This window comes from Corapipo altera, unplaced genomic scaffold, assembly GCF_003945725.1.
Source record: "Corapipo altera isolate COAL_440 unplaced genomic scaffold, ASM394572v1 65, whole genome shotgun sequence".
Classification (NCBI taxonomy): domain Eukaryota; kingdom Metazoa; phylum Chordata; class Aves; order Passeriformes; family Pipridae; genus Corapipo; species Corapipo altera.
In genome coordinates, this window is record NW_020884891.1 from 6,634,864 (window position 1) to 6,777,584 (window position 142,721).

General features: G+C 44.0%; 3 protein-coding genes, 1 long non-coding RNA gene and 1 other non-coding gene across 11 annotated transcripts; 3 read left to right on the forward strand and 2 right to left on the reverse strand.

Annotated features, from left to right (window-relative positions):
* The first annotated feature begins 44,516 nt into the window (after positions 1–44,516).
* On the forward strand, positions 44,517–95,450 carry PLS3 (plastin 3). Of its 4 annotated transcripts, none has more exons than XM_027645296.1 (17): positions 44,517–44,618; positions 51,001–51,151; positions 73,758–73,844; positions 81,221–81,384; positions 83,732–83,861; positions 84,318–84,450; positions 85,740–85,821; positions 86,498–86,663; positions 87,721–87,863; positions 89,042–89,137; positions 89,668–89,863; positions 90,514–90,592; positions 91,232–91,346; positions 91,463–91,596; positions 92,492–92,615; positions 93,190–93,314; positions 94,135–95,450. In XM_027645296.1, the coding sequence occupies exons 3-17, from the start codon at positions 73,778–73,780 to the stop codon at positions 94,265–94,267; spliced, it is 1,887 nt and encodes a 628-aa protein (XP_027501097.1). In that variant the 5' UTR covers positions 44,517–44,618; positions 51,001–51,151; positions 73,758–73,777; the 3' UTR covers positions 94,268–95,450. The 4 variants fall into 4 exon arrangements, with proteins under 4 accessions (XP_027501097.1, XP_027501099.1, XP_027501098.1 ...); XM_027645297.1 differs by having other exon boundaries at positions 44,575–44,618; positions 51,004–51,151; XM_027645298.1 differs by lacking the exon at positions 51,001–51,151 and having other exon boundaries at positions 44,521–44,618.
* Positions 63,782–63,945, reverse strand: LOC113948152. Its single transcript, XR_003528015.1, has one exon. It is a non-coding gene; the product is annotated as a U2 spliceosomal RNA (small nuclear RNA).
* A 1,589-nt stretch (positions 95,451–97,039) lies between the features above and the next one.
* AGTR2 (angiotensin II receptor type 2) lies at positions 97,040–109,997 on the forward strand. 4 transcript variants are annotated; one of them, XM_027645302.1, is made up of 3 exons: positions 97,040–97,055; positions 106,594–106,726; positions 108,396–109,997. In XM_027645302.1, the coding sequence occupies exon 3, from the start codon at positions 108,469–108,471 to the stop codon at positions 109,585–109,587; it is 1,119 nt and encodes a 372-aa protein (XP_027501103.1). In that variant the 5' UTR covers positions 97,040–97,055; positions 106,594–106,726; positions 108,396–108,468; the 3' UTR covers positions 109,588–109,997. The 4 variants fall into 4 exon arrangements, with proteins under 4 accessions (XP_027501103.1, XP_027501102.1, XP_027501105.1 ...); XM_027645301.1 differs by lacking the exon at positions 97,040–97,055 and adding an exon at positions 106,150–106,166; XM_027645304.1 differs by lacking the exons at positions 97,040–97,055; positions 106,594–106,726 and adding an exon at positions 106,805–106,949.
* LOC113947969 (nyctalopin-like) lies at positions 98,399–99,661 on the reverse strand. Its single transcript, XM_027645144.1, has one exon. It carries the CDS (start codon positions 99,659–99,661, stop codon positions 98,399–98,401), a length of 1,263 nt encoding a protein of 420 aa, XP_027500945.1.
* A 5,759-nt stretch (positions 109,998–115,756) lies between the features above and the next one.
* On the forward strand, positions 115,757–117,051 carry LOC113948040. Its single transcript, XR_003527963.1, has 3 exons — positions 115,757–116,152; positions 116,449–116,670; positions 116,872–117,051. It is a non-coding gene; the product is annotated as an uncharacterized LOC113948040 (long non-coding RNA).
* The last annotated feature ends 25,670 nt before the right edge of the window (positions 117,052–142,721 follow it).

Sequence of the window (142,721 nt, forward strand, 5' to 3'; positions counted from 1 at the left end):
GCTGTTATTACCCACTAACTGAGGTTTGTCCCCGTGTTCTATCCCCTTGGTCTATTTCTGCAAAGTGGAAGGTACTGTAGAATTATGCCTCCTAGCAACTGGTTATTACTTTCTGTTAATACCCAGCCACATTCAATGTCTGAGTCATCCCAGTCTTTATTTTCAGGAATAACCACACTCCATGCACAGGCATGCTCAGTTTAGGGCTCTCTTATTTATATCCCCAGGACACAGCCACTAAATATGCCATCACATTCACCACTTTGGTGGGTTTTTTAAAGCTTACTGAACATACATGACCTCCTAATTGAGTGGATTTTCATCAGTGTGGAAAATAAAAACCGCCTCTCACAGAGGCCCATCTACCCACAGGATTTCCACCTTCTACACCAAGCCAGTTTAATATTAGCAACACTTGGAAGAAAGAAGTAAGAATTACTTTAATGGTGAACACATATCTCCCTTTCCATCTCTTGAGTCTTAAAAATTAACTCAAAAAGTTATTTTCAAAGGAAAATATTTCAAACTTTTTTTTTTTACATGTTATTGAGCAGAGACAAGACCTAAAGATTTGAACTTGTAAAAGGGAAAGCCATGAATGAAAAAAAACTCGAGACATTTTACATTGAAGAACATGGGCAATCTGCCCCATGGCCATCACGGTACTGGGTATCAGTGTCCTTGGCATGGGGTACCCACTTCCTAGTGAAAAGTGTGTCTCTGAACCACAGCCCCCTGACAAGTCACCAACAGTCTCTCCTTTGACTTCACTGGACCTTGGAAAATGCTTGGAGTGGAGGACAAATAATGGTGAATTTTAACGTGTCTGCTCTAAATGATAACAGTAACATGAGATGACATGAAATTTGCTTTGATGGAAATAGTTTAAAACTCTTTAAGAATGCATTTTGTAAAAACTTTTTTTTTTTGTGAAACCTATAGGAACTGATTCAGTAAAATTATGCCGAGTCAGAAGCTTACAAAACCAGCCAGAAAATCACTGTTCCATATGCATGTGTGTCTGTGCTCACCTGTGCATACAAATGCTGTGCACAGGCATATAAAAGACAGTGCCTGTAAAATTTTTATGTAGATTGTTCTTTGAGGTGATCAAGGATCATAAAATTCAGCAGATTTCTACATGACATTTGGGAATTGTCCTTATTCCCCCAACTCTTGAGTGGATGGCTGGTGATTTAAAGGACTCTCTCTATCAAATGTGGCAGCTGCTTTTCTCTTGCAGCCAGGCATAGTATTCCTGAATTGTCTGCAATTTTATTTTTGTTGTCCAAACCCTCATCTAAACCAGTTTGGTCCTACAAAATTAAACTCTTATTTTAGCATCCTTCAAAACTTGATTTATGATTTCAGTGTTGCAAATGGATTACAAGGTTAACTTAATATAATATGAGTATTTCTATAAAGATTGATGCAAGAATCACATTAATTTATTCCAGAAAAGTAAAATAATTTTTCATAATATTAAATAATTTATCTTTCCAATGTCTTGCTAATATTCTTATTCTGTGTAGGACTGACAAACACATTATTTGATTTGAAATAATATTGAAGAGAAAAGCCTTCCACAATTCTGATTTCTCATAAAGGCAGGAACACTCACATCAGGAAACCTGTCAGTCTGTTGTCACAGCTCACACTGTTGTGAATTAAGTGTGAAATAGAAAAAGCATTTTGATACAGGTACACAAGTGACTCAAGCACCTGGAAGCCAACCCCAGAGCAGACTGGAATAGCTTTGAGTGCCCACATTCTAGCACTTGACAAGTGAAGACCAGACCATAACTTGTGTGTGTGTGTGCATATATATATATGTGTGTGTATTTATATATTTATATTTTATTTATTTTTAGCTTGACAGTTCCTTACTTACTGCATATGTTGAAGAGGAGACCTGCTGTTGCTCTTTTACATAATGGCATGGTACACACATACCCACTGTCTGTCTTGCATTTAACATTTTCCCCTAAGCCTGTTGATGATTTTGATGTGTGCTGGTGTCGAGCGAGAGGCACAGTGCTTTAAAGCCTAATTACTCCACATGATAAACTTGTGCAGTCATAATGAAGTAAAGAGTTTCTGAGTGTCTATACTGATGAAATGTGCACATGTACTCAGAGGGGTGTACAGATTAGACATAAAGCCGTGTGTGGCAGAGGGCAGCAAGAGTGTCCTCAAACCCTGGGCCATATGGAGCCTCAGCGGTGCAAACCACAGAGCAGTCAGATGCATGTACTGATCTTACACCATCTATTCCTACATCACAGCAATTTATACTGACTTGGGGCCACTAGAAATGGAATGTTCTGAGGCAGTGGTGACAGCAGTGAATGAAGGCTCAGCCTCAGGGTGTAACACCTGCTGGTGCCAGCGTGAGCTGCTTGCACTGGAATACAAGTGAACATGATCTGAGCTGCTCTGGCTCTAAAATAATAGGGCACCAGGGCATGCCTGTGGGAAGCAGCTCCCAAGCAGCACTTTGGGGTGCTTTACTCCCTGTGGCTGAAGGTGCTGGTTGGGAAGATACACAAAAGTGCAATGAGGTTCACAGGCTCTGTGGGACCAGTAGTTATTTTCTTTGAAATGATGCCCTCTCACTGCAGAAGTGCAGGTGTGTAAATGTTCCTCTCTTGACAAACACTGAATAGTGGCAAACTGTTTCTTTTTGACCGTATGTGGTCTTGATGTGTTTAATGGCCCTTTGTTTTTTCCTCCTGCTTCTGTCCCTCCAGGTTGTTTTTTCTCTGTCTTGTTCCCTTCAACCACCATCTGCGCTTGCCCACCTCTCTTGCCTGTTTGCCACACCACTGTCCTGCAGGCCACCAAGTCTTGCAACACAGCTCTTCTGCACCCTGGAGAGGGCACCTCCTCTGCAGCAAGAGACTGAGCTCAGCTGCCTTTTCTGGGTGTTTCATCAGGGCAAGGGGAGGGACTGAATGGGCAGCCCTGACAAGAAAACTGTGCCCCTGTCAGTCTGGTCCTATTAGAGAGCCTTTGCTCAGCGGTGCACTCAGGCATCTCTCAGCCAAAGTAAATAACTGACAGAGCCATCAGCCTCCGAGGGGAACCCCTTGTACACCAGCTGGGGACCAAGGCTTGCTTTCTGACTATTTGTCTGTGCCTCCAAAGTGCAGTTGTATGAATGATATTATTTCCTTTACGCCCTTGGCAATTTACAGACCTGTGCTATGTTCTCCCTTGCTCACCTCTGGACTAGAAGAGCCTTGGTGTATCTCCTTGTCCACTGCCTGGAAGCTGATCCAGCCCCCCCATTACCTTTGTATTTTCTGTGGCTCTGCTACATCTTCCTGAGACAGCAGGGCTGAAGCAGACATGATATTTGAGATGGGTTTATAGGGAGGCTCTGCTTTGTTTTCTGTTCCTCTCCTAACAATTCCTAACATTCCAGTTGCTTTTTAACCGAGAATAGACACTCAGAGTAGTAAATGGAAAGGCACATTTCTATTGGTTTCATGCAACAAGCTGGTCTCACAAGCCCACATTTTAGTGGGAGAGAGAGCTCCTAGGAAGGGTGGCTGCGAGAGGATGTACCCAAGGGTCTGCTTTCCCAGCCAAGATGACGTTCAGTATTTTCTAAGCTGCTCAGGGGATGTCTGGTTTGATGCTAAAAGCCACCTTTAATGAGCTTAACAGATGGGGGAGAAGGCCAGTATTTCCTCTAAATTTCCCTATTTGTCAGTTCTGGCTGATTTTAGTGTCATATAATCAGTAGGAGAAGTGCATCAGGTTATTGCACAGAATTTTGGGGGCATGCATATAGCCAGACTAGCACAGGATGGTGTCCCAAAGTGGTGCCCCAGGAGCAGTATGTATGGAGGGGCCTCAAGAATAAAAGGTGTGGTTTGGGGCAGACTCTTTGGTCAGCTCCACCCAGGTACCAAAGCAGAAGCCAAGGCATCACACATGGGGGCTGGTGTTCTCTCCTGCTCTGCACAGGGGTCCTGGGGCTGGCACTTGTCAGACTGGCTGCAAAACAGACTCAGGTAGGAAGGAACTCGCTGCACAGACTTGGAGGTGCAGGGGGAAGTGTAAGTGGAGCCCTCAGTCAGCAGCAAGTCTTGTTGGTTTTTAGGGGTCCTTGGAGGCATTCAGACAGCCAGAAACCACAGGCAAGTATTTGAACAGAAACCTGAGATCCAAACAGCGTTTCAGACCGCAGTTCCCTCCAGAACTGGAATAGACTGAGTTACAAGGAGAGCCTTTTCCAGGTAGCAAGCCAGTAGAAAAAAGCCACAACAAGCTGAGAAGAGATCAGCAAATCCCTGGACTGAAATGGGAGGGGTGGCCCAAACTGGACTCCAGACAGCCTTGCTTCTCCGTTTGCAAGATGGTACCCTTCTCCGAACCCACACATGGAAAATTCCCAGTACTAATATCCTGTTCTCAAATGCACCTCAACTGCATAAGTTGCCTTACCTATGAGATATGAGGAAGTCTACTGCTGTACATGGAGAGACCTAATCTGAATTTTTCATAGCCTTGTGCAACTCCCCCCTCTGCCCATGGATGCTCTGGCAGAGCACCAAGAGCTTCACTCACCAGGCGTTGCTCCCACTGCCATGTGAGGACCTCACATCCCTGCAGTTTGACACCAGAGAGCACAGCTCTGCTGGGGAGCACAACTACATAATGCCACCAGTCGAGACAGCAATATTGACTCCAGCCCCTTCTGCACCACTCTAAGTCAGCCTTGCCAAGGATTATCTGCAGGAGCTCATGGATTTCACAACTCCTTTGGGCCTGCAGAGAGCATGAATCCTAAATTCAGATTTTCCCACTTCCCTAGACCTGGCACAATGATTCAACTGTGTATTTGCTTAAAGGATTTCACTGTCGACCAATCCAAGGTTTCTTCGTTGACCACAGTTAATTTTGGTATGCAGAAAATGCTTGTGTAAGGACAGGGATCTAAACTGCAGTTTCAGTGTCTGTGAGTTGCCTGCTGTATATTAACAACAGACTAAACAGCTCTCATCAGCTGAGTCTCAGTTTCTATCACTACAGTTTTGTAGTTATAACACTTCTGTGATATAGAAAATAACTTCTGAAAAACCTCACCTGAGGAAGGACTGAGTTGAAACATCTGGGTCTTCTTTGATAACTATGGGTATTTGGGAACCTGTGTGTTTCTTAGCCTGCATGGATTCAGGCTAGGGAAGAAAATACAGTCTGACACGTGACCAGTCTTGGCTGTTGGATACGTGGCATTGCTGAGGGTTTTCTCCCTATAGGAAAGATTGAGGTCAAATATCTTTATTTGCATATTAGTGGTGATGGAAGTTGCTTGTGTGCAATGAAAAGAGAATACAGCCCAAACAGCTAAAAACTAGAACAAGACCAATTTACTATTTTTTTGCATAAGCCTATAAATTGTCCAGAACTTGCTCTTTTTTTTCTGAGAAGCTGCTGTCATCTACAAAAAATGTGACTAATTCCACCTCAACACAAGAAAGATGCAAGGGAGGCAGATTCCTCAGGGATCTCAGTTCTTGGAGAAAAACCCACCCCTTTAAGAGTCCACCAGCTCTACAAGGGGGGGGAAAAACATACTTTTATTTCTCTTGATGATAGTGATGAAAAGGGTAACAACCATCCGGAGAGTGCCCTGCTTGGACCTCAGCATCAAAGAGCTGAGGAGGGTTGGGGAAGGTGGAGAGACTGCAAGAGGAAGGGAAAAGGAGACAAAACCCTGTGGGAGCTGCGGAGAATTTTTTTTTGCTTAAGGCACAAAGCTTGCCTCTGTTGTGTATCTGTGCTCCCCAGCCACCTCCTCCAAGGCTAGGAAACCCTGGCAGCAGGAAGGAAGCTGGAGAGACAGAGGCATTTTGCATCCCACCACAGCCATGAAACGCTGGAGGGTGCATCTGAGTGTGAGAAACACCAAAGACACCCTTGTTCCCAGGGTCTCCAGGCAGGGGGTCCCCAGCACTGCTGAGGGGAGTGGATGACCTTGATGCAGCTCATGGCTACAATCCCTGATAAGCAACACCAGCAGGGAATAAAGGAGTTTGGGGTTTGGGTTATGTTTCTGCAGCAATGCAGAACCACACCAACAGGCCCTGGTACAGCTACACCTGGGCTGATTCTGTAGTTGCCCTGGATTTTACAATGGATCTAACATTGTATTTGGAAGCATTTTGATTCATCCTGCTAAATGTGCCTGGTCATGAATCTATGATGCAAATGAACACCACAGCAGTTCTGAAGGGAAAAAGGACTTCTGTGTACTGCATACAAGATGTTCTGGTATTTAGATCAGCTCCAGCAGTCTTCATTAAAATAGACACTAATTTCAGCAGGTTTAAAACAGGGTGATAACAGTTTGCAGCCACAAACAGAAAAAAAATGAAGCAATTTCCACTCAGCACATGCAAGGTTTTATCTTCTAATTAGAGCCCCCAGTCACATCTTTCTATATATGGTTGTCTTTGCTTGAAAATAGGCAAGGTGGTACAGTATTTAGAGAAGTGCATTTTTATATCCATTTCAAATTACAAGCTGGTTCCCTGCTGAGGTGCTCTCTTATTAGGTCCAACCAGGAAAAAATACTCCAGATGTCATGAATTGAGGGCTAACTGGTGTACTGGTGCAGGAGGCAGAATTTCGCCAGGCAGCCACGCAGAGCCTAGGTAGGGCCAGGACAGAGTTTTTTCTCTCTCTGAGGTGTCCTGCTACAGTCTGTGTTAGAAATGAGCTCTGCAGAGGCTGTGGTGTGCACAGAGTCCACAGTGCAAGTGGCTGCCGGCCACGCTTCACCTCCTTTCATGAGCTCCCCACTTTCTCCTTTGCTCTTCATCCATCCTTATGTGTGCTGTGATGACCTTCACCTCTTCAGCTTCTGTGCATCAGCTCCTCTCTCCTGGGCAGAGTGCAGTCCCTGCTCCAGCACAGGATTTGTAGTGCCCTGGCAAAGGCAGAATCAAGTTCAGAGCACAAAGGTCCACAACTTCTGCCCACCCTAGACTTGTCAGGCCCATATTCCACCAGCCTGACCACCGCCACAGAGGGGAACTGTAGCTTTCAGAGCCCAACTCTATCCTGGATTCATGTGCAGAAAACCCTTGCATAAGTCTGCAAGTCAGCACTCGCTCCATCTAACCAGATATCATTTTTGCCTGATTGCTGATTTATAGCTGGGTAATTTCCTCCTCATCTGGGCTACTGAGGACTTTGGCTACCTTGAGGTCAGGGGCAGATCCTCTGTCATCTCAGCTGTTGGCATCCTGCTCTGCTCAGCCACACACGTGCAACTTCCAATTACCATGGAAAGCTGGAGGGAGATAGAGCTGAGAAAGAGCCTGGAGCTGCTAAAAATCAATTCACAGTCATTCATGATTTCCAAAGAGGTTTCCATCAGAGACAGCCAGCTGGGTGATGGAAGGGTTTTAGGAGGTTATTTTATCCCAGATCTACACCATTTGATAACTCACAATAAAATGCCAAAAAAACAGTGGTTTTCCTTGAATGTCTTCAATTTGGTCTCTGGAAAGCAGTCATCATTTACATATAAAATCCTTACAGGTGACAGCTTGAACCAGGACAGGGAATTCTGGATTTTATTTCAATATTAAAGCTGGTCATTTTGGTGGCAAACATTTTCAGCTGTTCAGGTGAACCTTCCCCTTGCTCTTGAGGAGAACCAGAAATGTTTTCATAAAAATGATGCATTTCATCAAGAAGCTCTCACTGCTGGGAATAAAGGAGGTAAACATTTCTATAGGGGTTATTTATTACATACCGGTGTTCTGACAAGATAGGGGATATTCAGTCTTTTGTCAGATTCTCTTGTATACATTAAATCAAGTCCCAGAACCATTTAACAATTTATAGGCTCCTTTCCACATCGTATCAGTCTCTGCAGGTGCCATTATAACAGGTCTCCCTTCCAACAGCTGCTATTGTCTGCACCCATCTGTCCTCTCCTTCCAATAGCCACTGGGAACTGCAAGCTGTAACTCTGGACACAGTGAAAGAAAATCTTTAAAAGGTTTTCAAAGAATATTCAACAAATTATAGGAGTTAGTGTGAGCTGTATGTCAGGGTCAAACGGGCTGAGAGATGCCCTGTTCATAGGTGCTGCATCATTTTGCAGCAGCAATGAATTTTGTCCTGCCCAAACTTGGATGAACATTTTGAGCAGCACAAAAATGACCAATGATTCTGCCCACAGTCATATAAGCCTTGTCTCTTCCACAATTCAGACCCAAACATGCCCTGCTGAGTGGTGGCTGGCCCTTGGGCCACACTGCAGTGAGGGGCTCCCCTGGAGCAGGGGAAGGATGGGGGTCACCCCTGAGGGTGGGCTCCAGGGACAAGGAGTGTAACTCATTTGTCATCCCCCACTTCCATAGATGGGGGACACATCACATGTACAGCACTGCAGCCATCTGTCCCTGTGCCTGCTGCTCCTCAGGGTCACTGGGTACCTGATGCTGGTGGATGAGGAGCATGTTCAGCTCCTGTCTCTTGGCAGGTGTAGTGGTTTGACACCTGAGGGGAGGCCCATCCTTCATCCTGCTTGCAGCAGATCTGTGAAGGACTATGTAGATATGCAGAGGAGCAGGTAAAAGGGCATGTGCAGAACATATTTTGGCCCAGGTACTTTAATTTTAAACTGTTTTTTGCTCCTCATTCCTTTAAGGCCTGTGAAAGCTGTGATGACTCTCTGCTTTTCTACTAGCAATTGTGGTTTTTTTAAAGACATTAAAATAGATCTGACCATAAGCCCAGATATACAGACAACAGGAACTTTCTGTGTATCAGGGTTTCAGGAATAGATCTAATTTTTGTGTAATTTCAAGCCATATTTAAACAAAAAAGGCTTCTGAATATCAACTGGGCAATGAATTCTCTTTGGTTCAGTCTTGCTGTGTCAGATTAATCAAGTTTACTAAGCTATAGAAATGCCTGATAAGTTTTTCTCCCCCTCCCTTTCCTTTTTTTTTTAACTCAGCATTCCCAGAAATTGCTAGTTGCTTTTTAAAACAACTGACGAAGCAAAAGCCACACAATACAAGAGCACTAAAAGGTAGTTTTGTGTGTTATTTTGCTCAATTTGCATAAATCCCATTAGCACTGTCAATAAATTTCTACTCCCTACCCTAAAAAGTTTCAATATCTCAGCCCTTTGTTTTGTTCACTTGAGGGTTTTTTGCAAGAGGGACTCCACCTCAAAGAAAATTGTGCCCAGTGCTGCCCTTTGCTGGACTTTATGCCGCCTTTGCACCGAATGGTTTAACAAGTGTGTGTTAAATGTTATCATAAGAGCTGAATTGTAAAGTGGTGATATCATCTGAAAGTGCTACAGGCCTTAGAGGCACAGCGCAGCTCATGTTCATTAGAGCAAACTCAGTCACAAATATCCTCTTGATATTTGCCAAGAAAATCTGCTGTTTTCCAGAAAACATAAAAAGCTGAAAGCAAAGGGTATTTTTCAGCATTAGCTCCTGTTCTTTTTGTTGCATATTCTCTTTCTATAGTTCTACTTTTATGCAGAGTTCCAAAAATCTACATAAGAATTAAAGAAAATGGGATGAAAAGGGTTCTCAGACTTTTTAAAAAATAAATACCCACTAAGGGCAAAGACCCTCTCAGTTTCTGCAGAGGTCCAGGGCCATGGAGACAGCAGCAGGGGTCCGCTGGGTGCTGCAGGGCTTGAGCGACCAGTTTCTCTCACAGACTTCCCCTACCACTTTTTTCCCAGAGCAATAGTCTGCAGGCAGCTTTGCTGCTCAGTCTCATCTTCCTCAGAAGTGCAATTCACTGTGCAGGAAGGGCAAGTAAAGCCCTGTGCGTGTAGTCAAATAGTTTCTAATTTCTTTTAAAATAATTTTCTATCTTCTGCTGCCACTGTGTGCTGTACTGGCAAATGCAATGCATTCATTCACGTCCTCCTGATAAACATGTCAGCAGATTTGAGAAAGCAAATTTGTTTCTGCTCTGCCAAAGCCAACCAATGCATGCCTGTGTTTTCCTTTCAACACAGAAGTGTGGTTTGCTGGGATTTACCAACAGTTACTGAGCAGGATTTCAGTCCCCATTCAGATTCTGTTTATTTTTGGATCTAGAATTTAACATTGGGTCAGCTTTGAATGTCTATCTGATTTTGGCTAAGACATTTTTTATGCTATCAATTAGAAGCAGATCATTTCTCACGATTACCCCCAAACCAATGTGTGTTTTACAATAGTCATATTGTACACTTAAATGTGTATCAAAGTCTTAAGTTCTACAATGTGTCTCTAACAGTCTACACAAAGCTGCCTTTATATCTGTATCTTGTCTGCTGCAGCTAATCCAGAATAAAACCCACAGCTCTCTGTATTGCAGCACTTACAGACTGAGAACCCTTCTCCTGCTCCCCACCCCTGCCAGCACAAACTGCCTCCTGGAGCCAGAATTGTTATCAGTGCCATGAAAGCAAGAGATGGTCTCTCCCCAGACGCATCCTGGAAATGATCGTCTGACAGCCCTACTCTTCCTGCCTTGCACCAGCTCAAATCAGATCAGAATTGCACAGTCCCAATATAATACCCAGACAAAGACATCTTCTGCTTTATTCTACAGTAAGATGGACCCAAGGGATTAATTATACATCGTTTTGACACTAATTGCTTGACAGCCCTGTTTGCCTTCAGATACCTTGTTGCAGCAGCTGCTTGCATGTATTTGTTTTGTCTAATCCATGGAAAGCAGTTGGGCAACAGCCAGGTCTGCCAGGAGGTGTTTCACTGCCCCTGTAGCACCTGGGGCAGAAAATAATGCGCAAGCTGCAGGGCTCTATATTGCCCTGACTCTGATACAAAGCATCACTCCTGACTTACCGAAGGCATTTGGAAGCTACAGCTTATGGCACAAGGACTGCTAGGCAGGGCTTGGTTCCTTGCACAGAAAGGTGACATCTAATTGCTCAGGTGGAGGTGCCCAGGGTCGCCCTCAGAGCCCACAGTCTGCAGTCACAGAACAGATAGACATGGAAGAAGGTAACGTGGCATGAACAGTAAGGAAACTCTGCATGAGTGGAGATGTACAATATTAACTGCATCATTAGTGTCACTGTTTAAAGCCAGTAAGTCTTCCCCTAAACAGGAAGATTGGAAAGGTTGCAATGTCAGATTACCAGGGAGAGAAACTCTAACCCTCCTAACTCTGCTGTTAACTCCGTGCAAACTGCACCATGTGAAGTTCTGGTTTCTCAACACACGTGGGTCATTGTGTTTGAGGTTTCTGGGGGCAGAGCCATTTGGGCTTGCTGCTCTGCCTCATGAATAACACAGAGTAAAGCAGGCTCAGAGTAGTACTCCAGAGAGCATGTTCTTGCTGAAGTCCATGACCCAAACAAGCTTAGTAGGGATGGCTTCCCATTAAACCCAGGCACCTAATCACATGGGATCACTTGGCTTCTGGGCAAGACCAAATAAATATCACTGCTTTAATTCCAGACCAGTATCTCCTCCAGGAAGGCAGCTCCATCTATGTACAGCCACTTGAAGATTTTGACCGTGTCATGTGTATCTCTATTAAATGTATTGGTTTAGATCCACTTATCATTTTTCTGCTGCTGCAAACTACAGAATAAATTTTAGCTGGCATGTGCTACAGAAGCCAAATAGGAAAGGATGAATTTCCTGTGACAATTAGTCCTAATCAGAGAATTACACCAGCATCCTCAAGAATTCTCTGATATAATAGCTTGAGGGACTTTAATGATCAGAACTGGGTTTCTCAGAACATTTTCCTCAGAGAAATCGGTGTGTCTCACAGCAACAGACCTACCACCAAGAAGTCCCAAGCTTACTGACCTCCTGTTTCTCCAAGACCTGCATCTAACACCCAGCAACACTCACAGTTACCTGGTGGAGAAAAGTGCACCAGGTCAGGCCTTGGAAGCAAATTGCTGGAACTGAGTGAGTTTAAGGTTGTCAAAACAATAAATAAAACCTCCCAGAGGCTATATGTTAAACAGAATCAGGGCCATAAACTGAAGCTGGTTTATAATAAACATTATCCATTTCAAAATAAATAATGATTCTTAGTGGATTTGTCCCATTTTTTGGCTAAACAGTGAACACTTGGATCTAGTCCAAATATTGATCCAGAAAATTACTTGGTTCTATTGGATAAACTAAAACATGTTTTGTTGGGAGACCATGACTGAATTATACTGTTACTTTTCTTACAAAACCCTTTTCCTCAGTCTTGGCTGGCATTTGCTCTCAAAAAGGAAGCTAAAGTAATTATTCTAAACAATAGACTTGCTAAACATCATCTTAGCATAGGAGTTTGAGATTCAGATTTTGTTGCTGAACTTTCTTGCCAAGCCAGGCTTATTATTGACAAAACTGTCACTTCCAAGTTTTGTTTGCTTTTTTCTCACTTGTGAATATGAAATTCTTCCATTTGTCTGCACTGGAAAATACAATCTTTCCCTTAGTTGGTAAAAATGTCTTTTCCACGGAAAACGGTAATTTTCAATTCTGCCACCAGGAAAGATAGAATCATGGAATGGTTTGGGTTGGAAGAGACCATAAAGATCTTGTTCCAAACACCCTGTCATGGGCAGGGACACCTTACCTTAGACCAGGTTGGTCCAAGCTGCATCTAACCTGGCCTAGAACACTACAGGGATGGGGCAGCCATAGCTTTCTGGGCAACCTGTGCAGGGCCTCACCACCCTCACAGGGAAGAATTTCTTCCTAATATCTAATTTAAATCTACTCTCTTTCAGTTTAAAGCCATTCCCCCTTGTGCTGTCACTCTATGCCCTTGTAAACTGTCCCTCTCCAGCTCTCTTGGAGCTTCTTTAGGCACTGGAAGGGGCTCTAAAATCTCTCTGAGGGTGCACTGAGTCCCAGCGTCCATGTCATGGACAAAGATATTAAACAGTGCTGGAACCAGCACCCAAGGCCATCATGAGCTGTAAAGTATTGCTCAGTCCAAGCTTTTGCTGAACAGAGGAGCTCTGATGTGAGATGGCTCTTCCCTCTGTGGGTAAACTGTGTCTCTGAGGCCACCCAGATGGAGCAGCAGGACCTGTGATGTCTGAACTGCCTGTCATAGTGATTCCCAGCCCTCTGTTTGCAGCTCTGTAGGAGTCACCAACCAGCACTGGTATTTCTCCTCGCTTTGCTGCTGACAAACCTCACCCTGTTGTCCTGGATAACAATGCTACACATTGCTGTAAGATTGTGTCACCCCACCAAATACATGAAAATGCTTCAGTTGGGGATTGAAGCCCTGATTTCCATGAGGGAAGCCTTGTGCACGTTAAGTCAGGCTTTCTCTCATGGATAGGAATGCAGTGGCAGGTAGACGCAGAAGTGGGGTAAGAGCAGAGCTGCAAAGACAAGTGCTCAGCTGGCATCTGGGCTCTCAGAGCAGTTTAACTAGTTAAGATTATACAAACACAGCTTTTCTCTGAAACTAGTTTTAGGTGTTTCAAAGGCCAAGTCATGTCTCCAGCAGATATTCCTCATGTTTTATTTGTTTAATACATATGAGATTTCTTGTAGAACAGAACAGTCTCATGAAAGAGTTGTTAATGAAACCTTTCAGTCATAACATCCCAAAACTGCAGGAAATGCTGGAATGGTAAACAATACATATTTTCATAAAAGCAGGCTATATTTGGGCTCTCCCTCTGTCATTGTCTGCATCTGGCACACCTCATCTGCAAGGTCTCTTAACAGCCTCTGTGATACTTTGCTGTTTGACAAGTACAGTCAAAGAGTTGCAAAGATAAAAGCTGAGGAGCGTGTGCTCAGGGTATCTCAGCCCCAACAGCACGGCCTCACAGGGGCTGGGTGCCTGTGATTGCTTGGATGACACCACTTTCTACAAAAGCATAACAAATAAAATCAAGGAAGGAGATAACCTGATAACAAAGATATCCACAGACACTGGAAACATACACCCACTTCTTAGGTTGACCAGACCACACAGAGATGTGCTAGAGCATGTTTCCTGATCCTTTTCAACAAGTTGGGATTTTTTTAGCCCATACTCAGAATGGATCCCAAGCCATCTCTATGCACATATGCCTTTCCTGCTGCACGCAGAGAGAGAACTGCAGCTCTGCTCCACGGCACGCTGCTGCTCTGCCCCAAGGGAGCTACACAAGCACACCTACAGCCACACCACTGACCTGGAAAGGAGCAGAGAACTGGGGAGGAACTAGAAAAAGAAAGTCATTTGTAACCTGGTCTGCTCTATAATGAGGTACTGGGGATGCAAACGAGGAGCAGGTTTTATAACTGAGGGCCACAGGTACTACTTTAGTAACAACCAGCTCTTTGTAGCTGCTCCTGCTTTGTGCCACAGTTGCTTTCAGTGAGAAACCAAGTGGGAAGCTCAGCTAAGGACTGTTGTTGAGCTCTGGAGTTTTTCTCCCATTTGGATTCAGAGCTCACTGGGAAGCCGGGAAGGCTGAGGAAGTGCTGTTGAACAGAGCTGATAGAAGAACTCTGTCCTACACCTCACATGGAGAGTATGGTGGGTGGGTCAGAAATGCTCCTGCAGATCTCTGTGTTGCCTTGGCTCCGATGCAAAGCACCTTGCCTGGCTTGCAAATGGCATCTGGGAGAGGTTCAGCTCTATATAGAAGATAAAAGAACTGCTTTCAAAGAGGAAATGTGCAAATTAGAGCTGTAACTGGATTAGGCTGTGAGTATAACTTGTCTTTGGATTATTTATGTCCCATGTGTTTAGTCTTGATCATACTCATTACAGCAAGTACAGCCCAGGATTGTTTAAACTTGGAGCCAGGACAGCTGAACAACAGCCTCTGAACAGCAGGGTCATATGACTGCTGTGAGCAGGTTGGAGGGAGGTGGCAGTGACCGTGGTTTTGGGCTTGTTTCTGAACCACACGTGCTATTTCAGGATGATCACAGAACAAAAAGACACAAAGAAGTCACACTTCTTTATATTTTTTTGTTATTTTTAACTCATTCTTGCCTGATGTGTTGTCCTGCATCTTAGTGTCTCTAACTTTCTCTGAGAGGAAGATCCCCAGAGACCCTCTAAGCATTGCTGCTTTTGCCTGACACTGTCACCCAGAAGAGATGGATAATGCTCTCTCTGCTCTACAGGTGCACGACATGCCCAGCCCAGCCACAGGCAGATACTTGACCCTTCTTCCTCCAGAGCAGCTGGTGGGTGCCCTCATGGGCTTCTCTGCTGACAGGGGTGATAGAAGAGCAGCTGATCTGGTTTGAAGTGTGTCCTTAGGGCTGTTCTAAGCACCAAGGGGAAATAACCAATGTGTTTGACGCTTCCTGACTGAGGTGGACTCCTGTTAGGGGAGTCAAAATGCCTATGAGCACATCCTTTATTTATCCAAATGCTAACACCTGGACATGTCTGGAAGCATCTGGAGGTACTGAAGATCTGTATGTTATGGCAAGTAAATGTGTGTGCTCTCAGCCCTCAGCAAACGCAAGTTAAAACTCATGATGGTGCTTTGTCTGGCTGCTGGTCCTTGAACATACATAGGTTGCTACTGCATTCTTTTGTAGCTGTGTTGCCACAATCAGCACTTTGGCTTCTCTTTGTTTAGGAGCCTGTTGTGAGGTCAGTGAGCACTGCTGTGTGCTCACCACCTCACAGGGTAAACTCCTTACCCACTGCTTTAAATAAAGTGGCATTTAGATAGGAAAGCTCATTTCATTTTGTGGGGAAGCAGTTTGCACAGTAAACAAAGAGGAGAGAGAATAGGTTCAGACTTCATTTATATGAAGACATAGAAACCATAGATTACTGTTCTGCTGTCTCACTGCTTGAAAAGAGAGACTTTGGGGTTTTTTTTACACAGCACACTTGAATATTGGCTCCCGAGACTGTATTTGGATATTTGCTCAAGTTCTAAGAGTACTGAATACCCAGAATGTCCCAATGATGTAAGACAGGATGTTTCCGGGGTGAAAAGAGGACCAAGATACTCAGTCTTCTTTTATAAGCAGAATAACTATAGAAGAGACTTCTAACTTTTAGCTTGCTAAGTTTTGTAGCTAGAATCTGGAAGCAGCTTCCTTTTCCGAGCTGACCTTGGAAAATGTGTTAGGAGTATTTTCTGCTTTCCATATCAGGAAATGTTATTTGCATCTTAGACTGCTTTTTTACTTTTTAAAGTAAAAGAGCAAAAAAGAGCCTTTCCATGTGGCAACAAACTGCAAACTAAGAACTTTATTTCATATTTTAAAACCAAAATATAAGTTATTACATCTTTTTCACAGTGGAGACACTGTGTCCAGTGCCCAGCTAGTTCTGTGTTAACTGTTATAATTTGGTTAGTTTAAGTCTGTGTAATGCAGAACAGTAATACCCTGTTTGTGCCTTGCCTTCGCGCATATCAAGACTGTAAGTGTTAAAATAATTCTCATTTTTTCAGGAATAGTCCCTCAGTGCTCTGGAAAGGTATCTCAGGGATCAATCCTAGCAGTGGAAACAAGCTGGGTTGCAGAGAGGCCAGTGCCATTGGACTGGTGCTTGGAGCCTGAACTGCCACATCAGCATCACCTGCAATGGCAAGTCCTGGAGGAACAGCTGATGCTGTGGAGGAAGAGCAGTGACAGGAGGGTTTTGCTGAGCCTGAGGCTCAGGATGATGGAAATCATATTAGCAAGATCTAAGGTAGTCACCAATTGTCCATCTCAGCCAATTAGTTCCTGGCTTGTGCTTTGTCTTTGTCAAGACAGAGCAGATCTGGCACAGGATGTGACCACAAACTAGTATGTTTTAGCAGAGATATTTTTCAGATACTGTGGGTTGGAAAAGCAGCTCAGAGCTGTATAGCAAAAACACAGTGCAACATTGCTAGAGATGCTGCATCATTTTGCAAAGGGACCTGAACGTTTTTTCTCCTGCTTGCATAATTTCATCCCAGAATTGCCGTGTCACTGTCACAGGTTTTGGTCTCCAGGTCCCAGGAACTGTGATTATGAAGAAAAATTCAGCTGACAACCATCTTGGAAACATTGATGGAATAAACACTCTCTCTAGTTTTGTATATCTTGTTCCAACCCCAGCTTGGGTCCAGAATCACTCCAAAAGTTCTGGAATATTCTGATGAATACAATTTGGTTTTGCTACTTTCAAACTTGGCATATTTTACCTAGGTACAGTTACTACCTGCACAGACTCACACTACCGGTGTGATGACCTGGCTCCTAAGAAGTCCTTGTTCACAGTGTTTAGAGAAAAATCTGTCATCAGTGCTGTGGATTTCAGATCAGCACAGGAGTCCTCCCTTGCTCTTTGAGGCATGTGAAGAAAAGTCTCATTAATGTTAATAGTAATAAATTATGCAAGTCTTTCTGCTATTTAAAGCCAAATAGATGGCCTCACTCACATCTGGGAATGATACACATGGATATATTGCAAGCAAAAGGAAAGGGTACAGGATGACATCCCTTGGAAGACAGACGTGGGCTGTGTACAGTCATTGAGCAGTTCCTGCATCCAGCCTGTCATGGCTGATTATGCTGCAGAATATTTTGTAAAAGGCCAACAGCCACTCTTTTTGCTGCTATTAATGTGATTTAAAAAAATTACCTTCTTCCTGGATTGTCTTAATGATTACCTAGCTCCATTAATTTCAATTTTGCCATTTTAGGTCAATTTTAAAACTGCTTGTTCTTGAAAATGCATCCTCAAGTAGTCAGACTCTGTTGGAGCTACCCTCTTTCCTCCTCCTGGATAAATAGTCTACTCAGCTCCATGCTCTCATGCTGAAGAAATGTTTCTGGATTGCAAGTAATTTTTGTGGCTCTCCTTTGAACCTCTTCCAAGCACTGAGCATCCTGGAGTATACTGACATCAGAATGGGAGGTGCTGAATTCTGTTTGCCTGTTTCTCCCCCTTCCACTCCCTCAGCTTGTAGAATCAACTTCTGCTTCACATGAACAAGCACCAACCCTGCGTGGATCTCAGGTTCAAGCTATCATGAATTATTTCTGTGAGAAAAGCTGCCTGTCAGTTGTATGCCTTGCAGGAAACCATTTTGTTTTCTAAGGAGTTTCCACTGAAAAAGGGGAAAAGCATTTTAAAGCAGGACCTGAGGCTGACAGTGAGGTTTCAAGATGTGCCAGCACAAGGTCTGGGTTTGCAGCAGTCTAGACAGTGGCCACCACATCTTGTGAGGGTGGCTGGGAAGTACCAGTGCCCTCAAACCAGAGCAGTCAACAAGTTGTCTGTTTCATTTTTGTTTGTGGGGCTTTTTTTCGGTCCCATTACCCAAGGAAATATTTTGGAACAATGACATTTACCCAGGTCTAACAAATCACCTGCCTTGAGCACCGTTTGTCAGCTCCTCTGTCATTTTCCTGCTTTTCTAAAAGCCTGTTCTCAATTATGCCCGTGATGGAGCTGGTCAGGCAGCCATAAACCACCAGAGATGGGGTGAGCTCAGCTGCTCCAGCCTCAGCCCACCTGATGGCCATGGGCAGGGAGCTGAATGGGGCTGATGACTCCATGTCCTCTGTCATTTCATTCCCAAGTTTCAGGAATTGGAAATGCTGACTAAGTTTGTTAGTCTCCTTATATTGCTTTTTTGTACTGCTGCCCAGGACAGGCAGATGGAGAGGGTAAACTGGAGACAGTTCTGGTTGTTTCCAATAGCCCATGTTTTGAGGGAAAGTGAAGCTAGTTAAGAGTTTGACAGGTTTTCAGGAAAAGGGCTCCACTGAGATAACAAAAAAATAAATCTTAGCTACTTGACAGCATATTTTAAAGCTTTTTGTCTTATTAGAGAGAAGATTACTTCAATGGCATCTACAGGATTAGTTAATACTGATCTTCCACTACTTTTAAATCTCATTTCATTTTATATTTTAGCAAAAATCCATGGAAATTACTTGCAGTGATAGTATGGTACCTTCCCCATAGTCTTTTCAGAGTAATCTCCATTTTTGAGGATATTCCATTTTGGTTTCAGGATGAATTCCAGTACAATAACATTTCTTACTTTGCATTCTAGAGGTCATGAAGATGAAACTTCAGGAATTCAGCAGTCCAATTTCAACCCTTGCCAGACTTTTTCATGGAGTGGATGAGGAGATTTTTCTTCAAAGTCTTTGTGGAGGCAGGAAACTGTGAGTGTGCAGTGACGGGCAGAGCTGTGAGTGACTGCAAATTCAAAGCTCACACCTACCTTACTGCAGAACAGAGTTGTACAACGATTAATTTTTTTCCCCTACTTGCAGAAATCAATTGTGAGTTTGAGTGAATTTGTGAATAAACCTGAATTTGTGAATAAAACTTAATGTCTGCTTGAATTTACATCAGCAGAGCAGAATTAGGAAGGTAGGAAACTCTGGAGTGCAGGCAATGATGAACAATCCCTTGTAGCTCCTTCTCTCTCTGCCCTAAACTTTTTTCCTGTGTAAGGAGAAAAGTGCAAAGACTTCTACAAGGTAACAAACACTGTGATTACAAAAATCTGGTAAGAATAGGAAAAAACTGGAACACTTTCATCATATTAAGCTAAGCCAAGACAGAAAGTTTGAATTGCAAAGAGCACTTCTCATAATGCATCTTCTTTTTTTTTTTTCCCAACAGCATGACACAGTTTTTTCTCAGACTATCAGTCACAGAAACATCCTTAATGGTTTCAACTTGTTTCCAGTGATACAGGTGGATCTAGAAGCCACTGCAGGCTGTACTGTCTTTATCTCCTGAAGCACAGTAACCTCCTTAGTGGGAAATGCTCTTTACAGCAGACTGTATTCCAGCAACCAAGACTTAAGACATATCCACAAAAGAAATAGCTGGATGGTGCTGCTATATGTACTGGAAATGTTTCCCTGGTGTAAACTGGTGCTGCTTCACTGCTTCACAAAAAGGTTTTATCTTTTACAATAGGCAAATACTGAACCACTTGTACTTCTATAACACAAAGAGCTGCCAGACCTGATGACATGGTTAAATTTTTCACTACAGCATTGAAACTCACCTTAAAAATAAAAGATACCATAGTAGATGGGTGAGCTGCTAGAAAAATGTGACGCTTGGAGAAAATCCAGCTGATGTGGTAACAGGTAAAGACTGTCTAAACTTGTGGAAGGTCTTAATTCTGCCTGCACAGAACAACTATGAATATTGCACAATGAATCTGGGATTTTCATTCAACGCAAATCTCTTCTATAGCACAAATTGGTGATGGATGAGCAATTGGCCTGACCTAGTGATGCAAAATGTTCACTTGAGATGATATGTTCGACTATGTGTCACCTTTTCTTGTCCCACTTGTGCAAACATTCGTGCATGCAGGGCTTTGCCAGCATTTGTGTTCACAGTGGCTGCTGCTCTGATGAATCAGGGCACTTGTGAGACAGAAGGGACGTTGGTTACTAAATGTCTTCCACTCTAAATGGGGTCAGACTGCTCCATGCCTGTCTGCTCCCTTCTCTTCTTACCCAGAGACAGGTCAGTCAAAAAGCAACTCAAAAACAACTCACCATCTCAAGTATGCACGGGCTTTGTACTGAAAAGTTACCCGACAGCAAATACTGTAAAAAAGTACCTGTTCATTTGGGGATAATTCACAGGCAGAGAAAAGATAGACTTATGTGGCCTGGTAAATTGTTTGCAATGAATCATTCAACCAGTCAAAGTGCATTTGCTAGTAAAAGAGAAAGGGAAAGGAGATGTGCTAGCGGCAGCAATGTGTTGTCAAGCCAAGATGAAAATGAAAGCAAGAAGTAGGGCACTTTGCTGCCTTCCCTCTCTCCCTTGCATTAATACCCAAGGAAGTTCAGACCCTTTGAAAGCCTAAGAGCTTTGCACTGTGGCAGGAAACTCCAGAAATAAAAGAGAGGGCACTGTGTCATACCGTTCCTTCCTTAGGACTCTGGAGTGTGCACAAACACATCATTTCTGTTATTGCACATTTCCATTGAGATGGTGCCCAAAGGCTCCAGTGGGGCTGGCTGATGCCACGTGAGGGGCTGAACAGCATCTCCCCCTGAAGCCAGGGAGGCGAAGGGTGACCAGTGAACACGACAGCTGCCTGCACCAGCAACTGGTGAGACCTGTCCTCTCTGCAGCTGTCAAGCAGCAGGGCTATGCAAACACTAGATGATTTCAAACATGCCGCAGAGAAATTTAGGAGCAGCTGGTGATTAAGAGGATAGAATTAGCACAACAGGTTTGTTACTGCTCTGTGTGACATTATCAGCTGGATGCAGCACACTGCCCACCAGCTGAACTGGCCAAGGCTGTCATTAGCATCAGGGATGCTGCGCATTTTTGACCCAATGCTGGTCAAGGTGTTGCTTCCATTTGGAAATGAAATATTAGCAAAACTGGCCGGCCATCTGCAGGACAGCAGGCCTGGCCTGTGAAGAAAGTGGTGTAGAGAGCTGACAGTTTTACAGAAAAGCTTCCAGGCATTTCTTTTCCCTCTTTTCAACTTTCACTTGAGCGGTAATATTTAGGATAATCAGATAATTCAGGGGACATTTTAGATAAGTCAGAAGGGACATTTCTGTGTGCATGGTACTTCTCAGCCTCAAAAGTTGCAAGGAATAACCTTTGAGTTTTCAATGTGCTACAGTCACCTCCTCATCACAGCAAGCTTCCTCTGACATGGCTCACAGTGCTGAGGGTGGTGGCAGCCGGGCTGTGGGGAGTATTAGGAATATGTAACTGAGGAACACTGCCATGTCATCACACTTTGGACCATATGCATTGAGAAGGAGGATTTTGCTACCCACACCTCTGCAATGGGGAGTGTGTGGGGGCAAACCTTGGTGTGGGACAGGAGCCCTCTGTAGCTGATTGTTGGGTGTTTTTCCCTAGCTGAGCCTCAGTATTCTTATCTGTTCTTTGGGCATAAAGGGTATTAACCTCATTGGTAAAGTGTTTGAGACCCACTGGGGAAATCCCCTTGATAAGATGAGAGGTTGTTATTAAAACATTTTAAATTCCTCCATGACTGCTTTCAGTGCCTGCTTTGCAACATAGTGGAAAAAACACGCTTATTAATACCTTTTTCTTCTCTTGGCTGTTCTGCTGCATCCCTGTGTCCTTGCTTTAATAATCTCTCCCTCAAGCTCCAGTCTCCTTCTGTAGCCCACCAACACAGTTCACTGTTACCTGTATACTCCATGGGTCATCTAATCACTTGGATGTCTTACTTTTTCCTAGATGATCCTTGCTCTTGGGGCCACTAGAACAAAATATCACTTGGGAAAAGACTTCTTCTCCTGCAGTTCTCATCCTGATACCTGGCAATGGCTGGGACAATTCTGTTCACATTCCCTAGGGCAGGAACTCCTTTGCTGTGTTCTTGCTGGCCCACTCCCAAATGCTGCAGCTCCTCTCTCAGCTGATGGTGCATCTCATCTGGGTGGTAATATTGACTGCTGACTGATTCAGACAGAGGATGCATGTATGTCTGTCCAATATTGAGTGTGCACAACAGGGTGCATTAATTCTTTATTTTATGAGAGCTGGCAGTGTTTGCTGACTTCCTCTTCTGCGGAGATGAGAGTGGAAGCACTGTGCCTCTTGACCAGAGCCAGCCTCTGACCACCACTGCTGTTTGTTATTCACACACCAGAGACCAAAATGAACACTGACTATTACATACATTATTCAAGGGAAGGAGACAGCAATTGCATTAAGCAGTGCGTGGTGAAGCAGTTCAACAAAGGGCAGCTTTCCTCAAATACATCTTAACATCTTAGTGCGATGCTGGGATGTCCAAAATGCTTTTGAATTTACCGTCTGTTTTTTGTTCTTACGGGAGACAGTGCTTTTCCTAGCAGGGCACAGAGATTGAAAGCACTTAAGAGCAAAAAAAGGAGGCCAATTCACTTGGTGACTGAACAGAGGTTGCAGCTTCGAGATTCAGAAATAACAAACCACTTTTGAAACAGAATCTCAGTCAGAGGCAAGGAAAGGGACATCCACCCTGCGTGCTACATGAGGCTGTCAATTTAACTGCCTCCAGAAGATGGGCAACAGGACGTGGCTCATGCCCTGCAAGAGTTAATGTCTCACCAGCCCCATTTTGGGCTATCCCTGACCTTGCCACACAGGGCATGGTACCCAGCCCAGAGGACTGGGTTGCTCATCTCCCTCCACCCGTGGTATTCCATTTCCCCAGCTGCCTTTTCGCTCTGCTGGTGCTCCTTGCAGACAGATGGGGGTCAAGGTGATCTACCAGAGTAAGATTTCCAATGTTGTTATGGTGCACTTGCTCTCAGTCAGGATTTATGTCCCTGGCATGTTCCTTGCTTGGCCTCTGCTTTCTCTGGAACCATTAAAATTAAGGGACCTGCAAGGGTGATGACAAAGAAGAGACCATTCAGTATCTAAAGCTAAGGAAGAAAGTTATGGTAGGACAGCCAGTCCTGCATATTGTGTCCCTATTCGGCTTTGAAACAGCCCAAGGAAGGAGACTCTTCCAAGAGTATGAAAAATTTTTGCCCCAAACTGACATTTCAGGAGAAGCTGCTGGCCTGAGCCACTTGCCTAACCTAAGCCTGCAGACGAGGTTGCTATGAAGAGGCTGGTTGGCAGCAGGAATCAGCAGACACAGTGCAGGATCCTGACATCCAGCACTTCCCCCCAGCTGCATGTCCGTGGGGGAGCAGGATGGCACCAGCTCACTCTGGAGTGGGCTGAGGAGTTGCTGTCCCATGGGTGAGGCTGGCACAGCCACGTGCCAGCACTGCCTGCAAGACAAGTACACGGTGTTCCCCTGCTCCCGACACCACCTCTGCTCTGCTATTTCCTTCAATTGACCCCACGGCAACTTTCCAGCTGGAAGTAGCTCCCTCACACCCAGTCCTGACAAGGTTAGCACTAAGTTCAGGACCATTAGCACCTGATTTTTTTTTCTCTAAACTGTCGCAGCTTTGTAGCTGATCAAATCTGAAAAGGGTGCATTTCGCAGAGATGGCCTCCTTCTCCCCATATCCCCAGGAGCTGCTCCAGGGACCTGCCCTGGGCTGCAGAGAGGCAGAGCACTTTGGGGGAGTTGCATGGCACTGCAGGGCTTACACGAGCCGGGTGGAAAAAATGTTGAGCTGTGGGAAGCAATGATCTTTCAATAAGCACTATAAAGTGTATAGTCAGACATTTAAGAACAGCCCTGGCAGAAAAACAGAGAAACTCTGCGTGAGCTAATCCAAAAACAACAAAAGAAGTTTTCCTTTGCCCCTCCTGCCTTAGAGCTCTGCCTTTCCATAGCTTCAGCCTATATTGCTGCCTCTCACACGCACCCATCTACTGTTGCCTGAAAAGTGTTTTGAAAGGAAAACAGCTCTGCTGGACAAACACTGATTTGCAAGTTTCTCTGTAAATACAAGAAGAGAAAGAGAATGAAAAGAAAGTCATGAGATGGCACACAGCAGGGGTAGGTCAGGAGGAACAGCAGCAGAGCTGTGCTGGTGGCATGTCCCCAGCAGCTGCCTGTGCTGCCTGTGCTCCCTGCACTGCTGGGACTCTCTGTCTCCTCTCCTTCACCTTGAACACCTCCGGCAGCATGAAGGGAAATGACTGTTCAGGGAATGGGGGAAGGAAAGGCACGTGGAGAATTGTTACTCAGTCGAGCCTAGTTTAGTTATTCAGTTGAGCTTAGTTTAGTAACTTGTAATCATAACACGCCATGAATGACACAGGGCAGTGCCTCATGAACAGCTTGGCTTGTGATCCCACCCCAGACTGGACAGGGTTTGGTCTCCAAAATATACATATTTGGCAAGAAAGGAAAGCTCAACTCTTGCCATCCTTTCACAGAGGCCAGAAAATGATGATTTACTTATAAGGTATAAAAGGTTTTCAGAGCGAGTCCCAGGAGGGCTGTGATGACTCCATCACTAACCATGGCTCCACAACTGGACCCTGAGCCTGCGTCCTTGGGCCAGGCGTTGTCACCACGTGCTTCCTATCGCACCCAACGGGCATTTCCAGGCAAACTCTGCCTGACTTGGAAAGTTCCTGCCTGTGTGGAGGTTATTACTTGCAACAGTGCTGGCTGCTGCAGAGCACTGGATGTGGAAGGCAATGTCCCAGGGAGCATCTTTCCACCAGTCCAGACAGCTACTTTCTGCTCTGATCTACACCCAGACATCACCACGTCTTCCACACATTGAGGGAACAACCTACAAGATCCCTGACCATAACTGCATGGAAATGCCCTGTTCCTCCTGCATTTAGGTGTCTTAGGAATCCAGCAGGCAGAGCTGCTCTTAGGCTCACAATGCTCATACGGTGACAGCATCCATGGGGCAGTTCTGACTCCCCCACACCTATGCCTGCATTGCTCTGCTTCCACTTTAACAGGTCATCAGCACCTTGCTACCTGGAGCAGGCAGGATACAGGGACACGATCACCCTCTCAGCTCATCCCTCGCTTGTGCAACAAAGAACTAGAAGAATAAAAGTTTTGCTATTTAAACAGTCAAAATTCACTACAAATGCAGGATTAGGGAAATTCTGGATTTTTATCAAAATATTTTGATGTCTGGCCAAATGAACGTGGTTGTCTTGGAGCAAATCTGAAGATCTAGAGAAAAGAGACCGTCATTTTTAACATCCTTTGCAATTACATTTCTGATTTTTGAAAATCGCCGACTATTTTAATCGAATTTAAAACAAAGGCAAATAATAATTATGTATGAAAAGATAAGTTTCCTGGAATGTTTCAAATCAGAGTGGAAGATAAGTTTCTAGTTTCAAGAGCTTTGGAAGAGACAATTTCCTCTGCTCTTCACTGCAGCAGGTGTGACTCATGGCTGGGGAGCTGCAGCCAGAGCAGGATTTGTCCCTCAGGGCAGCCAGTAGCACACCTGAACTCCACAGCCTGGGCTACAAAGAGCTGCATGGCTCGAGAGCAGATCCACAACCAGCTAATAATTATTTCTACATTAGTCTATGATGGCTGTTATAATATTTTATTCATACATTTCCACCCTTTTATAGCCAGCAATGCCGACACATAAACGCAAACTTTTCTTCTGTTGTAGAGAGATGGTGGTGTCCAGTGTCTCTGAGTGTTTATCTGCTCCTGCCCCTTCCACAGCTTCTTTTGTGGTTGTTAGTTCTGCATGTTATCTCCTCGTGCCATTTGTCAGCAGGGAAGGACTGAGTTTCCCTGCTGGGTGGGTCCATGTGGGTGCTCCTGCAAACCCCTTCCCTGAATGCATCAGCTTCTCATGGCAGTCCTTGGGACACGTCGCTTACAAAATAGTGCAAAATCAGTCAGCACACAACTCAAATAACACACTGTGCTTTCTTCAGAAGTACTCAAGACCTGGACTAGTTTGGGAGGAAAAGATCCTCCTGTGAGCCACCTCTCTTCCCAAAACTGCTCTTTTGAATGATTTCCTGAAAGATCCACACAGCTCCAGGAAGTGCTCCAGAATTCGGAACAAGAGAGTCTTCGCTTTGCAGTCAAGACTTCAAAAATTGTCATTTAGCAGCCTTCTGAAATACAGCATTTCAGTGTCTTTTGCTCTTTGCACAATAGCAGTAATGTGAGGAAATCTCACAAGCACAGCTGGTCTAAACAGCAACATGTAGGAAATAAAACAGGCTTCTTGGGCCCAGTACATACATCCTGCTGCTCTGGATGATTTCTAAACACAGAACACATTGAGCATCAATTGACAACTCATAAACTATTGAAAAGGAATGCTGAGCTATTTCTGTATCCTGAAAGTGTGCACTTTCTGGAGAGAATGGGAAGGAATAGTTTTAGTTTTGAGCTTAGCTGTAGCGAAAGGATTTAGACTGTTAAGTGCATTTAAAAATATCTTGGCAGCTGTATTTTCTTTTCTTTTTCTAGAATACCTGTTAAATAGCAACTTAACCCTGTGTTAATGCAAACATACCGACAGCCCAAGCCCAGAAATGCTCAGTGAATTCTTTTTTAAGAGGTAGGAAAAGGAGACAACCTATTGCTCTGAATTTGGGGGAAGGTTCTCTCTCTGTTCTCTTTTCACCCTTCCCTGTGCAGTGGCTGTAGATGGTTATAGAGGCAGCAGACCACCGTGTGCCTCAGGTTGTGTGTGCTCCAAGCCTTGGACTTCTGCATGACCCACATGCATAACCCCAAGAAATTAGAGCATTATGCCCAGGGGATCAGCCCTGAGCCATTTCTGACAGGAGCTGATATATGTCACAAGATCTGCTAAAGGACAGAGGGTAACAGACTCATTTGTCAGCCTGTCCAAAGCAGTTGTCTTCTGGATATATTTCAGCATCTCAAATATTTTGCAAGCTGTTATCTCATGCAGCTGTACTGAATTTTTGCAGACACCACTGTGGTGGCTTCCCTCAGGGTAAAGAGGCCACATTTTGCTGTCACACTGTAAGCCTGGCACTGCTACACATGCTGAAATCCTGGGGAGGGACTCTGTACTTTGTCTTGATGATACTGTTGACACCTAAGCCAAAAACTCTATTCAATATGAATAAAAATAATTATCTTGGCTTATATGAAATGCACGAAAGTTCTAAGGATTTTGTCCACATAAGTAAGAGCAACACTAAATATTCATGGACCTACTGAAATCACCAGATCTACTGATACATTGGACTCTATAGTTGGGAAATTAGCTGTCTTTTTTAGGAATACAGAATCTATCAAGAAATAAAAGAGGCTGTGGAAGTGTCTGGTAAGGCAGAAATCCTTGTTGTGGTGGTAAAGTCCTGGTAAGAAAATAATCTGCTTCGAGATACCAGGACCAGCAAAAACAAGGAGAAAATTGAAACAGCATTTAATGATACTTTTCTATGTAAGGATTCAAAAAGACAGCACAGAGCAAAAATATGCACTTCCTTGTGATATGCCAAAAAAGCGTTGTGAATATTCCTGATGTGACTGTGCACTGTGTCAAGCATGTGGTGCAGGTACCTGCCTCCAGAACAGGGAGTCGTGAGGCACAAGCCAGGGCACCTTCTGTGATCAAATTGTCAGGAGAAGATTTCTTCATTCAAAGTGAGAGTTCAGTGACTTTTTTTGCAGCTTTTTGCCTCTCACCAGAATATTCCTGGCAGCAAAGTTGTTTGTTTGGATATTTGTGGAAGGTGAATCATAACAAAGGAATCACAGACGCAGCTGAAACAGGCTGCTGCTTGGTCCTCATTCTGACAGCTCGTTTTGGAGAAGTGCCACTGATCTGCTACCATTGACATCCAAAATCCTACACAGAAATCAGGCCTTTGCTTCTCAGATACACGTGTTTGATTTTTCTGGCCATGCTGAGTAACAGGGACATTCTTATTTAAATGGAAACAATAAGTATAGTTACAAAAGCATCATGACAGCTGTGAGACTTTCAGCATCAGCAGCCTGAAAGTCATATGGTCTTTCTGCAGAGCATCAGGCCAAGCAGTGCTTCTGGGCCTCCAACTTTCTCTGTTGTGCTGTGGGACACCTTTGCAGGGTTAGAGAGGAGAAGGCAGCACTCACCAGCTCTCACTCTCAGCCCAGAGTGGCCCCTGTTATGCTGCAGGAATGATGATGGCTGCTGGTGATACTCTGAGCAGGGACTGTGCAGGTTCTTGGTGCTGTGGCCCAGGTCCAAACAGCATCACAGCATCAGGCTACAATTTCCTTGAACATGGTGTCTTCACCTGCTGTCTGGCAGCACCAGGAGTGCAAAGACTGCAAGGAGCTCATCCGTTTTGGTGCTAGGTGCTATGAGGGCATTGCTCATCCCTGTTTCTGATCCAAAAGCCAACCTGTGTTATCAGGAAGACCCACCTTAAACAGCACAGAATGCATCCTTATTTAGCTGCACATGCATGTTGTTTTGGGGATCAGATACCTTATCTACAATAGAAACCATAGTCACCACATGCCTTCTGTAGAGGGAAGGAGGGACAGGGCAGGAAAAGCTTCTCAGACTGCACGAGTGGAAACTGGGTGGCAGTGTTTGGGTTGTGCCCCAGGTTTGTGTGTGTATTGGATCCGGAGGGCCAGTTGTCCAGCAGCAGTACAGGAGTGTGGGAGCTCCCCACCACGTGGGAGCCAGCCCATGAATTGTGCTCCCAGAATCGCTGTGTCAGACGGGAGGAAGAGACAGGCACTGCTGCAGGCGATTTCTCCTCTCTGTCACCTCAGTACAACGTGCAGGAATTTGCCCTCCCACTGAATGGTGTTGTTGAAACTCAAAGATAATGGTTCAAAGAACCTCTGGCACTTAGCATACAATAAACCTAAAATCTTATCGGGATCGAAAGGTGTCTGATATAAAAAAACATTACAAAGGTTTTTCTAAGGTTTGACTTTCTTTACCCTGCAGTGGACACAGTCCAAGGTAAAGTCCAAATTGAGTCTGTCACACTAGCTGAGAGACACTGTTTTTCTGATGCTGACACTGCTTTTCTAAAGCATCTGAAGCTTTCCTGCTGAGGTAGATGGTAACTCCAAAAAATGGGCCACTGTCACTGCTGCCACTGCAGGGTGGGACATCTTTACAGAGTGCTCCCCACTAGGCACCAGGGTCCTGGGGATACATGGCTGACAGGGGCGATGACTCTGGGAAGAGAAGCAGAAAATGCCTGTTGTACCAGGATCTGCTGTGCTGGAGCCCTGTACACGGTCGTGCTTTTTCTTCTCATTCATACTCTGCGTAGTCAACTCATGAATCTAAAACTGCTCTCCAAAGCTCTTAGGAACAGAAGATCCCCCTTAAATTGTTGTTTGCTTCATGCTTTAGCTGTTGGAAAAGTTTTTTCAGAACAGAGGGCAAGGTACTGTACACTGAGGTCCAAATACAGGGAACCTGCAAAAACACACTACAAAGTCCACAGGCTGGGAGGTGCCCTGGCAGGGAGAAGGGAAGGAAAGGTCATGGATGTCAGTATGTCTCATCCTTGCCCCTAGTTTTGCCACTGCCCCCGGGCTGAGGTGTCCCTGACTTTGCAAGTGCTGAGGGGCGAGTCCCAATTGAACACTCAAATGGTGATTTGGCCTCAAAAGGTATGTCTAGCACCATCCTGCCCCAAAAAACATAGAAGCCAAAACCCTCAGGCTCCCCTGCTGGGCACAGCCTTGAGTCCCTCCTGTACCAACAGCCTCTGAGGCTCTGAGCCTCCCTTGCTCCATGGCAAGGAGGCTCTGTTTTCTCATCACTGCATCCAGTGCTGGATAGTCCAAAAAGCAAGACAGAGGGGGCTTATCAGGTATGAACTCTTGCCAGATGCAGGGGTTAATGAACTCTGGCACCCACTGCTATTTGTAGTCGGGCGATTATATGTTCATAACAAATATGCAATCAGTTCAGTGCAGTCAGGAACCTGTTTCACCACGTGCACACCAGGGCACAGGTACAGGCTTGAGTTGTCTCATTCTTCTTAAACTCTTTAACGATTTTCTCTTCTGTTGGATAGACCCTGAGCTGCTGCTCATGAGTAGTTCTCACGTCTCCCCTTCACAAAATGAGTGCACAAAGGCATCTGGGGAGAGCTGAAATTACTCAAGATTTTGACAACAGATACAGCTGAAAAATACGTTTGTTTCAACATCATCTTTTTTCCCTTCATTACACCTGAGGACCTTTGTAACTATTTGAATTTCTGATGGAAGATTTTTAAATGCGTTTTTTCCATTACAAGTAACTGTACGTATAAGGGGAGTTAAATACAGGGTTAGGAAACACTGCAATGTTCAGGTTAATGAAATGCTTCTGATTGCTCAAGATTAAATATTTTTTTCCTCCCTGTCTTGCTAACCCAGACCTGTTCTCTTTTTGGTTTGTTTTGACTCTGACTCCTGAGCTGATAAACTCTCCTGCCTCTGTGCCTGCTCGAGGGTACAGTAGGTGCACCTTTTGTACATTTCATGTTTTTCCCCCCAACATTCTCATTTGCCTTGAGCTCTTTGAATATGAAACCTTTATCTCTGCTTTCCAGCACATTTTCTCCCCTGCCAGCTGAGAAAAAGTGTGTTCAGCACTGTGACCTGTGACCGTGGAGACAGCCACACTGAGCCCCGAGGGCAAGGGCTGTGGCAGAGCAGGCTCATGGAGCTGCAGAAACCCGAGGTGCCCCTGAGTGCCAGTATCAAGGTTTCACTTACGAGAAAGAAAGGATGCTTATACTTTCCCTTCATGGATTTTTTTTTGTTTGTGAAATAACCAATCTGACCTTATCAGGTCCTCTTGCATATCTCACCTTGGGCAGAGCCAAGGCCATGGACCTGCAATACCCTTCATACCTTTCTTGGAAGTACTCTAGTGGCAGATGGGGTCACACTCCCCTTATATCATGAGTTTTATATCACCTATTCATCTTCTCAGTCAGAGAACATCTGCTATCAGCCTGGCCCCCAGCCCCAACCTCCCACATGGGGGGGCAGCATGGGAGCAGCTCCAGCTCTCACCCCCAGCTGAGGGGGTGGCTGTCCCTTGCCACGCTGCAGATCAGCTATCACTTCTGAGAGCATCCTTACTTTGCAAGAGGAATTCTGAGGAGTCAGAAGATTGTGAGCTTGGCAAAGCCTTTTGGAGATACATCGTGGCACAGTAAGATTCCTCGCTTTGTGGTTCCCTTGCTTTCTGCACTTTGGTGGATTCCTGACACTGCTCAGTTTAGGATGGGTTTTTATCACACACTTAAAGCCTGTCTCCAACTCATTAGGGACAGTCAAAAGTGGCAGTATAAAGATACAGACCAGCAGGCTGATGTGTGGAAGCTTCAATGTCTGCATTGATGGCTTGTCTAGTTCTCCTTCGCAGTCCCTCAGGACAGAATATTGCCATCCCTGATCCTTCTGCCAATGCCTGCAAGACAGTCCTCATTGACAAAACCATAAACATGGGCAGCTTTACAGGAAAGCTGGTGTATTATACTTACAGCAGATAACTGCCCTGCCAGGAGAGCGATAGCACAGGCAATAAAATTTAAACAATGAATGTTTGCCCGGCAGCTTGTGGGCTCACAGAAGGCTGCTGGAGCAAGCAGGGAGCAGCCTGGATCAACTAATTCATGGCTGAGGCCAGAAAAGCAGTAAAGGAGAACTTGGGGAGGATCTGCTGACAGCTGGGATCCTGTTGGGTAGGTCTGCCTTTATGGTCCCTTAGACACAACTGCAGACTTGGGTCTCAACCATCCTGCTAAAACAGGCCATGGACCAACCACATGTGACTTCTCCCACTGCCTGTTTTCTTCCACACTGAGCACTGTATGAGGAAAAGGGAAGAGAAAGCAGATGCAGGTGCAAGCAGGAGTATGAACTGTCCCCAGTTGAATCATGATTTTCATACAGCAAGTGAGGATATACTACACTCTAGCATGAATAAATTATGCTTTTAGTAATAGTAATGAGGCTGAAAATCAGTTTTGCACACATGTGGGTGTGCAAGAGTGCTGAGAGAAAGTGCCCCCCATGCAACAGGTGATTCCATAAGCCACCCTGACTGCCCACATCACAGGCAGCTGCTGTATCCAGGGCTTAATCTACCCAGGCTGTTGTCTCAACAGTTGTGTCTTCCTAATCCCCCCAGCCACGTGTTAGTGCTCCCTTGGCATGCCCAGCACTGCTGGCAATGGCTGCAGCTCTGCTTGGCCAGAACAGTGGGTGGGGAATGGTGGCCTCCAAGAAGTCTTTATTTTCATGCCGTTGAAGATCAAAGCTTTTCTCTCCAGGGTTTCATGGCAGTTCCCACCGGGGATGAGGTCTCGCTTGGGAACTGAGTGATTTACCCCGGGGTGAGCCGGCGGCCACACCGATAAGACAGAGCTGCACTCGGCACCAAGGGCAAATCACAAAGGGCACTTTGGGACAGAGGGACTGAGCCCCTGCTGCATCTGTGTCCAGAAGGAAAAGTTGTCGTTGAAGGTCATCTAGATCACAGCATATTTGTCACCCAGGGGCTTGTCTGCAGGAAACATGGGTTTACATTGCCATGGCCTTTCACAGCACATCACTCTCCTGTATCCCTTGGTGATGTCACTACTGTGTCTGAGAAATCCCATGTGTGGACCAGCACCCACTGTGCTAGATGGCACATGGGCATTGGACATGATCATCGTTATCCCAAAGCATCTAAATGCTCCGAATAAAGAGGGAAAGGTGGCAGACAGACACACAGCGGTGGATTCAAGGAGGCGGCACTGTTCAAGGAGGGTTCAAAATTTTAAAAATAATGGAAAATGTTGCAAGCCTTAACAAAAAAAGCTGGGCCGTGTAGAGAGGAACATCCTGCAGCTGCATGGCATTAGTTAGGGTGGGACTTGATAGCAGAAGCATTAAGAATTCTGTTTTGCTCACTTGGAGATTATTATCATGACAAGAAGAAGATGTCACAGTCTCAAGCTGAGATTTAAACCTGAGGAGCTGTGCATGCACCAGAAATTTGGATGTATGCGAAAAAACCTTCCTCCCAGCTGGAGATGTAAAATCATTACAGGCTTATTTGAATTGCAGGGCAAAGGGTTTATTTACTGTGTTACACACAGCACATCTTCCAGCTCCCAGGTCTGTGAGGCTGGTCCCCAGTGGGGAATTTAGATTCTTTTTCCCAGTTAGCAGGGTGGGAAAATAAGGTTTTGGCTGGGAAAACAGAACAGGAAAAGAACAAAGTATAGTTGGAGAAAAAATAAATAACTCATTTTGCATTGAGCTGAAATTTTCAATACTTGCAGCCTCATTTAAGTGTTTAACCTCACATTCAAAAAGAAGGATCGAGCAATCATGCTTTAAAATATTACATTTGAATCTGTGGTTAGAATTTGTATTCCTCAGAATTTGGGGTGATTTACTGAGTTTGACCTGACTTCACACTTTGTCATTCACCAGAGCCGACCTTTTGGGAGAAGTTTACTATTCATCATACAGCTTACAACCAGCTTTTATGAGAAGGGCTGGTCTGCTGCTATCTGTTGCTGTTTAGAGTCCAGAGGCAACAATAGGGCAGTGCAAAAGGGTGAGCCAGGACCCATGGGGCAGCGAAACAGAACCACAATTCTACAGCTGTACTGGGTTTGCATGGCAAGGTTTTTGTAGCAGAGGGACTACACACTTCTGCAAGAAGCTGCTGTAAGCTTCCTTCATGTCCAAGAGGGCCAATGCCACCTGGCTCCAAGGTGGACTCACCGCTGGCCGAGGCCAAGCCCAACAGCAACAGTGGCAGCACCTCTGGGGTAATGTATTTAAGAAGGAGAAAAAGAATGCTGTGGAACAATAGCAGTGAAGAGGGAGAAATGAGAATATGTGAGACAAACAACTCCACAGACAGCAAGGTCAGCTCATAAGGAGAGGCAGGAGATGCCCCAGGTGCCGGAGCAGAGATTCCCCTGCAGCCTGTGGTGCAGCCCATGGTAAAGTAGCTGTGCCCCTGCAGCCTATGGAGGTCCACAGTGGAGCAGAGATCCACTTGCAGCCCACGGAGGACCCCACGCTGGAGCAGGTGGATGTCGGAAGGAGGTTGTGACCCCATGGGAGCCCTCTGCTGAAGCAGGCTCCTGGCAGGACCTGTGGCCCTGTGGAATATGTTTGCTGGCAGGACTTGTGACCTCATGAGGGACTTATACTGTAGCAACCTGTTCCTGAAAGACTGCACTCTGTGGGAGGGACTCATGCTGAGCAGTTTGTGAAGAACTGCAGCCCATGGGCAGGACTCACATTGGACCAGTACATGGAGAACTGTCTCCTGTGGAAGGGATCGCACACTAAACTATTTTCCAAAGCTGAGTCTGTTTTGCCCATGACAGTAATTGCTGAGTGGTCTCTCCCCATCCTTATCTCAACCCATGAGCCTTTCTTTATATTTCCTGTCCCCTGTCCAGTTGAAGAGGGGAGCTTTGGTGGGCACCTGGCATCCAGCCAGGGTCAATCTCCCACAACATTCCAGCTCAGTTGAGCCAGCATCGCTTTTTAGAGGGAGTCAGTGAGTATGAGCAGGATCTCTGGGCTCACAGCATCACCCTCAGTGTGGGGGCTGTGTGGTAAAAAAAGGAATCAGGAAGGTGTCCCAGTTGGCAGAGTAAGTCCAAATCAGCAGGACAGTGGGAAGCCAGCCTCACCAGGGAGCTAGTCAGGACTTCTCACAATGTGTGATTTCCAACTCGTTGTAAGGCAGCTCTTTCAATTAAATCTTTTAAGTAATTGCATTAATAAAGAAATTAAATCCACACTGAACAGAGGTCTTAACAGTCGTCTGTAAATAAGGTCAGGTTTTCCAAGCTGCCTTCATGGCTAGCTGGCCCGAAATCTGTCAGATAGTATTGAAGTCATCACCACCACAAGCAGTGTTTTTCAAAAGATAAAGCAAGTATATTAGCAGCTATGTGACAGAGAAAGCTACCTCAGATTTTCTTCCAGTACCAATATGATGCACCATAAACATATAATGATTGGAAAAAACCCTCTTTTCACAGATCAGGAGGGAATATTTAGTGGCTGAAAAATGTTTTTATGTGTTAATGCCTTTGGCAGTGCTTCATTCTCAGATTTCTTATGAGATACATGTGTGAACACAAAAACTAAGTCAATTGTAAAAATATTTGGGGCAAAATCAAAACTAAAACCAAATGTTGCTTGTCCTACTTCTAGAAGAAGTGCCTTTTATTCATAGCTGTCACAGCAGTAGAAGTTGGTCTGGATGGAACATAAAAAATGGGAAAATTGAGTACAGATAATGCTAAAACAACAACAACAAAAAGTAGGAAGAGATCAAAACTCTTCACACTGTCAAGTTTAAAAGGAGATGAGATCTCCATGTGTTACTTTGTCCATCAGAGGAGCTCCCTAGTCCATCTGGGGCACTTGCTGCTGGTAGCTATTAACACTCTTTTGCCTCTGTCTGGAGCACAGGCGACGCTGAGATTGGCAGAGCTGGAACTGCGGACACCGCCCTGTGAGGCAGCTCTGGTGCCACAAGGCCATCCCTCCTGCAAGTGGGGCCCTTGGAAACTTCTTGGACCATCCACGCCTTGTCAAAAAGCTGGGTCTCTAAAGAAATGCAGATTTGGGCTCTTCTGCTAGAGTAGCTGCTGGGTCAGGGACCCAGAAGAGGTGCAGAGACCCAGTCCTTAAACCTCTCATGATAAAATGCCTGGGGCAGACGGTCTGGGGAACGTCCTCGGCTTAGCATGGCTGAGAGCAGGGGCCCACAGGGCTCTTCTGAGAACAAGTTTGCCCTTTCTGTACAGATCAGTGTGGCCAAGGCCTGGTTATCTCAGGTATTCTCCACACATGGGAGTTCAGGGTCTCTCACTGCTCTCATCTGCCACCCTTAAAAGACCTTCAGTGCCTGCTGCAGAAGCAGGAGGATGTGGAATGCCCTTGTTAGAGGACAACACAGCCTGTTTTCTAATTCTGCCTGTGCCCAGCCCACTAGAGAATCTTTTTTTTTTTTTCTTCCACAAGAGTATTATTTTCTTCTGTATTTAAGCCATGTTGCAGCTATGAACTCCCTTCTATCTTGCACGCCCCTATCAGCTCTAAAAAAGAGACCGAGATGGGCTTCTGGGAGGAATTCCTGTCTGGAGCTGATGCTGAGAAACATTTTATGAGGGGTTTACTGTCCTTTTCCAGTAAATGACTCTTTTTTATAGAGAATGTTGGTCAAAACCTGCGGACTGTTGTGAGGCTGGAATGTGAAATGCCAGGACAGCGTCCAGCTAAAAGTCCTGTGATGAAGTTACGTAAGTGCAGAAGATGAGGATTTTGCTCACCCATCTCTGTTGGCACAAATGCTCTTCAATGTCGTGAAGGTGAATACCCATGCAAAACATGTATTATTATGAATTCAGAAAGAATTGTCTATCCAAATGAACTTTTAACATCATGCAGTTTCTTCATTACTGAGCTCTCTTCCCTCAGCCAGGATGAGGTACAATCCTGCTCCAGCCAAAAAGGTTTTTTTGGGACACAGAAGCTTTCTGCGAATTCCTTTCACAGACTATCCCAAGGCTGAACACTCCTTGGAGGCGTTGAAGCACTGTCTGCAGGACTGGGCTTGCTTTCAGAGCTGGTGACTGCTTCTAGAGAAAGGTTTTACATTTTCTACAGTCCTTGTCATCATAGTAGAGCTGTTGGTTTGTCCTCTTCTCCTGCCTAGGAGACGTTAAGCATGAGCTACAGATTACTGGCTGAAGAGAAGGCATATGGAAAAAACTTTCTGCACTACTGGAAAAAAGTGTGGTGATGATTCCAGAATGCAGACCAGAGGGAGAATGAGCTGAACTCTTGCCACATGATGGCCAATCATTTTATGACATGGAAATCCATTTTCTTGTTCTCTTTGAATAAAATATTCCTTGTTTTCAAAATGAAGCTTGCAGGACTTTTGGTGCTGATTACTCATCAATACTATTCAATACTACTGGGTATTTAGTGAGTTACCAACCCACAGCCCAATGCAAATGATTTCAGCAGCTGACAGCCACACACTGCAGCGATCCAGCTACCTAATAACCTTGCCTAGAGTCAGGCACCAAGAGAAAAATTAATTTTAACACGTCTAGATCAGCAAAAACTAGAACAGCAAGAGCTAAGCACGGGGAGTACAGTAGTGGGGTCAGGAAGGAGAAAACATTTCTGCCAGCTGGATCCAACACTCCGCATGCTGCTGCCTGGAGGACTAATCCATGCTCCTGTGCCAGGGGGATGGAGCTAAGCACCACTTATGGGGCTGGAAATGAGGTTAACCTCATTGTACCCACATCCTGCAGCTGCTCCCTGCACTGTAGTTGCACCCTGCGTGCTGCTTGGGTTTTTGCACAGATGGGAAAGAAGAAAAATCCCAGCATGACCAGCACTAAGAGGTTCCTGCAACAAACAGGAACAGCAATAGTAGTAGATAAGGCTACTAAGCCTTTCCTCTACAAGAAAGAGCATTGGAGAGGATTACTAGTTTGTCTTGTGCCCCACAGCAGGATGACAGGAACCTGAACTACCCTAGATTGATTTTTGTTTGCCCTGTCTCTGCAGTTCCTCATGTTCTTCTTGTCCATCACAAAGGAGTTCCTCTGCTCTCTGCCCTGTCCCACACACGATTACCACAAAACCCACATTGTTTTCAGGCAGTTCTGTCTTTCCTGCTGTGTCTGTAGCAATAAAGCTTAGGGAATGCAAAGCACTGATAGGTAAATGTGGGCTGATGCACTCACATGTGCTGGGGAGGCTGGCACACACCAATGGTTTTGATCAGCAGGATCAGCCCCACCCCAGCAGTGTGCAGCTACCTGGACATGCAATTCAGGGCAAAGCGGCTTCCTTGGATCTGCTAAGATCAAGGCACCTGGCCTCATCTCTGCTCTGCAGAGCACAGGAAGGGGCAATAAAGCCTCGCAATTGCTAGACCTGTTAGAGAAACTGCTCCACTGAGTTCGTCCCAGCCACTGCACTGGGTTTCACATCTCCTGGAGCTCCATGGGGTATTTGGTTTGGCAGGCGTGGTGCAACCTGGCCTCAGAGCTGGGAGCAGCCACCCCCAGCCACAGCCTGGGCTGTGAGACTGCAAAGCAACTTCTGTACCAGGCAGGGTGCAAGGGAGCGAGTGAGTGTCACAGCTACACCTCCACACATGGTCCTTTTACACACTGTACAGCACCCATGCAAACACACACAGGGCTGGACAGAGAGCACTGCTTCTAAGGATCACCTTTATTTCCCTCTTGGTAAATATCCTTATCCAAAATCAGTTTAAGGGAATTCTGTGAGTCTTATCTTGTTCTGCAATTTTCCTGCTTTACACAGTCACTAATAGTTCCCTATTTATTAGCACTCCACACATCCACGTCATCTCCCAAGCCCTGGGCTTGCAGGAATGTAGACAGCCCTGCTTGGTTTCCACTCACCGTGGATTTTGGAGGCTCTGGGATGACGGGGTTTTGTAGGAACTGGAGGAAATTTGTGCCAGCACCAGTAAAAGAGAGGAGGAGGCAAAAGGTAGAGGGGCAAAAAAATAACAAAAACAAGGAGAAAGTTCAGAGAAAATGAGAACAAAATATTCACAAATATATTACAGACTAGAAGGATTAAAAAATTCAAATTAGTTAGAATTGTAGAATAATTTAGGTTGGAAAAGACCTTCAAGATCATCAAGTCCAACCTTTAACCCAGCACTTCCAGACTCACCACTAAACCCTGCCACATCTACAAGTCTTTTAAATGTCTCCAGAGATGGTGACTCAAGCACTTCCCTGGGCAGCCTGTTCCAATGCTTGACAACCCTTTTGGTGAAGATACCAGCAAATGGGGAAGTATTAGGAACATTAGAAACAGCGTCCTTGAGCAGTAAGAACACTTCCTCAGTTATCTAGCACAGCCTCTGGCTCTCAGCCTGTAGCAGATGAATGTAACTCATTAGCTGCCATGCAGTCTCTGTGTACCTCACTTTAACTTGAGTTGAGCCAAAGGAAGGCAGAGTGGAAAGGAAAATGAAAGCAAGGCCATCGCTGGTGAGCTTGTCTGGCATGAAGGTCAGCACTGTGCACACAAGACTCCTCCTTGGAGGCCCTGTACACTTCCCAGTTTATCCCATGCCAAGCCTTCTATACCATGCAGAATTGCCTGTGTCAGCAGCTATTCTGCTTCCTGCCTCCAGTCTTTTCCCAATGACGAACCAACTGCATAAAGTATTGACCAAGTCCTATCTTGCCAAACCACCAGGCTTTTCCCTCCTGAAACCCTTCCAGGGTAACATTGTCCAGCTCTGAGCAGATTGCCAGGATTTAATTATAAGAAGCTGCATGCAGAACGTCAAGCTGTGGCAATAACCAGGTTACTCCACACCAAAGTGTCAGCCCAGATAAATGACCAGAATGACCCACTGCCAGCTACATGGCAGTGACTGTATTTTCCACAGTTTGCAGCTAACTCTGCTTGGTTTTTCTGCCCCAAACTACTGATGTCTGACTTTCTGCTCTCTGGAAATATTATTTTCTTTGTAAACAGTTGTTTCTACCTTATCTAGGAGAGAGGGAATGTGGATTCAGTAGCTTCTCAGGGCCTGGTCTTGATGGGTTGATAAATTAGGAGAAAACACAAAACCACCTTCCCACTGCAGCTTTTTTTTTTCCTTTGGTCCACAGTGATGAAGGAGGGAAGTTCACCCTGTTGATATGGACTGCAAATAAAGTCACCCACTGTCTTTCGTGCTTCAAAGGTCAATGAGTCCTCTGTAAGCTCGATCCATAAAAACCTCTGTAGTTAAGGGTTGTACAAAGACATTACGTGAGTAGCTCTGACTTGTCACTCCTGGGTTGGAACTGAAGAGCTCTCCTTATGCTGCACAGATGATCACTGAAAACCTCCCCTTGGCAGAAAAGAACACAATTTTAAAATAAAATGTATACTGCAGGATAGAGACAGCATGAAACACTGGGCAACACCTTCAACAAAGCATGAGGAGATTAAACTGGAGGCACTGGTGGTTTCACAGCATGGTCCAGAGCCCAACAAGGTGAGCTAGCAGCCAGGACAGTGAGAGGGAAGGCAGCTGGCAGGCAACCTGCCCACAGCCTGGCAGGCTGATAGCTGGGGTGGGTAATCTGCATTCACGTGGGGAGTCTCACAGACCTCTTCAGACTTTGAATACAGATTGCTTGCACTGGATAAACTTGTTGGATAAATTTACTGATATTTCTTTCCCAAAAGTTGTTTTTAAGTAAAGAAGAGTCCAGAATTATTTGAGTAAATGTTTCTAGCAGGAGGTAAATTCAATTTGCTGGAGGTCAAAATATTATGCAGATTCCCATCTGCCTTTGTGCAATGGAAAAAAATAGTTCCAGATTATTAATCTATTCACAGTGCCACTCAGTTGTTCTTTTTGATTGATGACAAGTGTTTTTGACATTAATATCCTGGTTCTTAGATTCTGTTAATGTTGTGGGTAAGTATTTGCAGAAAACAAAACAAAAGTCTAGTTGAGAACAGATGCCCTAATTCTAATGGAAGAATTTCACACCAACTCCTTAAAGCCCTCTTCTGAACCCATATGAACTATTCCAGTATGTTTTGCAGTTTCTCTGTCTCCTTGGCATACTGTGCATCAGAGACATAAGTTTTTAATTGCCCTGTCAGGCTTTCTCTCCTTTTTCCTGATTGTCACCACTCTTCACTTACAGTCTGTGATGATCTTGATCTTAGAGCAGCTGTCTTACCCACAGGATATCAGCATATATTGTTCAATAACTCAGCCAAGAGCAATTATGGAACATGGAAAAGCAGTACAGATGTATCGCTAAGCTGCCAGATAAGAAGCTTATATTTAAACAGACAATAAAATTTCATTTTACTTCTCTAGGCACGGAGTCACACTAATATTAACCTGACAGTGGCAAAGTCTGTTAAGGGCCTGTCCAGCTTCCACCGGAGTCAATGGCAAAGTCATACTGGATGCAGGGCCAGCTCTTCCTCTGCCTGGTGATATCTATTGTAATAAACTGCATTTATGGGAATCCATTTCCTTACAGTTAAAAATATTCAATACAAAAATCCAGCAAGCAGTCCTTCCATTCTGGATCTGTAGCCAGGGCATTTTCTAACACCTGCTAAAATCACCATATTCTGCTGAGGAAGAGACTTAATGAAGCACTGCTTAAACTAATCTTCAAGAAGTATGGCCTATTACCTTCCTCCTAAGTTCCCATATGCTAGTAGTTTGTGAAGTCAGCATCTTCTATTTGCATATTTTCTATAATAATATTTCACTATAACTTCATTTAAAAGTCATATTAAATTAAACTAGTCATGTCATAAGTCAGGTTGGAAATACCTGTTGCCTTTCTGACACTAACCTCTCTGTTCAAGCATGGCACTGTGTGGAAAGTCCCTCTGTGCAAACAGTGCTCTTTGTCATTTTCTAAACAGCACTCTTTTTGAAAGGGCTTTAAAAATTTCCCAAATGTAATTTCAGGCATTGGCCAATACTGATATTTCAGATCCACCCTGTGCTTCAGTCTCTGTTTAAAATCTCCATGGGACTTTCTATAAAGGCACTGGTCTTCCCCTGCAACCTTTGCCAAAATTTCGCCTTTTCCATTATATCACCTGTGGACACAGTGAAATGAGAATCCAAGTGCCTCCTGTCCTGAAAGAGTCTGTCTACTCCTTCCCAAAGCAGTAATTGCTGAGCCTTGTGTTTATTATTACTGAAAAAGGGAAACTAATGTCTGTGTTAGAGTGTTTTAAACCATAAATAATCACTTAAGAACATGTGTTTTTTTCAAAGAAGATGTTTGCTACTTATATGTAAATAAATTTCCACATTTTGACATCTCACTCAGAATACGGTAATTAAATTGAGTACATAATAAAAATCTTAAACTGAGCTTGATGATTGTATCAGAGTGCTAAGTTGGATAAATTGGATTGTAGTTGGATAAATGGATGTGACTACTATAGCTCAACTTTCTTTGTGCATGAAGACATGGGGAAATCCTAATAAAGAGGCAACTGGTAAATGTTCAATATGTTTAATACTTTGCTGCCTCATTTGGAGAACAAAGAGTTGCCTGTTTCATACTACTGGTTTGGACAAAGGCAGGGCATGGAAACGTGTAATCTGCATTTTCTGAATAGTCAAGATGCACAAAGATGATTTCATCACTCTAACTCTTTTATGTTGGCATCTTAGTAAAACGGGAAAAAAGTAATTTAAAGTTTTGGAGTTTTTTTGCTAAAATCCAGAATCAGAATCAGAAATATTAACAGTTCTGTTGTGTTTGTAATGCAGTGTGAAGCATTGGTCTAATCTAGACACAGGACTACCACCCTAGAGTGTAAAATTGAACTAATCTTTTAAAGAAGTTTAAAATTACTACTCCTATCTCTGAGAGCTGATCTAATAAACTGATGAATATGTAAGAGTTTCTGACACCCAATGAGAAATCCAACAGTATAAAAAGAATGAAAGGATCAAGGGAAGAGAGTCTAATTCTTCTCAGGAAGCCACTCCTGCTAATGTGATGAGGAAACTCCTGCTGTGAACTGTGTCACTTCCATCATGTGGGACCACTTTGTGAGACCTTGTAATTTTGTAGCTTTGGAAAATAACTGAAAAATGAATTTTCCTGGCAGTTTTGACAACAAAATATGTTTTACTTTATGTTATAGTGATCGGTCTGACAGTCTTTCTGTAAATAAGTCATACAAAAATTCATAATGTATGACTATGCAATTCAGGTCCAGAAATGTGCACCTGTGACAGTGGCAACATAGAGAACTAAGTACTCATTGCAATGGACTTCACTGGGCAGTTCTAGTTAAATATGCCCTACATTTACTTAATTTTTAAAGAAGAGAAAGAATGATCTAATGTTGGTGTGCACCTTATCTATTAATAGTCTGTTAGGTAACAGACTTGCCTTTTGGCAAGTTTCATTTTTCTGACAGTAGTGAAAAATAGTTAAACATCAAAAAATGGGACATGTGCTATTATGTTATACAAGAGCTAGCACCTTCCATTAGTGTTCCTGTTTTTTCTCTGAATGTATTACTTTGTGGTGTTCTCACCTCCAGGCGTGGGAATGTCTCATCTTTCTGACCTGAAAAGGGTCCTGTGTGCTTGAATGCATATTTGTTTTTCTCCTTAAACCAGAAGTTATTAATACCTGGTCCTGGTGGAGGTGCTAGTGTTGAGCCAAGAGTGTGAGGTTTCTCATTTGGGGAAACGGCTTCCCCCTTTTCTGGCCCAGCTCTGCAGTGCAACTCTGGTCCCTCTCTCCTTCTCCTCATTTACCTCCTTCTTCCCATAGCAGGTGTTTGCTTTTTCTTTCTCAGTTCGAGGCCTCTTTTGAATTAACTCCTGTTCTCCACCACTTTTACACAGAAGTGTCCCTAATGCCTTTGATTTTCTGAACCCTTCTAGTGATTTTCAGCGTGAATGTCTTTGTGGCAAATGTAGATATTAGGGTAGCCATGAGGCCACATATCCCAAATCGGACAGCTAGAGGCTGGATGGGGAAAGGCCGCTGCAACGCTCCCTGCCCAGGAGCACAGAGTACAGGGTGCAAGGGCCAGGCACCCGCACCCCACATGCTCCTTGTAGGAGCCAAGCCCCGAGCCAGCCCCTGTCTCTGCTGTGTGAGGAGCTCCTTGCCCGATGCCCACCAGCATCAGCTTCACCTGGGTACCCTCAACCCCACCCCGCGGGGAGACCAGGGGAGTTTATAAGGGGAGCCCGGAGCTCTTCTGTCTATGTGGCAAGGCTGGGGGAGCCAGGGCTGCTTGTGCGTGGGAGACAGGCCAGTCTTGTGCTGGAGGAGAGATGCCTGTAGGGAGAAGGGATGCTTGCTTGAAGGAAAGTTGTACACAGGGGAAGAATAAGGGATGGTTGCGGGGCAGGAGGGATGCGTGCACGGGAGGTGGGATGCACGTAGGGCAGGAGGAGGGATGCACGCAGGACACGAGGGATGTAGGCAGAGGCAGGCAGGGGAAGGCAGGGCAGAGCAACCCGGCGGCTGCGGGGACGGGGGCACGCCCTGGCTGGGTCCGCAGCTCCTCCCTCACCCTGAGTGACTCCGCGCTCGCCCACTCGCGGCGCGGGGACAACGTGATGTGCAGGCGGGCTCTCCAATCCGACCGGGGCGGCGGGGCTGGGGCGCGCCGAGCGCGGGCAGCAGGGCTGGACTGGCACGGCGGGACGGCTCGGAACGGCACGGAGCGAGCGGTGAGTGCTCTCGGGGCTCTTCCAGCGCGGCCGCAACTTGGGGAAAGTTTGCCAGCGCTCCCCCCGCCGCCTGGACGTGCCGCCCGCCCGAGCGGAGCATCCCGGCGGCGGCGGGAGCAGGAGCGGAGGAGGCGCCGACCGGCCCGGGGGCTCCGCGGGGCCCGGCCCGGCCCTCGCTGCCGCCTGGCCCCGGTCCCGACCGGCCGTGTCCCCGGCGGGGTCCCAGGGCGGCGGGGAGGGCGCGCAGCCCGGGAGTGTCGGTGCCCGCCGGGACGCGGAGGACGCGTCCGCCGGGCGCGCTCCTGCCGCCGCTTCCAGCCTCCCCGCGGCGATGAAAAGGCACTTGTCTGATTCATCCCCCTGGAAAAGTTCACCCCGGGGCGGGCCCAGCGCGGGGGGATGCTCTGCCCGCGGCCGGGCCGTGGCTCCGCGCTGGGATGGAGCCCCGGCTCCTGCAAACTTGGGGCTTTGTGCGAGTTGGGGGAAGCAGAGCCCGGCCGAGGGGCGGGGAGGTGCCGCTTCCCGCTGCGGGTTCCCACAGGGCTGCACTGAAAAGGGGTTCGGTTTGCGCTTAACTTTTATCTTTTGTTCAGGGTAGTATTCCCGAAGCAGAAAAAGTGAGGAAATGGGGGCGACTTCTCTTCTAATAGAAGTGGGGTGTAATAAATTGACCTCATGGGACAGCTGTATGAGTTTATTTTTATGCATCTCTAATTTGGACTGGGAGAGGAAGTGTCACCCTGCTCCCCCTAACAATGGCTTCTTGTTGGGAGCCTGAGGAGGGGAAGGGAAAGGGAAGAGCAGGGAATTTTTCAGGAGGTAAAGCTTCAGACTTTCGTTTTCTTAGGAAAGACTGGGGCACCCTGACGCTGGCTGTAAGTATTCTGATGGATAGTATCAAATCCCAGTGCTCACAGAGGTAACAGACTCTGCAGTCATGACTATGCTACAGTTTTAAGTTTTTATCTAAGTAGGTCTGAGACATGTGCGTGGGAACCGACTTCCTTGGGACAGCCTGCATGTGTCTGCTCTGTAAGAGCATCTGTACCTTCAAGCAGGGCATCCCTTGTACTCACAGATTTCTTTTCAGGAGAGCTGCTGGTATAGCTCCGAGCAAATGCCATCAAATCAGCCTCTGAGGTTGTTATTGCTGTTACACAATTCCAGTGGAATGTGAGAGCTGGGCTTCCTGTTTTTGGTCAATCTGTAGAAGAGACTATAAAAGATAATAGATATCTCAGATAAATTGCTTTTGCATGAAAACTTGGAGCCATTGTTCCACCAGTAACACTTGTGACTTCTCCAGTGAGCCTGGTAACCTGAGAAACTCCTTAATGCTGGGAGACTTGCTCAGAGTGACTTTAAAGACAACAGCTGGAACCTGGATATAAAGAGGGAATAGTTACGAAGATCAACATGTGTTAGTGCTGCGCATAATGATGTATAGAAATTCAATCTGTTTTGAAAAGAAGTCTTGTGCAAAGAGGAGCTGCTGGTAGTTTGTAAGTGGAGAACAGTGATTCAGGGGGATTAGTGGACACAGGGCAAGTCCCCTGGGTGCAATATTCTGCAGCTGATTTTTGCCCCGGGGGTGTTTGATGGCCTTATGTGTGGGGTGTGTGCATGTAGAGACTTTAAATTCCAAATCTGCTGTTTTGCATCTGAGTAACTTAAAAAAAAAGGCCATAAAATAATTTGCTAAGAGAAATATTTTCAAAACACTACTGTTATCACAGCCTGTTAATCTTGCCAAAGGTTTAACAATTTGAGGATGTAGCTTGGTTGTAACCAAGCTCCTTTGAAGGAATTTTCTGCTTGTGAAAGATGAATTACTCATTCTTTGTCTGAGTTAAGAGATTGTAATGTGATTATTAAACTCAGTTATTCAGTGCTAGATATAAAGAATTATGTTCAACTGGGGTCTTTGTTCGCTTATCAAAGTTAATCTGATTAAGTTTCCCCTCCTATAAAATAGGCAAACATCTCCCCAGATTAAAGAATGCCCAAAACTCCAGAAACCTATTTACTAGTTTTTGCTAGATTAGCTTCACAGTGGACAGGGCTCTGGGAACTGATGACTTCATTAGGTATTTGGCTGATGGATGCTTGGAATTGGAATAAATGCAGAGGAACCCCTTCCCCTGGGGCTCCCTTACTGACTTCTCTGTTCCGGGTTTCAATTGTTGTGAGATTAAGGTGGTGAGTGAAGGAGTTGCAGCCTTGTTAAATGGGTTTGCTGCTGAATCCACTCATGCGGGATCTTCTAGTAACTCTTTCCTGTGTTTACTTGGCTTTCTAGTGCAGCAACTTAACTGGCTTAGGAGAAGCAAAAAGACAACAGTTTTGACTTGAAGGAAGCAAAGGAAAATGCTGCTCAGTGATCGATTGGAAAGGATGTTGGGCACCCTAATTCAGTAGCTGTGCTTAAGCAGCTGCTGGTGATTTAAGTGATCTGTGTGCCTTGTGAATAGCTTTATAGGTAAACTGCATGCCTTTTGTGCAGTAAAACTGCAAATGCACCGCTTGGAGCATCAGTACAGGAGTTGCGTTTTTGACAATGTCTATAGTGTAATGCATCAGGAGCCGAGAAATGCTTTTCTTTTAAGTGATTGGCAGTGAGTTTAGGGAGGGTGTGCCCACCACAGATACTGTAATCGATTTCCTTATCCAAGTAGGTGGTGTGATCAGTAGCTCATTTAGCACCTGAGGTTGTCTTGATGGTGATACTTAAGGTGGTGTTAATTTGTTTGGTGACGTGTCCCAACGCACAGATAGTGTTCTTGGTAATCTATTTTACATAGTATTAAATAATAGGTGGTGAAACACAAAGGGACTGTGTTTTCAAGAGTCAAAGGCCAAGTAAGTTCTGCTTTATATAAAAAATTTCAGTGTGGTATTTTTCTTCTTTGTAACTTAAACAAAGAAACCCCAAATACAATGTTTTGCATCTTTTCATGTCATTAAGTGCTGAGAGGCGTGGACCAGAATTCTCTGGGGACGCTTGTCCCTCTTTAGATACAGGCCTGTTAGCTTCATTTTTCTTGCACGTGAACTGCCTGTGGCAGAGGAGATGATGGAAAAGCAGCATCAACCCTGCTTGCATTATTCCAGCACAGGTTTTGTACAGATCCATCGGTGCCCTACAAAACACAGTCCCAGCTCTCTAATGGTGTTCACAAGGGCAGCTCTTGACCCGCCACGCTGGGAGGCAGGTTAACCCTGTGCAGGGACGCTGGGATGCTTCTGATTGTGAAGAGAGTGGAAAGCAAATGAGAGGATGGAAGGAGGGAGATGCCACTGCTACAGTGTTGCTTTGCAGTTTGCTGAGGGTTGGACAGGTGAAATTTTTTGCGGCTACAACTTGTTTTTTATCTGTGCCATGTAGTAGCAATTTGCAGCAAAAGAAACATGGTATAAAGTGTGGGTTTGTTCGGGTTTTGACTTTACCTTTGCTCCATGTATATTAAAGTAGTAATTCAGCATAAAAAAGCAAATTCTCGTCTCTTGGGGCCAGCTGTTTAAACATGACTGACAAGCTATCGAGCTGTATGGTGCAATAACAGATATTAATTTTTAACTTATTAGTTACTACTGAGAAGTTCTTTGGGAATAGCCACAATATGATGTGTTAATATTTATTAACTAGTTGCTGAGCTTTGCATACTCAGTACTTTTTGAAATAAGTACTAGTGTGCATTAATTAATCTGTGTATCTTTTTGGACGTGTAGCTCATGGAATAATTAAAATTGCTAATTGCATAAAAAAAGCCACACATGAATCCAGAAACTTCTACCACCAGATGTGTGAAAAGTAGAATTAAATAGTGAATTAAAAAAGTCTACCAAACAACCTTAATGAATATGCAGAGCATAACATTTCTGAATATCTTTTTCTTTTCAAGCACATTGCAAAACTGAGACCAGCTCTTTCAATGAGGGTGACGCAAGGTTGAATTAAATCAGTATTTGTTGGGTTACTGCAATGAATGTCACAACATCACCTATCCCTGGTCCCCAGACCCCTTGATAGGCATCTGTTGACATCTTTGCACGTACGTTCCTGTTGGCATTTTGGGAATTGGTTTATTGCACAAGCAGCAGTGGTTGTGTTTGTGGCAGAGCTCTGCCTAAGCATTGCTGGTAGGGGAGGGCATAAAAAGGACCTTTTCCCCTGTGATCGTCCCAGGGAGTTGCTCAGGCTCTAATGCAGAATCATCTATTCCTGCTTGCACCATTAAAGCCCTTTCCAGCTTGGAGGTACCTGCTACTCTTGTTGCTGGTAGATGAGTAGGTGGGAAGCGTGAGAGGTGAAGGCCATTGGGTGGTGGTCCAACATCTGGGCTCTGGGTGCTGTGGCTGGGAGAAATGATGCAAACTGTCCATCATGGAGGTCCTGTGAGCTGCAGCAGCTGACAGTGACTGGGCAGCTGTAATCACTTTCAGCCATGTGACTGCTGGTCATGAATGAACTACTGTTGTGTCCCCTGCTCCATACACAGGGTTTGGGTGTACTGTCTCTCTTGGATTTACTGAACGGCAGGAAACTAAAAATAGGTATCTCCAACGTGGTCTGTGCTGAGGGTGGGTATGGGGTGAGTGGTGCTTAGACACAGCAGCATTTAGTACAGCTTCAGTCTTAGCAGCTGCCTACTTTGTGCTCTTCAGTGCTGAAGTTGTAGGTGGTGGGTTGGTCTTGCTTTTGTCCATCCTTGCTAGTGTCTCCTGCCCTGGATGTTCTTCCTGCCTCTAGGTCAGGTTTCTCTGAAGTGGAGACTTGGATAACACCTCTCTGTCATATGCTATAAGATTCAATTGGAGCACTGCAGCACAGTCTGTGAGAAGTCTCCTGGTTTGTGCAGATATTTCTCAAGTGAAGGGATGGGTTAGATGTAGATTTCCTCAGTTTTACCTGGGTAGTTTTGCCCACACTGTGCCATCAGCATGGATAAAGGGAATTCCAGCTGTTAGAAATCTTCCTGCCTTGTCTTTTTGTGCTGCAGTCCCCAGGCCCACCCCATCTCCTTTGGCACATGGCACCAGTACACCTGGGGTGGGTGTGCTGCAGCACTGGGGATGTGCTGCATGGGGAGGGTGATGGAGGCCCACCCTTTTCACTGATGATCAAGGAGATGATTTGATTACAGCCAAAAAATGTGTTGGTGGCTGAAGAGCCCAACATGGGCAGCAGGTGCTGTGTTTGAGATTTTGGATATTTGGTTCCTGTGTGATTTGCCAGCCATGTAAAGAGCAACCGGTCTCCTTGTAGAAGCTGAGCAAGAAAATGGGATGAATCAGTGGAGCTGGAAGACAGAAGACTCCACCTAATAGGGGTGGAGAGTAGGGTGGGAAGAAAGGACATGCCCATCTGCACTCTGCTAGTACCACAGTGTTTGATCTGGAGGTGGTGCCACTGGAGGTAATAGAGCTCTTCCCTGTGGTGGGCATGTGTGATGTCAGTGCTGCTGACCAACAGCTGCCCTGACAGCAGGACTGCCTATTTGCCCTGGTCCACCCTCTCCCAGCAGATCTGTTCCCATCAGGGGTGTGGACCTCCCTGGACAGGGTGCTCAGCTGTGGTGGCCAACAAGGCAAGACCACTCAGTCACTGTGGCATCTGCTGGTCTCTTGGGAATCTATAATCTGTTGGCTTTTTTTGGTAATAGATTAAAAATGCCAACAATGATAAGCAAGTCCTGTCTGGCCTGCTTGGAGGAATTATATCACGTGTGCTCCTCTAACAGCTAGGGTTTCACATCTGGGGTTTGTGGGTTAACGCCTGGGCTATTCAAAGCTTGTTTTGTCACTGGGTTGTGAATGGCATGATGATGAAGAGGCAGCTTCCCAGTCTGAAGGAGAGTTGCTATCAGCAGAGATGGAGCTATGGACAGTTATTCTTTCCCTTTTGTTTGTTTTGCCGGTTGATTCCTTAGTTTCTCTCTACCTTTCAGCATCTGTGAGCCATGTGGCTGACCACTGCCCATGGAAATGAAGCATCCTTGGCAGGTGGGCTTGCCTTAGGTCGCCTTCCTTGTGTCCCCCTGTGCTGGCTGGTCCATACTGACACCCTGTGTTGTGGTGCAATGTGCACATTCCTGGGGGTGAATTGGCTCTTCCTGCGACATCCAGACAACACAGCCCCAAGGGCTGTGGTGGCCTGTGTACTACTAACATTTGGGAGTCAGTATGGAAGAAATAAAATAATTATTGATTTGACATGCTTTTGAGGATGTGGGGAGCTGGACAACTGTCTGAAATGGGAAGCTCTGGTTAGGACTGCTGCCGATTGCTCATGTCAATCCATATGGGCCATATGCTTCTAACCAGTCTCCTTGTCTCATTTCCTTCTCTGAAATGCTTACAGCTGTTTTTCCTGCCTCTTCAGTAGGTTTTTTGTTCCTGTAAAAAGAGTGACGGCTCACAGATGCTGCTGGAAGTCCCCACTGCATAGCTGGGAAGAGAGACTATTACTGTAATCTTCAAGGGAAGATAAAGTGTAGTGTCTCTGCAGGAGGCCCAATTACTGCTGTTTTGAAGTAAGCTTTTTTGTTTTTTCTTTTTAAAGCTGAAAATAGATTTCACTGTCTCATTCACTGTTTCCTCATCATATACTGCCCTTAGTGATGGAAGTGAGGGAACAGGGAGTTGATGAGGTCACTTACAGGTAGAACAAGGAAGGATGAAGGGATATTGGCAGTGATCGTGTGTGTTGAGGTGTTCGATAGTCAGTCTTGCTGCTATGCATCTAAAACCTGGGTTAAACTTCGGTGTTGCTTAGATGTTGGCTTTTTCTCTAAAGAAGTCTGTGGCTGAAATGATAGCAGTGCTTGAGGTTCATCTTTGCTGGTCCTCCAGTTATGTACCATCTCTTGTGTTCTGCCCTTTTTGCATTCTGCCAAAAGAAGTAATTGCAGACCTCTGTAGTTGGGTTAATGATCCAGCCCTGGTCAGGTGAAGAAGGAGCTCTATAGATGCTGATGCCTATGCAAGTGTTTCATGGTTTATGGATGGATGGAAAAGGGTCATCTGAAGACAGTGAGAGAAGCTCTCTGTACTCACTTTTAGACAAATGACCTGTGTACTGCAAGGAAGGTGGGGTTAATGTGGCAAAGTAAATGGCTGTGTTGACTTGACTTGAATGCCAAGTCAGGACAGTGCCTGTAACAAATGAAACCTAGTTGTGTGTTCATGTCTGAAGTCTGTGATCTTGGGTTCGTTTAGGTGCTGAGAGTACAAAAAATCTCAGCTTTTTAATGACTTGGTTTCCTGCTGGCCATAAACCTAAATAAACAAAACTTCTCTTATTTTCTAATCCTCTAATTTAACTTTTTTGCAGTCCCAACTGCACAAAACAACAAGGTGTCCCAACAGTTGTTTTATTGGTATTGGAGATAGGAAACCTGGTATAGGATCCCTGTGGTATGTCCGTGGCTGGTGACTGTTTTCCTGCCTCATCCTCCCAAGGCTCTCATTGTTGTGCAAGGAACCATGGATTGGCTTTTTCTTCTGCACAAAATATACTGGGGCTGTACTCTCCTCAGCCTATGTTGTAAATTATACTTTATAATCTACTGTAGGAAATGGAAAAGAAAGTAAATCTGATTTGTGTTCTTTTAGAGCCCTGTTCTTTAGACCAAAATACACAGGATAAGTCTGGCCCTTCCCTCTATTCACTTTTCATAGCCTCCTTTGTTTTTAATTTATATATCTTCTTATTCTAAATTCCTCCCGTCCCCAAAATAGAACAGACATCAGCCTGCAAGCAAAGATTGCCAGGCATTGGTCTTGTGGATTATAGTGGCTTTTTGGCCTGGTTGGAGACTGAGCCCCACCCTACGTAGGCTTGGATTAAAAATAGTCTTCCTTTTCATCAAGCTGAAAACTCTGCACAACACATCTATGTCTTGGTTTCTGGGGTATTGGCAGCCATGGTAGCCTTTCAGCTATAAAATACCTCGGAAAATCTGTTTGCTGCTAATTCTTCCAAAAGTGCAAAGGTGACTGGTGTTGGGAAGGTGTGGAGCCAGATGTCGGACTGCCAACCACACTGTTATCATAGATGTTGAGTAAAGTTTTAGCCATGCTTCTTGAGGGATCTGAAAGAGTTGAAAACTGTAGACTACACATTAAGGTGCCACTTTAAGAATGTGTCAACTTAAGCACTGGGGGGGAAGTCCAATGGCCAGGAGGCTGTTCCTGCCCCACAGCCTCTAGCTCAGTCCTATGTGTTCAGACCTGAGCTGCACACTCCTCTTATAAAACAGAAAAAGCCATCAAGGGCAAGAGGTTAGCCAGTATCTGGTGTGGTGATCTCATTCCTCCACTGCCTATTGGAAAAGCTAAGCCTCAAACCCAAGCTTCTCAGGCAAGTCTGAGTGGTTGGCCATGGGATAGCAGAGGGAAGATGCAAGTGTCTCCTTGCCCTGGGCATCTGTTCTCTACCTCATGAACCTCAACTGTTGACTTCTTGTGTGGTTTAATTTGTTTTCCACTGTCTTTGGCCACGCTTTGTGAGGCAGTGAGTTGTTTTACAGGGTGGAAGCAAATGCCAGCCTCTTGCAGGCTCCTGCCGGCTCCGTGGGGGAAGGCAGGATGTGGCTGATCTGGGCTGTGGAAGCAGGCGGTGCTGCCTAGCAATTCCTCCAGCTTAACCATAAGCCTTTACGGTTGTTTAGGGCAGGGGTGGGAGTAAATGAGCAGGGGAGTGTGATGGGAGGAGGGCAGGGAGACTCTGCCCATTGCCTGTTCATGGCTGTTTATGACTAGTGTGCTCTGTGGGCCTGGTTTACGTGACCTTGTCGATCAAAGGTCTCTCTGTAATGAGAGAAAATGCCTTTTTCTTTTCAGTTTTTGTAGACTCTGCCTTGGCCTGTTCTGTTTCTTGTTCTTTTATTCTAGACTAGATAGACTGTAAAAAACCCTTAAAAATGTGAAATATTGTGTCTCGTAAAACCTTTGTAAACAGTCACAAAACTGGCTGTAGGAGGACACTAGAAGGATTTTATTTCTCCCAAAGCCTAGGGATGAGCTTTCAGCCTTTGTCTAACTCAATTGCATGTTTTTACTGTAATTGAGAGTCAAGGGGCTATTTGTTCATATCTCAGATTCTTAAAGTACAAAAACTGACTCCTGCAGTTATGCCTTTACTACAGACTTTTTTTTTTCTAGAGGAAACTGAATTTTGTTTGAAAAAAAAGTTTGAAAAAATTGTATCAATACAGAAACTTACACAAGGCAAAGTGAGCTGCTGCCCACTGCAGGGTCAGGTCAAGACAATGAAAAACACCAACTTGGAAAAAAACATAAAGAAAAACTCATGATCTGGTGGATGAGACAGGCTGAGTAACATCAGAAATACTGCTGGCTTTTATCAGTGTTTCCTATGTCAACTGCTGAATGGGGCTGTGATTTGGGGAGATGCTGTATGTTTTGAGGGGGTCTCACCTCTGGCAATAGGTAATCCTGCTCTTGACCTGTGTCCTGTTAGTGCAGCGCCTGCCAGAGTTTTGTGTGCTAGAACTGCTTCTGCTGCCTCGGTTCCAGTGGAGACTGTCCTGTTAGGGGAGGGGGAAAAAAAGAATTGATTCCAGTGTTCTAGGGACATCCCCTTGGATTGCTACTGAAATTGTTGTGTTTCTTGTGGTGGCGGAAAAGGAAGCTTAAGAATCACCTCTGTTCTCCTATGCTTTTTTTTTCTTTCTTTCCTGAAGATCAACGTATGAAAAGTATTTTGTTACTAGAAGGACATACAGGCACATTGAGTGTGTGTGATTCTGCACTCAATTTATATCTGTGTGGCTTATTTTTTACCAATATGTTAGGGATTAAATTAGGACTCTCCAGAGCTGAATGCACAAGAAGTTTGAAATGCAAGTTGAAGACCTTGGATAACAGACACTTGTACCCTCTCTGGATTGGGTGGAAGGTGATGTGCAGTGGGTTGTTGCTGAAACAAGTTTGCACAGTCACCTGTGTGCCGTTTCCATGTTCTTCCCTGTCTGTTGTGTTATCTGAAAGTTATAGCTGAAGTCCTTCTTTTCTATATGCTCATTCCCTCAAAGTATCTTTGCAGCTTGGCATCCCAGGAGCTGACTGGGTGAGTGAGATGGGATCCTGTTCTGCATGCTGGGAGTACCACATAACACTCTGCATCGTCAGTGCCAGAAATAGTGGTTGTGAGTGATGCAGTTCATGTCAAGATGGAGTGGAGAGATGAGTAGTTTTGCTTTATGGGAGCATCCCACCTATGGTGGACCCATTAGCTTCCAACAGAAACTGGAGACTGGAGCACTTTGGGGTTACCATGTCCATAGCAATGCATGTGTCTCTTCCTAAATTTGATCAGATTTGAGGTTATTTTAATGTTTGTATTGGTCTTTGCCTCAGTGATGTTGCTGGTGCATGTGGTACTGTCCCTGGTGGCAGGGGAAGTCTATGTACCAGGACTTCTGCTCCATGGACTGTGCCCAAAATAACAGGGAAGGGGGATTGCTGATCTGCCTCTTCTGCCGTCTCTCCAGAGCTACAAGGTAGAAGAGTGTCTTGCTCTCCTTTCACAAACAGTAGGACTGAACTTGCTGCCTTTGACTCTGCCCTGCTGGGAAGGATGGGAATGGTGAATGAGGTCCCATGTGTTTTCACAGTCTCTGTCCCTGTTTTCACGGCAGAGCTCAGCACAGCCCCTCTCAGCAGAGGAACTGCTGGGCAAGCACCAAAGTTTTTAGAGTGCCCAGGACAGCGCTAACCAAGTGGAAACTTGAATTCAAGCTACCAATCCCTATAACTGGCATTCATATTTTGTGAGGCAGTGCTTCAGCTGGGTCACCTACTAAATGGTGTCTGAAAGATCATAAATTCTGGGTCCTTGTTTATGCTACCATTGCAATCTCGTGCTTCTTCCTGCTAATCAGCCAGGAAGGGTCTGTGGAGCGTTGTTTGGGTTTGGAGCAGGGCTGTGGTTTTGAGATTCCAGGATGCTGAGTCTTGTCCCAGGGACAGGCTTGGATGCTCTCCTGCCTTGGAGCCTGTGCAGCAGGACATTAATGAACCGGCTGATACTCCAGCCCATCCCTGTTTTCCTTGGGTTAAAACAATATTTACCTTCTGCTCTAACTGTCGAGCAGCTGCAGTGCTGCGGCGGTGTATATACACACATATATATTTTCCTATAAATCCTTTAGTTAAACATTTCCTTGACCCAGCGTAGAATAAGGTGCTTGTCTCCAGCTGGTCACAGAAACAAAGGAAGTGAGTTCCAAAACAATATTGCAATTAAGCTGTTTCTTCCTGAATTTCGCACAAAATGTTTGGCCTCCGAGAACGCATTGTGAGGACTTTATTTTAGGGAATACATAGGGTGTTGTAGGTGCATATAAAAGTTTATGATTGCTATTGTGCAGGCATTCAGGGAGAAGGTTGGCCCCTGCTTTTAAGAACCGTTTCTGAGATAGCAACATTCTGAAGGTCAGTAGAGAACAAATGGAAATACCTTTACAAAAGCATTCATTTTTCTCAGTGCTCCTGGAACTAATAAGCAAGTTTCTGAATCCTCACTTAGATAGAATTCACCTTTCTATTAGGAGAGAAGGGAAACTGGGCCTTCTGAAAACTGAAAATATTTTGAATAAGCAACCTTAATGTCTGACCTAAACTTTAGCCTGTTCCTTTCTGCACTGTTTGGCCAAGGTTGAGACTAAGCTTTCCTTGGGGATATGGATGGGAGGTTCCAGTGCAATCATACCCCTGCCCTTCAGTTGCCCACCCCTCTGTAATGTTCTCGTTGATCTAATTTCCAGCTGGGCTCTTGCCACTGTTTTATATAAACCAAATGCTCAAGCAAAAGCAGCATAGTCAGACTTCTTGTTGAAAAGCTGAAAAACTTGCATTGCTTCTGCCCAGCTAAGAAGCTCCTGGAAGTTACTGAAGCTGCGCTGGATGGATGGTTGTGGCAGTGCCCATCCTACTTCAGTTATATCCATCACTAATGACAACAACTTTTGTGTTTCCCTTGCTTCCTCCCCATTCTCTAAGTAGTATGTACCCTTTTTCTGCATCACATAGGGTTATTTTTGTTGGTCCCTTTGCTCCCTGTGTTCTGAAGACCTATATAAAAAAAGATTTGGGAAGCCATGAAATGGAGTAAGATTCTGCCCTGTATGAATGGCCTTGGAACCCCATGTTGTGCAAGAGCCTTTACAACCAGTACCAGTCAATGATTCACTTTAGCAATTAAGGCTTTGTGTGTTGGGTTGATATCAACTTGGCACATAGCTAAGCATTGCACTTTCTTTTAGTGCACTGCCCTTCCACATGTAACTCTCACAGCTCATATTCTTGCTCAGCATTTGGACCTCTTTGGTGTAATAACATGGCCTTGCTTGGTCTTGGATTTATGTAGGATTTGTAAATTTGTTTGTTTGCTTTTTTAAATTGTTAGGATGAGGGTTTTTCTTAATTCATAAAGCATTAAACTCAACAGCAACAACATACTAGGGAATATAAGAAATCTGCCATCAAAGCAAAGACTGGCTTCACAGCATAGAGATCAGTCTGCTACTAGTAGCTGTTTTTTATGGTCTGGAAAATGTGAGACAGCTTACTGATTAACAGCGTAATGAGTTGTGTCTGGTGAAGATTGCACTCTAGGGACCTGAAGGCTATGGGTGACAACTTACAGTGTATATGTGAGTGGTTCTACCTCACCTTTCTACATATTTGAAGAGTGCAGTAGTTGTGAGAGTCCCTGAAGTTGGCCTGTCCAGCAGGTCCATCCTAAAGGAGATTTTCTCTTGGGCTCTGAGACAAAAAGAGCAGTTGGAGGGAAGCCAACAAATGCACGAGCTAAATACCAGAGAAAGCTTCAAGGTCCCTTGAGATGAGATTCTGGACTAATTCAACACAGCTGAACTCGTAGGTCCCCTTGCACAACATGAAGGGCCACGTGCCTCTGGCAGGATGTCCAGACAAGATACCAGTCCCTCCTTGGAGATCCTCCCAGGCTGGGCTAGGAGTGTGGGCTGATGCCCAGGCTGGTCAGTGACTGCACCAGCAATGAAACCTTTTCTGATGGTGGGAGGTCACCTGCAGGTGGGTTATGTGGGACTGAAGAGCCACCCAGTGGCAGTATCCCAAGCCTCCCACTAGCCAGGAGTGGGTGCAGCAGATTGGTCTGGACAGTGGCCAGCAGTTGGCCAAATGTCTATTTGGTGGTCAGAGCAGGCTGTGACTGCAGTGGTATAACCTCTTATTGTGTATTGGTGGAGGATATCAAGTGGTTCCTGACCTCTGGTTCTGCATAATTGCCAGTCTTGCTACAGCCCATGGATTTATTTTTCAAGCCACATCCTTTTTACTGTTGTAATCTTATTTTGAAGATTACACCAATTTTATTAGTAATTTAATAGGGTGCTTCTGTAGGCAAGTCATTGGTGATGTTTGGCATTAGAGAGAGCTCTTGAAGTTGAGTTTTTGAGTCAATATGAGGTGCAGTGCTTGGCTTTGGCAACAGTATTTAAGTTTTAATATTTAGAAAGTGAGTCTTCTCACGGGAAAAGTCTGACTTAAGTACCTGCAAACTTTGCAAAGCTGTTGCTGTTGCTCAGGCTGTAGAGAATTTATCACTGGCAGAAAATTAAAAGGCTTGTGACAGACTTGCATGAAAATACAAACCTCTTCTGAACAAATCTGTACTCTGTCATTTACATTGTGCTACAATTTGCAGTTAAGATTGTACTAAGATCTTTTGACATGCAGAAAAAAAAAGGTTTTTAAGAAGCATCAAAAAACAAAGAACTATTCTCTATTCCAAGCTCCTCCAGTGTCTTATCCTTTGACTCAGAGGAGATGTAGCAGAAATGATGGGAAAGTGCCTCAGAACTGGTGGTGGCCTTCTCAAGCCTGAGACCTGCCTACAGGACTGGCCAGAGCAAATCCCAAAGGCACTGCACACCCCTGCAATGTGCTGGCTTCTGCCCAGGGAAGTGTAGCACATCTGGCAACTGCTTTTCCAGTCAAAGAGCAGAAAGGGTTCCCACATCATCTTTAGTTTCTCTCTCCCTTTACTAAAAAACCCCACCCAACGCTACTCTCCAGGGCCCATGGTCTCAAGGGAATAACTTGTTCATTTTTTTTCCACGTATCCCTTCTCCACACCCACCTTTTTTGTCTTTTGAATTTAATAAAGTGGGTGACTCAGTACTAAATATAAAGCCTGCTTCCGGCATCATCTGCCTGTGGCTCATTTCCTGGAGCTGACATCAGTTGAAGCCTCTGATTTCCTTATGAAATAGCAAGACATGAAATATCCTTTGCACAGTGTTCTGGGCATATTTGTGGACTTCTTTGGTGACTGCATGGCTCCCTGATCTAAGCTGTGAATAACTAGCTGGTTAATTGCTAAGCTGAACGCTGGTGGAGCACAGGGTATAAATTGGGTAAGCCCTCAGATCTGTTTTGCACTGGAAAATCATACTGTAGTTTGCAGGCGTTTTTTAAATAAAGACTAACTTTCAGTCCCTCCTGCATATGCAAGGTTTTTATTAAATAAGCATGAGCCTGACTAATGTCTTGCTTTCTTCCAGATGACAGGCTCGCTGACAGAGCAGCTCAGGAAGCTTTTAGGGGGGAAATCTAGCAAAGATGGATCTGTTTTTTCTTTAAAAAGACTGATAAACCGAGGAGTTAAGGTCAAATGCTTGCTCCTCAGTTGTCACATCTTTGCACAGCTGTTTACATTGATGGAATGTATGCTGCCATTGGTTGCAACTGAAGGTGAAAGCAAGAAGTGCATAAACCCTCAATTTGTATCGAAAAGCACAGGGGAGAGTGCTTCTATCTGTCTGTGCATAATGTCATTAAAATCCTTATCTTTAAAAGAGAATGTGGACAGAACTGGAGGAGGGGAGCATCTGGCGCATAGTAAATGTCATTGATCCCAGTCCAAAATGGGATGGTGGCTGGCCACTCAGATTTGCTCTCTAAAGCCCTGGCTCATAAAGCATGGTGGGTTTTTTCTAGTGAAGTAGACTATTTAGGTTAGCTGATTTGTTTCAACTCTTCATTCTTTAGTGCCTCTCCCCACTCTCTTTTTTTTTTTTTCTTTTAAGGAGAGGGAATGCTCCTGAAAATGTTCAATGTGCAGCACCAGAGCAGGCAGAGGCAGGAGGCTGAGCCACCTTTGCTGTTCTTGGAGGCCCACTGAGGTCTGCTGATACTCTGTTGGCTCTACGGTCTCCTGAGGCTGCTGTGGCCCAGCCCCCTGGCCACAGAGGGTGCTCTACCATGGAGATGGTGGAGGGGACCAACACATCTTGGCTGGTTGACAGTAGAGCTGGCTGTACCCCAGCAAACAGCTATTTTAGGCAGAAGCTAGAAGTGCCCACAGGTAAAACCCATCCAAAAAACCACTAGGACTGATGTAGCATGCTCATCACCATGGGTTTCATCAGTTGTCTTGAACAGCTTCCAATATTAGCATGACATCTCTTGGCATTGCTAAGTAGGTGTGGAAACTACTACTTCTGGAGTGGGCAGGAAAACCTGGTGTGCAGAAGCAGGTGGTTCTCCTCACCTGGGCAGTGGAACTCACTGCAGGGAGCAGTGGGTCTGCACAGCATAATGTAGCCAAAGGCCAGCACATTGGATGAGCTCCCTTCCTCCCCCAGAACTTTGCCAAAGGGTCAGTTCTTGAGGGCTAGTGGTATAAGGAGAGGGACAAGGTGATTCCTGGATTTACCCTCTCTTCTCTCTTGTCACCTGGAAGGCAGCAGCTGCTCCTCCCACAGCCATCGCTGAGTAACTTCTGGAGGGCAAATATGTATCAGTGGCCTCCCAGTGAAACTTGGCAGCTGGAGCTGGGGAGGAGATGTGTCCACTTGCGCAATGATGTGCTGAAGGAATCCTGTCAGTGCTGGAAGTTCTCCTTGTGCATAAACCTACACGGCAACGTTCCTTCCGTGCAGGGGAGTGGACATGTCACCTGAGCACCTCGGGCACCTTCTTCTTCCCTAAAAGGCTTCCTTGAAGAGGAAGGAAGAGGAAAATACACTGGTATACTGGCTCTACCAAAAAAATTCCTATTTTGGAAGACTGTGGGGAGTGGTGTGTGTGACCAGGCGTGTTTGAGGAAGTGGGCTGGGAGTGCCCGGGGAACTGTGCGTTCACTGCCTGCCATCGCCACACCCCGGCGTGGTGAGTCTCGGGGCATGACGCACAGATGAGTGGTGCTGGCACTGCCGAGCTGCTATTTTGGGTTTGAGTGTAATTGCAGGTTGGACCAACAGGACTGGATTTGGAGTATTCAGAGAGCTCTTAAAAGCTCTGGAAAAACTGGCTATCGCTGATCCCTTGCAAATGTGGAAGATGGGTATTTCACGTGCACTGTGCGTGTGCATTGAACTTCTGGCAGTGGAGCCACTGAGGACCTGTGCTGCCTGATGACAGTGGGTAGGAATGTCCTTTCCCTCTGAGAGGGAACAGTTATACCTGTTAGCCCTGTAGGCTGCTCTTTACGCTTATTTGAGAAAAGAAAAGTGAGTAAGTGGAGTTCTGAAGACCCATGGGCTGGTGGCTTTCAGGTGTCTACCTCTGCAGCGCGAATCTGTCACCTGCACATCTGCAGGTGCTGCTTTTCTGTCCCAGCAACACAGATGCCAGAAGCAAGGAGAGGAGGCTTTTCTTTTCCCTCCCAAAAGCAGACATTGCTTGTGCAATGGCTCTGCCATTGATAAGAAGTCACAACCTAGTTTGGGAGCTGGGCTTTGGCATGCTCTCCCCAGGACCTGTCAAGCCCCAAAGCCTCAGCACTTTCTAACCCTTACAGGATGAATTTACGCTGTGCAATATGCTCACATGTGGAGTGGAAAGTGGAGGCACTAAACTTCATGAAATAAGTTTTTGTTGCACGTTTACCCGGAGACTTCACAGGCTGGATTCAGTCACTGGTTTGGATCAGAGCAGCCAGTTGGGCTCCTTGCATCCAGGAGCTGATGTGATGCTGAAGCTGGTTGCTGATGCAAGTCAGAGCAGAGTCAAAGTCATTCCCTAAACTCCATCTGATGTGCAGTCAGCCTGGCCTTTGTGGACTGCAGTAGTGTTTTTCAAGCCAACTTCTTTCCTTTTAAGTTGCAACTGCAGTTCTGGGCAGAAAAACTTCTATTTTGGTTTCCATGATGTTTGCCATCCTGAGGAAGCTGTCAGGCTGTGGGTTTGGGGTTAGGTTTTCTGTTTTGAGTTATTTTGGGGTGTGTTTTATACCTCTCTTGAAACTTTACAGCTGGAAGCTAAATTTTCAGGTGATACCCAAGAAGTGGGACTGGGCGGTGACTCACTTTCCTGGCTGAGGTAATTTTTAAAAAGAAACAACAAAAAACCCCAGTGACACTATTGGCCAAGTATTTTTACCTTTTAGAACAGTCATGAGTTCTTCACATTCTTCACTAATTCAAATATTTTGTTTATTAGCAAATGACATCCTTTCCTTTTAGCTATGGGAAGGCTGAAACATTATGGACTTTAACAGGATCAGAAATTTCTGAAATATGTGATTATAGTTTGGAAAACTCATTTAACCTTTTTGATGACTGATTCTGTTCCTGTGCATTGCATTAGCAATGACACAGTACACAATGTTTCTGTTGCTTGTGTCTTCCTTGTTGGCAGCAGATGTCTGTCCATTTTCTGTCTAGAGCAGACAGGGATTTATTGCTGAGGTAATGCAATATATTGTAGTATGGACCAGCTCCAAACTCTGTATTTAACCACTTATTCAAACGAGCGTTGGGGTTTGTTTTGTTTGTTTGATTTGGTTTGTTGGTTTTTTTTAAGGAACTGCGGGGTGAAATAGCAGGCAGCATCCTCCTTTAGTATAGACTGAGGCCAAATAGGTCTGGATTCTCTCAGTGTTCTGTGAGCTTCTGTTTTTTTTTCAAAGACATTCATAAAATAAGTACATAAAACAAAATACAGGTTCTGCATTGCTCTTGGGCTGGACATGCCGAGAAATAGCAAAACAAAATGTATTTATTTTAAATAGTAAAGAGCAAAGAGAGGTGGGGTTTTTCCCCTTTTTAATAATAAAAAAAATAGTTTGCTTACCTAAAAGCTTTGTCTCTTGCTGCCTTCTGTTCCCAAGAGCCGAGCAATAAAAGAACAGGAGCTGGTTGTTGGGGGAGAATCCCCGCTCCGTGCCCCGCGCTCATGGGATGATCGGGCCGTTCTAGCGCATCTCTGCGCGACATGACCGCATCCCTCCGCGGCTCTCGGCAAGCGACCTCCCATCGCTGGGCGGGGATGGTGGGAGGAATGTTGGCTGCCCAGCTCCGGGCTGGGGGCGTGGGAGACGCTTCAGCGCTCGAGCCGGGCGAGGGAGCGATTCGCCTTCCCTGATAGAGGAGGAGAGGTAAGGAATGGATGGGTGTCCCGGGGCGGGCTGGCGTTTAGGTGCTGCCTGGCTGTGCCGATGCAGGCACAAGCCAAAGACTGTCCTGCAACGACTTGATTTGCTTTTCTCAGCAAAACGTCTAGTGGTTCCTACTGCTGTAATAGATAGAGGAAAATAGCTGCGGGCAGAACGAATTTCAGGTTTTAATGTGCTTAAATCTGGAATTTATCTGTGCACCTGACTGAGCAGTGTGTGCGAACAGCAGCAGCGAGGGCTGCACCGACTGTGCATCACCGAGGGTTTAATGTTCCAATCGAGGGCTGAGGGTGTGCCTTCCCAGAAATCTGTCTGGGACACAGTCCTACTCCTTCTCAGTCTGTAGCAGGCTTTTACAAAGCAGAACTGCTTAAACTTGTATGTTAGAAGTGTTAAATATTTAAACGTCTGCTTTGCAGAAAGTGTGAGGAGCTCTGAGTACTTTTGGGAAATGGCTATAGGCTGCTGGCTGTGACAGCTACTGAACTTTTTGGGGATCTTTCATCTGAAGAAGCTGGGCTTTGCTATTGCAGTTGGAATGGCATGAGGCATTACAGTCTGGCAGGATTTAGTTTCCAAACTGAGGAGTTTACCTTGCTTACTGTGTTTTCTGGTCACAGCCAGCTATACTTGTTGCTGGAAGCCAGTGAAGACCCTCTCCAAATGCTTTATAGCAGTTGCTGCTGGCTTAAAACACTTACATACCAGTACTTTTAAGTATTGAACTGAAATACTGAATTTTTTGTGCTGAAAAACTTAAGCTTAACATGTCTGCAAACCTGTAAACCACATCTAGTAAACCTTCTTCATCTCCTGATTTTGTTTATACTGAATGTGTTTGTCTGAGGTTTTGCTTAGTTATGTTTTATTAAACTGATACTACATTTGATCTTAGCCAAAAGGCCGAGAAGTGATATTTCACTCTTACCCTCGTTTATTCTGCGAAGCATCTGTCTCTAAAGAATGATTTCCACAGCTGGAGGACTCTCACACCCTCCTGAAATTCAAAGTAGTGATGAGATTGCATGCTGTTTACAGTGCACAGTCTCTTTAACCACAATATCTGTCCTAGGGGTATGGGGCACTGGCTGAGCTGTGAAACTGAGGGAGTAGGAGGAGGCTAAGCAGCTTGAAGGGTCCTAAGGAGAAGTTAGTGCTCGGCTCCAGGAGTGCTGGATGCATCTTGGAAATCCTGCATAACCTTGAAACCTGCTAATTAGAGTGCATTTTGCAGAGGTTATTAATGCTTGTTCAAAATCCAAGAGTCACAAAGTAGAGCTTGCCTGATCTGGACTAGTGACTGCTCCCTATCGCTCCTCCCGATATTAAGTTAAATTATAGTGGAGTGTGGGGAACACCCTGCAGTAAGAGTAAATGTGATTTCCCTGTCATGGCAGCTTCCTGGGAGGCAAGGACAGCAGTTTTCCTTCTCTTCTAACCATTGCACATTAATTTTTGAGATTAATGTTTTTGCTTTTGTTAAGAGTAGATAGGATCTGTACTGTCTTCTCTGGAGTAAATAAGTGGTGAATTTATAGGTTTTTTTCTTACTTCTTAAAGCTGCTAGGAGAGCTATGCAGTAACACTAATTTATTGCAATCTAGTGTTGCTTTCTTCTTCTGAAACAAGTTATTTTGACTTCTTTCCCTTTTCCCCAAGTGCTTTCTAAACAAGATTACAGACAGCAGGGGAAGGATGGAAAAGGGTGGGTTTTTTTATCAGTAGCTCTTTCTAGTAAGAGATAAGTTATTGAAATTCCTGGGGTTTAAGACACTTTTAAAACATAATTACAATGCTTAGGGTACGGTTTGTAGTTTCTAATGTTTTGTTTCTTTTTAAGAAAACATTTATTGACACATTTCTAAATGTTTATCATCTGGGCTGTAGTCACTGCTGGGATTTCAGCCCTGACTGTGCCACTGGCAGCTCTGTTTACCTTCAAACTGATAAAACAGTCTGCAAAACTGCTTGACCACAGCTGTACCTTCTGAAAGGTTGCACGAAACCCACCCTCCCAAAATTAATTGCTGAAACTCCCTACTGTCCTGCTTGCCAGGGATCAGCACTATCATGCCGGGTGTTTGGCTTGCAGGAGCTTGTTTGCTGGCGTTGAATAAGCAGTGACTGTACTGTGATTTAATTTAGGGATATGGTTGATTCCCCTACCTGGGCAGGAGGGAAGTTTGAGACTGAGTAATGCTTCTTGCTTTATCATGGCACACTGAATATCAGTTGCTTTACCTGCCAAGCAAAGGTGCCAACTGAGAGCAGAGCCTGGAGGTACTGGGTGGATGGAGATGGGTCTGGGCTGTGTGGGCTTTGAGGGGCTTTATACACCTGCTGCGGACCAGGGCACAGGCTGAGATCTGCAGCTCAGCCTTGTAAGGAACTGGGCTCCTTTGGGGCTCAGTATTGGGAAATCAAGAGACACATGCTTAAAGCACATTGAGGGTAACCTGCAGGTCTCAGCAAGCAGGCCCAGTCACTTCTGGGGTAGAAAATTCACACTGATTCAGCCTTGTGATCCTCATCCCTCCTCACTTATGCTGGCAGGGAACCCACTGTCTTCCCCCCATTGCTCTGAGAGTCTCCTCATAAAATGAGGGATGCTGAGTTTTGCAATGGGTGGTAAGAGATGGGTCCTTTCTTGAAGATGTGTATGGTTAAAATACGCAGAAGGAAGTGTTTAATGCTGCTCATTATTTAGGGAACTATGCAAGAATAAGAATTGCTATCAGCATAAGAGTTTCCTGAGGTGCTAGCATGACTTTTCTGTGCCTGAGCCAGGAATTTAAATGAAGTCTTCTGAGTTTCAGTCCATTAGCTGACACCTGACCCTGACCCCTCTCTCTTTTACCTTCTTGCACTTAAGTTTAAACTATCCCTGAATGTTATTTGCTTTTGCAAGTTCCAGGCATATGAGTGTACAGCTCTTACTTTCTTGAGAAGTCTTGAAAGAATCGTCTGTTCCACATTGTACTAGCTAGGTAATGGGAATATTGCTATTCTGTTTCCACTGATATGAACAAACTATTGAAATTCAAAAGTTAGTTAAACCAATCTGGTGTGTTATGATCTCAAATATTCTCTAATCCTGGAGTAGTTGCTTTGCTAAAACCAGAAGTGTGCCAAAATGTAACATTTAGGAGGAGTATTTGTCAAAGAGGCTTTTAAGGACTGATTCATTGGTGCCTTGAGCAGTATTTTATCTGTGTTTCCACTGTGCCTTGCAGATTACAAGTACTCTCTAGATATATGTAATAGATTTGGAGCAACAAGGCAGTCTGTATGCTGTTGATGCAAGTCTGCAGCATGATGGGAGTGTGTGAGTGTAGTTGGTCTCCTCTGTAAAAGTCAACTCTACCCCTGCTTTGACCCTCCACCCAATCGATTTGGCCTTGGGCTTCCATGTCAGAAGCCTTCAAAGAGTGTGAGGTCTTCAGAAATCTTTCAGTGCTTCTCCCTTACATTTGAGTCCCAAACCAGTCATATGTTTCTCTTGGTTCAGCCTCCTTCTAGTAGATGCTAGGATGTGAGAGTGACCAAGCATCCATCTAGTCTACTCCAGGATAGCATCTCACTCCTCAGTGTGCATCAGAGACAGCTCTGGCTCATAGGGTGGGGATGTGTTGGAAGAGATTTCGTTGAGGCCTGAAGAAGCTTTTTTTTCCTTCCATGGGCAACTGGAGTGCAAGCATTTGTGTTCCTCTGATTTGTGCTTCCCTTCTAGCCTTTGGGCAGTTTGGTATCATGTGGCTGAGCATCCTCAGCTGCTTGTGCTCTGTTTCCTCTGTCTGTGACACAGAGGGGTTTGTGTACTTGAATCCCTACAAATTTCTGTTTTGTATCCCCAGCTTTCAATATTCTGGATGCTGTTCTGGTCTTTTATCAAGAGGCTGATTCCTTTTTGATGTTATGAGTGTCTTTGATGCTGATTTTGGGTTTTCTCTGGATACTGGCTACAGCTTGGTTCTGGGTCAGGGTGCTGAATGTGCTGACCATTATCCAGGCCTGGTTGCACTCCAAAAAGCTTCTTTGACTGGGAAGTCAAAGGCATGTAAATTGGCTGATGGATCAGCAGTTGTTTTTACTAAAGATTTAAGATGGTTGAAGTTGGCGAATCTAGTTCTGTCTTGAAGAGAAAACACTTCGACCAGCACGCAAAAGGGGAAGGATCAGGTTGGCCAGGCTGTCGATGGATGTTGGGGCAGCAACTAAAATCTAAGCAGAAGCCATAGGAATACTGGTTGGCTGCAGTTGTTGCCATACTGTTGGAGTAGCCCTACCTCTGTACAGCCCAGATCCCTGCTGGGCATCTACACAAGTGATGCTTAGAAAAATTTCTGGCATCGTTCTACAAAGGTCTAGTGAGGAGAAATTGATCTTCTAACCTGCACCTTTGAAGGAAGGTACCTGTTCAGAGATGGATACAATGGAGACGTCTCCAAATCCTGAGAGAACCTCTGTCAAGCTAAGTGCATGTGTCTCTGCTCCTGATGGATTTGGCAGATTTGTTCCCTGCAGCAGCAGTGAGTTGTGCAATAACTGGGGCAAAGCCTCACAGTCCACTCCCAGGCGAATGTAAACCTATCAGGGAGCCTGCCTCTCCCAGCATGACAGTTTTGGGAGTTTGAAAGAACACAGAGCAAAACCCTGCTTGATGGGATTTTTGTTGATTTAGAGGTGCCTCAAAAACAGCAGCTGGAGGTAATCTCTGTACAGGATTGGGCTGAAATGAGCTGTAAGGTGCCTGTGCAGTGGGAATCCCTATCTGCAGTCATGTGTCCTTTCCCTGTGGTGCAGCTGGTGGGCTACAGAGCCAGCATGGATCATTCAAAGGGTGTATTGTGTGTTAAGTCAGAAGCTTGAGGGAGCTAGAGAACTAGGAGGTGCAAGGTAGTAAATTCAAATAGCCAGGAGAGGTTAAAGACATTCAGGATTAGAATAGAATTTGTGGGTAGTTCGTCTTGGCCTGTTGAGGTCAGTTTTTTGTTGCTTTGCATGGCTGAGAAAAACTGGATTAAGAACGAAATAAAGCTGGGTTTTTTCAAGTGTTAGAGTGCAGTGGTGTTCAATAGTTAAAGCATTGAGAGCAGAGCTGTAGATTCATAACTGTTAAGTCTGATGCACTTGAGGCTGGGAAAACTTCATTGAAGGGAAAAACAACAGGAGATGCAACAACTCAGCCAAATCTGGCACCACAAAGAAATACTTGCTCAAAGCTTTATGTGCCCCTTTCTTCCCGAGGCAGGGGAAACAGCTGAGTCCATAAGAACACTGCAGTGTTTGTGTGCAGAGTACCACGTTCATGCCAAGAGTGACACCAAAGTGATTTCTGGGGGACAGTATGGTGCAGTCTCTGTGGATGGGGTAGCATCTTCTAAATCAGTGCTCTTGTCAAGTTGACACCTATCACCATGTGGAAACACAAAGTGCGGTGAAGGTCTGGTTTGAGGTATTGCCTCTGACCAGTGGCAATAATGAAACATAATTGCCAATTAGAAGTTTATGTGCTTCCAGCAGCCTGGTGTTTTCTAATAACCACACATAGGGTGTGGGTGCTGTCATGTAGGAATTTGATGAGCCAAACATTGGGATGAGCATTTGATGAGCTCACAAACTGATTATGAGCAGGAGAGGATGGATTACATGATAGGTTTTCTTTTACAGCCCATCAATCCTTAAACTTCCCTGTCTCCTCCCAAAGCATTGGAAACTGTTTATCTCAGAGGATTCATCAGACCAAGTCTATGCACCACAAGCTTTCATGTCCTCCTGTTGCTGTCAGGTTTGGAGATATTGTCTATAAAACCTCAAAGGCTTTGCTTGGACTGGACCAGAAAAAGGAGCTGGCAGAGCTGATGGGGCGAGGGTGTGTGTCTGTGCCCTCTCCTGCCTGTAAACATTTCCAAAGGCAGCATGAGCCTGTGCCTGTGGAGGAGGGTTCCTGCAGTGTCATCCTCTGCAGCTTTCCAGTGACCTGGCAGGAGATGCAAAGAAAACTTAGGTTTGCAGCCCTTGCCGGTGACTGGCTTCCCTCACTGTTTGCCCTGAGGGTGGCTGCTCTGGACTGGCTCAGCAGCTCTGGAGCTTGCAGAGCTGTGCTGCGATGGTCCCAATGCTGTGACCTTGTGGAGGGAGTCTCTATGGCATTGGGGGAGAGGCCCTTGCAGCAGAGAGGGCTAGAAAGGACTTTGTGGTGATTTACACATCTTTCAAAATGGACTGGGGAGGGTGGAGAGTGCAGATGGCCACCCCATTCTCTGATGCGGCTCTTGGTGGGGACCAGCCCTACCTGCAAAACAGGGAGGAAAAGGAGGATGGGGTGAGCCACAGGAAGCCTGGGGGCTGAATCCTGTATCAGCTCAATCACCAGGATTCCCTCCCAATTGGCTGGGCAGCTGTGTCAAGCCCAGGGGCTTTGGCCCTTGCTGTGGGTTGTGGGGGGAACTTGAGTACCTGGCTGTCCTATTTGTTATTCCTAAAGCAAGACTGATATGTACTGGGTTAGTGGTCGCAGATATGTGGGGTTTGGGTATTTTTAATTAGCTAATGCTGACTGACTTGCCTTCTGACGTCGGAGCCTTTGTCATGAAAAGGCAAGGAAACCACAGGTTCCTGAAATGGGGAATACGTGCGGGGTGAGTCACTGCCCCAGACTTGGTCTAGCTCACTCAGGGTTTTTTTTTAATCAGATGGAAAAAGGACATATTAATACCTTTTTGTTGACACTTTAATGTGTCTCTGCATTTGCCTGTTTGAGTAAACAAGTTGATGTTGTTAATCAGTCATTTGTAGAGATGTTAATGCAGGGCAGGCCTGGGAGGGATGGAGCACTCAGTTTTCAAACTAACGCAGAGCTGCTAAGAGAGCAAATTCTTCCGTTTGGATCAGCAGCAAATTCCAGCTCTGTTTCTGTTGGAAGTGTTCAAGTGCCTGTCAGGAAATATTTGGTTGTCATGTGCTTTCTAATTTGAACTAATCCTCCAACTTTCAGAATGTACAAATATCTGAATGTCCCCCTTCCATCAGTTATCACTGATCCTCTGTGTAAGATGCAGCTCCCAGGTAAAAGTCTTGGGGACATTTTTTTCCTGTGCTTGAGTGTTTTTAAGTTGCTGTCTGAGCAGTTAATCCACCCAAATATCCTGGTTAGCTTCTGGCACTTGTGCTGGAAGTGCTGAGGCCGCAGTGGAGGCATCCCTCCAGCAACAGCCCCTGCGATGCTGTGTTCCCAGGTGGTTTACAGCTGTCAAAACATGGGCTGGGACGGCTTTCCTTGACCTGCCCGTGTTGCAGCTCTGTCTGGAGAGCAAATAAACTAACCCCAATTTGGTGACTGCAGTGTGTTTAGAAGTTGTAAAATTTGTTTGCACAGAAACTTTATACAGCCCCTCTCAGGGAAGGGAGTTGATATTCCAAAACCTGAGATGTACTTTAAACAGCTCTGATCTGTATCACACGCGAAGTCTGCACTGTCTGCCAGCCACGCTCCTCTGGGTAGGTGCTTTTGTGCATCTGCCCTTGCTTTTCTTCTGTGTGGTGAGGGATGAAGGCAGAAGCAAAAGGGATCTGGAGCAAGACTCTGTTTGTGTGTGTTGACCCATGGACCACCAGCCATCAGACTAAAACGAGTGTGAGATCACTAGCTCACTTGTGTCTCCTCTTTTCCCCTTGTTCTCTCTTCCTCCCTCTAAAAGTCTCTAGCTGTCATTGCAAGCCCTGGCAGAGGCTTTGCTCACAGCAGGAGTGTGACGTGGTGAGGTGTGAGCAGTGTGGTGTGTCCCACAGGGCTTCGAGTGAGGCAGCTGATGTGTGATCCCTATGCCACTGAGATAAAAGGGCTTTTTATGTTCCAGAAGACAAAGCCTCTTGTTTAAAAATGCAACTGAATGAAAAACATGATTCTGAATGCCCCAGGCTCAGCTATTAAAAACAAACAAACATAACCCCCCACACAACCAAAAAAAAAAAAAAAAAGAAAAGCTCCCCTGACCCCCAGTCCAGTGTGCCAATGATGGTGTAATGGCTCCATTGCAGAAAAGCTCTGTACAATTGCTTTGGGAGCTTGTAACTTTGTGACCCACTAATCTTTTCATAGACTATTTTGTTATAACATTCTTTCCCCTTTCCAGGCAGCACTAACAAGGCCAGATATCTGCTTTTTCTCTGTTAGTTCAAATTCTCCCTCCATCTTCTCAAGCAGAGAAACAGAAGGAAGAGGAATATGAAAACTGAGAGAACCTCTTTTATGGACTGACTGAGCTCAACAACCTAGGGACTGGAAAGGAAAAGAATTTTAAATGAAGACCCACACAAACAACTGCAGGGCATATCCAGAGTGTGATACTTCCCTGATAAAGTCAAACAGAGCAGCTTTTTTAAAAGCTTTCAACTTATGGTGGTGTTTGCTGCTTCTTTTGGTGTTAAAGATGTTAGAGATAGTCAGCAGCAAATTAAATTCCAATTAAGTGGTTAAATAATGATGCTTCGGGAAATCCCTTTTTAAGCGAAATGCTCATGGTTTGAAAATTAATTGGTGCATATTAGGATTAGAAAGAAGGCAGAATTTGTGGAGGAGAGTTGGCTGAATTTTCAGTCTGTAGGTCAGCCTCTCCTGCCTGGCAGCTCATGCCTGTGTAGCCAAAACAGGCTCCATTCTTGGTAGCGTTCCCCAAGTGTTTCTGCCAGTTGTGAAATCCACCTTCTGTATCGTGCAACAAGCCTACTCAGAGCTGATTTTCTTGCTGAGCAACTCCTTTATCCCCTGGAAATAGCAGCCAGGTTCTAGTGGCACTGAGGCTCAGGCTGCTGGGGCACTCGTGGGAGTGCTGCAGGGAAGGGGCTACTCCAGGAATGGGAATAGGTCCCAGACTGGACATTGATGCAAGGACCTGCATGGTAGCTTTGCCTTGGTCAAGTAGCCTAACTTGTACTCTGTGAAACAGTATTAAAAACTTACTGTGGTGCTTTTTTTCTTAACTCTGTCATTCTGATGCAGCTTTGCTGTGGTTCCTCCCCTGCCCTATTCTTTCACCTTGAGCTCAGTGATGAAGTTGGTTGTCTTGCTGTTGATGCCTTTTACTGACTGTTCAACATCTTGTTTTATTTGCTGGCAGCTCTGCAGATGCTAGGAGGCAGGGTCTGCTGTGCTTTCCTTCATGTCTCTGCCCAGTGATGCAACTTCTTGTTGACTTTCTTTGCTGCTAGCACCTGTCTGAGCTGCTTTCCCAGGCTGCCACACCTGCCCATTGCTCTCATCTCTAACAACTTCATTCTTTCCAGACTGAGTGAAGTGTTACAGAAAATGAATATTTACAGCTACAGGCAAACTTGTGTTCTTAAACTAACCAGTGCTTGTGAAGGCAAATGGGAACCTCAGACAAAAAAGGGTTGCTAATCAGAGTATAGGCATTTGTGAAACTGAGCCTCTTGGTGCTTGAGCCTGGAGTCAGAGCCAGCCCATTCAGGATCCTGCCTTCTGACAGTCTGTCAAACGTAATCCACCCCTCATCCTTTTGCTTACAAAGGAGGAGGCAGCTGTGTCTGTTCCCATAGGCAGAGGAGGAGCCTTTTATTTCACAACTTCAGGGATTGTAGCTAACAAGTAGGAGTTGGAAATCTTGGGACGCAAATCCCATTTGAAGTTGCACCTGAGCCTGCTGAAATCCCCATTTGTACAGACCCTGAGCCAGAGCTAGCAGAGGTGCTAGAAAGTGCTTACCAGTGCCTGTCTTTTTGCTCACACACAGGAATTGCCCCTGTGTGCATTGATGCATCTATCACTGCTCTCTCACAGTTATATCAACCAGAGCACCAAAAGGGCATCTTATGTTCTCTCACGAATGTCGTGGGAAGGGGACATGGGCAGGTGACTGGTTTTCTCCCATCCCTATGGTGATACCTCCTGTCCAGGCTGGCTGGGTGGCACCTATTCAGTGCTTGGAAAGAAGGATGATAGCAGATGGGTGGAGGAACTCTATGCTTCATCCTCTCTGTTTCTTAAACACCAAGCAGATCTGATCAAAGCGGAGTTTCTGCGTACTCGGGGTTTCAGCGTGACTGATGCCTGCTGTTCTGTGCTTGCTCACAGTGCTCCTTGCTCAGGAGGTTGAGGGGATCAGTGGCTGTGCAAAACAGCTTGTTCTTTACGTGGTTTTTTTGGAGACTGACTCTGGGGAAACAGGCAGGTGTTTATTCAAACAGCTTTCTTGTAGAAAAGCAAACTCTTTCATTTTTGCAAACAGTATCAGGTATACTGCTTTGTGCCAAAAGACCCTTTGCAGGTACTGCTCAGAATCTTTTCTGTTTGGGTTTGGTAACTGTATGCTCTCAGGGGACAGACAGGCAAGCAGAGCATTCAGTATCTCTTGCATTAATATTTTAACTCTGGATTCTGATTTTGTGCAAAGTTGTGGAAAATCCCTGGAGATACAAGCTTTTCTGACCTACAGAACACACTGGCAGCAGGTACCTTAATGTGTGCAGAACAGCATAACTGTAAAATAATACACAGAGCTAAATATTAACAAGGCTAATGGGATTTTTGACTTGTTAATGAGTGTATTTCCCACCTCTGAGTTTCACGCATCTGTTTTCTTAGTGGAAAGATAAATGTGGTTTCGAGAACTATAGTGACATTGGTACAGATTGTTGCTGTGCTGCTGTTTGAAACTGCATGTTACTGAATGCAGGCCGTTTTCACACACTGTTCTTTTTCTCTTTAGGTACTCCCTAAATTAATGAGATGGCCAACACCATGCAAATCTCCAAAGATGAGCTGGAGGAACTCAAGGAGGCTTTTGCCAAAGTTGGTAAGTCACAGTGAGGAGGGCACCTTGCTCCTGACTGCTGTACATTTGAGGTGGATTTTTCCCACCCCTGTGAGCAGCAGTGGCAGCAGGATGTGGGCATTCTGCTGCTCTTGTGATCGTCTCAGTGCCAAGGAGTCCCTTGGCAGCCTTGTTGCTTCTGGCTTGTCACTTCTAGCCAAGGAGCACAAAAGCTGGGCCACAGGCAGTCTGACTGTCAGTGAGCACTGGCAGACAGCCTTGTGCTGTTGCTCTGGGGTGGGCTTTGTTGCTTCCTGATGGCAGAAGAAATATCCAAACAGTCATTGCATTGCTTTGGCCCAGACAGCATTTCAGGGCTTGGACAGTGCTTGGTTCTGGTGATGCTGGTTTTGGCAGACTAGCTGAACCTTGCAGATGGTAAATGTAGGTGCTACGTTTCGGGTTTGTGCAGGTGCGTTTGAGGTGTTTGTAGAAAAAAAGTGTCTGTTTACCTGGCCAGCATGGAGCAACTTGTGGTGATCTTAAATGCTCTGTGGCTGAGCACACCTGCATTGCCCTCTGGTGGCTCCATCTCCGCTCTGGTGCTCACCTCCTTCACCCCTCTGTGCTCCAGGGGCTGCACAGCCCCAGCTGCTCCACCTGCCTCGGAGCTTTCCCCCTGCACTGGCATCGCAGAAGCCTCTGACAGGCTGCTTCGGGAAGCTGAAACAGGCAAAAAACCTGACATCATGGAAAAAAATCGTTTTCTGTTGGTTTATTTTCCTGATATGGCTTACTGGAAGATCAGAGAGATGGTAGGGAGGGGTGGGATGGGAGCTGGAGCACAGCCATGGGGACTGAGGTCAGCATGTGCAGCTGGGGAACCACACCCGGGACTGGCACTGGCCGGGAGTGAGTTGATCAAGTGGTCAGAGCCAGTGTTTTGTTTTCCTGACTGGACATGGGCATCTCTTGAGCACTGGTTATAAATACAAAATCATAGTTGCCTCTTATCTGTATCAGGTGTTACCACCCTCTAGAGCACGGTGGCTGTGAAAACTCTCACTTGCTCAAAATTTGCAATCTGCAGAGAGAAATGTGAATTTCAAAGGCAACTGATTCTCATGGAGCAGCATTCCCTGTTGGAACTTGAAACAAGTTGAATTTTAAAGAGTTCCCTCTCTGTCTTACTCTTCCTGACATTTTTCCCAGCAGGTGGAATTGAGCTGCCACAGAGCAAAATGAGTGACCATAGTGTTTCTCTCTGCCTAATGTGTCTCTGAGTGCAGATCTCAGTAAGGCTGGGATGTATGCAGCGTGTTCTGTCGTTGGATACATTTAAAATTATGAACCTCTCTGGAATGTGGTGGCTTTTTGTCATTAGTGTGGGGGAAATTATCGAGATTAGGTTGGCTGGCTGCCTTTGCACTGGAAACATGGAGAAACCCAATTCAAATGCTGGTTTGTTTTAGCAAACCAGCTCACCCTGCTCAGGTGGTGCATCCCTATTTAGTTTTAAATTATAGAGGCAGTGTCAAAATTTGGATATTAATGAGAAATGTGATAATTAACCTGGACATACCCACAAGTGAGATGAGATCTACTAGTTCTTTTCATCTGCCTTCTGTTTTGTGTGCTTTAGGCATGGTACAGCCCACAAACACGTGGGACATACCTGTCAGGAGTGTCTTTCATGCTCTCACTCCCTTTATTCTTGCCTGAAGGAGCCATATTTGCCCTGGAATATAGAACTGGTTGCTATGACTTTCACTGTGAACTTCTAATGCTATCTCTAGTGAATGTGAACAAAAGTTTGACTAAGACTGCTGTGTAAAACAAAGTCTGTTTTACATCTCCCAGCTACCTGGAAGACTTGGAATGCAGCTGAGAAGCATGGTTATAGCAAAACTCAGCTGGTTGGCTTCTAGGATATTGTAAAGGAGATGTGGGGAGGAGGGAACGTTTCACAGGGTGATTTCTCCTCACCAAGATGTGCCCTGCTCTGATACAGGGTTTCCTGGGGACCTGCTTTAACTCTAGCATGGGGCAAATTGCTGCTCTGGATGTGTAGGTTGATGGGACTTGAAAGGTGTGTGTTTGACCAGCTTTTCTGTGTGCAGCTGGACTGGATTGGGGCATCTGTTGGTGCTGGAAGGCAGTGAGGTGTGTTACCATGTACTCTATCACAGCTTGCCTTCCATGCCACTTGAAGGTATTCCCTCTCTCCCATGCAGCTGGTGTTCTGTTCTCTGACAGCCAGCAACAAGTATGAGTCCCATAGACACCTAGTGGTTACTAGAACAGTCCACAGGCCAGAAACCACTGTTCAAGGTTATCACTAAAGTCAGCTACAGTGCAGACAAGCAGCTTCCAGCATCCTACAGCCCGGGATTTGTATTGGAAGTGATCCAAGGGGTAAACAGCAATGAGGAAAAAAATCATTGTAATGTCTGAGAACAGTAATTAAGTGGGTCATTGGAACTGTCTAGCCTTTGAGTGATCCACAGCTTAGTGGGAGAAGCACACATCGCTCCAGATCTCAGCAGAGCTCTGAATTTGTTCTGCAGAACAGGGGTGGGTGCGTGTGCGTGTGTGTGTGTGTGTGTGTACTTGGCCAAACAGTGGCATTTCAGAGGGGAGGCAGGGCAGAACAAAATCTGCAAACTTGTTCTATTTATTTGTCTTCCTTCTCCCTGCTTCTAAGATAAGCAGAGATAAGCATCTTTTGTGGAAACACGAAGTACTCAAAAATCATAACCCGGCCGAACACTTTGTTCGGTGCTGCAAGGTGGTAAAACAATGCTCCGAAATGTTCGCTTGAGGCAAATAGGGATCTGTGATCCTGCTAGTGTGTCCTGCTGAGCATTTATCCTTAAAAGGAAACTGTGTGGGTTACTTTCCCCTCTTGCATCCTGTTATTTAAGCTATTTTAAGTACTTGTCCTCGGGAGGAAGCTGAGCCAGAGCTTGAAGCAGCTTTTGGGATTCGTTGCGGCTTTGCTGCGCCACCTGTGTCTGGGCAGAGGCTGCTGTCGTGCGCCGCTGCCGTGACCTTTCCCAGGTTTAGCACGCTGGCCGTGCATGCATCTTTCAGTAGAAATAGGAAACTTCAGATGCGCTGTAGTTTCCTTTCCATCGGGCAGGCTATAATGAATCCAGGCTGTAGCTTGTCTGTTAAAACAATTTTGCTTTCTTCCATTAGTAATTCTGGGCCAGCCGCCGGAGGATTTCATTTGGGATAGCTTCTATTTTGACAGCCTCTTCAGCTGTTGAATAGTGCCTTGGATTTTGTTAGAGAGGGATTTTAGACCACCTTCTGTCTGAAGTCTGGGCCTGTTGCAGGACATCCAGCAAGGCGCCATATGGTGGGCCTGCAGTGATGCTGGAAATAATTTTGGAACTTGCTGGTATTGCTGAGGTGAATTTTTTTTTCCTTTTTTAAATTTTTTTAAATTCTGCTTTTTTGTACATTTGATTGTGATTGCAGAAGGGGAACAGAGACAGCAGGAATGGAAACAGCTGCCCTGTGGGATAGGGCTTTCAGGCCTATTTGTCACATCAGGCTTTTTGACATGTTAAGAACGGATCCATTTTCCACCACATAATCCATCACTAGTTAAGATTACTTGACTCTGCTACCAAGCCAAAACCACAGGCTAGCACATCTACCAGGCTTTAACTCTCAAATCTGCCCTTCTGTGGCCAAGAAGCTAAAACTTGAAATGAGAGCATCTTTACTACAAAACCAGTACCTTGGTATGGGGTCTTACAGTTCAACCAACAGACTTGACTTGCTTGTAAATCCCATTCCCAAGTGTCCAGGACATAAGTGCCCTTTTAATCTACAAAGTAAATCAGTGATTAATTTTTTTCCAAGGATACAATGGAAGAGTAACTCTTACAGGTGGGTGTTTTAGATATTGTTAAGATGGAAGAACTTAAGTCTTGAGTACCAAAGGTTTTGAGTGACTCAAGTGTCCTTCACACTTACGCGCTGTTTGTCTGAGCCCAATGCAGGTGTTGAGAGCCACTGCTGTGCAGTTCCTTCTGATGGGCACCATCTTTCCTGGTGCCATGCTCCTGACTTGTGGGAGCTCACGTGAGTATGCGTTTCAGGTGGCTCTTTGTGTGGCAGAGCTGCTATTTTTTTTTTTCCAGTGAGCAGAGGTGAATCTTCTTTGAACTAGGCACACCTAGAGGACTGTGAAGATGGTTGCAGGGGTGAATGAAACACTCAAAATGGGCAGATGTTGACCCAGACTGGAGTAAATTTCTGATATCTGCCCTGCAGCCAGGTTTGATGCTTTCAGGCTGAAATTGAGGTCTGCTGAGCAAGTGTGGATGGACCAGATAGCCTGGGCTAACCCCTCAGTTGCATTTCAGTCAGTGTTTTTAAGTTACGATTTCCTTTCTTCAAGCAAACCAATACAAATGCCAGGCTGGGGATTAGCTCCTATAACTACATTGTACTCTTAAAATGGAGATTAGGAAGTCCCTTCTTGACTGATTTTCCTCACTGGCTGTGAGGTAGGGAAAAGATGCATATTGCAGAGTTAGATTCAGTAATAAAAGTACTGTAATAGAAGAAGCTGTGATTTATCTAGAGGGGAAATAGTTTGCTCATGACATCGGAGGCTGGACTGTTAATAAAGCTTGCCTTTGTAAGCTTATATTATTTTGGAATAAAATTCTGAAATTGAGGGCCAGACAGCAGCCTGTCGGTATCATTAATCATTGCCCCAAATGACTTTATTTCACCAGCATTATTGTAAACACTGACATTTCATAAAGTAGTTTAATGTATTTATTAATCCACTGGGATTGATGCTCTTCTTTAGTTTGAGATGTAGGAGGGGAGTACAGGTTTGCTCTGGTTGCTTTGGACGTTTGCCACTAAGCATCTGAATTTCACTTTCTTGCTAACTGATAAAAACAATTTTAAAATCTCATATTCCCCTGGATCTGAAAAATGTGGAAGGTTGGAGTGCTGGTGTAGACATGCTGCTTGGTGGAACATTGCTGTGAAACAAAACCTAAAACCCAGACTGACACCTCACTAGAAGTAAATTGACCTTTACAATTTGGTAAAAACAAAAACAAACCACAAAACTGGACTTTAGAGATATCCTGATTATTTTCTTTTACTCTTGAAAGTATCTCCCTTTAAGCATAAATACTGACCTTAGTGGCTGTGATGTGAGATTTCTTCTTGAACAAAGCCAAATGCTGAGGTTGGTGGAGCTCTTAACATCCTGTAGCCTGCAGGGTGGGAGGATGTTTGGGCAACAGAAACTGTTGCTTGAGTGGAATTTAATTCCGTGGCCTTAGGAGAACCTGCTGATGGATCTCTCTGGGTCTATGGGGCTGATGGGATTCATCCCATGGTGCTCAAAGAGCTGTCTAATGTAATCATGAGACCTCTCTCAATGGTTTTTCAATGGTCTTGGGAATCTGAAGAGGTCTTAGTTGACTGGAAGCTGGCAAGTATTGTCCCAATTTTCAAGAAGGATGACCCTGGTACCTATAGACCTGTCAGACTCACTTCACTGCCTCATAAAATTATGGAGAAGACTGCTCTGGGGTCTGTTGAAAAACATCTGAACAACATTGCAGTCATTGCTCACAGGCAGCATGCTTCCACGAGCAGCTGAGGTCACTTGATTTGTTCAGCCTAGGGAAGAGGATACCAAGGGGTGATCAGGTACTGGAACAGGTTTCCCAGGGAAGTGATCATGGCATCAAGACTGCCGTAGTTCAAGAAGTGTTTGAACAACCCTCTCAGGCACATGGTGGGATTCTTGGGGTTGTCCTGTGCAGAGCCAGAGTTGGACTCAATGATCCTTATGGGTCCTCCAACTGAGGATATTCTATGATTCTGTGAAATAGCATGAAAACCCTCGTGTGGGGTATGGGCAGAACGGTGGCTGGGTGCAGCCAAGCAGGGCAGGATGCCTTGCAGCACAATGGTTTTGGCAGTTGGTAGTGCTGAGCTGCACTCAGCAGTGCACCATCACAGCCCCAGGAGCTCTGGAGGTGTGGGTGGGGGGGAGAAGGTAACACAACTGCTTCAATGGAGAAAAAGCTCTCATTAGCCTTAAAGGATTCAGCTGGTGTCTTCAATACAGGCACTGTGTTGACTTTGCAGAGCCTGTGGTTCAATGATGGTCCTAGGAGACTGCAGCTTCATGTCCTCAGCCCATCCAGGTATTCCTCAGCAGCAGTAATCCAGTTATCCAGGGTTAATATCTCCCCACAGCCCCAGGCCTGGGGAGGAGATAGCAACTGGGGCACTAAATCAGCTTCCCTGGGCTATCTGTAGCACTTGCCTACAGCCATGTTTTTAACATTGCTAGTCAACCAGTAACAGCTCAACTTGTCCTGAATTCCTGTCTCTCCAAAGATGGGGCCGGAGGGTCATGCTTATGTCTTGAGGTGTGAACCTGGGCTGTACAACAGCTTCAAATGGTGTATCTGATTGTGGACCTGACTCCTGAAGCCTCAGTACCAGCTGTACTGGGAGCCACACTGTCTGCTCATCCTGGTTAGCCTGAGGAAGGAGGCACCCAACTGCTACCTGTCCATAGCGGCAGGAAAACCTCACTTGCCTGAAGAAAGGCTGGGGCTGCTGTGTGTTGTTGGTAGATGTGATGATGTCCCCAAAGGGGTTGGGATCTGTTAATGTGAAAAGCTCCAGTTTCACAATAGGTTTTTGTTTTCTTCCTCAACCTAGTAGGTGACAATGTCTCACAAAGCATGGGATGCTCTGGCTTGGTGATTGACTGTCAAAGCAAATGTCTTTGCAGACCATTCTTGGGCAGCAATAAAATATCTGGTTGCAATTTGCTGTCAGTGTTAAATGGAGAACATCATCATCAACATGATAAAAATGCAAATGTAGAGCTGACTTAGTGTTTTCTGTTCAGAAAATAAGTGCTGTGTTTCATTACCATCTATTTTTAACATGCAAAGGCAAGGGCAGTTAGATGCAGAAAGAGATGTTCTGGAGATTGTTTATGAAAATACAAATGTTCTGCGATGAAACTTTTACACCGGACTTGGTCACACGTGCCAGGAGTCATTCTGGTCAACCCTGCTTTGAAACTGCTGTTCCCCAGAGCCAGAGATCTCATGGCTTGTGCTGGGACCCCCTGATGATGAATCGTGTGGGTTTACTGCGTGCCTTTGGTTCCTGGTGTATTTGTGGTGGTGTCCACTGAATAGTGTGTTCCGGGGTATTTTTGGTGTGGGTATCATGCTAAGTGTTTCTGCCCTGCGTGGATCTTGCTTTCCTAGTGCACAGGTTGCTCTCCATTAAGCCCTTGGACATGGGGGCTTTGTTTCTGCCCCATCTTCTGGGGTCAGTCCTGTCAGGTCACTGGCACGTTTCTAAAACCTTCTCCTGCCTCTTCTCTTCCTCAGACCTCAACAGCAACGGGTTCATCTGTGACTATGAGTTGCATGAACTCTTCAAGGAGGCCAACCTGCCTCTGCCTGGATACAAAGTGAGAGAGATCATCCAGAAGCTCATGATTGATGGCGACAAGAATAAAGATGGCAAGATTAGTTTTGAAGAATTTGTCTATGTAAGTGGTATTCCTGAATTTCCAGCAGCCTGGGGGACCTGTTTTAGGCAAAGCTAAAGAAGACAGTAGAAGAGGCTGAACCTGACTTCTCAGACACTTATCCTAATCCTAGTTTTCTTTTGACAAACTGATCAATTTTGAGGGTTATCCATGTTAAAATCAGTTCTTTGTGCAGATCTCTGCACATGACCAGTTTTTTGTACTATTGCTTCCAGCCTTCAGATGTGGACAGAGGGGAAATATGTTGTCTTTTAAACAAAAACAAACAAAGAAACAAAAAGAATCCATGTGGTTTTCTTATATGAAAGCTTCATTGGAGGCTAAAAGGCACATGAGGTGACAGCTGGAAAAAAGACTTCCAATTCTCCAAGCTTATAGTATTGACTGGAAACTTCAGTTTTTCCAGGCACACAGATGAATGCTGTTTTTCCCCAGTGTATCAGTATAATTTCCTTTATTTGATGGAACTACAAGTATTTGCTAAAGACTTGAGAGGGCGTTTCAAGACACTTTTGGGGATTAGTCCTAGATGCTGATCCAGGAGAACTCAAATTTGTTGGTTCAAAGGAGAAGAACGGAAGTAAGGAGACAGAAAAAGCTGGTGGATGGGCATATCCTTCAGTCTTTTATCGCAGAAATAGATCAGAATTTTTTAGGTTTTTTTTAAAAAAGCACAACAATTCTGAGATGCTGGTTCAATGTACATCTTTCAACCTTTTCATACTCTGATGGCTGAAAGCTGAAAAAAAATAATAGTATGTGCAGTACATTGAGGGAGCTGTTTTCGTGTCAATTAGTTTTCTTGATATTTCTTAATTTATCTTCACCTTCTGTTCCTTAATTGTTTTCAGACCCTCTGAACTTTTGAGTTCGGAGTCAACTAGTAAGTTGGAGTTTGTTTGCAGTTTGTGAACACTTGCATGCTGGGTGCATGTTTCAGCTGTTGGTTTGAGCTGGCCCATAATTCTAACTTTGCACTGGGAAGGAAGAAATAAATCTCTTCTGTCACATTTGAATGGTACCAATGATTGAGTAAACACAAAATGTCTTACGGGCAACTTAAGGTCTACATTAGCAGCAATGTTAGTTGTGGGATTTTTACAAACTGAACTGTTGCTGTTTTCTAACTCTGAGCATTTTTGCTGGAGTTTATGTTGCAAAGGATGACGTGAACTGACTCGAGGTTGGGGCCAAGTGACTTAGTGGTACCTCAGCACTAAAACACCTGTTTTCAAGAAGATATGAAACGCCAGTAATTAACCCAGGAAATTTTAAAATAAATAAATCTGAATTAAAATGCTTGTGGTTAAAACCAACAAACAGAAATCCCCCAGATTTTGGGCTCTTGAATCTTTGATCAACTTTACCTGATCAACTTCTGCGTGCCATCAGCAGATGGTGTAACTGCACTATATCATCATCTTGACTTGCCACCTTCCCGATGTTTAAGGGTCAGGGAAGGTAAGGAATGACAGCCACCAGGCTGGCCCTGTGGTGGCACCTACAGCCTGGTGTCCCCTCCTCTCTTTTTAATAGAAACACTTTGTTGTTCTGCTTTACAGTGCTGTTTCACTGCCTTTTTCTGGGCAGTGTTAAGAAAATGTTTATACATTTCATTTGTGTTTTCCACATAGTTGAAACTAATTGAGTTCAGTTTTGAGGGAGTTACAATAGGCTTTCCAGCTATTGAATGTATTTTTTACTAATAATTGCTCAGTTCTGTAGGACCTTGGGGCTTCTAATAGTAACAGACAACCTGCACAAATGGCATGTGTAATCCTTCTGTGCTATGGCATCTGAGGGTGTTTTGTCAGTTAGCCCAAGCCTGTTGTTGAGGAAGAAGGGGGAATCCTTACTTGGAGCACTCATTGTTACACATCATTGCAGTTGACTATTACATGCTTAAAGAGAATTGTTTCTTGGGTTGTGGAGAAAGTATTTTGTGTGAACTAAAGTCACAAGTGTCTAGCTTTTGCAGAAAGGTTAAAATTGCACCACAGCTTTCTCGAGTTTGGTCCTGCGGGACCTGCTGCATGCATACCTTCTGTCAGACTGTAAAGGTTTCACATTTTATTTTTATAGTCTCTTGAAATCTACTTGTAAAGGTACTTCATGCCTAATGCTTCTGTTTCAATAGGCACTGGCAATATGTGTTTGAGAGAGTGGGATGACTTTCTGTCCACTATCCATGTTAAATTTAATACCACTACACCCTTGCGGGACCCTTCACATTTGCTGATTTTACTGTGAAGTTTGCTTTAAAGATGAGGCGAAATAGCTTCTTCTGTGGTCCTTTTGTTTTATGAAGGGGAGCTTTTCTTGTCTAACAGAGCGCTTTAAATTGTAGATTTTCCAAGAGGTGAAAAGCAGCGATATCGCTAAAACGTTCAGAAAAGCAATTAACAGGAAGGAAGGAATCTGTGCTATCGGGGGCACCTCGGAGCTCTCCAGCGAGGGGACACAACACTCCTACTCAGGTACTGCTCTGCCTTCCCGCTTTTCTCTTGGGTGAGTGGAGGCCCCATGCCAAAACCAGTCCATTTCTGCTGCTGTGCCCCGTGCTCTGCTCTTATTCTCTGAGAGCTGAACGATCTTGCATCAAGGTGAGAGCAGGATAGGATTTATATACTGCAAATTTAGCAGTATATAAATTAAATATGTGCTTATTTGTTTTGTTAACTGTGCTGGCTAACTAACTCCTTGTGTCACCCTTGAGTAAAATAGAGTTGTTGAGTAACATGTAAGTAACAGGAATATTCTGGTAATTGGAAGTGAGAGTCATCTTTCTTTAAACTTTTTGTGTGACTAATAAAATAGTGTGGTAATGATAATGGGGCTGTTATTTCCCTGGGCTATTGTATGCTGATTCTTTTTGGAAAATCTTTGCTGTGTTATGAGAAAGCTTGTATTAAATTTATGATTTGTTATCTTAGAGGAAGAGAAATACGCCTTTGTAAACTGGATAAACAAAGCCTTGGAAAGTGATCCTGACTGTAGGCATGTTATTCCAATGAACCCAAATACAGATGACCTGTTCAAAGCTGTGGGAGATGGGATTGTGCTATGGTAAGTCATGATAGCTCCTGAATTAAAAAAAAAAAAAGTAAAAAAAATTGAAAATCACCAAAACAACTTTCCAGAACTGTAGCTGGGGAATTTTCATCCTGTTCTAGGCTGATTTTTTGACTACTGTGTGTGCATAATACTTTGCACATATAAAAAGAGGCTCAGTCTCTTTCATTGCTATTGTGTGATGCTCCAGCTTTGGTGCCAGCTTCACAAGCTGGTATTTTCTTCTGGTGTTTTTGTTTGGGCTTGAGTCTGAGTTTGCTGAAGGGGAAGAAGGGGCTTTGTGGGAGCAGAAGTCATCCTGTTACAAACTCAGCTTGGTGCTGTGTAGCTTGGGGGAGGGCATGTGTGATAAATAGCCCATTCCCTTGGATGTTTAGACAGACAGTATCCTCTGTGGGAATGTTACTGACCTTATGAATTAACCCAAAAATGGATTTCCTGGGAATCCTTATGTTGGTTTTAAGGTGACTGATTTTGTTCCATGCTGAAAACAGAAGGCATCCAGGTCTGCTAAATACCAACCACCTTCTATGTATGGTGTTTTTGCTGATTATGTTGGTTAGATTTATTTTTTTTATTGTAAGTGTATTAATATATTGGAGAGGTGGATCAGCCTGGAATTTCAGTAACTCTGTATCAGTACACAAAATAATTTTAAGTGAGCTACTAATTGCCTTTAATTTCTTTTTTCCTTTAGCTTGTGATATATATTTTTATTTTATTTATTTCCCAAGTTTCAAGTAGTTCAGGTCTTCAGGCAAAGGCTGAACTGAGTAAGAAATAGTTCATAATATAAAGTAAAAACTTTCCATATTTTCTGTTGATTTAAAAATTCATTGCGCTCACATGCTCCCCATTGAGCATCCCAAGTGTTTGTGGTTTTTTGGGGCAGGTTTTTCTGCCAACAGTAGTACACCTTTACAATGGGAGGAAGCACATTGTCTTACTAGAATGTGCAGTGAATGTTAGCAGAGCAGTGAGTCTTCACTAGTTCAGTGACTGCACTGTAAATAATTCATGTGCTCTTTTTGCTCCAGCAGCTGAGATCAGTAGTGGCCGGGAATATGTTTAAGGTTTCAGGCTTAGCTATTAGTTACAAATACATTCTCGATAATGTCAATATTAACTTCTGATTTACACAACCTTGATTTTATGAAAAGAAATACACAAAACCAAACAGGCAAAAGGAAATGTACTGTTGTGAGTCTTGTCACAGTGCACTGAGTTTTGTTCAGGTTAAATACTAAAAGTTGCTTAAGTGTAATTGTTTTTCCTCCTAACAGCAAAATGATCAATCTTTCTGTTCCGGATACAATTGATGAAAGAGCAATTAACAAGAAGAAACTCACACCATTCATAATTCAGGTATGATGCATTTCTGTATTTTTTGCTGAAATTCATATCCAGTAGACTTAATGAATGCAGCATGGTGGCTCAAGGCATTGCTGTGGAACACTGGAAGGGAGCAAGTTTTATAGCTTATGTTTAATTATTAAATGCAGTTTTGTACTGTGCATAATCCACAGTTCTGTGGGCACATTCAAAAGACAAAATGCTTAGTGACAAAATGGATAATGTTGCTGAAATGCTGTGCACACCTGATATTGCTGTGGTGATTATATACAGCACTGTCTTTTTGAAGCAATATGGTTATTGGTGTTGGGTGTCTGTGAATCCTTTCATAGTAGGACAGGTTCTTTCTGGGAAGATGCCTCTGTGTGTGTGTGTGTGTGCAGGCATATAAATTAGCACTTCTCTAGCCTTATTCTTGTTAATGCCATTAGATGCAACTAACTCAGATGCTGAAACTAGATACCAGAGGCTGAAATTAAACCCTGGTGCCTAGTTCAGTTCTTATTGATTCAGCCTGCTGCCACGACAGCTCCCTTTAAACTTCAACCGGAGAGTGGCTGGGAGTGTTTCCTCTGAGCTGCTGATTTTGGAGCAAGAACAGGGGGAAAATCTCCACTCTGCTGGTGCTGGATGAAAGGGAAATGAGCATCTCCTTGGACTGTGTCTCACTGGGCTATACTGTTTGCAGGAGAACCTGAACTTGGCCTTGAATTCTGCATCCGCCATCGGCTGTCATGTTGTCAATATTGGTGCAGAGGACTTGAGGGAAGGGAAACCCCACCTGGTCCTTGGACTTCTCTGGCAGATCATTAAGATTGGCTTGTTTGCTGACATCGAGCTCAGCAGAAATGAAGGTAAATTAAACTTTAAGTGATTTCTTCCAAAGCATGAACACCACATTGCTAGGGCTGTCAGCTCCAGCCCCGTGGTTGCCTCTTCCCCCCCTCTTCTCTGCTGGAAGGGGGTTCATCAGGGCATGTGCCAAGCTGACTGCTCTCCAGCCTGTTGTGGCTGTGAGCAGGTTCATGCAAGTGGGTTGTGCCATCCTTGGAGAACTGTCTGGACACCAGTCTGTAAGTCAGGATGCAGCTTGACTTGAGCCTTGTGGTGAATGAGCACATTGCTTGGTGATGCCCCAGGCTGCTTCAGCCATGGGTATCTAATGGAGTTGGGAGGCAGCAAAAGCTGATGTATCCTTTTAGCATTATAGACAACGGTACATCTTCCTCTTAAAAAAAAAAGAGAGGGCTTCAGCTCTTCAGTAATGATTTGGTTTTCCTAAAATTGTCCTTGCTACCATCAGTGGTGCAGCTGAGCTGTTACTTTGTTCTTGTTGGTGGGAAAGTGGTGCTTTTTCCCTGTACTCACTTGGTCCTGCTGACAGATCTCAAAATTTAAAGTTTTCAAATCATTCAAAGAGCTTTGATATTCCTGCATGTGCTATCAGTGCACCCAGATGGAGGGAGGGGCTTCAGTGTCTTTTATTTAAACTTCCCCATCGTGAACTGGTGCCATTGTTTGGCTTAGATTGAAAATTCATGATGAGGGAAGCACCGGGTGCTTATCTTGGCTTTTCTGGCTTTTTTTAACAGTGCTTATGAAACTACTTGGAAGCATTTTTCGTTGAGATAGAAGTACATTTACATTTAGCTTACTGTCATCAGCTTAAAAGACTGCACATAAAATCCAGAGAATTTTGTTATACAAGAAAATGGAAAATACTTTTTACACGCAGTTTTCTAGATCATTCGTACTCCTCTCTGTGTAACAACCATCTCAGGAAAACTCCACTAATACCCAGAACATTTTGATGTAATCAGTAGTTGGTATTGTATCCCTCTGAAATACTGCTGCAGCTTTAATTCTGGCAGGCAGGTTTGACTCTTGCCCTCACAAGCATTTTTCTTCCAGCACTGGCTGCCTTACTTCGTGATGGTGAAAATCTGGAGGATCTTATGAAACTATCTCCAGAAGAGCTGCTCCTAAGATGGGCCAACTACCACCTGGAAAACGCTGGCTGGCATAAAATCAATAACTTCAGCTCAGACATCAAGGTACCAAGAGTTCTCCTGACCTGCACATGACTGGGAGCCAGACAGGGCTGTTTTATGCATGTGTAAATGAGGCCCTTCATCCTCAGACAGGACCTTTCTTACCCTAGTACACTGGGTGGTCTTAACAGGGGGGTTATGGATGGTATATTTAAGGTACCACAGTGCTGTTCTCTCTTGCCATGAGGATGAGCCCAGTGCTGAACTGTCTGTTTCTTTCAGTGCTGGTGGGGTTCTGCTACAAAGCTCTTGCATTTTTTTAATCAAATACAAGACTGGTATTACTCATATTTTTTCTTACAGTTATTTTTCAGATGTGAGGGGGTGGCTCTCAGCACTAGTGAGAAATGGAGGGTGGTGACTCCTGGTCAGTGTGGGGTTTTTGGACACTGGTTTCAGCAGGTTTTGAGTGCTTCTTCATGTGGCTAACAATTTTGAGGAGGAGAAAGGGGACTGGAGAAAAAAAAAAAGATAATTGATGTGCATGGGGAGCATGTGCACACATATGGTCACTCTTATTTCCAGCTTCAAAATTACTTCCAGTTTTGCTGATAGCTGTTGGCATCTCTGGCTGCCAGGATATGCTGAGGTCCTCCTTATTGCTGTGGACTAAAAGGAAATGTAGTTGATAAATAAGTACTGTAGCTATTTGCTCCTCCTGATTTGTGACCATCCCTGCCCTCTCTCCCTTGAGCTATCGTAGCTAATGGGCAGGAGAAAAACATTCAGACATTTTTTATAATCAGCTTTTTGCCTGGAATTCGTTTTCACTGAACTATTTTCATTGTTGCTGCAGTAGTAGGAATGGGTGCCTTGTTTAGGGGCTAGGGCTGCCTTGGTGCATATGGGGGCCATGACTGTGAGCATCATGGGGTCATTGTCTCCTCCAACTGTTGGAGAGGTGGCTGTGGCACCAGAGTTTGCACAAAGGCAGTTTTCAAACAGTCAAAACCTGTAATTTTCATCTTATATATTTCTAACTTTTTCTCTTTCTGTTTTCTTTTCTGCTGCCTGGATTTCTACCATTGTGCTCTCTTTTAAGCTTACAGATTTTGGTAATTCAGTAAAGGTATATAAACCAATTATGCACAGTGGCTTGCTAAAGATGAGCCTGAAATGAATTGTTATGGTGTATTCAGTGCTGTGCAGAAGACCTGAATTTTCTTTTTCATCCATTTCAGGATTCTAGAGCTTATTTTCACCTCCTCAACCAAATTGCACCTAAAGGGCAGAAGGAAGGAGAGCCCCAGATCGATATTAACATGTCAGGTTTCAATGTAAGTATTCAGGCTGTCCTGGCCTCATGCTGTAGAATCGTGAACTCCCTGTACCCTATCATTGCCCCATGACATCTAGGTAACCTGGTATCTTAATTTCTAGAGCGTGTACAGTGTCAGTGGCCATGTGCACACCTCGGGTGTGTTTTCAATGAGTGGTTGTTGCCGGCCTGATCAGTACCTGCCAATTAACAGAGATGACTGGGAAATCATTTGTGGGTTTGCTCCATTTGGAAGCGTGCTGACTTCTACTTTTGAACCACCAAGTTCTAAAAGCATAAAAACTGGAAAGCATATAAGCTTGAAAGCACCATGCTAGGAAAAAAACCCAAGGCAAACCTGGATGATTACATGCAGAGCAGCGGGGGTTACCATGCGTGCTTCATCCCTTCGTTCGATTAGCGACTGATGGATGCCTAACGAAGGCACGTGGAGCTGTGACATTGCTCCAGGTAGTGGTCAGGAGCTTCCCATCTGCTTTGTAGCCTGATCTCTTCCGTGACAGCTCTTGTCCATTGCATCCCTGGCAGGAAAAGGATGACTTGCGGAGAGCAGAGTACATGCTTCAGCAGGCGGATCGGCTCGGCTGCCGGCAGTTCGTCACACCGGCTGATGTGGTCAGTGGCAACCCCAAACTGAACCTGGCCTTCGTTGCCAACCTGTTCAACAAGTACCCAGCACTTACCAAGCCTGAAAACCAGGACATCGACTGGACCCTACTGGAAGGTGATGGCCGTATCAGTCACAAAATTAGCAGGAGGGAAATATCTAAAGTAAACAGTTGTGTCACAGGAGGCTGTGCCCCACAGAGGTATCTCCATTGAAGTAACACCTATGATTTGAGGTTATTGGTGCTGCAGTGGTTGTTTACTCGTTTGGGGCAGATGAGAAGAGTACTTGACAGCCTGTTCAGCTACTCTGAACCTGTAGGCAAAATGCCAGCAGTCCATCACTCTCTGTGCCAGGGAAGTCAGTTTTGGCATTTCCTGTGATGGGCAAGAGCACCTCAGTAATGCAGTGAGGTGTTCATGGGAGCACTATTTGTTGGCACAACCAAGATTAGGGCTTTGGCTGCTTGGCTCCCAGACAGCAGTTAGCTAACACCCATGTGAAAGACCTTCTTGATACTTTGTCTTGGAGAAAGTGCAAAAGACATGCTCTTCTGAGGCCTGGAGAAATCAAACTGCTGTCGAAGAGTAGATATCAGGGCCACCCTCTTCCTTTGAAAAAAATTATAGTGGAAGAAAATACTCTTTTTCTGCTTAAAAACCTATTGATAAGCTATGCTGCTCAAAGCTCTCTGCCTTGCAAGGTGTAAATCCCTTGCACAAGGTTGAGCTTGCAGAATTTGTATAAACCTGTTTTCTCTCATCTAGGAGAGACACGTGAGGAACGGACCTTCCGTAACTGGATGAACTCCCTTGGTGTGAACCCCCATGTAAATCACCTCTATGGGTAAGCATTAGGCTCTTGAGAGAGGCCAGGTAGGTCAGACTAAAGATGTGCCCACACCAGCGTCCACAGTGCTGAGCAAAGACCTTAAGAAGGAAGGGAGTGGGAGATACTCACTGCACTGTCCCTGCAATGTGCAGCTGGGGGATTTCTTAGCTGGCACTCAGCTCTGAGGGCTGAAGATAGCGTGTTTATTTTCCCTTACCTTGTAAAATCGTTACCCTGAGATCCCAATACATTTGGATCTGCTTAAGCAACTGCACTAGAGCAACTGAAACTAGATGCCTCATCACCTAACTTTAGGTCGTAACCAAGACATCATAGGAGACAAGATATTCTGGGTCTCTGTAGTCAGTCGAGAGAGGTGGCTACCTTTGGATTTTATGTAACAGAATTCTTCCCTGGATGTGTTGCTGATTACCGTGCTAAAACCTGCTCTAGCTCAGCAGCTGGCTGATGTTAAGCATGGAGCATTTCTCCTGCCCTGAAAACTGCAAAATGTTTCGATTGGTTTTTTTTTTCCTTTTTATGGTTGTTGAAATTGCAACAACCTGTGAAGAGCAGTAGTTATTCATGATGTGACAAAGTCAGAGTACACTTGAATCTTGAAATGTTAGACTTAATCAGTGTTTTCCACTTTAGTGATCTCCAAGATGCACTGGTAATACTACAATTATATGAAAAAATCAAAGTTCCTGTTGACTGGAATAAGGTTAACAAGCCTCCATACCCTAAACTTGGAGCAAATATGAAAAAGGTAAGCATGTCAAAAGACCTCAAAAGAAGCCATGGACACTAATAATTCCTGTTTGAGGTTTCCAGTCAAGTGAGTGTTTTTAAATGTTTTTCTATGTCAATTTTTGTTCTTTGTAGCTAGAAAACTGCAACTACGCTGTAGACTTGGGAAAGCATCCAGCTAAATTCTCCCTGGTTGGCATTGGAGGACAGGATCTGAACGACGGAAACCCAACACTGACACTTGCCTTGGTCTGGCAGTTAATGAGAAGGTAAGACCCCTCTCAAATATGTCAACTTATGAATGGAGTACAGAATTTGGGAAGTTTTTTGCTGTGAGAGCACTACAACACTGAAACAGGTCACCCAGAATGATTGTAAAACCTCTGTTCTTTGAGGGAGTTTGAGACACAGCTGGACAGAATTGTGGCTGAGCTGATCCTGCTGCACATGAGAGGCTGGAGCAGAGACCTCTGGGCAGCTCACTGGTGGATCTGTGATCATCCTGCCAACCAGGATCACCTCTCTCTCTTGCCTGCTCTGGTCAACATGCAGAAACCCTGAGCAGGAACATTACACAACTTTTATGTTCTAATTTTTAATTGGAAATTGAGAGGAAATCATTCTAGGGCTGCTTTATAACCCTCTTTTGCATTGGATTAGGAGAGGAGGGAGAGACTTAGTAACAGATGAAGTTGATCTTCCTTTTTCTTACCTATTTCTGAAGAATTCCAAGATGATGCAAATATATATCTGCAAAAAAACTTCATAGTAGCTCCTTATTTGACATCAGAGGTCAGAATGCCAACTTGCTAGTTAATCACACTTTTTAGGTAATGTGTTACCTCTGGAGCAAATGGTTAGTGGAGAAACGGTTTAACAAGAGTTCTAAGCCCAGGCAAGTTTGTGAGCTTGTATTAAAGATCATGAAAAGCTAGGAAGACCAAGTGCTTTAACAGAACTCACACTGCAGGTAAGATAGGTAGTTCTTCCTTTTTGCTAAAGGAGTTTGGGGGGGAAAAAAAAAGTGCAAACAAAAAGCCCAGAGCTGAGACTATGTAAAGACTTCCCAAGCTGCCATGAGCTCATGGTGCATCCTGGCTGCACGATCAAGTGGGAATTTGCTCTGGCTCTGTGCCTAATCTTGTTCTCTCTGCTGGATCTCAGGTACACGCTGAATGTCCTCGAGGACCTGGGTGATGGCCAGAAAGCCAACGATGACATTATAGTCAGCTGGGTAAACCAGACCCTGAAAGAAGCTGGCAAGTCCACCTCCATCCAGAACTTCAAGGTGCAGGTTCCCCTCTTGCATCCAAAAGGAGAGAAGTGCCCAAAAAGCATTTTCTTGTCTAGAAGGAGCAGTAGGGGCATCTTAGAAAGGAGTTTAAACAGGACAGGATTCAATCTGTACTGGGAATAGAGTGGTTTCAAGCTACCAGATAGTAGACTATTCCCCACAGTGGAGAACAGTGGCAGAGGAGGGGAGGGTGGTTGGGGTCTGGGGCACAAGGTGGGTGCTGAGACACTGGCAAACAGGGATTGGAGCTGGTGAGCACTCAGAAGCGAGCACTGTCCCTTGAGCTGTGGTCAGCAGAGCAGACCTACTGCCTCCACATCAGTTACTACTTTGTTGTTTCAGAGCACTTGCAGTAAATTGGAGTAATAATATTATATTATTGCTAAAGGAGAAGCAGCAGTTTGGTTTTCCCTGTGGTCCAAATGGGAATAATCACTAACATTGCTTCTTTGAAAAGGCTCATTTAAAGCCTGTTTTGTTGCACATTCCAGAGCAGCTGAATTGAGGTGAGAAATATGCTTTAAGGGTTAGACATTCATCTTTACTTCTCTGTCCCTGTGTTCTCTAGGACAAGACTATCAGCACAAGCTTGGCTGTTGTGGATTTAATTGATGCTATTCAGCCTGGTTGTATCAACTATGACCTTGTAAAGACTGGTCATCTATCAGAAGATGACAAACAAAATAATGCTAAGTAAGTCTGATATCTCAAAAGCTGTTTTTCATTGAAAGCATGCCCCTTCTATGTGCTGACCTCAAGCTGTAGGTGTTCTTACCACAGTTTATTGCCGTGGTTTTCAGTCTGTTTTAACACTGTTCCCTTTAGACAGGCAGCACTTATTGAAACCCACTTGCTGTCCTTGCCTGTGACGCTGGAGGGAGCAGTTGACTGAATTCTGGCTGCTTGGGAGAAAGGCAGAACAGCTCAGGCAGTTCTTAGCAATGATACTCTGTTTCTCACATGCTTTTTCAGCCATATGAAGAGCTGGTGGCTCATTGTTTTGAAGCTGAACCATTGTATGTCTCCTGTCTTGTTAAATCATTATAGGTTGTCAAGTTTAAAGTATGCCTATTAAAGCATGCCTTTGAAATGTGTGTTCTGTGGCTGTTCCGCAGTGGCAGAATGGCAGTAAAGTTTCTGGCAGATAAGTCTCACTTGGTTACTCATAAGGAGCAAACAGAAGGGGAAATGTAAATGTTACACGATTAATTCTTCATTGTATATGCTACTATTCCTAATAGGTATTAATTAAGATTAATTTTTTAAACTGTTGGTAAAGAGGACTTGACATTCAAAGGTCAATTTGCACATTAAAAACACTTGACTACGGAAAAGGAAAACAGCAAAAGATCAGAAAAATTGTAAAACAAAAGGATGTGGTGTGATTGAACTGTTCCACGTCTTGAATTTTAATAAATAATGGATGAAATTGTGTTGGATACGGCAGGAGCTGACTTGTCATTTATTGCTAGCAGTCTTGATGCTGACCCACTTGTCTTTCCATGGTGAATAGGTATGCTGTGTCCATGGCAAGAAGAATTGGTGCCAGAGTTTATGCTCTTCCAGAAGATCTTGTGGAGGTGAAACCGAAGATGGTCATGACCGTGTTTGCCTGCTTGATGGGCAGAGGAATGAAGCGAGTATAAAAGAGTTGAAAAGAAAAAAACCCAAAATGCAACAAAAACCCAACCTGCCACCCTGGGTGCATGAGTAGCAGATCGGCTGTGACCACGTTGAAACGCTGTTGGCCTGGAACTGTTGAGGTTCAAAGGACTTTGTTTTGCTTTGCAAGACAAACTCTTTATCAAAATTCTCAGGGAGAGGAGTTTTAACCAACAGACATGCTCTTTTCCCAAAGGAAAGTTTAACTTATCAAGAGCTCACAGAAATGCATTCATAGCAGACCTGCATCTTGCAATACTGCTCTGGAGCTGCTTTCACTCCATTATTTCTCAGTTACTTGATGCGTGGTTTTTTTACCCTGGAGGGCTATAAGGTGGTTGGTATGAGTTGTAATGGAAACAAATCTATTTTCTATCTGCAGTCCACTTTAATTTCTGTCATACAGTCCAAGCATATTCTAGGTTTGACCACATCCTTAACTTTGCACATAAAACTACAGTACAATTTGGGACCTGCAGGTCAGCTCACAATGCTAAATGAGAAATGTGTAATTAGGAAGATGATCTTCCTCTGGTATTCTTTGTACATGGTGCTTTTTTGTACATCTAACTATTTTGATTACTTTACAAATAAAGCATGGCAGTTTTTTCTCTTGCTGCTTATAAAAAAATTAAGATTTTTTTTGTTTTGATTTGTTTTTTCTTTTGTTTAAGGTTATACTATATATGATAATACCACCATCCTTGGACCTCTCGTGGTAACATATGATATCATGTTGCTGATGGCACGGTTACACCTGAGAATGGAAGTGAATGCATTTTTGTATGCATCTTGGTTCAGTCCTGTGCACCTAGAAAATAATTTTTACAAAAATCTGCATGAAGTCTATAACTTTTTTATTTAAAATGCTGTTGGATATAAAACCATACTACATTGTGGGGAGGTTTTGTGCAGGGAAGAGGCAAATGGTATAAACAGCAGGGTTCAATAAAGTGAGCAGCAAATGTGCTGGAACATAAAACTATTTTTACAGATAAATGGAAGCGTTTTCGCCAAAGAAGGAAGATGCTGTATCCATAGGATTTAATATTATCTTGCTTTGGCAAGCTGTTTGCTATATTTTGAGATCATATTGCTATTCCAAGCTATTCAAAGTGATGTAATATGGTGGCAAACCATTAGTTGAAATAAAAACATTTAAATACATGCCTCTCTCCTTATTTACACTGACCCAGCATGGCAGCCTGTCTTCACTTGCAGCTGGTGCTTCTGGGCTTCCATGTCACACACCAACTTTCCCACTTTTAATGGCCAGATACAAGTCTGCTATTAGGTACTGGTTCTTCAAAGCATGTTGAGAGGTTGGTGCTGCCATTAAAAGCAAAGGAAGAACACGTTTGTTCCTCTGTATCATAATGCTTCATGGACTTTAGAGATGAAAGTTTGTAAGACAGCTAATTGAGTGAAAGGGATTTAACTTTTCTATGTATAGGAGATGAAAAAAGGGCAGGTGAGAGGAAAGAATTTGGCAGGGAGCTGGGAATGTCAGCAAACTGCCACAGTGATTTACTGCATGAAGCCTCACGCACAACCATTTGGGAACTTTCCACTGGTACAATTTTTTCATAAGAAAATATGTTAACAACGCTTCCACAGGAAATTGCATGTTTTTGCTGAAGATGGACTGATATACAGTAAGTAGAGTCACATCCCTCCTGCTGAAACAGTAGGTGATTTATAGCACTGGGGGGGGGATATGGTGTAGTCAAGGGCAAAATTCTTAAACTTTGGAAGTGGCCACGTGCATCTCTCCTGTCTCACCTCTTTGGCTCCTGGTACCAGGTTACAGGGGGAGAAATGGAAACTCTTGACAATTAGAGAATAGGAGAGCATCTTCTCCTTGTGCTGGATGTATTTAAGAACCGGGCTCACTCAAAGAGTGAAGGTCAGAGTGAAGGTCCACTGCAGAGCAGGCAGGACAAACCCCAGTGTTTTTGCACCAGTAAAGCCTCTGACAAACAAGATTTCAAATAGTTTGTGTTGTCAATCACACCTAAAATTTCCAACAGAAACCAGAGATACAGGGGTTTTTTTCTTCCTGAAAGTATTTTTGCTTTTTCATATTAAAATATTTGTTTATATTTATTGAATTACTTGTTTTTGTTTACTCAAGTCTGCTTTTGTTTCCAAGTTTTTTTAGCAGTGTCAGCTTTGTTCATAAAATTTTTTTTTTAAACAGTCAAGCTTGCCGCCGCCTTTGTGGATATATGTTGTCCTTAATCTCAAGGTTCTTCTTCAAATGTCTTGCCAAGCCAAAACTGCATTATTAGGGCCTGTGTTTTGTGGTGGAAGTTTTTCTTCTATTCCTTGCAAGTTTCATTTTTTGTGACTTAAAAGTATAGCTGTGTGTTCTTCCCAAACATACTGTGTACAACTTGTTAAATATTTCTATTGCTGTTTCATTATAGCACAGAAGAAGGAATTTAGTTGTGCTTCTGTTCAATGTTTAATGAAGTGATGGTGTAAAAGTGTAAGGAATATTTTTTGTAAGCATTCAGAGACAAGGCTATCCTCCTTATAATTTTTCCACCAATTTATATTATTCAGTAGAAAAAATCTAATCTTTTAGGGACTTAAAAAATTGCTGAGGTGGACTTCGCTTGCTTGTTTTTTGCTTCTGCCTTTTTCTATTGCACCTTGATGGCAGAGGGGAATGCCAAAGCAAGAAACAAACTGGAGTTTTTCTCCACTGCTTTCCAAAGTATGTGAAGCTGAGGAAAGTGAGGATTGTGAAACAGCACCAAGAAAAAAGTAAACAAAAATTTATTGACCATTGAATACTTTGCAGAAACCTAATCAGTCTGATAATGAGGAGGATGCAGCATGTGTGGTTTTGTTGTACAGCCCCAGTTTGTCCCTTCACAGCAACAGCAACAGCAAAGGTTGGCTTTAGTCTACACTCCATGGCAGGTTTCACATGTCAAAATGTGCTGGGGTTTGTGTTTTCAGCCCTAAACAAAAGTTTATTTCTCTTACCTCTTATGAGCTTGGAATAATTCCTCTAAGGACAGGGGCAAATGTGGTGAGTCTGCCACACATTCTGTTGCTTCCTTCTGTGAGCACTCGGTAAACACTGAGCATGTTTTACGGCAAGTGCTTATACAGTGATAGGTGCTGAAAATATTATCTAGCTGTTATTGTTTTTAAAGGTCAGGTGGGAAATAATCATAGGCAAGAAACTTCTCTGAGAAAGCATCTCAGAGAAGAAGGCAAAAAGCTGTAAAGAACAAAGTTCCTCAGACCTGGCTGTGCTGCCACCAGCCCTCATGGCTAATGGCAAGGCCAGAGCAAGGGACACAGCTGTGGGTGGTGGGGGCTCTGCTCACTGCAGCTTTAGGAATTACTCAATTCCTGAAGTCTCCCAACAGTGGAAAACAAAGAGACACTCTGAGGCACAAATGCTGTCTGTGCAGGTCATGTTCTCTGTGTGCTGGCAGCCAAAACCTGGGGAAGACCATGCTAGTTCTGCAGGACAGGTCTCCATGGGCAGACTTACTCTACTTGTGATGCAATTTAATCTCTGCAGGAAATCCAGCTCTGCTGTTGACTGTGCCTGGTGCCTGAAGGATGGGATTTGCCATCAGTATTACTATGAGCACCAGACTCCTTGGACAAGCACTGACAAATGGTGCTGCTGGTTCTGGAGGCTGTGGGGCTGATTCTGTGAATTGGCAATGGGAATTGCTTCCTGCAGAGCGGAGGGGTTTCCCAGTCAGGGGTTTAGCCCAATGAGATTTTTTTATCTGGCCAGGAACACATTGCAAGTCACAATCTTGCAAAGGAAAAAGCATCCAAAAATACTTAATATTTCTGGATGTGTCTGCATCAGTGGACAAGTGTCCCATGTCACCAACACAAACCCCTGCCCTGAACTTGCCAATGTGAGTGTTTACATTGAATTCTGATGTTAGCATTTCAGATTTGAGCATTGCCCATGAGTGAAAGCATTTACTCCTCTGTAATAAAATCCCTTTATTTCCATAAAAAATCCACCTGTAATAAAAACCATCCTTCACAAGCAAATAGTAAGAAAATAAATAAGTAGCCTCCAACTTATAATTTAAACATCATTAAACTGTGGCTACCAAGATGTCCTACCCCCTTGCACTGTACCACGTGTGCCAGGCAAGTGCCAGCAGGATGACCTTGCTGGGGAGAGTGGGGGGCTCTGGAGCCACACTGCTACCAGCCTCCCTGCACTTGTCTTCACTTGCCAGCTCAAGGGGCACCGTGCAGTCCATCAGGTCCCCTGGGTGGGGGTCATCAAGCGCCGTTGTGTTGTGAGGGCCCAGGAAGGCACAGTCCAGCCCTTCGATCACAGCCCTGCGCGTCACCATCCACTGCCAGAACCAAAACATCCTGCAGTCACAATTCCAGGGGTTGTGGGATAAAAACACATACTTCAGCTTTGTCAGTCCAGAGAACAAGCGGATGGGGAGGGAACTGAGGTTGTTTTTGCTTAGGTGAACAAAGTGCAGCTTGTGTAAGTATGAAAAAGCAGAGTCTGAGATCGAGGAGATCTGGTTGTTGTTTAAGTACAAGTTTCTCAAGTTGAGCAGATATCTGAAGGTGCAGTCCACAGCAGTGATTTTGTTGGCTTCGAGGTGCATGGTCTTGAGCTGGATCAACCCTTCAAAAAGCTGATTAGGCAAATCAGTGATGAAGTTGTGTCCTAAATTTAACATGCCCAATCTGAGGAGCTTTGTGAAAGCGCCATTTTGAATGATCCATATCCGATTCTTCCTGAGGTTCAGATTGTACAGCATTTCCAGGTCCTTCAGGGAATCTCTGCCGATGGCTTCTATGTGATTGCCCTCCAGGGACAGCCTCGTGAGGCTGGAGAGGTTGCTAAAGGCTTGTGGGACATACCGCATGTTATTGGAGGCTAAATCGAGGCTTTCCAAAGAAGGCAAGTGTGAAAATAGAAGCGGGTGGATTTCGAAGATATTGCAGTGGGACAAATCCAGGCTGATGAGGTTTAATAGTCCTCTGAAAGTGTTTGCATGCAGGTAGGTAAGGCGTGAGTTCCTGCTGAGGTGCAGCTCTCGCAGCTTGTTGAGAGCGTGGAAGGTTCCTGGGGTCAGGAAAGTTAGATTGTTCCCATCTAGCCAGAGGCTGTGAAGGAAAGTCAGGTTTCTGAAGGTGTTGGTGTTGAGAGTCCGTAAATAATTATTAGAGAGGTTTAGAGAGATGGTGGATGCTGCTATTTCTCCAGGGAGGGCTTTCAGTCCGGCTCTGTTACAGAGAACAGTGTCTTCAGTTGTACACTTGCACATGCTTGGGCATGAATCAGAGATATTCTGACTCAGACCAGCCTTTGCTGCACAGGTAAATACAAATATAACAAGAAAGGACATGACCAGCCACACATCAGCCACTGCATCTAGTACCTGATGGGATAGAAGAGAAGGAGGCAAGAAAAAGAGCATGTACCTTTTGGGCAGGTGAACCGCAGGCACTGCAGGGTCGGTTGGGCTGTGCACAGCGAAAATAAATTAGCTGGTTCTTCCTGCTGCAGACTGGGGGTGGGAAGTGTATATGTGGGGGGGCAGTGGTGGTGGTGGGGGAGTGGATTAAGTGTTTAGGCACCTAAAAGCCGATTAAGTGCCACAGTGCCACCCTGCTGTGAAGAGCATTTCTGTAGGGAGATTTTTCAGCCCAGCATTGTGCCCTGACAGTGGTTTTTCCCACCTCCTACCTGCTGCAAACAGCCGCAGGTAACAGACTTCCCTTGGGATCTGTCTGGGAGAGGCTCCTGCTCATGGGTCATCACCTTTCTCAGAGTCTGCTTGGCAGTTTGCGCAAAAAAACTCTGTTTTGGGGACAACTTTTGTACTTTTCTCCAGTTAGAGCTTCAGCAAAGGCAGCTGAGGGTGGCTCTGCCATCTGGGTGTGAGGTGAGGGCTCTCACCTAGTGTGGCTGCACACACTGGCAGATGCCTTGGGCTCAGGCCTAGGGAAGTGGAGTTGTCACTGAGCCCTGAGTACAGCCCTGGTGATGGCTATGATTCCTCTGCAGTAAAATGGGAGACTGTCAGGAGCTCTGCAAGCCTCCCTGCCAGCTGAGAATGTGCAGGGGAGTGCTGTGTCCTGGTAGAGCCTTTTCTTGAGATAAGCCCTGAGCCCTCTATGAGTGGTAAAAAATTATGCCCATGGTCAAAACACAGAGCACCCCAAGGGCACTGTGACCTTCCCAGGGCACTGCCTGTCTCCAGCAGGTCTGAAGATACCACTGAGCAGCTGGAGCTGGGCTTGGGTCCCTTAAAACCCATGTCCTTGACCCCACTGGATCAAGGATATTTTTATTGGATATTTTTTATCCAATATCCACAGGCAAAGGAAAATGCAGTCGAGGGGCTGATTGATGCACCCAGAAGCCAGGAATCAGCAATCTGCAGACTGATCATTTTGCTTACCGTGCCAAGAGGACTAGACCCAGGGCTTGCAGCTGATGTGTCAGCAGGGCAGGCAGTTGCTGCTCATGTTTTTTATCACTCTTTTAATTTTTGTTTTCCACCTCACTTCCCTCTGCTAGAGTTCTCTTGTTTTTGATATGTTTCAAGCACCTTCTGCTACCCCCTGCCTTCCAGTCCATTTCCCTCCTCCTACTTTCTTGGTCCGTCTCTTTTCTTTTTTCATGTTTTACAAATTCGGGTTTCCTTTCCCTGTCCTGCTCTGCCAGCTCTGTCCAGACAGTGGCTAGAAACCCAACTATATTGTATGCCGAACAGTAAGTGTGAACTGGACAAATTTGCAGTTCTGTTGTTTTCCCAGCAGAGGCAGATCGGGTTTCCTGTGCTAGTTAAATTACTGTGTTGGCTTCAGCTAGTTCTGTTTTCTTCTTCATTTTTTCAAGCAACAATCCCCTGAAGACCAGCTTCTCCCTGGAAAGTTGGCTAGAATGGTCATGTTGTGTAATGGAGACTCTTCCAGCTGTAAACAACATTCATTTAGTTAGACAGGCTTTGATGCAGTCTTATCAGGGGCCAAAAGCTGGTTTTCACTGAGAGCAGCAGTGATGGCACCATGCCAAGGGGTTTGTCCTGGGAGCCCCAGAGGAAGGTGGAAATGTGTACTGCTCACCCCATCCAGCTGCTCACATCTGGGGTCATGCCAAAGGTTTTGGTGGGTGAATCTTTGTTTTCTGTGTTCCTGGCTCAACTGGGACTGCTCCTTGGAGAACATCACTTTGGAGGGGTGTCCCACTGCTGGGATCTCCACGACTTCTCTTACCTCCTGCTGCAGCACAGCTGTGAATATCCATTGCTCCATGACTTTGCCAGTGAAACCCTGTGAAGGAGACACGTTTCTGCTGGTCTCTGTGCAGGACAAGTGAGCTGCTCTCTGTCTGCTAGGCTAGCTGAAGTTTGGTAGCTCAGGCTGAAGAAGATGGATCTCTTGCTCTGGTGTCCATTTTATTCTACACAGACTTTTATTTCTGGTTGTAATTCCAGCAGTGTTGCCGTGTTCTAGCCCTTTTTTTAGCCTAGAGCTCTCTCTAACTCTCCTTGATTTCATAATGGAAATTTTCAGAGACTAAAGGCATGCAGCTCTTGGAGCTCATTGTTGCCAGATGTTGCTTAACTGGACTAAAACATTGTGGTGGAACAGGACCACACAGCTCCAGAACGTTTCCTTGCTTCGGAGCCTGTAGGGCCAAGGAAGCCCGTAAGTATTACAGTGACCAGATTTTTACACCTTGTCACAGCTTTGGCACTTTCATTTGCTCCCTATAAAGATTCTACAATGCACAGGATGGTGGCAGCTCCCTTGCCAGGGTTTTTGTTGTGGCTGCCACCTGGACCACACTTACTACTGGCAGCTCTGGTTGCAGCTGCCCTTGGGGTGGAAGTCAGGCAGTGATGTGCCATTGCTCAACACTGTGGAGAGCTAAACCTTTGCTGGGGGCTGAGCTGATCTGAGATAGTGGCCACAGGAATGTCCTGTGTGTGCTGTAGTGCCCAGTGCTCTTTTGCAAGAAGCCTCAGCATTACCTGGCCAGCTGCAGCTCCTGAGCATCTCCACTGCAGTCATTACCACATTAAGGTGCTGCAGAGGTAGGGTAAGGACATGGTCCTTGAGAAGTACAAGCATGTGATTTTTTTCACTAGCTACCTTTTAACAAACACTTTCCATTATGGTCCATTCAGTTATGAGCATCCTGCTCTTGGGTTGTTTCGTCCAGGTTCAGCTCTCTGTGCTCCACGTGCAGGGATTTTGGTTGTCTCAGTCCATCTGCTTGGAGGGTTTTCTGGAGTGCATCATGTGTTTTGGCTGAGGTGGCTCATTATTCCGGCTTTAATGGAAAAGCTGAACCACTGAAGGTTTCTGTTAAAATGTATTCCACCCACTGCATGACCATGGTTGTGTTTTTGTCTTTCTTTCAGTTACTGATTTATCCGACATCTGGGATTTATAGCCCAGCACACCCACTTCAGAAATTGTTTGTAGCTGATGTCAAGAGCCCAGCCTAATACTGTAGATTTTAAGGATCTGTATTCTCCTTAGGAGACTGAGGTTTGATACAAGTGTTCCAAACATCTACTTTGGGATGGTCTTGCTGGTCTAATGAGTTAAAGGAGCAAGGTTTGCTTTTTTTAAACTTTCTGTTGGGCAAAGATTGAGTGAGCAGAATCACTTAATAGCTTTGTTGGGTAACAGATTGATTAAATAAGGTGGAATATCCAAGTGGCAGGAATATTCTGACTCTGTCAATGCTTTATCTATCTGGTGAACTCTCACATGTATCTCCACATTTTTGGAACATATGAGAAAATTCCGACAAAAACACTTAAAAAGTGGGAAAGTTGTTTGCAGTGAGTATAGTTCAAAATAGCAAAGGAAGGAAGATTTTTATTTGTAAAATGTCTCTGGAAAGAGACCCCTGAGTACTCTGTAGCTCTATAAAACTGGCCATGGAGCCTTAACTCTTCTCAAATATCACTTTGAGACACTAAAAAGAAATGTGAAGCAGGCTCCCACATCCTTTAAATGCCAGGCTGTGTACAGATATACTAATACTAATAAAGCAGAAGTCAGACAGGAGGGAGCTCTCTCCCACAAGCTGTGGGCATCAGTGTCTTGACTTCTGCTGCTCATCAGAGCAGCTGGTCTGGGAGAAGTGAGCAGGGGAAAATGACCTGTGATGAAAAATTGTTCTTTATGAAAGCTGACTGTGGGTTCCTCTTGCAACCCAGCTGAGCAGATCTCGGTTCCTGGAATGCTGTGTTAGGGACATAGCAGTATCAGTGGCATTTAGGCTCTGTGCCTGTTGTGGGCAAGTGCTGGTGTCTGGTGGTTTATCTGTGTCTGGGGCCATGACTGGGTGCTGTGCAGCACTTAGGAATGGAGTTTTGACCCAGTCCTGCTGCCTTCAGCAGATCCAGGCATGATGCAGTGCTCCCCTGAGAGTGGGCAGTGGTGCCAGGGTACGTGTGCACTCGCTGCCTTTAATAGCAACGGGTGCAGCTTGTTTTCAAAGTCACTTATGTGTTTGTTTTCTTTACTACTTTTAGTAACTTGTAAAATGCTTACAGCCAATTATTTGAATAAACAATGTCGTGGAGGGTAATCTGAGTCTTGGCAGCACTATCGACTGGACACAAACATCCCATAAAATAAATGCTTTGGAAAAGTTTTCTGCGTGCTGGAGGTAAAAAGGGTATCCCTCTTTCCTCCCAACTCCCTCTGTCACGCTATAGATGTTGAACTGCCTCAAAAACTGACCTCTTTCAGCATAGAAGGTTCATTCAATGGGACCAGAGCTCTCTGACCCCATACTCTGGTGGGTCCTGCCAGAGTGACCCTTGTCTTCACTGCTGTGCTGCTGTGAAGTGAAAAAGCAAGGCTTTCCCCAGGCCTGCTCAGTGATTCCACGTGAAATCATGGAGCTAAAATGAAACACTGACCAAGGTTTTCCCTTTGAAAATGCTAGTAGTTCTCCCTCTTGGCCAAAACACTGTGTTTGCAGACACCCACTGCCAGAACTGATTATGCTTCAGAGGTACATGAAACAGTGTTAAGACCCAGCATACCGAGGCAAGAACCACGGATGCTGGATGGGAACAGGACTCACTACTTCAGCCTTCCATCTTCAACTGGTTGCTGCTCACAACTTCTCTTTTCCCTGAGTCCCCAAAGAGGACAGGAGCTTTCTCTGCAGGAGTGCTCAGGGGCTGCAGAAGGATCAGGTAGATACTCCAATCTTATTTACAGGACTGAGCAATTAATCTCTAAGGAAACCCTTAAACAAACAAACAAATGTGGGAAGGAGGAATGCATATAAAAGTTTATGGGGTGCTGGGGAAACCCAGCTGGAATGGTTTTGGTGAGTGTGTCCAAAAGGCCTGTCATTCAGCATGATGCAAACACACCATCCAGAGAGATGGAAATCATCACTGCCCCGGCAGTGTGTGGGTGCTGGATCCCCAACTTCTGCCCTCAGCCCTGAGACCAGAGAGTCAGAACATCCTGCTGTAAATCAGCACTAAAGGGGACAGAGCCACGGTGACCTATGTTGGGTTATGCATCCTGGGTAGCAGGATGCTTTCTCCAAAAGGAAATAATCAAGCCCATGGATACAGTATGCATCTGGACACCACACTGTCTTGAGGATTTGGCAGGCTGGTGGGGTTTAACCTTAAGAGGTGGCTGTGACAGACTGCTGGCAGTGTCAGATATGCTGCCTGTTCAGAATATTCCATCCCTGACAGCAGCACTTCCCTGCAAAATCCAAGACCTAGGACTTAGAGTGCATGGATTTTATTTTTTTTTTTTTAACTTATTTGCACAGTTGATCAGAGGTTGCTTTTTGTGTGGCAGTGGCTTGTGAAGATTGTGGGTTTAGTTTGAGGTTTTTTGGTTTGGTTTGGGTTTTTTTAAACACTTCTAGTGACCTCTTTAGCTGCACAGACTTGAGGATAAAAAGACAAACTTGAGTGCTGAATGTGAACATATAGCAAATTTCTTGTTCCTCTTGAACTATGAGGGTTTTTTCTTGGTATAAAAGACAAACTTAAAATCTTTCCTCAAATCCACCCCCCAGAAAGACCCACCTTCTCCCCATTTAAACAGGCCTTGTGGTGAAAACTCCCACCTGTTGTAACTTTGCAGCCAGATGAGCAGTAAACAGGCTCTGCCCTGTGCTGAGCTGTGTCCTGGGCTCTGCTGCAGCAGCTCCATGTGCTAGATTTACCAGCCTGGCTGTGGAAACAATGCATGGACAAATATATCCCACAAACTCAGGGGGCATTAGCTCAGCTCCAGCCCTACATGACATGGGGTTGGCTTGTGCATGGACAGCTTGGGCATCCATATCAGGTGTCCCATCTGTTTCACAACCATTTGTGTTCCAGTGATGCTCAGAAAAAGTGAGAGGGAGAAAGAAATGGTGGGGAAAATAGAAAAGAGAGGGCTTTGTACATTGGTGAAATGGAGTTTTGGAGTGAGAACTTGGGATCAAATAAGGAGTCAGATGCACTGGCAAGGGGAAGAATGGGAGCAGGATTTGTCAAAGGACAGCCCGAGGTATGGCCCCCATTGCATGGGGTGCCTCAGGGCCATTTCTTGTGCACTAAAAGGAATGAACTCAACACAAAATCTCCAACAGTTTTGTAGGTAGAACAGGATAGACACAGAAAGTATCTGTGAGGATCAAAAGTGCATCTGGAAAGGAAAACTTTATATTTAAATCTAAACAGTTTGTGTTTGTTATTTTTGCAAAATAAACATTTTAGTGCATTTGACATTTTCCCCCCGCTTGCTAAGCACACTGGGTGTTCGGTGAGGGACAGAGCAAGTTGTTTGTGTGCAAAGCAGCTAACAGCAAGGATTCCTGGCGGAGGGTGTCCACTTTCTGTCTCTGTGTGTTCATATTATGGTCAGCTCTGCCAGGACTAACAGCCTGTTTCACTCTCAAACGTGTTAGCAAGTGCTGGGAGTCCATGGGCTGCATGGGAATCCCCCTGCCCTCAGAGATGCATGAATCCTTGCATGGAGGCTCCCATGTGTTGCATGTGCACGTGGAGGGCAGAAAGAGGTTGCATGTGGATGTATCCCCCTGGCCCAAGAACTGCTGTAGAAGACTGCAGGGATATTTACACAAATTTCCTTTTTTTTCTTGCTCGATTTCTTCCCTTTTCTTTTTTTTTTTTTCTGGCTGTCTTGTTCCTCTCTCCTGATTTACCGCAAGCGCTCACGTGGCCTTGGAAAGGGGGGTTCTCAAACTGCTTTGCTTCCAAAAGGAAAAGAAGCTGGCTGGCATTCATATTTCACTTCTTGAGTTATGTAGGTTAAAGTCTCCCAGTGGGAAAACAGAAGATATGAGAGAGCAGATTGCTGGTGGCGACACTCGCTGGGAGGAAAACGGAAAAAAGGAGCACAGAACTCTAGAGCTACGTCCGGACGAATGTGAGGTCTGAGAGGTATGTGTTCTGTCTGCTGTTAGAACATAATTTCTACTGACTTGATTCAGTTTGTGATAGAATGTCTCATTGTGTGTGAAGTAATAGTAGGAAGGTGCAGCTCAGAGGAGCTGGTTCTAAGGCACCAGTTGTTCATGTGCAGAGGGGGGAGCGTGTTTGTCAATGAAACCTTGTTCTCAGTAGTGTAGCTACAACTGACTATGGTGTGATCCCTCTGCTAGGAGTAAGTGAGATATGTGTGCTCTGTGACAAATACTGAGATTTCAGCTTCTGTAGGTTAAAGTGAGGGGTTCAGGACAAAAGGGTGAAATGGGACTCCAGACCCTCTCCTGAATATTTGTGTTCCCAAATGAAAAGCTTTCATTGGGTTTAAGATCTGTTGATTACAGAACATGGGCTTGTGAATCACTATTTGTGATTTTAAATACTGGCACTGTGCAGAAATTCCCCTACTGAATTTTCACTGTTGAGACAACATATTTACAATTAAATTTTTGTCAGTATATCCAAAGTAGCATATTTCATATTTTGCATTGTGCAAATGATAAGCTACTGTACACTAAATTGTTAATACAGAAAAATATGTTTCAACTGATCTGTTGCCTTCTGTTAAATGAGAGATCATTACCCAATTCTGCTGCCTTGGTCAAAATTTCTGTTGTTTTTAGGGCTCCTTGCAAATTCTTTAACACTTGACTGATTCCACAAGGACTTAATTAAAAATTAATTGTCCCTGTTATGCAAAATAAAATATTTGGGTATGATATCTTCTTTATTTGCATATAAAGTTATTTGCTTATGAAGTCTTGAACTTTGAAAAGTGCTCTGCTCAGAGTACAGACACAAGCTGTTGAACTGGAACAAAGGCAGACCTGTCAATCAACTCTCCTATTTTAGCTGGTTTGTAGTTATATTTTTCCCTTCTGAAACCCAGTCCTCATCTTTCTAAATGGATGGCACATACTACTGTTAAATCTGATGCCTGCAAGAACTGAGTTTATTGCTTGTGTCTATACTTCTTTTACTGTTCTGATTAAAGCTGTCATGAGGGCAGGAGATACAGATTTGCTTTGAGAAGATTTTGACAAATGATATTTTGCAAAGACTTTTCAGTGTTTTTGTATCCAGCCCTGTGAACTAAAAAAAGAAAAAAAGTCATAGCTTGCTTTCCTAATGGCCTTGTTAAAAGGCTGCTTTCATGCCTGTGAAGTCCCAGGAGACCCTCAGGTGTGAAGTGCCTCTGGTGACTGCTGCCTTTTAACATTATTTTAACTCCTCAAGAGTGCTGGAAATAGCATGAGAAAGCTGAGAAAAGGATCACGAGGAGCTTCAGTGCGCCCTTTGGTTTACAGAAGTTCCCTAAGTGTCTCCAGCTCCTGAGTCCATAATCTTTCTGCTCTGCTGGCCCCAGAAAGCACCATCTGTAATCACAGATAAAACCCAGCTGCTTGCTTCTCTGCCAGGCTAATTAAGAAGTGCTGTGACCTCCCTAGGGCTAATTGTGTCCTGTCACTGGGATGAAGGTAAGGAGTTCAGCAGGGTTGCCTGCTATTTCAGCACACAGCTTCCTGACATAACTTCAAATGGTTTTTATTTTATTGTGACTGTGTGATTTCAGAGCTAAGACAGCTGCAGAGTGCGTGTCTAACACACGGTTTCTGATCCGCAGGTGAGAGATGTGATAGAAAATTGCTGCTAGCACATGAATTTCCTGCAGAACGTCCCTTTCCACCAGCACCAGCATGCAGAACAACTACTCCCTGGCCGTCACCACCAGAGAAGCTCTTCAAGCTCTCTCTACAGCACTGACAAACTCATCAGCTGTGTTACTCTCACCCCCTCCCTGCCCTCTTACCTCTTCAGATTATCAGTTTTCACTGATTCCAGCACTCTTCTCTGTGGTTTTTGTTCTGGGATTGATTGGCAACAGTGTGGTGGTTGGGGTGCTTTGTCGTCACACTAGTCCCAAAACAGTTGCTAATATTTACATTTTCAACCTGGCCATGGCAGATCTGCTGTGCCTTGCCACTCTTCCCTTCTGGGCCACCTACTATGCCCAGGGATACAACTGGCTCTTTGGGTCTCTCATGTGCAAGATCTCCAGTTCTGTCCTGTGCTTGAACATGTTTGCAAGTATTTTTTTCATTACATGCATGAGTGTGGACCGGTACCACGCCATTGTCCATCCTATTCACTCCCAAAGAAGGACTCTACAACAAGCTTATTTTGTAGCATCGGTTGTGTGGGGCCTTGCCTGTTTGTCCTCCCTCCCAACTTTTTATTTCCGAGACACTTACTACATCGAAAGCTTGGGGGTCAAGGCTTGCATTATGGCCTTTCCTTATGAGAATTATGCAAAATGGTCCGTGGCAACAGCCTTCCTGAAAAATGCCCTCGGCTTCTTCATCCCCTTGACAGTGATCACCACCTGCTACATCTGGATCAGGAGGCACTTGCTTAAAGCACGTGAGTTTCGGAAAAGAAAGCAGAAGAGGGACAAAGTGCTAAAGCTGGTTGCTGCTGTTGTTGTGGCCTTCTTAATTTCCTGGCTTCCATTCCACATTTTAACCTTTTTGAATGCCTTGGCTCATATGAACATCATTAACAGCTGTGACGTGATAGGGATCATTGACACGGCACTGCCCTTTGGCATCTGCATGGCATTTGCCAACAGCTGCATCAACCCTTTGCTGTACTGCTTCATTGGGAACCAGTTCCAGCAGAAGCTCCATCGCTTGTTTAAGAGACGAGTTTATCAGTTCAACAGCCATCGAGAAAGCTCCTCTTCGAGGAAGGGCAGCTACTTCAGAGAAACTGAGACTGCCATGGGCAGGGAAAGGGAACCTGAGTCTTTCCTGTAGGCTCTGGGGCATGATGTGGGACAATGTCAGTGCAGCTGGCTACCCCTGCAGTGATGACGTTCCTCTCTCCTCTTCCCTTTGTTTTGGGCCCATTCATTTACCAGCTGCTTGAAGGAGAATCTGTTTTTATCATACATGAGGATTTATTCCTCCTTTCTGCAATGAGCGCTCAACTTTTACATAGAAGGAAAGTTCAGACAAATAAATATATTGATGGCATTTTAAATATCATCTTTTTGTGTGGCTGGGAACAGGCAAGTGTTAAGTGACACTAAAAGACTAAATATACCAAAGGACTCTTGCATGACAGCTACAACTGCGTAGGTGCTGAGTATTATACCCTAAGCTGATTTTCTAAAAGAGATTCTCACTAGAGAATGCGTAAATAAAGAAGTTCAGATATTTCTGTATCAATCAGTAAGAAAATATTTTGACATATTTTGTACATTTTAATTTTTTTTAAATATATGGCTACAGATGTCATATGTAAAATGCATCAAATACGCCTCCTGTTTGCTTCGGCCTGGGATCCTGAGAACATGTGGAGACATGGCTCTGCCAACTTCTGGAGGCGGGAGAGTATTCCTGAGGGAAAATAAAACCACATGCACGTTTTTATATCTTTCTCATAGCAGGTAATATGTCTGTAGCCCAGATGGTCTTTTGCTTTGGTCCAGTGTGGTCACTTTGACAGTAAAGCTGCAGGAACCGAACATGCAATGTCCCACTGTTAAGTGGGAATGCCAAGCTGCAGGCACTTCCCAGTAGCCTTTAGGGAAAGGACTTGCTGATTGTCTGGACATTTTGCATTTAAAATGTCAATTATTACTGTAATTTTGGGGTACTGTGTGACTCTGGCTAAGTGACTCTGCCTTGACACCCAGAAGTAAAACCCTGGTGTGACTCCTAAGCCACGTGTCAGTATGGGGTTTGTGTGTTTCTAACTAAAACAAAGAGTGGGAGGCAAAAAAAAGGTATTTGGCAAACATTGATTCTATCTTGAGGTTGCTTTTGATGTTTCTTTGACATTTTCTTTTGCTGGAGAGATACTGATCCTCTTGGACCCTTCAGAAAGGATCAACTTTTATGGGCTCAATCTAAAAGAGGGATCTGTTAGCACATTGCTCTGTTGCCTGAAGGTTGTTCCCAGGCTGAGTGACCAAAAGATTGCTATCTTCAGGGAATTGTTTTTGAGAGTAACTCTTGAGGCTTCCATTAGCACTTTGGGGTCAGAAATTATGCCTGGTGCTTGGGGTAACCAGGAGTCTGGCCTCCCTGGAAGTCCCAGCACCGGCTGCTGCCTGGAAGCCATGGGAACCTGGTGCAGGAGCTGTATAGGGGTAAGTCTCTTCACTAGATTATACAAGAAATGTACCAGTCTCAGAGTGATGTGAGATGAAAATTTTATGCAGAATTTGGCAAAACGGGGCCTGAACACAAATAAGCCCTTCTCCCTGTCCTGGTCTGGTGTTCTGGAACGGGATATGTGGTTGGAGAGATGCTTGTCCCTGAAAGTGAAAGAGCTACAATACAGCTCCCCTGGAATGTTTTTGTTGAAAATGTTCCGAGGAGCTAATAGTGTCTGGGGTGTTGGATATTTCTGGAAGGACAATCTGTTAATTGCTTAGCAATAAGGACAGCAATGCAGTGGTGCCACAGCAAAACAAACCAGCACACTAAGAAAATTACCAGGTGTTCAAAGTGCAGGCTCAGAGGGGTAATAAGAGGTTGGGGAGACTTTTTCCTTTGCTGCAATACAGGTCAGCAATGAACAAAAGAGGGACATTAATTGACATCTCTGGGTCTCAAAACAAAAGCTAGTCTGCACCGCCTGAGGCCAGTGGTACCTGTGCTTCAGCTGTACCTGTCCCGGGAGTAGGCACAGACTGCATGTTCTCTATATGTCAGGTTGGATCTGCTAAAAAAGAACAGTGTTTAACAAGGATTGTGCCTTTTGCCTGGTGTGCAGACTTATGCTGATAGGGAAATACTATGGTGATCTGAAATCCAGTTGCATTTACACCTGTGAGAGGCTAGAGAAAACAAGGACAAAACTTTCCAAAGGAGAGAGCAGCGATGCAGCATCTCCCTCTGTTGTGGGACAAACTCCTGTTTGTCTGCTGGAGGGCAGGGATTGATAACCACTGGCAGGGGCTGAGGCAGCTGCACACAATGTTACTTTCCGAGAAACAGGGAAACAAAAAAAGAGTATTGAGTGTGTGGCAAAACTGAGAGGGGAGGAAAATTCCTTCTTTCAAAATGCAGTTTCAAAAGAAGTCTACCCTGAAGGTCGTATTCTGCAAGAGTGACAAACCGAGTGACCCCAGTGTGACGTTTTTGTTTACCAGATCTGCCTTGTACCTCTAATAGGTCATGAATTTGAGTAGTGTGGTTAAACAAACATCCAAAAAACTCTGTCTCATATGGAACCTCATATGGAAGCAGAGGAAGTGCTGTATCAAGGGTTTTGTTTTATTTTTAGAGCAAACTGATTAATGCTGAGCTCTAAGAATTTCTTCTGTCATATTCAAGTTTCTCATGAGATTTTTGAGGACTTTTAACAAAAAATGTATGTGTGGGAGGGGCTTCACAGTTTCCACATGTTGTGTTTATTTTTTCAAGATTTTCAGCAAAAGAATGTGAACAAAAATTTAAGTAGATTTCTTTTCCTTGCAAATTTGAAACTACTTTTTTTTCCTTTCAGGAGAATATTTTGCTGGTATTTGCAAATGATTTTAGTTGTTGTGCAGTGCTACAGCCTCTCTCTGTCAGACCCCAATTCCACCTCCCACTCTGGTCCTTTGCAAGCCTTGTATGCCCTGAGGCACCTCTATAAAATGCAGATCCCTGTCCAATGCAGGAGCCCTGCAGCCCTTTTGTGAAGTAAGCAAGCCTGGGAGTCCTGCTCGGGCCAGCCTGGCCATTCCCCAGCACCCACCCTGACTTTGGGACACTAGAGCAATTCACACAGTTTTGGCAGGGATTTTGCAAGTATGTGTGGTTGCTTAGTGTTGCTCACTCTGCAAGTACAGAGACATGAATTTATGAGCAACAACTGGGTTTTGGCTCTGTTCTGCCATGGTGCAGCAGAGTGGAAATCCCCCAGTGCAAAGTGTGTGTTGTGATCTGCCACGAGGAAACGCTGATGGGTTTGGAGTTAAAGCTGACAGTGGTAGCAGGGGAATTCCCCTTTGGAGAAGAGAATGTCCTGGAGCACTTCTGGGCCTATCCCCCTGAAGAAGGATGGAAGAGATGATTTCCTACAGGGGTCACTCCGTGTCTGATGTATTTGCACAGCAAAACCTGTTTGTGCCTTCCTTTTTTAGCTCTAGCTGATTACTCTCAGCTTAAATGATTGCAGAAAGCATCTCAGTACAAACTGAGCATCCTGTGTGTGTCCCTGAGCCGGCTTGACTACACAACTTCAATATATGCAGTAGAGAAAGGCATTTATTATCATGAGCTAGTGCTGGGTGGTGAGCTAAATGCTTTGTTTATGTAAGATATACAATAAGAAATGTTTGGTACAGCATGTTCTCCTTTAGAATTCAACACCGCCTGAAGCTCATGTTGGCATCCACCCAGCACGCTTGTCCCTGCTCCTGCCAGATTCAGAGCAGGAATATCATCTTGCCACTCTGCAGATGACTGCCACAACTTGGCTTCCCTTCACAACACGCCCCCTTGTCCTGGCTAAAGGGCAAGAAGGTGCCATGGAGCAACTGAACTGCTCATGTTTCCCTATGAAAACGAAGCCTTTTGGATACACTGAGCAGTCCTGGCAGGAATGCAGGAAACCTGAAGTGTGGGGGTTGAGGTGGTCTGGCAGCCTTTCTTCCACGCTGGCAGACTTGTTGCTCTCGTCTCAAATCTGCTTCCCATGGAGGAAAATGACCGGTGTTGTTGGGAAGGGCTGCTCTGTTCAGCAAGGTCCTGGGATGTGCCTTCTTCATGCCTGCCTGCTGTGGGATCCAACTGTGTCCAACAGAGGGTGGCTTGTTCCTCTGGCCCATGGGCTCTGCCAGGAAGGGTCTGTGAGTGTCCTATGGCTTGGTCTTACCAGATACCTGTCTACAGAAGGAGCCCAGGACTGCTGTCTTCAACATCACATATCCTCTGGTTTTGGTATAGTGGTCAGCCCGTCACCATGACAGTGGCAGAGCATCCAGGGAGGTACCTGGCTGAGAGGCAATGCTCTATCATGTTTGCCAGGTTTCATTGGATTCAAAATGGGAAAGAAAAAAGAAAAAACCAAATCAGCAAAATTTGAAATTTGTTTGTTAAAAACAGTGGGAGTCTGTCTTTAAAGGGAAGTAATGTTTAACCGTATGAGACACCCAGCTGCTTTGCACAGGCCTGGCTAAAACGTGTCTGGACCTTGGTCCTGGAATTGAAGAGTCTAGGGACAGGGAGCAAGCCAGCCTCTTTCATTACCTCTTTCAAATGTTTACTTTCCACTTCCTCTTCAGCTGAGACAGAGCCTGGATTTGACACTGTAAGCTCCGGATAGAACTCTGTTAATCCCCGAAGCACTTCACAGGGACAGAGCAGAGAAGTGGATGAGGGTCATGACATTAATATCCCTGCCATGAGGTACATCTGAACTTACCTCCCTCCCCTGCTGACACCCAGTAGCTCTTCAGTGTTAACAAATACCAAATTACAAAGCTCCATTCCATTCCTGTAAAACAAGCAGTTATGGGAAGCCAGGATCCAGTGTGATTTTTGGCTTTTAGAACTGTAAATTTAAACACTTTATTGTTTTTACAGCAAATAAGAAAATCAACAACAGTGCGAATGTGACTTATCCAACACAACAGACAGCTGAAATGAAACACAGAATGAGGCTGTCTCTAGAAATCACACTCACTTTGTAACAAATGTAAGAAGCATTTCTAGCAAGAAGAGAAATGGTATAATCATTAAATGCATTTAGACAGAGATGTATTGGATACATGAGATATAGTTACTCTTGAACAATGTGTGGGAGAGCTTAATGCAATGAAATGGAAAGATGTCACACTCATATAATATATCCACAAGGAAGCAGAAGAAGCATATTATTATTACTGTTTAAACTTGAGGTTAACTGTGTTTTCTGCTTTCCCTAGGGATGCCTCAGAGGTTGTTCTCTGAAGTTACCTGCCCACACATATTGCAGTTCATTCATTGTGGAGGAAGCACATGCACGTAGAGGTGTTGGCTGTGCTGGAAGCGTGGGGCTGAACTCTGAAATAACTTGTCTGTGCCCTAAACGTGCCCCTTTGTGCTTTGCTGCCAGCTGGCACCATGGGCAGCTGGTGTGTGAGCCCTGAGGCTGGGCAGTGGGGAGGTGTCAGCCACAACCATCCCAGCCCCAGGCACCCTGAAATGCCCTGCCAGCCAGGGTGCAGTGCCATACAGCACACAGCCTCCTTCAAAAGCACAGCAGAACATCTGCACTGACAGTTAGGACAGCATCCAAACATGAGCTCTTTCGCAATGACAGGAAAGTGAAAATTATGAATACAGTGTGTACTAGGCATGCAGCTGTGTCATGACAGGGTAGAAAATATATAGCAACTACCCCTGTCTCTAGAGAAAATGAAGCACTCCAAGAGGTGATGTTTATGTGACATACAGCTGTTTAGGCCTCCCCTTGCAGGGGAGCATGGTAAGTTTTCTCAATAGATGCTGAGTGGCATTACTTTGTGTTTTTTGGCTTGCTCTGGTGAGTCCTTTAAGGAGTTTTACAAGTAATGAAATAGATCTCATGACACTCAAGTGCTACCATTTTACGCTGCCAACACCTTCACTGATTGCAGTGAGGTTTATTCCAAGGGAAGGACAGTGCAATCTCTCTATACAAATCTCTACTGTTGTGAACTCCAGGGTTATAGAGCATTATGAATCCCTTTTTATCATGAAGTGTTGAATGTGCTTGTTTTTCTGTATTAACTGTCTCCTTTCAGGTAAGTATAGCATGCAGAATTTGTTCTTCAAAGTGGTTGTGCTTCTTTGCAAGAAGATTGTTCCATGTGCAATTCAATAAGCAGAAAAAATGTTTGACAAAGGTCCACCTCAGAATGTGCTTTTATAACCAGATAGATTTTGTGGTGTAATGAACACGTTTAATAGTGAATTTTATTTTATTTTTTCTAATCTGTCCTAATAGACTGCTGTAGTTCAGTATATTTGGGCTTTTATTAGGGAAATAACACAACCTAAGGGAGTTGTTTTTAAGGACAAGTCTAAGAAAAAAAGGCTTCATGTTATGACACAATATGTACTGTATTAACTGGGGAGAGCCCTGTGGACATCACTGGCTCTCAGCCTGGGATCTGGCAGTCTTTCATCTGATTTAATTTTGACCTTCATTTCCTGTAGGAATGCAAAGGGATTTTTCTTTCATCCACTGGAACACCCGGAAAAGAAATTACCCATCATTCAGGAATGTTTATTCCTTCAGCTCTGAGTCCAACATGAATCAAACTATGACACAACTGGCTGCTTTTCTAGCTACTTTTATGATGAGATTTGATACTTTGCAGGTAACTCACCCTGGGATTAAGGGAAACACAAGCAGGTAATAAAAACAGAAAGTTGTTAATGTTGGGCTATCCTGTAGCTAATTGAGCTGCAGAAGTACCCAAAGAGTCTTCATGCTGAAGGCAGGAGCAGATTTTATCCATACCATACACAAGCTGGGTGGGAAGTTATGTACTTGCTGCCTGCAAAGACAGCATTTGAGTTAAGCAAGACATACCGTCAAAAAAAATCCACCATTTAAAAAATGTTGGAGGTTCATGTGGGACAAACAGGATGGATTCAGTACAAGGGTCTGTTGAAAGCCTCTGAATAATTACTGAGGAATGTTCACAGGTTTTCCACGGGCAGGTGACAGTGCTGAGGACTCGTTCTGCTGTGTTTCGACACCGGCAACATGAGGCCCAGTGACCTGAGCTGGATGGGGTTGGAGACACAGGAAGAATTGAGAGGCTGATCCCAGAGCTCTCTCCTGCTGTGGATCCTGTCATAAATCTTTGTTGTGTTCGTGATGCCACCTGTGCCTGTCCCATAATCTTTGTCATACCATTACCACAGGTAGGCAGTGATGTTCAGACCAGCTGAACTCAGAGCAATGCTGGCAGTTGACACCTACAGCTGTTGTACAGAGCATTTCCTTAGCTCCATTGGAGGTAACTCAGAGCTACAGCAACACAACAGGGCTAAGGGACAGACGGTCACGTGTTCTCCTTCATAAGGTGACCAAAAGAAGTCACTAACAACTTTGCTTTTCCACAGAACTTGACAAAGGAGTAGCCTTTTGTAGATCTTCCTTGTGCTATTTCTAATTTACTGGCTCTACAGGCTCCGTCATTCTCTGCCTGGCATGAAGTATTTACCTGCTCTGTAAACAAATTCATCCCATTTCTACTGATGGAGGAAGTTGCTGTTCAGCCACACCGTGGCAAAACATGGTTTATTTCCTCATATGATCCCACCTAATCTCACATACTGCTCTAAAGGTTGAATGTGCTCTCAGGCATTTGTTTAGCACAAAGCTTATCCTGCAGAAGTCCAGTGATTTTGCAATAAAGTGATTGTGCTTTTGGTTGTTGGGAAATTCTGAAAGGCAAATTAAGAACTCCTTTCCTGAGGCCATTTTGCCAGAGTGCTGTCTTGCTGAAGGCAATGCTCACTTCCTGGTTAGCCTCTTCAAGAAATCTAAATGTTCCAATTAAACTATTATGTGCTGGTCTCTGCATTAGAAAACCTCAATCCCATTAGATTTTTTACCATCCTTGAAAGCCTCTCAAATGCTCCGTGATTCATCACAGTTTTCTGCTTTTGCAGGCCACTTGGCAGAAAGAGGACACACTATTAGAGTGCATGAACTTAATTCAAGTGGGGGAGGCGAAGCTCTGATTGCTATTTTGGATTTCACCTGGGAAAACCTAAGCCAAGTTGAGAAGAGTATCTATTTTATCTTCAGATCCTCTTCTCTTCTGTATGCTTTTGCATTTGTGAGTTAGATAAAGGGACATTGTGGTTTTGGGTTTTTTTTTCAGGAATAAAATACTATGGATACCTCCTTGGAGGTTGTTATGTGGACAAAACATTCTCAAGACTCAGGCTGCAAACCAAGTTACAGATACTGAGTTCTGTTTTCTGAGCTACAGTGAATGCATTCCAGTTAGGAAACAGTGAGCTGTGAGTTTTGCAATATTAATCTTAAAACCTTACTGAACAAAGTTCTTTAGATTTGCTTCACGATTTTTTTTTCTGTAAGTCCTTGGTGATTTAAAGACATGTCAGACCTTCTCTGAAAGAAGAAAGAGGCCACCTAGTGTCGAATTACAGGCTGCTGTAGAAAACTGTTTGCTTGGAAGTTATGAAAACATAACTTCGGTGCAATAATAATACTATTTGTGGGAGTTTAAATAAAAAAACCAAACAAACAAAAAGAAAAACCCCAAACAAAAACAAACAAACAAACAAACAACCCAAAAGAAATAGTGTTAAACATTGAAAATCAGATCTCGATTAACCATACTTTAAGAACTTCAGAATGTCTATTTTACAGGTATATCTACTGCTTGTTACAAAAAATTAGTGAGATTTGGCAGCCGTTAAGTTACTGAAAGTTCAGTACAGCACTCAGAAGATAGTTCCACTCTGGTAACTATACTGACATATTTGTGAAAACCCCACTGCCCCACAGAATGGGCAGTTGAGTGAGGGGTGAGAGACAAAGGAACAGATGTTCATGGTGCCAGACCAGCTGCCAGGACGCTTCAGAAAATCCCTGTGGGCTGCAGAGATACCACTGGCACCTCAGGATCCCTGGCTTTCATTATATTCAGTGGTGAAGAAGTTGCCCCAGCAGGTTGTTTCATGTCTTATGAGTCTGAATTGCCTGCTGGTATTGCTTCTCCTACACTGACTTTTAAGAGATCATGGAGCTACCGGTATATTTGGAGGAGGGTCTAAACTGATGTTTTTTGCACCTAAGGTCTCTTTGTTGTCTTCTGGAGATACTTGGCTTTTCATGTATTCTCTGCAGAAGGAAATGGGTCTCCTGGGTGCTTAATCTCACTTGGATGACTAAGGTAGATAGCATGAATAATCCCCCAAGGCATGTATCAAGCATCTCTGTTAAATACTGGTCTTGCATGCTCTGGCATTCAATCAGGCTTCCAGTGACACCCTTGCTTTCAAATGGAATCTACTCCATAGAGTGCAGGGTAATTTGAATACTTACAACTGTAGGGAAATGCCTGTATTCATCTGGAAGGAGTCTGTCTACATAACATAAAACAATTTCCTTGGGAGAAAAAAAGCACTTTTCCATATCCCCTTCTGAGCCATGGTGTTGTCCAAAAAGATGGCTGAAACAAAGTTCTTAAATTTTAGATTTGTCATATTTTGGTGCTTAGTTTCTCTTGTTAGTCACTGACAGCTGGAACCTTCTCAAAGTTCAGAACTCTCCAAATTAGACCTTAAGTATCTTCTTTGCAACATCCAGAAATGGAGGTACCCAAAATCAATGTCTCTGTGAACTTGTGCTAATTTCATTTTATTCAAGCAGAATCATGAAAGTACTTCTTCCCTTAAAAATATTCATTATGCAGATCAGTGCTTTAGTAATTTCTGCAAGCATAGGGAGTGCTATCATGGGACTGTTAGTGCATGTCCTGGTGGCATGGAATTCTAGTAAGGTCAGTTTAATTTGTTATGTAGCTATAATAAGAATGAAGTTCTGGTGTACAAGACTTCTAAAAAAAAATCTACAAAGAAGTAAAGGGTAAAACCAAAGATAAGGTAGGATTCCATGTAAGATTACATATTGATGAGATCAGCTTTGTTCTGTGTTTGAGGCATTTTGCTGCTGGCGTAAATTGTTTTTTACCAGATTAGATGGGAATAGCAAAATAATAACAAAAATAATAATAATAATTCTTTTAAGTTGCATAACTTCTGAGAAAAAACTATATTTAGAGGACTCAATGTGACAAACTCCACAGATGTATTACTTTATACCTACGTGAATTATTTATTATGTCTGGAGAAAGTTTGTGGCAGTTTCATGTGGCAATTCCAGCCCTTTTACATATTTCAGTAGAAGCTCTAACTCAGTGTGGCATCTACGTAGGTAATAAATAAATTTCAGATCAAAACAGTTAGTTACAGAAAATAAAAAACAAAGTTAGTCAAAACTTAGCAGGAACAAAAGTCCTCAGAGCTTGGTTTTAATGCCTCCCAGTTATTTGTCTTATATTGAGTCTATCCCAGATGTGCTCTTGGATACGTGCTCTGCTCATGAAGAGGACAGTTCACATAGGCTAGTGGGAGCTTATGTTTTTCACAATGTCTGCCTAATATTTGAAATTCCAAGATTTTAAGACAAGAGGGATATCTATAATGTTTAGAATTGCCTACTCTTATCTCCTGCACAGCCCTACTTCAGTCAGGTTGTGTTTTTTCTAGCTATTTGGATATATGAATCCTAAAAAAAGTCTTATGAAAGTGCAAGTCCAAGAGAATGCTACTAGGCTGGTTTTTTATAATTGTTCTTCGTAGACCATTCAAAGTAGTCCATTGGTCTGCAGGGATCATGGACAAGAGATTGCAAACCACAGAGCTGTGTTTTCCAACAGAGTGGAAAACCATGACATATGTGGTGGAACATGATTTGAACATGCTGAAAACAAATATGCATGTGACAAAGTGTACACAGGCAAACTCACATGCACTTAAGTCAAAGGGTGTCATAGGCACTAACGCTGATTCTCTCTCATCTGCAGAGCAGTGCCTCACCCATGAGCCACTGATGTCAGCGTTACTTACAGACGAGTTGGGTTGACCACGGAGAAGAAAAACATGCATGGAGATCATAAAAACATCTCAGAAAACATTTCAGGTAAATACACCATCATTTGCTGATGATGATCTTTAGCTGGTAGGAAATCTTGTTGGTGCTTCGTCAGCTTTGGAGGCAGCAGCAAACTGTATCTTCATGTTCCCTTTCAAAACACAGTCCAGGAATAGCGCACTGTAATTAAAGTCTACAAATGGTGTATTTGACAGTGTGTTCACTGCAATGAGCAGTCCCTCCTCTGAGGGCCTTCTGGGCTGTAACTAAACCATAGAGTCCTCTTTTCCATACCTACCGTCACAAGAAGCAAGTTTGCGATGTCTGTCTGTGGTACCCTTACAAGAGCTGTTCTCTCTCCTATCTGAAGCAAAGTGATTACTTGAGTAAATAAATACCACCTGGTAGATTTATCAGCAGCTCTAATTTTTGCCTGCAGAATCCTCCAGTGTTTTCTGTCTTGTGCAACTGAGGAAATATTCATAAACCCTTAAGATACAAGAACTGAAGGAATGCTCTAGAGCTTTTCTGATAAGCCTCAAAATTTCCTGGTAGTACTAATGTCTTAACTTTCCAAACCTGAAGAAATAATACAGATAAAAATGGCATGCAGAAGGAACACACACAGACAAAAATGGCATGTTTCAGCCAAGAGAGAACATTCTTTTGTAAGATTCTCTTTAACACCATACTATCAGATTTTTTGCCACTTCCAACAAAAAGTAAAGCTAGTATTGAGAAATCTGATGCTGCCCATTAGTCTCATACACTGCAATAACTCCTGAGGAAAGAGAGAAGCATCCAAAGCTTCTTTGCATTCCCTTTTCTTCCCTTTGCTTTTGTGCAGCCTACCAAAACTGTCTTTTAAAAGCTGCCAGGTCAGCATTTCAGATCCAAACTTAACTGTCCTTGCCTTGAGTGGAGTTGGAGTCAATCATCTTTGTTATTAATGATCTAAGTGGTTCTTCTTAACTTTTTTTAAGCTTACCTGTTCTGTTTTGCAAATCTCTGGCCACATCTATTCATGCATCTTCCTATTTGGTTCACAGCAAATACAGAGCTTTAGTATTGCATTCCTCACAGCTGCAGTTAGATTTTGTGTCTGATTTTACCTGTCTTTCGTCTCCTGTGCCATGTTTACTTTCCTTGTCCTGACCTTCCTTGGTTTCAGTAGAACCAGTTAAGCTTTATTTTTGTTTTCCTTCTGATAGAAAACATGTTTTGTTGAGTGACTTTAATTCTTAATGCAGCAAGTTGCATATGGTCTGATCCAAGAGTTGGTTGAATTTCTTCCAAATTTGTTAGCCTTGTCTTCTTCCTTCCCTCAAACAACACCACACAGATGATCAGAGTAGTGCTGGGATGGTCCTGGCATATGTAACTGTTACATAATTTAATACAGGAGTCCTGCCTATACCTCATTAAATAAACAAGCACATTGCTTCCTTTCGCTGTTGGAGTTTGGTGCTTGATTTACAAAGTAGGAAGCTATGGCTTCTTTCTTTCCTTCAGCTTATTCCTCCATTTCAGCTTCAGAAACTGAAGTTTCTTGCAGTTGGAATGCTTGGTAATACCAGTAAAGCCCGTTAGTCTTCTTTGAGAAGAAAGGGTGTGGTGGGCTGTTAAGGCACCCTTGACCTCCAGCATCAAACCCTCCTTCTCCATCTTCCAGCATGTAGAAAAAAAGCTTATAACAGAGCTTGCTCCAGGAAGGGGATCTATTCCAAAACACTGGCAATTGGAATTTTCTTACTTTTTAGCAAATACATTTTTTTGCTGCACTAAGAAAAATCAAAGGAAAATGCTAAATCAACCATCCAGTAATTACTGCTCCTACATTTGTCCCAGGCTCTGTACTGGAGAAGAAACCTCCCCAAATATCTTTCTTTAGTTACTCCTAATTGTCTTTCTGTGTTATTTTTTTCAATTACTGCCTTTTGTAGGAAACCTAGTTGTGTTTGTCCAAGATTTTTGATCTAATAGCTTTCTGAGGGTCAGCTCTTTTTTTTTTTATAGTCTCCTAAACTTCTTCTGTGAGTCATAAAAAACAATTATTTGTGTAGGTGTAAGTAGTTCTGTGAACGTCCCTCTGGGTCTCTGCAGAAAAACTACCCTCAAAAATTATGCCATGAAAAATCTGTGAAGTACTTCCTGAAGAACTAGTCAAGTATTATGTCAGTGTAATCCTCTAACCTTTTTGCTGCAGGGCTTAATCCTCCAAACAGGTTAGGGTAATTCTCAGTAGTGTGCCTTGGGACCCAATCCAACACAGGCAGTGACAGAGCTTCCTCTTCTTTCTCTCACCAGGCAGCAGGTCAGAGGTTTTGCTGTTACTTGTTTTTCCAATGGGACAGAAACTTGCTGGGGGCACCTGTGGGGGGGAAAAAAAGGCTGCTCCTGTATTTACCTTTGAATGGCAGGAGGGAGAGGAACTGCACAGTGTTTGTTTTTAATCTGGCAGCACTCCCATTCCTGATTTCCTTCCAATTTCTTGGAAGCTTGGTCTCATACAATCACAAAACTCTCCCCTGTTGAGCAACAGTTTTGTTCTTTCTCTGGAACATGACTACCTTGGGAATGTCCAACTGGAGCACAGAATTACCACAAGGCAAGGGATTGCAAATCCAACATCTCTCTCGAGCTGTTCAGTGCCAAGATCTGCCTGGAACATTTGAAGGGGATGACCCTCTGCAGTCCATACCTTGCTGCTGCATCGTGCTCAGCTGGCAGGTCTCCAGCACCAGTTGAGAACTGTGTTCACCAGCCCTGGTGCAGGGAAATCAGGGCCCATTCTGGTCAGATTGAGTATGATTCCTAGACTAGCCCCGGGTGAGTGGGAATGCTTCTTCCCAACTACAGCTATGTGCAAGTCAAAGCAGCTCTCAGGGATGCTTATCAGTTGATCAGTCTGAGAAACCTTTAAGGGAAGGACTTTCCTACACAGGAGTAAAGTTGTCTGTGTTCTTCTCACTGAGACATTACAGTGGGGAGGTGACTATGCCTTGGCGCTTTTGGAACACTCTGTGCCAAACTGTACCAATATCATAAGATATAACATTAGATGCAGCCAGTGTGGGTGGATTCCAGCCTAGTGGAGGCAGGTTGTAGGGTTTTAACTTTCCTGACATGCAGAAAGGGTGAATATGTTGGTATAGGGGCCTGGGAAGGAGGAGGAAGTTTCAGTCTTGCCCTTACTTTCTGCTACTGCAGAAACACCTCTATCTTTTGGTGAAGTCCTCCTCACACTCCTCCACCCTTTCAGTGAGGTCAGTGCAGCTGAGGAATGTGTACATGAGTTTTGGGAGAGAGAAAAACACTCCTCTCCCACATGCAAGTATAGTCCTTAGAGCCTACACTGTCCTAAGACTTAATTGCACGTGGTGGTATCATGATAATTTGATGAAAGATTAAACAGTATCTTCTGCTGCTGGTACTCTTCCCCAGTCTGTCTGGGTCTGCTATCAGCTTCTGAGAGGCTGCCAGAAGTTCAGCTTTGCTGTCTTCCAGGGCTTTAGGGTCCATTGTCATTCCCCTAGTATGCGGTCTTGATATTTTTCCCACCAGTGTGATCCTTGAGTGGGCATTAGGGAGCAAGCTGGCAGCTGGTCAAGCTTTGCTTTCAGACAGTGTTCTGCAAACCCGTCCCAGTGTCCCACACCTGACTGGGTATCTGCTCCCAAATTCCAAATTGCAGGACAGGTTGGCTGGTAGGTGAGATGAGGAGGGAGGTTAAGGAGATGAAGGTGAACTTCTGCCTCTTTCCTCACGACATTCAGCTTCTGAAGGGACATAGTGAGGGCTCTGGGCTCTGCCTGTGTTGAGGCACATCAGCTGTCAGTACTGAGGAACACACACATCTGCACACACAGCTTTTTGGAATAATCACACATAATCTTTAATCCTGCACCAGTCCTATTGACAAATCAAACAGGTTCAAGGTCTTGAGTTGCTCTGCGCTACAAAATGCCACACAAGGATAATCTTACGTTAGATATGTGGCTTAGTAGTTCTCCCAGTTCCATATAGGAGGAAACAGAAAGATGAAATTGTCCTCCTAAGCCATGGTCTGCATTCCAGACATATCCCAGCCTCCCACAGGCTCCCTGACAGCTGTGGGTGAGAAAGAAGATAGAAGTTGGTCAGCATTGAGTCTGTGTCAGATTCAGGATGGATGTTTGTAGTTTCCAGTTCCTTGTTCTGTCTGGCAAGATACATGGTGTCTGATCTAAAATTTGTAAGAATGTACTATGAGCCATGAGAAAGTGAAACAATGCTAGTAATTCCATTGATCCCACTTGCTTTTACGATGTGATACAAAAAGGAAAATTTGTCTGACTAGAAGTTCTGAGAATTTTTTTCTTTGGAATTATTATGAAAAGCTGACTTTTTTAGTTTACTATAATTAATTTTTTTCTGATACATTTTACTTCAAAGCAACCTAATTACCATAATTTTTTTTCTAGATCAAGGTGTTTCATGACTTTATCACTGCAGCAGGTGTTAAAACCAAGATTTTTAATTCTATTGGACTGAAAGAAACATTAAAATTGAATTCTTTTAAGTTAAAACAAAATATTTCTGTACATAACAGATACAAAACTAGTACTGCCAAAGACCCATTACACAATTCTACCAAGTTACTACTCTTTTGGAGAATTCTTCTGTGGGTGCATTTTCAGCTAGATCTAACAACAATTGAAAGAGGGAGATTGGTGGGCTTTCCCCGTCATTCCTAAGACTCTGGGGCAAGTATTTTATGTGGGAACTTAGAATTAGGGTCTTCTGTTAATGAGAAGTGCCTCAGCTTTTCATAGCAATGTGGTAGAAACAAACTAAAATTACGAAACAAGTAGAACATTCAGTTCAGAGGATCTAGTTTGACAACTGCCAATTATTTTCAGACTAATTTCTGAGTTCATCCTTGAAACCACCCGGGCATGGCATTACTGAGAGCTGTCTGTGTCCCTTACTGGAAGGACAGGTGATTGGTTTCTCTACAACACTGTGCTCTGCAATTGCCTTGGATGCAGTCATTTGCCTGTAGGGCAAGAGAGACAGTTTGGGTATTCCCCATGGGAATGCTCAGACTGTCTTTTCCTGGAGGTGATGAAATCCTGATCCTGCAGTGCCAGTTCTGTTTGCAGCTTTCTGATGTGTGTTTTTGTTTGCCTTTCCCTGGCCTTTAAATAATTTCTGCTGAATCAGAACAGGTTATTACTACACTGGGGAATTCCAGTTCTCAAGAGAATAAATGATTCTGACCTGACAGTTATTTCTAATCTTTTACTTGTTTCTTTCCTAGAATCCCTTGCTTTCATCTCTCCTCAACCTTACATTCAGATAACGTGATAATCTGTGATAACCTTTAGAAGTATTTCCTTGCCAAAAGTCAAACCAAATTCTCCCCACCAATCCAGTATAAAATTTTTTTAGTAATGCAGCACTGTAAATAGTCAGTAGTGATTATCAGTTTTGTTTAAGCTGCTTTCATGTAGGCATACAACTGCCTACATGGCTTTGTACAAAATTCTTCATCAAATTTGATTCTCTACCAGATTTCAAATCTAATTGACCTATTCTGTGGAAGGACATGGCATTTTACCTGAGACAGATTGAATCACAGTCCTAAGTTCTGGGTAGCAGTTTTACAAGAGCTCTGAATTTGTCTGGTGGCTCCAATTTTGAACTTGACCTTGTTTCCTAGTTGTTGTTCAGATAAACTGGCCTTCCTGTGACATTTCAGCTCATCAGAGAGTAAGGGAGCTTATAATGTTTCTTCTGTGTCCAGAGTCAAGAGCAGTTTTTGGAGCCCTGACAGCCATCCTAATGAATCTGGACGTTTGTTGGAGGGCTCTCAAGTTGGAAAGTGAGCACTGAACATAAGCAATCCTAAATTCTGTACATAAGAAAATTTAGAACACTGAAAGGTTTATTTTTTGAGTACCAAATGTCTTCACAGCATAAAAATCTTCACGTGAAGAGCAAGTACTCATCGGCAAAGTACACTTCAGTCTGAGAACTGGGCAGAGGTCACTGTAATGAGCAACCAAAAGATCTGCATGCATGTAAGACCTAGGCAGAAGTGTAGACTTTGCATCACAGGATGAAAGGTTTTTCATTAGTGTTTTGCTAAATATATAAAATTTTTCACAGAGTGTAACCTGTTGCTTGAACAGATTTTTCATTGTGCAGTGCAAATGTCCACTCCCATTTCCTACTTCAGCTTCCTGTGGCTTCAAAGTGAAGTATCACTTGAAAGTTTTACTAAATTTTAAGAATTTTCATCTGTCTTATGTTTAACAAGTTTTACAAATAATACAAAGCAGTATTTTGCATTAGAACAAGATATTAAAATAGAAGTTACTAGGACCAGTAGGAGCCTTTATCCATTAAGGTGATCATGCTGCATAGTTAGTTTTATCTGGCTAATTTGGCTGACCTCCATGTACCTCATGATATGGTCAGGGACTTCTGTCCCAGAGGTTTCTGTCTTATTGTGATGCTCTCAAAGATTGTCCCAGTCAGAAAGCCTAGATCTTGAGAATCATATGGAATAAAATTTGGGAGGGTTATAATTAACAATGAACTTAATGACTAACTAAGCTTGATGGCAATGAAGACTCTGATTAAGAACACTGTTGTACCTTATACAACACATTTCTTTTTGTTTACACAGTCTACTTTTAACAGTGTGTGCATGTCCGTGATGTCACAGAATTTTCTTGGTACTTCAACACACTATCTTTGTATTGACATTGCCATTTGAGTTCATGTAAGGCCATTCCTCCTATATGTATATACAGCATCAACCAAATCAATGTCAGAAGCAGAAATGGAACTTAAAGATCAAACAAACTCCTGTAATTGATGTTGCTACATTTAGTAAGACAAGATTGAGGTGCATGCCAACCTTGACCTGAATGCCACAGTGATGGTGATGAAAGAAAGTACAAGAATGGGTGCCACTCCCGCATGAGCTGACTGAATGCTGTCTGATGGTCCTATAGCCTCTATATTTCTGTGGTGAATCTGCTCTTGCTCTCCATATTTCTTTAGGAGCCCAAACACAAAGATATTTTTCTTCCTTACAAGAATGCTTTTTGTTTCATTAACTGCAGTGTCACCACAGAGCTGTCAGAGAATGCAGGAATTGATGTGCATTATATACGTACCAGCATTTTCTAAAAAATATGCAATAAGCATCACAAAACATTGCTGTACTTTCAAAGTCCTTATATCTTTAGATGAAAATTGGGCTGCAGTTCTTGTGAGAGAAGGCTTACTTTTCACAAGTTCAGGGGGTTTGTTTGGTGTTTGTTTGTTTGTTTGAGTGAAAAGCATCTTCTATTGGCTGATTTAAGAACCCAGCAGGAGCTCAGAGTAAGGTGCTTTAGCAGTTGTACAGTACCTTCCTTTTTAAAAGTGTTTTACAATATTAAGTATCTCCTTTAGATTTTATTCCCCTTCTCCCAGTTGAACCACCACTCTGACTCAGTATCTGCTCTGCCTCAAATTAATTTTCCTGTGTGGGTCTGTTTCTCAGCATGTGTCTGTCTTTAATCAGTGTGCCCAGCAAGTTTTCAGGGACTGAGGTTCATGGGCTGAGTCTGTGACCACCATTATCACTCTAAACAAACAGCAACAAATAAAATGGTGAAATCCTACCCATACTTCTTGAGAGCTGGAGTTATCTAAATATAAATCTAAATATAAGCTAAATAAATATAAGTCTTCTAATAACCTGCATGAATTAGTGGCAAATAGATGGGCAGGGAAAAGCATATGTGAAGAACAGAATGGAGAGGGATGTCACAGGAGGGAGCTACTGTAGGAGAGGGTCCTGTGTGTACTTTTCCCCAGGAATTTGCTGCTTCTGAAAGAGTAATAAGTGAGCCTTGCATTGTTCCAGCATGGGAAGTGTGGCTTGGATCTCTCATCTTAGTATGTGTATCTGTTACCTAACATTATTCTGATTTTGATACTTTGGAAAATGATGATTCACACTTCAAAGTTTCTTGCATCTCTGTCAGTCATGACCTTGTGGTCCCTTTTCCCTCCAGGTATCCCTGCCATGGCCATCTGCTCTGTCTGGTGTGAGCAGCATTTTGCTACACACTCTCACACTCTGCCACTATGATATAATTGAGGTTTATAGGTCAGTGTTTAGGACAATGCAGAAACACAATCGTGGAATGTTTTTATCTATGGAAATAAAGGGATCTACAGGGAAAAGGATGAATGCTTCATGGGCAACATAACAGAGCATTTGATATTAAATTATTTCCTCTACCAGGTGCCAACTCCTTGGCACTCTCAGGCTGCAGCTGCTGTCCAGTCCAGCTGCCAAGGTGTCTAAGTCCAGGTACCTGTAAACAAGAACTGGTAGCTCCAGTGGTGCATGTACTCCAAGCCATATGACTTCCAAGATCCTTTATGTTCAGTATGATTTTAGGTATATTATTTTTCAATACAGCCTTTCTCTAGCATCAGTAGTTAATATTGTAGACCAGTTACTTACAAAAAGAAATAGATTTTAATTGTGTTAAATCCTAGGGACAGATCAAGTTGTGGTGAGGGCAGAAAGAGAAGGAGGTGGTGTGCACAGCTTTTGCTTTCCCTATTAATCTGGGTTTATCTCAACCCATGAGTTTTCTACCTTTTACCCTCCCGATTCTCTCCCTGATCCTGCTGGTGGGGGAGTGAGCGAGTGGCTGTGTGGGGCTTGGCTGATGCGTGGGATTAAACCACAAACACACTCAGAGCTACAAGAAAGGCTCAAGCAGACAAAACTGAAGGGCCAAGGACTGCCTCTTGTGCCAGGGATGGGGACAGAGACAGCTCTCCTAAGACCCACTTGTGATTTCACTGGAAACGAGATGTACAATAAAACCCTGCAGTTGGTAACACAGCACATTCCTCCTTCCTGAGCTCAAGCACTTCCACTCCTTGGGTGTTGGACTCAATCTTGTTTCAGATTTTTGCTTCAAAGGCTAGGCCAGTCCCATGCTGTGCTTGTGTGTTTCACAACTGACCTGTTCCCCAGACCTTTTCAAGGTGACATTGTTACCTACTTTCTTGAACTTTTCACTGGTTGGCCTTTAATCTGTGACTGCTGCAGGTGGAAAATGCACTAATCCATTTATGCTTCTTCCTGCTCCCAAGTCTGTGGGAGGAGACTGTTTGATAAAGGCTTTCAGTAAATTCCTTTCGGGTAAAACAGAGAAGGGAAGGTTATCTTGGGTCATCTTTGTATCTAAACTCCAGCCCCTTCTATGTAAATAAGTTATCTTCCTCAATGCCATACCAAGTAACTTTAAGGAAAGTTTAAAAAATAAACCTCACACCTTTGAAACAAAGCAGCCAGAAAACAGAAACAGAGCCAAACCATTGATAGAATCTGGGAGTTGCGTCTTTATACAGCTCCAGGACAGGTATGTCATGTCCTCCTACATGACACCTGTCACGGCTTCACAGCACGGTGTGTGTTTCTGGGATCCTCTGAGCAAAGTGTGTAAAGTGTCCAGCAGACAGTGTGCTGCATTTAATGCCTGCCTGGGGGGGGGGGGTCCCTCTTGTTACACGGGTTGCTGAGCATAAAAAAATAGAGCTTGTGGCATCTTGAAATGGACTTTGCTAACCAGGCATCCCCGCTCCTCAGCCCTTTCATTTTCTAAGTACTTTGGCTGGTGAGAATGGCAGTGTGTGAGGAGGCAATGGCCACAGCTGGAGGGCAGCCGGGAGCACAGGAGGCTGTAGGAGTTTCAGAGAGGCATGGCTGAGAAGGCAGGGAGTGCATTTGGGACACTGGATGCCACCATTCTCCTGCCATCTCCTCCCAGCTGACAGCACCAAGCTGGGAGTAGTGTTAAGGCCTCATTGCCCCAAAAAAGCTGCAGCTTTGGAGATTTGTGTTTGTTGTGTTTGTGTCCCTTCTGGATAAACTGTCTAGCAGACAAGTCCATCCATTTGACAGATGATGGTGTGGTTTAACTAATAATTAAAACAAGTCTGATATTTCCTTCCTGGTCTAAATAGTCTAATGCATAGAAAGCACAGTAGGCACAGAAATACTAAATTATTTGAGTTTTTTTTAAAAGCGGAAACTAAAGAATAGAATTTAATAGGAAAAAGTAAAATACTAATAGAAGGAAATTGATGACAAGTTCTCATTTTTAATAAATACATACAGGAATAAAATCATCACATTCTCTTACAAAAGCTATATGCACCCTTTGTCTACTAGCTTAGACAAACTATGAGTTCATTGCCATCCAACTTCTACCTTACCTCTGAAAAAAAAAAAAGAAGGAAAAGTTTATTTAAGAAGAAGGTTTTCTTTGCTAAGTGAGACTCCACCTCTTATTATATCAAAATGTTTTGCCATAAAAAGAGCTGAAGTGGGACAGGAAGAATAAAATACATAAAAAAAGGTGTTTTGCTGTGCATTGCTCCAGATGATTTTCAGGCTCTATTGGCATTTTGTCCAGATGCTGACTTTGTTCACAGAACCAAACTGGTGTACATGGGACTTTGTTCCCATTGAGAATGCTGCTATTAAACAAAGAGCTTTATTCTCAACTAGCTCTGAAAAAACCCTTTGCTGGAGCAAAGAGCCATCGTTCACAACACTGAAAGGCTGCCCTTATGCAGGTGCTTCCTTGGCAGAGGGCAACCTCATCAAGCTCCATTGCAAGGTGTTTCAAATTGCCTGTCCAACAAGGTCCCAGATCGTTGCTGAGGTTTGAAAACTTGACCAAGGAGGAGGAGACTGGTCCCATCAGCAGGAAAACCAGCCCTGTGGGTTTCAGTCCTGTTAACACATCTTGGTTTCTTCAGCAACTGTGAACATGAGTGAGCCTTCTATAGAAAACAGTTGTCATGGGGCTTCTGGAGGAGGAAGAAGTAGGTATTTTTAGAAACAGCTTGGAGGTCATCTGAGTGCCTTTGGCCAGTGTGACCAACACAGACTCCAAGGCTCATCTTAACTTTGCATGTACACAGGCTAAGCTTGGCATCTCATCAGAGGGGCTGGGAATGGAGATAGTGTTAGTAAACAAACAAGTTGTGCTTGTTATCCTTCTCCCACAATCAAGCTTGAACTTTGTCTCTTTCTCACCATCCTGCTGTGAAATTGGAATTTCTGTTGTGATTGCATGTGGCTTAGGTTTTTGTGTATGTTGGTTAAAGTGTATCTGGGTTATAATCAGTTGGTCCAGACTGGAAAAAAACAAGAGCAGATGCAAAGGAATTGCTTGAAGAGAAAATGATGTAGCCAACACATACGCAGAGCATACCTTATCTACTTCATCTGCAAATTCTTCCTCATTCACAACACAAAATAAGTGTGGCCAAAAAACCTCATAGGCTGGCAGATTTCAATAATGGTGAGAAACTAGATATTGTGATCTCATAAAAAAGATTTTGAAATATATTCAAACCTGTTGGGGATGGATACAGCTAATTGACTCAGAGTTGCAGAGAGACAACTGAAGGTTTTGGATGACATCACAGTGTTATTATTTCATTATTGTAAGGTTTCATGGTGTCATCACAACATTTGTGTATTGTGATGAATCCACCATATTGTTAAGGCATGGGATACACAACAGTGACTGGAGCTAATAGCAGCTGTGATTACTTGTTTGGATGGTCCTTTTCAAGTCCTCAATTTCCCATGTCATCTCAAATGTCATCTCAACAGAAAATGAAGGGGATAAAATGCTTCTGGTCTTTATTGGGTTTGTGTTTTTTTTTTTTCTTCAGAAGAAAAGTTTCTTTTCCTGGCATTAGTCTGGCAAGAATTTGTGTTTCATAGGGCATGAGGAGATGACCTATGTACTGCTCTCTACCTGCTGAGCCTGTGAAGTGCCATAATATATCCAAACTGCATCTCTGGGCTTTAGAAAGATCAGTGTCTTTTTTTCTGCCTTTTCCTGTTGAATTTCTTCTCTATGACTGCCTAAACCTTGTTTTGTTTTTTTCCCATATCTTTAAATGATTTAGGGTGTTAGAAGTTTTTAGTTGCTCTAGTTCACCATGGTTTCTTTCCCTCATCTCCAGCAGGCTTTTGCTTTTGTATTAATTTTCTAAGCATGGAAATTTAATTCTAAATTTCTCTCTTTCAGGAATCTCATTTGTATTACTACTTGTGTTCATTAAAGTAGATTCAGGACTTTCAGCAGAAATGTTTGTCATGACAATATTACAGGCCACCTCTGATTGCAACCATTCAATCTGAGATGGGGATAAGCTGTTTCTCTTGGCTGTCTTCTGAAGGTAAAAACTGTTTGAGCAAAAGGGCCTGAGTCCTTGCTTCAGCCTAGATTTCCATCCTCTTCATTTCACATGAAAAAGAAAAAAACTTGTTCTCTTTATAGGTAGGATGCTGGAGTAGAGGTACTTTCCAGCCTGAGTTGTTCTGTTATTAGCCCATTGTCATACAAACGGTCAACTTAAGTTGAAAGAAAAAAAAAGTCAATTACAAAAAAAATTAAAAGATATTTTTAAAAGAAAAGTTAAAAAATTATGTTACAGTATTTCTCCCTTTTAATATTTCTTCAATGTCTGAGCTTTTTTGTTGAATTTGAGATGAGTTAGTCCTTTGGAAATCAGTCCTAATCAATTTGCTATTTAACAAAGACGTGTATCTCACCTCCAGTGACTTCCTTCTAGATACTTTTCTCTTTATATACAGACTAATATTATCTAATCTTCTGCAAATATAGTTATGCTTGTTTTGTCTTCAGTGGGAAACTACCTTCAAACATTAACCAAAGAAACATCTTAATAAATAAATATAACAAACTGATAAAAACTTTAGAATTACTGGGTCTACTCTATCACTCTGCTGGAGAATGTGCCTCTTCTGTTTGGGCTTTCATGTAAACATGATGCTTAGGTTGTCTTCAAATGTTGCATTCTTGTCCTCCCCGCTCTTTGTCTCTGCCTGTGTTACCCATGTTCAAAAAGCTTACTCCTGGAAGAAGTGCAGAGAAGGGATGTCAGAATGACTAGAGGAACTGAAATGTGACTAAAGGAATTTGGTTTATTTACCTTGGAAATACCAAAGAGTGAGAGGAGATATAATAAATCTCAACACAAAAGGGCAGAAGGAAACATGGGAGGAAAGCGGGGAAGGGAGTGGAACTGCAAAGAGGGAAAAGAAAGCTAATTAAGCACAAACACAGTTGTTAAAAAAAGGTACATTTGATCTGCAGAGGTGTCAGATTGCGGAAATGCTCTGTCTGGTGTAGCAGGCAGAAAACCTTAACTGGTTAAATTGAGGATTGATCATTTTGAGAGAGGAATAGAATGATAAGACATAAGACATTGGATTGCACAACCTAGATCTGCCCTTCCTGCAACTCACGCTTTGCGCCTCCTGACACCACAGTGACCCTTCCTACTAAAGAAGCCAACTAGGATAAACCCTGGTAGATCACCCATTCTAACAGATCTTTATAGAAATATTTACTTTTATTTCCCTGACCCTGTAATAGGAATGCTTGATACCCTTTTTCAGTAAAGAAGAAGATCCAGGTGCCAAGTCAGCAAATATCCATACTATTTTGGAGCAAAGCTAGCAAGTTACCTATTTGCAGTCTGTTTTATCATTTCTGACCTTAGTGTGCCTGTGAATCCCCTGACCTTGTTTGAGTGCCACGTGGTGATTGTATTCTTGTGTTTGCAATCTTTATCTTTCTAAGTGAAAGGCCTAAAATAGATGCCCATGTCATTAAATATTGTGCTTGAAATATTCAAACTAGTGGAGATGTTATCTGGCCTTGATTTAGGCAAATAAGGAAGGACCTGACCTCGATCTTTATATAAACATCCAGCAGCATAGCAGTAAATCTGTTTGCCAGCGTGGCAGATGGAACTCTTCTGTAGGGTTCTGTTTCCTCTCCACCATCCACTCCCACTTCATTAGCCAATGAATTTGCGTAGAGGAAGCATATTCATTGTCAAGTGAGCCAGTGAACCCCAGAAAGCCTTAGGAAACAGTCAAGATAAACATACCAGGATTTCTGATTGAATTGGTATCACCAATACTCTTCTAGTCTTTGATGGGAAAATGTTTCTTTTACAGCACCATCAACACCCTTGTAATCTTGTTGAGGTTAACAAATGAAACATTTATTTATCTAGTGTCTCAGCCAGCTACTTCACACGCAGACAGAATAAGCCATGTCATTTGAATACAAAAGAAAAAACGTGATTGTCTTTGCACCAGTTGAGCAGGTGGATAAACACAGCCCTCATTGTTTGGCTTTACTTTCTACCACGATGTTTCCTCCCCCACTTAAACATTCACTTGGCTAGGAAGGACACTAGTTAAAGATGTTTGGACACAAAACTGTGTAATTCAGCCTGTAAAGCCACACTGTACATGGGCTAAAGCCAAGAAATGGGAAGCACTGAAACATCTGAAAGACAGACAGTATTAACCCCTTGCTGGAAGGATTCATGTCCATGTGTTCCTTCTACTACCAGTGCCTCAGTTAATGTCAGTGTCATCTTAATGCTGCAGACAAACCTTCCTCAGTGTCCCAGTAAAAGAAGGCAGCCATGACTTACCACCCAGGAAGATTCAGGTAACATCTTGTTCGACTTCCACACGTGTATCGGAATAGGGGTGACCAAGTTACATGCTGAACAATTCCTTCAAAATGGAAGTACATTCCAACATGAAAGTTCATTTTCCGGGGAGCAAATTAAAAAATAACAACAGCAAAAGAACCTCTTATTCCAAAGCTAAAGCAATTTTTCATGTAACTAACAAAGATCTGCCTCACAGGGGTGTTTCCTAACCACAGAATCTTGTATAAGCAAGACTGACATGTCTTCCCAAAACTGGACTTGCTGGCACCACAAGCACCATTGGAAACAATGGTGTAAGGTTACCTTTTGGTTAATATCTACCACTAGAATGTCCTAAATGAAATGTTACCTTGAAACATCTGTTGAAGGAAGTGACGTGTTTAGTTATGAAATTCTGCAAAGCAACGATCAATAAATGTACAATCTTACAGCTTGGACATGAATTATCAAATTTTAAATTAAAATTAAAGCTCAAAAATTATTGTTTTGAATGAATCTAATTTCTCCATGCTGCATCAGCTCTGGAGTGTTTGTTCTAAGTCTTAGAATATCAACTTGAATGTGCTTGGCATGGGATGGAATAATGGACGGAAGGTTCCTGGGATATTTTCCAGATCTCCTGGTACTGCACTGTGCGGTTGGGAAAATTTTCATGTTACATGATGTCAGTAGGACAGGATCTGCACTGATTACATCATCTAATCACATTACTTGATTAGATTCTTTAATCAAGGCGGGTCCTTTCCATTCAATAGCCTTAAAATATAATATGTTTTAACTGCATACCTCAGACTGCTATAATAGGACAAATTTCCCACGTATGCTGATGTGGGAGGTATGGCTACAAAGTGTGTATCTGGACAGGCAAAAAAATACAATCTCTGAGCACATTTCTTGGGTTTGAAGTAGCTGTTCTATGTAAACTCTGGGGCTTGTTACTATTTTTAACTTTCTACTGGCCACCACGACTCAGCAATAAATTTGTAGAGCCTCTTTACATGGTTTATGCTCTGTGCTGTGTGGAACAGTCCTGGAGAGTTCCCCATCACAGGCAGAAAATCTGGTTCTCTCCTTCACCTTTTACAACTGCTTGCAAAAAAAAAAAAAAAACAAACCAGAAAGAAGATGAACCTTTGGGGATAAGAAGATGAACATTGTAAAGACATCACAGCCAGACTGTCACTATAAACTGGAGCTTTCCTCACAGCTAGTCCTCTGTGGATCAGTATTTGCTGTGCATCACAATTTATATGGTAACTTTCCAAGGATTGCTCCTTCCACTTTTTTTAGTAGTCACTGCTGCTGTGGCGTGTGCATAAACACAGGTTCTTGTGTCTTGCTTCATCTCTCGGAAAGGACGTCAGTGCAGTTCCTTACTTTGCCTTCCTGCATTCCTGTTCAAACTTCACTCCCTTGTTTGCCGGTCATGGAGAAGTTTGTAATGAAGAGTGCAGGAGATTATGGGATTGCCAGACCAAGATTATGCAAAGAAACTCCTACCCGAAAAAAAGTTTGCGAAGCTTTACAATCCATAGGTGTCCGGATGAGTGCCAAAGGTTGGTATGCCAGGTGATGTTGGTAATTGCCTCAGCTTGAAAGAAAAAACCTTGTCTTCATAACACTTTTTTCACTTGAACGTTAAACTAGATACAGAAAATACAGGTTCTTTGAGAATAAAAAAGTAACAGCGTAAAACTCAACACATTATTCTTCAGCTTTGAGGAAAGTGGAGTGTATTTTTATTTTATCCCATGGAGTAAAACACTTGTAGAACTGGGCATTCTTTGCGCTGCTGAGCAGCTGCAACCTGGTGGAAGCAGGTTGTTTCCATCAGGCATACTAATACTTTTAGCAATTCAGCAGAGCAGAAAGTGACAGCATTCTTGTAAACTTTTCCCAATATTTGGGAAGTGTAGATGTACATTTTCCTGCCAATGTGGCAGAACTGTCTTTCAATCTCTTCTTATAGCTACACTAAAAAAGAAAAAAAACCCAACCTTCTCTGTTCATTGTGTATGACAATTGCCATGGAGGGAGAAGAGATAAAACTGTTCTATCTGGAGCCCTGATCCCACATAAATCATGGACACTAAAATGCTGAAATGAGATGTAAATTAGTTGAGCTGCCAGGAAAGTCTAATTTTTACTCTGCATAACTAGTAGAAAAGTATCCTGTGAGAAATTCCTTTCAGATGTATATCTGCATGGAAACCTCTCATCAGGACTGTACTCAGTCCCTTAATTTTCTGTACTGAGATTCCTTGAAATCTGATAGAAACTTTGGCCCTTCCCCCCAAAAAATTACCACTGCAGAGTGGCAATTAGGTGGAACTGTAATCCAAAACTGTAATCCTAGAAGCCTTGTGCTAAGATGCTACCTAACCCTGACATGTTCAAAAACTATGGACCCTGAGTTTAGGCACCGGAAGCCAAGCAGCCAGGAGGATCCTGGGGTTCCTCAGTGTTGACAATTCTAAATGGCTTGATTAAAATTGGTGTTTCATTAGAAAAAGGCATCTCTGTTGGGCAAGGTGCTCTGAGAGTGTGCTAAGAGGATGCACCTCCAAGCAGGTGTTGCCACTGTTGCCTTGCTAATGGTAGGGCCATGGGAAGCAGGGAGTTGCCTTCACACCCCTTCTACTCAGCCAAGGCTCTGGCCCTTTCACTGGGCTTTTGGGGTCAGATATGGCTGTTCCTGAGGCTGCAGTAGAAGAGGAAGGGCTGTGCTGTGAGGATGGGCTGCTCAGAAGAGCCTGAGCTAGAGGGAGAGAGCCTGGGGGCCTGGAAAGGAATGTCAGGGGAGTGACCAGGTTTGTGGCAAACAGGGTGAGTGCTGTGGGTATTAAAATAACTCACGGTGTTTCTAGTTAAGGCTTTTTTCCAGTCAATTATGGATTATCTGGTGGTGGTCAGCTTTCTTCCCTGCTGAAGGGGAATACAAATACTCTCCCTGATTTTAGAGGGGAGGAGGTCCTGTGGTGGAGATAAAGGAAATTATGGAGTTTGGTGCTCTTGTTCACTGCAGTTCACGTGTTTTCTACTGAGCGGGTGCTGTATAAAAAACATGAGCAATCCTCCGTCTGCTATCCTCCTTGTAAAAAAGACCAATTTCTCTTAGAAGGGATTTCTAAGTCTAGTGATGGAAAGAATTGTAGAAAAACTAGATAGAAGGAATAATACTAATACCTCTAGCATTAAAATTCTTTTGAAGGCCTTTTTTTTTTTAATTCTGAAGATGTTCAGCTAAATAATTGTTCTAGTGTACCTGTAAATCCTGCTTTTTCGTTTTAAACTTAGAACTGTGTTATTACAACAGGTGATTTTATGATGTTACTACTTGATATGAGGTTGTTTTTTTCTTATGTGAGAAGCCCCACTTACTGGGATGAGCCATGAGAGTAACTGCTAACCTGCAGGAACAGGTATCACACAAAGTGTTGATGGAGGTATTTCCATTTCAAAGATATCAAGCACAGCTAACAACCTGGCTTTTGTCCTTTTGTGAAGGAGGACAATCACAAAGATAATACTCTTGGTGATCACATATCAGGACTGCATGTTAATATGTAAAATTACCTCAAGGAAAGATGGACTGAGCTGAAAGGTCTTCTTTTTGCTATGTGGTAGTCAATGCCTGTATTTCAAAGACTCACTGTTAGTCAAAAGCTTCTCAAGACTATGCATTTATGTTATCTTCTGTGAAAAGCTGGGTTTTTTGTGTAACTAGCAAGAAGGTATAGAACTGGGAGGGCTGGGGAAGAAAGCTGAAACCACCTGCCAGCATCTCCTAGCTTTGCTGAACTCTAGAAATATTGGTACTTGAGACTGGGGAAGAATTTAAAGATTTAACTGTTAATGAGATTGATGAACTCAGTACAGCATATCTGAAAATTAGTATTGTACTCACTCCTAAGCTTTATTTTGCTCAATTAAAAATGACTCCTTAGTTTCTACTGGCCCCACCTCTGAAATATTTCCCAACAGGCAAGTCATTATATTCTGACACCTGCGTGCTCCCCAATCATTAAGTTTTGATAATTGCACACTCCCAGCTTTTTGTTTTCCCCTACTTTATCTCTTCCCTTATATTTGTTGTATCGGGTTGTTACCTCTTCCATGATACAATACAGGATGGTTTTGCATTTACACAGTGTTGCAGTTGCTCAAAGACAAGTTGAACGTGTTTAGAACATGCCTCTAGGACAGTCAGGGAAGTGGCAGGTGGAGTGAGACTTGGATATTTTTTTGGCACAAGGCTGCATGATTCAGGGAAAACTGAGATGCTCTGTACCACAAGCGGAAGCAAAACTGGGGATATTGGGAGCCGTGGGCCACAAATGCAGGTGTTATTGCACTTGGGTAACTCCAATTCAAGTCAGTATTTCAGATGAGATTTTCAGAGAGTTCTGCAGTTGATACAAACACCTAGCCTCTATGCAATCCTACTTTGAACATCTTAGTCCCTTTCTGATTTCTTTGTTCCTTATTCTAGAGGGAGCTCTGTGACTGAGAACTATTACATATTCCTGTATGGCAGCTTTAGTAATCTCTGACAGATTGATGAGCTCTCAGGGACTGGAGAGAGACAGTGTTACAAGAAAGGCTATGTTGTCCTGGGAAGAGTTTTGGTCTGAGAGAGTGAAGTGTTTGAGGAGCACATTCCATCTAACAATTCTTGAAGAGGCTTGAGTCTCCTCTCAGGTTCTTTTCAATTAAAAGTTAAAAATAATAAAATCAACTAGAATGGAGATCAATGTACCATAGCTACAAAACTGTCAATCTTGCCAAGAGTCTTGAAAACACCTTGGTAAGTTTTGTGGATGAAGACTTGTGGCTTCCTCTTGAGTGGCTGGGACAGCAAAATCTTCTTCCAGGCTCAGTGTAGTAGAAGAGCAGTGCTGTAGAACTTTCAGTTTTACTGATATATTTGAGTGAGTTTATTTCTGCCTAATAATTTTTTCCCACATGCATATGTAAAAATTCCCCATCACTAACTTGATTAGTGTGTATTATATTAACAATTTTCAGGTTGCAACCTGTTAAAAATGCCTGAAGGCAAATTTGCTTTCCATATAGTTTCAAGTCTCCACCCATCCTAGGAGCACGACTTTGAAGGCTTAAGCATTTGCATTTATAGCACTTTTGCGACTGTTGTTTCAAGGGGATAAATGAGTGAGCAAGCTTTCAGCTACGTCTTTTGGCTTATGATAGCAGACTGTCCATAGAGGCAAGTAGGACTGACCTTGCTGCACTTCTCACCTCTGAGATGGCTGCAGTGAAGAATCCAAAAGTCCTGAAGTCGGGGGAAAATCTAATAAAGCACCGGTCCTTGAAATTAGGCCAATATAGGTCTTTAGTATGATTGCATAATGCATAATAGAGTGTATTATTTAGTATTATGTTAGTGAATCAAACCTATCACACATTACTGAAAACTTTCAATGTCGCCTTCCTAAGTTTCTGAATAAAACTTTTTTAGAATTTCCATCTAATAAAAATGAACTCGTGGGCTGAGATCCAAATTGAGTAGATGAGCGTGTCCTGATGACCTGTTGAACAGCAGCAATGAACATCCTGGTTATGCAGAAAAGCACAAAACTGATAAAGGACTAAAACAGATCAAGGAAGGATATATAATATCTCCTTTTCCCATAAGCAAAACTTCACCCCTTACCCTGAAGGGATCAGCAGGGTTGGAAGCACAATCTGCTTCATACCTCAGTTTTCAAAGTTGCACAAACTGTTGGATGGGGACCATTAGAAGCAGGCAAGCCAGTCCTGGCATGAGGCCTCATCGGTAAGTATTTTCCACACTCTTTGTGTTTTGCTGTAAACCCTGACAGTGTGCTTCCATAAGTGCCTCTCTGAAGCCACAGATGGCCACTGCAGAAACCATTGCCTTTGTCTCTGTAATTTGTCTGTGTCCTTGACAATACCATCATTGCCTCTCTGTGTTCTAAGCAGGAGGGCCACTTCTTGCTATCCCTTCCTTCTAGGTACACTTACATCTTGCTTACAGCTGGCTCACAGTGAAATAAGACATTTCTCACCAGATGGAGAATGATGCCTCGCTTTCAGAGTTTACTAGACCAGTGACTGAATTTTTTTTACATTAGTGGCAAAGGTTTGGCCTAAATCACCTGTAGTTCAGTTCACCACCAAAGACATTGTCTCATTCATTATGACTTTGTCTTTAAATCAAGGTTGATGCTTTCTTAAGCATAAAGTATTAATTTAAATGTTAACTGTAGGGCTTGATCCTGTTCACCTGTAGAGGAGAGGATAATTCCTGCAGCTGAAGGATCCAACAGCTTAAATTTTCTGCCTTGCTTCATCCATTTATAACAGTCCTGTCTGGCTTTCTGAACCTCCCTCCTAAAGAATGTAGTGTTGCTGTGGAATTGTGGATGAGAGTAATTATACGCTATTGACAGATGGTTAGATGGTTAAAGTCATCTTCCTAAGATCCTGAAGACCAACATGGTATGATGATTTTGGCTTTTTTGGTTTTTTTGGGTTTCTTTGGTTGGTTTTCTGGTGGAATTTTTTTGTTGTTACTGTTTGGTGGGGCTTTTTTGGTATTCAAGTTGTTTAGCATTTTATTTTCTCCTAGTTGCTGCGTTTACTGCCATTTGGTTACCTGATGTTTGTCTGTAGCTGCAGGGAAGCTGCTGTTCTGATGTTGGAATAAAATGCGAGGAGATTGTTTCAGCAAATACAATGTAATCCCTCACTGCCATCTTTGGCTTTGAGGGAAGGTACCAACACCCTTGTCATGACCATCTAATGCACACTGGCACATACCTTGTCATTCCAAGGTGTGGAGCAGGTAACACCGTGCTGGGTACCATGGAGCAGGTGTCATGGAGCTGCCCTCACAGGCATTCCACAATGGCAGATGTGGGCTGTTTCACTCCTGTGGCAGGGATCTACACAGATTAAATGTAGTGATCAGCAGGCAGTCAAACCCAGCTTTGTCAGCTTTTCATGTAGCATCCTTGTGTGCTGCTGGTGGGTCTGACTGTTAGCCTTGCAGAACACCAATAATTATTCCTGCACTTTGGCTCTTGCTTATTTTGAGGTCTCAGCTAGGGTAAGTGTTATTTTTAACTCTATGGTTCTCTTCTGGTAGGTGCAGCTACATGCAGCTGCCACTCTGGCTGGATCTTCTCTGGCTGAAAGAAAACCTGATTTGTTTGGAGATTCATCATTATTTTCCAGGAGTTGTGCACATTAGAGATGACAAGGCTACAGGCATCTCTTGTATTCATTCTTGCTCCTCTTTCGGATCATTTTATCCTAGAGAGAGCTGCCTCTCTTGTAGGCACACCGGCAATTTCTTTTTACCACTTTGATGCCAGGATTAGTGCCTTCTAAATCCATTGCTACGACCTGCAAAGTGGGTTTTCTAGTCTCCTGCCAGTCGGGAATGGCAGAGGTAGAGGAGCCCCAACTTTGTCTGCTGAATCAGTTTTGGATGTGTGGGCCAGGTGCCAATATTAGTAAGCACTGCTATCACAGAAGGTATAGGTTAAGAACAGAATTTACTCCTTGTATTCTTAAATAAGCACATCAAACACATCTACTGCATTACCAGAGCTGTTTGTGTTAGCTACGGGCAATACTCAACATCTGATAATAGCACTAGTGCAACCAAATGGAAAACACAGGTATCTCA

Bases quoted from the DNA above. Each gene is read 5' to 3' on its own strand.
- PLS3 (XM_027645296.1), top strand. From the start codon at position 73,778: ATGGCCAACACCATGCAAATCTCCAAAGATGAGCTGGAGGAACTCAAG. The intron at 73,845-81,220 runs GTAAGTCACAGT...TCTCTTCCTCAG, and splicing joins GGAGGCTTTTGCCAAAGTTG to ACCTCAACAGCAACGGGTTC. The intron at 87,864-89,041 runs GTACCAAGAGTT...CATCCATTTCAG, and splicing joins ACTTCAGCTCAGACATCAAG to GATTCTAGAGCTTATTTTCA.
- LOC113947969 (XM_027645144.1), bottom strand. From the start codon at position 99,661: ATGTCCTTTCTTGTTATATTTGTATTTACCTGTGCAGCAAAGGCTGGT.
- AGTR2 (XM_027645302.1), top strand. From the start codon at position 108,469: ATGCAGAACAACTACTCCCTGGCCGTCACCACCAGAGAAGCTCTTCAA.